General features: G+C 42.0%; 3 protein-coding genes across 11 annotated transcripts; 1 reads left to right on the top strand and 2 right to left on the bottom strand.

The window, feature by feature from the left end:
- Nucleotides 1-26,932: 26,932 nt before the first annotated feature.
- LOC140468114 (uncharacterized) lies at nt 26,933-48,113 on the bottom strand. Of its 7 annotated transcripts, XM_072564297.1 has the most exons (6): nt 47,925-48,113; nt 39,170-39,233; nt 37,179-37,241; nt 36,229-36,291; nt 28,178-28,705; nt 26,933-28,071 (listed from the first exon to the last, which is right to left on the bottom strand). In XM_072564297.1, exons 2-6 carry the CDS (start codon nt 39,207-39,209, stop codon nt 28,061-28,063), a joined length of 705 nt encoding a protein of 234 aa, XP_072420398.1. In that variant the 5' UTR covers nt 39,210-39,233; nt 47,925-48,113; the 3' UTR covers nt 26,933-28,060. The 7 variants fall into 7 exon arrangements, with proteins under 7 accessions (XP_072420398.1, XP_072420392.1, XP_072420393.1 ...); XM_072564291.1 differs by having other exon boundaries at nt 26,933-28,705; nt 47,925-48,112; XM_072564292.1 differs by lacking the exon at nt 37,179-37,241 and having other exon boundaries at nt 26,933-28,705; nt 47,925-48,112.
- A 294-nt stretch (nt 48,114-48,407) lies between these two features.
- Nucleotides 48,408-104,285, top strand: hook2 (hook microtubule-tethering protein 2). 2 transcript variants are annotated; one of them, XM_072564286.1, is made up of 22 exons: nt 48,408-48,571; nt 54,521-54,606; nt 56,507-56,576; nt 65,220-65,270; nt 67,722-67,854; nt 69,428-69,495; nt 70,647-70,709; nt 71,283-71,360; nt 77,697-77,860; nt 78,302-78,442; nt 80,019-80,220; nt 80,535-80,645; nt 81,607-81,694; nt 84,366-84,432; nt 86,892-87,032; nt 88,695-88,782; nt 94,527-94,561; nt 95,634-95,716; nt 97,515-97,618; nt 97,987-98,091; nt 100,932-101,003; nt 102,923-104,285. In XM_072564286.1, the coding sequence occupies exons 1-22, from the start codon at nt 48,527-48,529 to the stop codon at nt 103,061-103,063; spliced, it is 2,136 nt and encodes a 711-aa protein (XP_072420387.1). In that variant the 5' UTR covers nt 48,408-48,526; the 3' UTR covers nt 103,064-104,285. The 2 variants fall into 2 exon arrangements, with proteins under 2 accessions (XP_072420387.1, XP_072420388.1); XM_072564287.1 differs by lacking the exons at nt 48,408-48,571; nt 54,521-54,606; nt 56,507-56,576 and adding an exon at nt 60,010-60,033.
- A 1,627-nt stretch (nt 104,286-105,912) lies between these two features.
- best2 (bestrophin 2) lies at nt 105,913-142,742 on the bottom strand. 2 transcript variants are annotated; one of them, XM_072564261.1, is made up of 11 exons: nt 142,663-142,742; nt 138,179-138,312; nt 137,390-137,602; nt 135,311-135,405; nt 131,949-132,182; nt 126,583-126,737; nt 121,811-121,888; nt 120,580-120,732; nt 117,520-117,600; nt 115,393-115,583; nt 105,913-111,785 (listed from the first exon to the last, which is right to left on the bottom strand). In XM_072564261.1, the coding sequence occupies exons 3-11, from the start codon at nt 137,539-137,541 to the stop codon at nt 110,900-110,902; spliced, it is 2,025 nt and encodes a 674-aa protein (XP_072420362.1). In that variant the 5' UTR covers nt 137,542-137,602; nt 138,179-138,312; nt 142,663-142,742; the 3' UTR covers nt 105,913-110,899. The 2 variants fall into 2 exon arrangements, with proteins under 2 accessions (XP_072420362.1, XP_072420363.1); XM_072564262.1 differs by having other exon boundaries at nt 115,393-115,547.
- Nucleotides 142,743-144,179: the final 1,437 nt, after the last annotated feature.

Here is a 144,179-nt window from a genome sequence, read left to right as displayed (position 1 = left end):
TGGATCTAGCCTGATCCAAACCCACTCTCTTCAGCTTCACTCAGTGCTACTGGTGGGAGCGAGCCAAGGGTTGGTACAAGTCCAACTTACTTTGCTTTTTCCTCTTGGGTTTTTTTTTAATAACTATAAAATACAACATTAGGTCATTTCAGACTTCTTCCCGGCCCAAATTTAGACATGGTCCAATCCAGCGCAGCAAATTAGCACCAGCTGGGATTTTTGAAATTGATGATCTCACTTGGGGAGTGGAAACCAATCCAAAAAAAACTGTAGCAAAAAAAAAGATTTATAAAGGGATAATCACAGCTGCAGAGGAACCACAAATATGTTTGCAATTAGCTGCTCTAACAGTAAAAAGTTGCTCAAATCTTGTCTCAATCAAAGAGGTCGCATTATAGATACACAGATATCATCTTCTCCTTGCACTGTCAATGAGAGATTGTGCCATCTTATTGGCAGCTCAATGGTGCCACCTACAGGCACTTATTTTTCTAACTCCCAGATCAAGATGCTGGATACACTTGGTTTCAAAACTGAAATAAAGACTGTCATGACCATTAGAAATTTAAACCAGTGAAGTACTTTTGAAATGTAGTCACTGTTGTAAGCTCCCACAAACAGCAATACAATAATTAATAGTTTTTTTTTCCACTTATGGTGGTTGAGGGTAAATATTAGCAGGATAAATGGGGATAAGTCCCCTGCTCTTCAACAAAACAACGGGTCTTTTACATTTACCTGAGAAGGCTTAATGTTTCATCTAAAAGGCAGGACTCAGTAGCATACTAAGATTTCTTTTGCTTCACTCTCCGCAGTGGCACTTAAACACTTAAATCTTCTGATTCAGAGGCAAGAATGCTTCCAACTAAGGCACAGTTGACTTTACTGAAGCCCAGGGAGTTTGCACTTTGTTTTTCAACATCAAAGTGATTTTGCAAGAATTACTCATGGTTATGATCAGACCCACTTCCCCACTCTTTGCCTCGAACCTTTTAAAATCCCTTTTAAAATTGTTTAATGGAATCAGCTCTTCCACATAGAGAATTCCAGATCCCAACCCACTCAGAGAAAAGCAATTCTCTTCGCCATCCTCAATCATTTTCCAATTATTTTAAATCTGGTGATTGATCCATTTACCAGGGAGAATAGCTTTCCTATTTCTACTTTTTTGTTTGATGAAATAGACTTTGAGAGTGAAGTTGCAGTGAACTTAGAAACTGACCATAAAAGCTTCTATAAATATGTGAAGACAAAAAGATTAGTGAAGACAAACGTTGGTCCCTTAAGACAGAAGCTGGAGAAATATATAATGGGGAAGAAAGAAATGGCAGAAGGATTGGTTCTGTCATCAGAAAAGAAGGCATAAAGAAGCCTTCCTCCACCCCTCCAGAAATGTTACGGCGAGAGAGGACGGAATTGAAGGAAATCAGCATTAGTAAGAAAATGGTGCTGGGGAGATTAATGGACTTAAAGGCTGACAAATAAGTCGGGTCAGATAATCTACATCTCAGAGTTCTTAAGGAAGCAGCTCTGAATTATTGGCTGCCTTGCTGGTCATCTTCCAAAATTCAATAAACTCTGGACAGTTGCTCCAGGAATGAGCATGGCAACTGTAACCCCACTATTTTAAAAAAGGAGGAAAAAAAAGATAATACAAACCAATTAGAATCATAGAAAATCTACAGGGCATTCAGCCAATCGAGTTCACACCAATTCTCCAAAGAACAGCCCACCCAGATCCCTCCTCCCACCACCACCCCCCACCCCAAGCCCTGTAACCCTGTATTTCCCATGGCTAAACCACCTAGCCTGCACATCCTTGGACACTACAGAGAAATTTTGCATCGTCAATCCACTTCCTGTGGGAGGAAAGCCATGCGGACATGGGAGAATGTGCAAACTCCGCACAGACAGTTGCCTGAGGGTTGAATCAAACCCAGGTCCCTGATGATGTAAAAGTGAGGACTGCAGATGCTGGAAACCAGAGTTTAGATCAGAGTGGTGCTGGAAAAGCACAGCAGGTCAGCCGGCATCCGAGGAGCAGGAAAATCAATGTTTCGGGCAAAAGTCCTTCATCCCCTGTTTTTCTGTTCCAGTCAATTGGGGTTGCTGCGTGTCTCTCATTATTACCTGCTGTTGTTAACAGCCAGTGTCATGTGCAAGAGTTTTGGATAACCTCTCTCAGTTCAGCCTCAATCAGTTTTATCTTTTCCAGATTGGCATGGAGAGAAGGTGGGAGTATTAATTGAGATAGAGGATTAGCCATGATATATTGATTAGATTAGATTCCCAAAAGTATGGAAACAGGCCCTTAAGCCCAACACCAACCCTCCAAAGACTAACCCACCCAGACCTATTCCCTACCCTATATTTACCTCTGGCTAATGCATCTAACATTATGGGCAATTTAGCATGGCCAATTCACCTGAATTGAGGATTCTTCTGACCAGCACATCTTTGGATTGTGGAGAAAACCCACACAGACACAGGGAGAATGTACAAACTCCACACAGACAGTCATCCAAAGCTAGAATCGAACCCGGCTCTCTGGCACTGTGAGGCAGCAGTGCTAACCACTGAGCCACTGTGCCATCCCTCAAAGGGCTGAATAGCCTGCTCTTGTTCCTAGTTTCTATGTCTACTCATATCAAAATCCCTCAAGATTTTGCAACCTCAACTAAGTTGTCTCCTCATTGAGTCTCTATCAAGGAGAACAGCAACAACTTTCCCATAGTTTTATACAGTCACAGAGTCAGACAGCACAGAAACAGACCCTTTAGTCCAACCAGTCCACGCCGAACATAACACCAAACTAAACGAGTCCCAACTGCCTGCTCCTGGCCCATATCTCTCCAAATCTTTCTTATTTATGTATCCATCCAAATGTCTTTTAAACACTGTAATTATACTCACATCCACCACTTCCTCAGGATGTTCATTCCACACATGAATCACCCGCTGTGTAAAAAAAAAGACCTTTTAAGTATTTTTCAAATGTCTCTCCTCTCACCTTAAAAATGCGCCCCCTAGTCTTGAAATTCCCCATCCCAGGAAAAAGGCAACTATCATTAACTCTATCTATACTCATCATTTTATAAACTTCTACCAGGTCAGCTCTCAACCTCCTCCATTGAAAGATCTATCAGCTTAACCAGTCTTTCTTTATAACTCAAACCTTCCATATCTGGCAACATGCTGCTAAATCTAATCCCTCAAATTTTGTACTGAAAAGCCAGTTGTCCACAAAAACAAATAAGGAAACATTGCACCGTTCTCACTGCAACCTTGGAAAGCCGATGGGTCTGACATTTGGCCGTTTCAACACATCATGGGATAGAAGGTGATTTAAATATATTGGCAGTAAAAATTTGGAGACCAGCTGTAGAGTCATATGGTGAATGTTATGCAAGAGACAGGGGAGAGGGGGAGTTGGAGATTACACAAGAGAAGCAAAAACACGGAGAGAATAGTGTGGTGGACGGGAACTGGGACTGGGAGGTGCTGTCAGTTAGCACATCAGCTTCATTTCTATGATTTGTTTTACTCCTTCACGACTGGGACAAAAATTCACTTTGATTTTGCCTTACAAGTCTTTCAGACAGCAGACATAAGGTTAGGTTAGTTTCAACACAAAGAAGATAGGCACTGGTGCCAGTTCAGCATTAATCAGCACTGAATTCAACCAAGAACATGCATTTACATAGCCCCATTAATATAGAAAAGCATCACAGGGTGCTACAAAGAGCAGTAATCCACAAATATATTATATGATGCCACCAATATAGTAAAACATTCCAAGGCACTTAATAGAAATCTTGTCAAACAAAATTTGACAATAAGGAGATATTAGGATAGGTGACCGAAAGCTTGATCAAGGAAATAAATTTAAAGGAGTGCCATTTAAGGAGAGAGGTAGAGAAGCTTAGAGAAAGAATTAGCTAAAGCCATCATAGCTCCACTCTCTCATTAGAAAGAGACGACCGATTGTGGCTTAACCTGAGGGCCACCATGCCTCAGGCAAGGGGCAAAGTTGAGAAGGTGTGACCTCCATGGTAACTGCAGCCAGTGCAGGAAATGGGAATCACTCTGCATCACAAACCAGCCATCCAGCCAACTGCTGCCAGACCTGCTGAGCTTTTCCAGCAGCTTCTATTTTTGGCTCTGATTCACAGCATTCACAGTTTTTTTTTGCACAGCTCTTACACAGCTTGAGAAGAGGGTGGTGGTTTCATTGCACCGTGGTTAGTGAATATCTGTTGGTTCCAGCACGTGAGAATGAATCATCCTGCTAGCTTGATGGATAATCTTAAATTGATTAAGATTATATCTGGGAGAGTCAGGATTATTTAGTAAGTACTGACCAGTGCAGAATCACATTTAACTTTAGACATAGTATTCTGATAGAGCACAGTCAGCCCACTGCAGATGGTCAAAGGGATCTGTTGTTTGATATGATCAGCCAATTGGACTACACAACAGTTCACCTCTGAAAACCAAGGCACCTTTCAAGTCTACATGGCTCTAAGCCACTGGGGGTGTCATAAAGATCTTTCTCCAAACTCAGTGTAAACTAACAGCTGCACTCGGAAGCTGCTAAGAGCACACTGTAGCTTTCACATTCATTAGTGTAGCCACATTAATGTTTCCAGCTTTACCACACTTGAGAAGATAAACAGAAGCGCATTTCAGCATTATAATGAACTAGGTCAATTTATGTAAAATCTACTTATATCTCCACATACTGTGATAAGAAAGGGGTTTTTAGCTCCACCAAACAGGAATTTTGTTGCATCATTTTTAGATTCCAAGAAAAGTTGAAGTGACTTCTGTAGAATTCGATAAACATCTGAGTGTGGTTCACAGGAAAAACATAGGGACAGGATGCTTGTGGACAGAATAGGAAGTGAAAGGCTACCAGAAAAAGCAACCGCTTCAGCCGATTAGCTGCACAGTCATCTATGATGTCCCCAAGATACCTTATCTCTCACATGGAGATCACTCTTCAATTGCCATGTACATAAGCAAAAAAGCGCTCTGCTTCTGCCATGTCTATTTCAATTTTGTACTTATTAAACTAGGCAAATGCAGCAGCAAGTTTCCTTCAAAAGCTCTGTCTTTTACACTGGTTAATCTCACACATCCATGCCGCAGTAATTGCTGGCTTGTACACACGTATGATTAGAATGTCTGAAGCTATATTCTGCTGTTGCGTTGGAACAATGCACATGTGGACTGCCTTCTTGAGGTTACAAGGTCAATGGCTCAAACTCCAGCAAGTATCATCTGGGGGCAGTCCTTTGTAAAGGTTTGTCTGTGGATTGTCAGCTACCTGTAAATCCCAGAATCCTCCATAGCCTAATACTGGCATGATAAAAAGCATGCAAGATTTTTAACTCAAGTTCAAGATGGTTGGGTAGGCAAACTTTTATCATGTGTTGTCAACTTCAGACATTGACACACAGGTCAGACCACCTGCTAATGCAGCTCTCTTTACAATATGCTTTCACATAAGCCACAGTAGAAGAAGCCTATCTTCCCATGCATTTAAGTGACCTTTCTAACCTACAACAACAATTTAGTGCCAAATCAATACTATTTTGTACCTTTGGGTCTAAGCCCATTGGGAAATTTGCCCCATTCTCAGTTCACAACAAAAGGCTGAAAATGTCGTTTCACTCTGAACTGAGTTTGAAAGCAGGTCGTGGAAGCTAAGGCCAAGAGACAATACGTTATAGGACTGGGTGACACAATCATAGTTGCTTTCAAACAGAAGCATATACAGAACTTTGACCTAAGTGGAATGGACAGTGCAAAAAAATGCTAATTGATAGTCTCAGGATCCCAATGGTCAGAACTTTGTGATGCTGTGGATGGTTTTAACTTATAATTCCAAAAGGGGTTTCTAAACAAAAAGCTGGTACGGCCAAATGTGGCTATGGATACAAATGAAGGGGCTATCTGGGTTTGGAGTGAGAGAAAGAGATAGACACCCCATGGAATGTCATACCCACAGATGTAAAAGGAACATCAAACAACAGTCTTTCAAGGACAGGATTACAAAGATAATGAGGGGTTGACAACACTCTGCTCACCATAATCCTCCTGTGGATTGTTTCAAACACATTTGGTGTTTTTCCATTTGAAGACTATACTAAGACAAAAAGCCAATTTCAACTCTACTGGAGTATGTTAATGGGACTGAACTTTCTCACATGTACCAGTTCGATTCCAGCATTAGCATGCTGTGCAGGTTACGGACAAAGAATTATCCCGAATCACCCCTGTGTTTGAAGGAAAGAGTCCCTCTAACTCTGAGTGCTAGAAGCCAGCTGGCTAGCAGCCAGGGAAAAAAAAGGGAAAGAGGACAAACAAATGGACTGAGTCGGAACTCAATCACAGGCAAAAGAAATCGAAACTACAGAATCTCAACCACTCTGCAAAACTATTGTTGAACCAATTGTTCAATTATCAATGTCAGCGCTACTGATAATGTCTGTTACAATGGCCAATGCATTCAATACCTGCTCTTCGTGAACAATTCAGAGACTAATCAAATTGTGTTTTTTTAAATAATGTTGTCCTTTTTGATGCTTATTTCTAATGTGTGCATTGACTGCTACTTAATTTAGTAAAAAAAAAACTCACTCATTGTTAATTCAAGAAAGCTGGATTTAATGGCCTTATTTTAAAATGTAAGTCCATTCGGGTCTGGGAGAAAGATATCCAGAAGGAAAGGGATCCTTCGTAAATTAGCCTCGTTGTGAGCAACCGAGTGAGAGTGAGGTCATAACTAGCTTATCCATCCTTACTCAGAAGCTTAACAATTTAGGGTATCCTGTTTGAAATTAGGGGTCCTCGCCCCCAGCTCTGAACATCACAATAATTGAAAGACAATGGCAGTTAAGTTCAGATCACTTGAGAGTCCTTCCATAGAACAGCAATCATAAAATATTCTGACAGGTGTCACACTTACATGGTCCCCACCATGACTTCTAAAATCAACAAGTGAATCCGTGGCAACAAATGTTCCTGTTTTGACATTTTAAGGTATGAAGGTGAACCAGGTAGTAGGAGGGGCTTAATCTTGGAGCTCCCAAACTATATATCTGCTGTTTCCAGGGTCAAATTCCCTACTCAACACAGCCCAACATTTTATACTTGAAGTTGGGTGAGCAAGAATAAGAATGGACCTACTTTCAGCAGCCTAATGACAGAGCAGCACGTTGTGTCTCCAGCGGCACAATGGATGGGAAGTTTTTGTATGATCATGTAATATAAGGATCAAGCCCCATCCCTAACCGCCCTCGTGATGATGGTGGTGAGCATCTTCTTGAACCTCTGAAGTCCAGCTGCTGTAGCTCCACCCACAGTGCTGCTAAGTAGGGAATTCTATAAATCACAGCAAAAGAGCAGCAATGATATTAGTTCCAAGTCAGGAGTGTATGAAGTTTGGAGGGGAACCTGCGTGTGATGGTCCCATATACACGCAACCCCCCTACTTTTTAGGTGGTAGTCTTGAAAAATTCAGGTATATGAATCTTAAAAACTGCAGTAATATGGAGTTTTGAGGGAGGGAATTTTTAAAACTTTACTTTAGCTTCTTTCATACATCCTAATGTATATACTCTTAGTTCCATTCACTCTTTCAAAAAGGTAGAATTCATGAGTTCTCCTACAGACATTTAAAACCTATTTATGGGATCAATCAACCACAATTTCCTTTCAACTCATTTCAGCCTTGTTGGTATGCAGTACTGGAAGAGAGCATACTTCCTCCAATTAAATATTGGAGAGAACAAAGCCTTTGTCATCACAAACTATTCCCTACCCAGGCCCCCTTCCTGAGGGCGAATCAGGCTGTTCACAACTTTTGCATTCAACATTACCACAAACAGAGCTTTTGATCCATACCTTCAGCTACTTTTAATTTCCTCAACATTTCTTCTGTTGAAATGTCCAGTCATATCTCTATTACCTCTAGACCTGTCCATTCCAAAGCTACCCTGGTCAAGCGCTGATCTTCCACTCTGTTAATGCAAAAAAGCTGCCACTTCTCATGTTCTAACACGGATGAAATCCCATTCACCCATTGATCTGGCTCGACTCCTGCTCTACCTTAATTTTAAAATTTGCAACCACGATTCAACTCCACTTGTGGTCTTACCCTTCCCTATTTCCAGTGCTACACTGAGATCTCTGCATACCCTTAGTAAGACCTTTGAGCACCCCAGTCTCTCTCACCCACCAACATGAGCACCCATGCTTCCAGCTGTCAACTCCACAAACTCTGGAATTCTGCTCCTAAATCAGTCAGCTTCTCTACTCCTTAAAGCGTTATTACACATGATTTGACATGGAGTCGAAAATAGTTTTAGGATAGACCAAAAAAGCCTGTTCACACGGTTGATTTTAGGAGTGCCAGGGAATGAGAGAGATTTGGAGAGGCATTCCAGACTTTGGAGCCCAGGTGGATGAAGGTATGGCCATAATGGCACAGTGGAGAAAATTGACATGCAAGGTCAGTACTGGAAGAGCACAGTGGCTCAGTGGTTAGCACTGCTGCCTCACAGTGCCAGGGACTTGGGTTTGATTCCAACCTTGGGTGACAGTCTGTGTAGAGCTTGTACATTCTCCCTGTATCTGCATGGGTTTCCTCCCACAATCCAAAGATGTGCAGGTTAGGTGAATTGGCCATGGGAAATTGCCCATAGTGTTAGGTGCATTGGGCAGAGGTAAACATGGGGGTGGTGGGTTGCACTTCAGAGGGTTGGGGTAGGCTTGTTCGGTCTGTTTCCACACTTTTGGAAATCTAGACTAGTCTAAAAGAGAACTGAGGATAGTAGAGCTGAAGATTACAAGAGGCTGTTGACTGATTTGAAAACAAGGATGAGAATTTTATAAGTTGAGGCATTGATAGACTTGCTGCTTACGAATATAGTAAATATGTTGCTTTGCTTTTATTTTCATTTGAAATGTATATAGCAAAAACTGTTTTGGAAATTACTTTTTTACCAAAAGCTGAAGTGGTTATTTTATAAAATTTATTATTGAAAACAGCACCATCATGTGGCTAAAGATGAAAATGTGTGTCGGTATGTAGGCAAACAAATAAAATTATACCTCACACAAGTCCACAGGGACAGATTAGCAAATAAATAAGACGACCAATCAAGTTTGTTTTTTTGGTGCTCATGTATCGATTGCCCACCAGGGTTAAATACAGAGCACGTTGCGTATTTTCTAATCCCCATCTCCAGGGATGTTATCTGGGGCAAGTGGGACTTGAACCCAGCCTTTCTGGTTCAGCAGTACAGACACAAGCACTGCACCATAAGATCTCTCAGTTCCCTGTATTCTAACTCAACCCGGAGATCCGGGTTCAATTCCCGCCTCAGGCGACTGACTGTGTGGAGTTTGCACGTTCTCCCCGTGTCTGCGTGGGTTTCCTCCGGGTGCTCCGGTTTCCTCCCACACTCCAAAAAGATGTGCAGGGTCAGGTGAATTGGCCATGCTAAATTGCCCGTAAGGGGTAGATGTACTTGTAGGGGTATGGGTGGGTTACGCTTCGGCGGGGCGGTGTGGACTTGTTGGGCCGAAGGGCCTGTTTCCACACTGTAAGTAATCTAATCTAATCTAATCTAATCTAAAGCACCTCAGATGGCAGCTCAAAAGAAAGACTGACAAACTGAGGTACTAATTTTGTGAACAGTAACACAAATCAGGTGGTATTCAATTACACCTCCTAATCATCGACAGCAGAACTAAATTTCAAGTAAACAGGCCTGTCATGTAATTCTACCACATTTCTACCTCATTCACTTTCAGTACCATACCATCCCACCAAACTAGAACCTTTGGTTTGCTGTAGATTCTCCCAGTTTAGGAGTAGGTTGTCAATACCGTGTGTTACAACAATTTTCCAGTTAGTTAACCAGTATCATCGTTCTGAAAACATCTACTACAACTAACATCTCATCTCCACCAAAACTCCCCCGGCCGAACTATAGCATAAATGTTGTCCCTCCACACTTCGCTTCAGCCCTGAAGAAGTGTCGTCTAGACTCGAAATGTTAGCTTGCTCTCTCTCCATGGATGCTGCCTGACCTGCTGTGGTTGCCAACATTTGTTGTTTTCAGTCCGGATTCCAGCACTGCAGTAATTTGTTCCTAGTGTTACAGTACCTTAAGGTAAGTTAACTAAACATCAATTGCAAATGCAAAAGGAATGTTTGAAGGAGAACAGTTCAAACACCAATCTAATGACCATTGATAGAAACTATGCTCTGAGGATGTCAGATAAAAGTAGCTATGGATTCAACCACAAAGTTCCCAATGAACTGCTCGCGAACACAACTCATGCTTGGCAGAGAAAGCATATGCCAATAATTCTGCTACACATATCCCAATTGGTCAGGCAGCAGGACTCAATACAAAAGCAGCAAATAATGTGATGGAGATCGATGATTAGATTAAAGAGGAAACATCTGTAGTATGGTTTTTTGCCCCATCTGTCCAACAGCAGTAAGGAAAAGTCTAATACATCTAAAATGAGGTGCGCTCTTGTGAAAAGTTCAAGATTTTGAGTCAGACCAAATGAGAGAGAACATGGTGGGAGCAAGAGGTAACTTTTATTTATCTACAGTTTTTCATAACATCCCAAAGCATTTTACAATCAATGAAGTACTTGAAAGTGCAGTCACAAGTAAGGTGGTATATTTTAACATACAGCAAATTGCATAGCAAGATTCCATAAACAATGAAGAAGATGCTTAAAGGGAAATACTGCAAATGCTGGAAATCTGAACTCAAAACAAAATGCTCGAATTTCTGTCCAGGTTTGGCTGCATCTGTGAAGACAGAAGCCTGAACACACGCACCAACTGGTTTCATAACAGTTTCTGCCCTACTGTTATTAGAATATTGAATGGACTCAAACTCTTAACATTCTCTGTACCTGTGTTTTTGTTTTTGCCACTGTTTACCTATTATTTACTACCTATGCTACTTAACTACAAGATCTGCCTGCATTGTTCACAAGACAAAGCTTTTCACTGTGCCTCGGTACACATGACAATAAATTCAGTTCATTCATTAGAGGTAACACTTCAAATCTATGACTTCAGAACAGAAATTCTGGAGAACAAATAATCTAATTTGGGTGTTGCTTGAGGGTTAAATATTAGTTAGGGCAATGGGGGAGAACTTCCCTGCCCTCTTTCAAATACTAACATGGGTTATTTTACATTCTGAGGAAGTATCAGTTTAAGCACTGATCTGAATTTCCCTCAGTACAGCTACTTGGATGCTGCCTGAACTGCTGTGCTCTTCCAGCACCACTAATCCAGAAACTGCACCGAGTATGTCAGCCTGGTGCGTGATCAAGTCTCTGGATGTTGATGGGGATTTGGTAAGTGTGTAATCCTACAATCTGCTGAGTCAAAACTCAGAATAAAAATGAGCCATACTTTGTGATGATTTACACAAGCAGCAATTCTTCACCCTTCAGCCTACTTGGCTTAGCAGGCAACTGCTTGTGTGCACTGACAGCATAAGCCATTGTACAATGCTCAGGAATGGGAAGCTTTATTATCTTATCTAAGTGACTAATTCAGATACATTTAAGCAACTCTTGAATAGGCACATGGAAGATAGTACAATAAAGGGTATGTGGGTTGGTTTGATCTTAAAGTAACATTAAAGGTCAGCACAACTTTGAGGGCTGAAGGAGACCTGTACTGTGCTGTACTGTTCTATGCTCTAACAGTTCAATAGATGATGAACTACTGTTGCAAACCTGCTTCTCTTTTTACTTTCTGTCCTGATAACAACATTGTCAATTTGTCTTTAACAAGGGCCATGATTTATATTCATCGCCATCTACCAGTCTGCAGTAGATGGGTTTGCATTTTAGACTGTTCATATAACCTGTGTTACCTTAGTAAAATGGCCCAAGGAACATATGTGAATATTGTCAAACAAAGCTCAACACCAAGGCACATAAAGTGACATTAGAATAGATGACTGAAAGCTTGGTCAAGGAGGCAGTTTGTAGCTCTCTCTGATTGTTACAAGGAGCAAATTACAGCATTTACTGATTTGAACAGCATTAGAATTTTAAAACTGGTGTATTTTTAACCAAATGGTCAGCAAATACAAGGTAAGGGGTGAGGAGAATATGGTGCAAGACATGGTTCAGAGTTTTAAATGACCTCAGTTTTTACAGAAGATTAAAAAGTGGAGGCCAATCAAGAGCGCATTAGAAGGATCAGAAGCTCATCTCAGGGTCAAATAACACCAATGATTCCTGAAGAAGGGCTTATGCCCGAAACGTCGATTCTCCTTTTCCTTTGATGCTGCCAGACCTGCTGCGCTTTTCCAGCAACACATTTTTAAGCTCTGATCTCCAGCATCTGCAGTCCTCACTTTCCTCTCAAATAACACCAAGATTGAGAGTTTGACATAGCCTCAGGAAAAGGAAGAGGAATGGTGTTGCTTTAGAGGACAGGAACAAAGAACAAAAAAAAATTACAGCAGCACAGAAACAGGCCCTTTGACCCTCCAAGCCTGCACTGATCCAGATCCTCTATCTAAACCTGTCACCTATTTCCTAAGGATCTGTATCCCTCTGTTCCCTGCCCGTGGAAATAGAGGGACACAGATCACGTACCTATCTAGATACATCTTAAATGATGCTTTCGTGCCCGCCTCTACTACTACCTCTGCCAATGCATTCCAGGCATCCATCACTCTCTGCATAAATATCTTTCCGTGCATATCTCCCTTAAACTTTTCCCCTCTCACTTTGAACTCATGACCCCTAGTAATCGAGTCCCCCACTCTGGGAAAAAGCTTCTTGCTATTCACCCTGTCTATAACTCTTATGATTTTGTAGACATCAATCTTTCTTATGAAAATAACCTTAAATCTACTCAACCTCTCTTCATAGCTAGCACCCTCCATAACAGGCAACATCCTGGTGAACCTCCTCTGCACCCTCTCCTAAGCATCCAAATCCTTTTGGTAATGTGGCAACCAGAACTATACACAGTACTCCAAATGAGGCCAAACCTAGTCTTATACAACTGTAATGTGACCTGCCAACTCTTGTACTCAATGCCCCGTCCGATGAAGGAAAGCCATATGCCTTCTTGACCATTCCCCTGACCTGTGTTACCACTTTCAGGGTACAATGGACCTGAACACCTAGATCCCTCTGTATATCAATATTCCCCAGGACTTTTCCATTCACTGTATATTTTGCACTTGAATTGGACCTTCCAAATGCAACACTTGGCATTTGCCCGGATTGAACTCCATCTGCCATTTCTCTGCCCAATTCTCCAATCTATCTATATTCTGCTGTATTGTCTAGCAATCCCCCTTCACTATCTGCTACTCCACCAATCTTATTGTCATCTGCAAACTTGCTTCGCAGACTACCTATACCTTATACATCATTTATGTATATCACAAACAACAGTGGTCCCAGCACAAATCCCTGTGGAACACCACTGGTCAAAGTTCTCCATTTTTAGAAACTCCCTCCCACTACTACTCTCCATCTCCTGTTGTCCAACCAGTTCTTTGTCAATCTAGCTAGTACACCCTGGACCCTATGAGATTTCACTTTCTCCATCAGCCTATCATGAGGAACCGTATCAAACGTCTTACTGAAGTCCATGTGTATGACATCTACAGCCCTTTCCTCAATCAACTGTATCCCTTCCTCAAAGAATTCTACTAAGTTGGTAGTACATGACCTGCCCTGCACAAAAACACATTACCTATTACAGATAAGCCCATTTTCTTCCAAACAGGAATAGATCCTATCCCTCAGTATCTTCTCCAGCAGCTTCCCTACCACTGACATCAGGCTCACTGGTCTTTAATTACCCGGATTATCCCTGCTACCCTTCTTAAACAAGGGGACAACATTAGCAATTCTCCAGGCCTCTGGGACCTCACCCACATTCAAGAATGCTGCAAGGATATCTGTTGAGGCCCCAGCTATTTCCTCTCTTGCTTCCCTCAGTAACCTGGGATAGATCCCATGCAGACCTGGGGACTTGTCCACCTTAACTCTTTTTAGAATACCCAGCACTTACTCCTCCTTATGCTGACTTGACCTAGAGTACTCAAAGATCAATCCCTAACCTCAACATCCATCATGTCCCTCTATCCAGTGAATACCGATACAAAATACTAGTTAAGAATCGCATCCATTTTCTCTGACTCCACACATACATTTCTTCCTTTGTCCTTGAGTGGGCCAACCCTTTCCCTAGTTACTCTCTTGCTCTTTATATAATTAATAAAAGGCTTTGGGATTTTCCTTCATGCTGTTTGCTAAAGATATTTCATGACCCCTTTTAGCCCTCTTAATTCCTCATTTCAGATTGGTCCTACATTCCTGATATTCTTCCAAAGCTTTGTCTGCCTTCAGTTGCCTAGACCTTACGTCTGCTTCCTTTTTTCCTCTTAGCTAGTCTCACAATTTCACCTGCCATCCATGGTTCCTTAATCTTGCCATTTCTATCCCTCATTTTCACAGGAACATGTCTCTCCTGCACTCTAACCAACCTCTCTTTAAAAGCCTCCCAAATATCAAATGTGGGTTTACCTTCAAACAGCTGCTCCCAAATCTACATTTCCTGGCTCCTGCCAAATTTTGGGAGAGTTGGCCTTCCCCCAATTTAGCACTCTTCCTTTAGGACTGCTCTCATCTTTGTCCATGAATATTCTAAAACTTGCAGAGTTGTGATAATTATTCCCAAAGTAATCCCCTACTGAAGCTTCAAATACCTGTCCAGGCTCATTCCCCAACACCAAGTCCAGTACAGCCCCTTCCCGAGTTGGACTATTTACATACTGCTCTAGAAAACCCTCCTGAATGCTCCTTACAAATTCTGCTCCATCTAAATCTCTAACACTTAGTGAATTCCAGTCAATGTTGAGAAGCTTAAAATCTCCTATCACCATTACCCTGTTGCTCCTATATCTTTCCATAATCTGTTTACATATTTGTACCTTCATCTCACGCTCGCTGTTGGGAGGCCTGTAGTACAGCCCCAACATTATTATCGCACCCTTCCTATTTCTGTGCTCTGCCCATATTGCCTCACTGCTTGAGTCCTCCATAGTGTGCTCCTTCAGCACAGCTGTGATATCCTCTCTGGCCAGTAATGCAACTCCTCCATCCCTTTTACATCCTTTTCTATGCCTCAAGCATCGATATCCTGGAATATTTTGTTGCCAATCATGCCCTTCCCTCACGTTTCAGTAATAACAATAGCAATATCATACTCCCAGGTACTAATCCAAGCCCTGAATTCATCTGCCTTACTTACTACGCTCCTGCATTAAAACGAATGCACCTCAGACCACCAGTCCCTTTGCACTCATAATCTGCTCCCTGCTTACTCTTACCCTTAGTCATGCTAACTTCATTATCAGGCTTTAGTTACTATCTCCTTACTGTCCACTAACTTCCTCATTTGGCTCCTATCCCCTACCACATTAGTTTAAACCCTCCCTTACAGTTCAGCAAAAGCACCCCAAGGACATTGGTTCCAGTCCGGCCCAGGTGTAAACTGTCCAATTTGTAATAGTCCCATTTTCCCCAGAACTGGTGCCAATGTCCCAAAAATTGAATCCCTCCTTCCTGCATCATCTCTCAAACTACACATTCATCCTGCCTTTTTTTTTTCATTTCTACTCTGACTAACACATGGCACTGGGAGCAATTCTGAGATTACTACCTCTGAGGTCCTACTTTTTAACTTAGCTCCTAACTCACTAAATTCGACTTGTAGGATCTCATCTGTTTTTACCTGTATCACTGGTGTCTATATGCACCACAGCAATTGGCTGTTCACCCTCCCTTTTCACAATGTTCTGCAGCCGATCTGAGACATCCCTGACCCAGGCACCTGGGAAACAACATACCATTTGGGAGTCTCATTTTCGACCACAGAACTAACTATCCACTCCCTTTACAATTGAATCCCCAATGACTATAGCCTTGCCACTCTTTTTCCCACCCTTCTGTACAGCAGAGCCAGTCATGGTGCCACGATCCTGGCTACTGCTGCCTTACCCTGGTAAGCTATCCCCCCCCACAGTATCCAAAATGGTATACCTACTTTGGAGGGAGATGACAGCAGGGGTCACCTGTACTGCCTTCCTGCTCTTTCTCTGCCTTTTGGTCACGCATTCCCTTTCCCCCTCAGCAATCCTAATTTGCGGTGTGACCAATTCACTAAGTGTGCTATCCACGACCTCCTCAGCATCACATGCACCAAAGTGAGTACATCCACAGCTCCCAGGCCACCATGCAGTCCAACAAGAGCTGCTGCTGGACACACTTCTTGCACATGAAGGAGTCAGGGACTTCAGCCAATTCCCTGATCTCCCACATTGAGGAAGAGGAGCATAACACGGGTCTGAGATCTCCTGCCAATGAAACACAGTGCCTGCTTCCCAATATTTAGTTTAAAATCATCCAATACTTTGGCAGTTTGGAGTCACTGTAGGTGTTGAAAAAAAAGCGGAGGAGTGGTCGAGATGGGTGTCATCAGCACTTTACTTTCTTTCCACAACCACCTACTCAAACAAAGTTAGATGGTTCCTTAGATATGCAAACAACCCAAGAGATTAACACTCACTGATCTTTAAATCACCTACTAATAGGTTCCAATGGAAAGACACAGAAAATAACGTGTACAAGAACGAAAGGAGCTCCCATTTATTGAATAGTAGACCCCAAGACCATTTTTGAAAAATAATGGTCTGTGTGACCCTACTACAGATGTGGAATGCCAGTTTTAGAAAGGATTTGGAGATGCCGGTGTTGGACTGGGGTGTACAAAGTTAAAAATCGCACAACACCAGGTTATAGTCCAACATCCTTCATCAGGCTCTATTCCTAATGAAGGGCTTTTGCCCGAAACATCGATTTTCCTGCTCCTCGGATGCTGCCTGACCTGCTGTGCTTTTCCAGTACCACTCTAATCTAAACTCTGGTTTCCAGCATCTGCAGTCTTGACTTTTGCCAAATTGCTGTGGGTCTGGAGTGACATTTTGGCCAATGCAGGCAAAGACAGCAGATTCTCTTCCCTAAAGGACCAGCTGGAATTTTGTTTTTAAAAATGGAAACGACAATAGACAAATTGCTTCATTTGACTTTTAATTACAGATTTTTACCGAATTCAAATTCCACTATCTGCCATGGCAGGATTTGAATCCAGGTTCCCAGAACATTACGTGGATTGCTAGATTACCAGTAGATTCCAGTGACAATACTATTTCACTTTCTGTTCTATTGTGCAGCCTATTATGAGCAACTATACAAATGTACATAATAATCAATTGGAAAAATAAATAGCTCTAAAAGAAAGACTGCAGGAGAAACATCAGTTCTGCCAGCATGTACTGAGAGAAAAAGTTAACATTTTGAATCCAATATCTCTTTTGTTTGGATTCTAGTTTAATTCACAAACCGCTAGACTAATTCCTCTTACTGGGAGAAAGTAAGGACTGCAGATGCTGATGATTAGAGTCTAGATTAAAATGGTGCTGGGCTTTTGCCCGAAACGTCGATTTTTCTGCTCCTCAGATGCTGCCTGATCTGTATTTTTCCAGCATCACTCTAATCTAGACACTAATTCGTCTTACCCTTCAGCATCACAACCTACAAAAGGCCTGGGTTTCAAACTTAAACTCAAGAGGGGATGAGTATTAAAAATGCAAATCGTTACCCTTTACATAGGTGGTGGTTTTACTGAGAATTGGAAATGCTTCATGAGGAGGCAGTTTAGTGAGGCAAGATACAAGGCAAGCACAGAAATGAGAATGGCAAATATATCAGTGTCCTTATCATGCAATCTCTTGAATTTATGTCAAAACAGTAAATCTTCAATTCACTCGTGCAAGTCATGGGTGTTGCCAGTAACCCAGCGATGAAAGTTGGTCATCAGAGCAAAGAATGGATGAGTCAAATTCAGAGGAAATATTAGAGAAATCAAGTTGAACCACATTTCACACAGATAGGTCAAGAATCATTCAGAACAAAAACAACTTTCATTGATAAAGCATCATTTTAACAAAAATAAAAAAGTACAAATCACTGAAAATTAGACAAAAAAAAACCAAATGTCTCAAGCCCATTATTCATGGAACGTGACCAGAAACTCAGTTAGGGTGGGTTTTGAAGAGGCTCATAAAAAGGAAGGTGAGGGAGATGCGAAAGGGAATTCCAGATATTAGACTCCAGGCTGAAAAGAACCAAAAATGAAATAGGTTTGAACCTTCCCAATATGTAGCAGCAGGGAGTGGTAACTCTGAAACGTTGGTGATCAACACAAAAGGCAATGACCAAGATATGGTGAAATGTTTGAGGAGAGCCAACATCAGTGGACATGTAAAAGCTGATATCTTGCCTGGGAAGTAGATGACTATGAGGAAATTTGGGATGGGCATGTGTACGCCAAGCGATTCGTATCAAAGTCCTGTGGAAGCCATGATGCACATACATATATGGGCATTCCTACTGACCAAAATATCTAGCCATCATTTTCCTGCAAAGCATCTTTGGATATTTTATTACATTAAAGGCACAATAGATGTGTAAACTAGTCTCTCTAGTTCTACTAATGTTTGTCTTGGAAAGATCATGGGCCGAAGTGACTTGAGAGTATTTGTTACAGATATTAGTGCAGGGAGTTACACCAAAATCCCTTATCTTTTAAACAAAGTTCACACATTGGGCTCTGAGAATACAATCACAGTTCTGAAGAATTTAAGAACAAAAATGCACTAACTTTGACAAAAAGACTTATCACAACAGAAAAGCAGTTAACTAGCCTATTTTCACAAAACTCCTACTCAGCAGTAAGTTACATTAGGCATCCTTCAGCGTGGGAAAATGTTCAGACAAACCAACTGCAGCTATGAAACATACTGCAGCAATCACAACACCAGATTTCTCCTTCCCATTCTCAACTCCACTTTCCAATAATCGACATGGCACTGACCCAATCCACTTTAGCATTATCTTCCTAATAATTGGTTTGGTCAAGAGAATCTGGAGAATTTTATCAGGCCAAATCTTCTGAAATACCAGCAGTGAAATCTGGGACTCTAAGTCCTGGTCCACATACACACTGGAATCCCCTGGAAAGTTCAAACTTTCAAATGGGCTGATTGGCAGAGGGCCTATTGCAGTGCCAAAGTCTTTAACACTGAGCTCAGAACCAGACACAAGGGCCTTTCCTGAATACTTACCCTGGAAATCTTATGTTGATTAATATCTGGATGAACTTAGTGACTGAGCACCACCAATGATTCATCCTTTCCCCCCCAAATTCTCCCTCCCATTACCGGACTTGGAGTGCAGGTTCATAGGTCCTTGAAAGTGGAGTTGCAGGTAGATAGGATAGTGAAGACGATGTTTGGTATGCATTCCTTTATTGGTCAGTGTATTGAGTACAGAAGTTGGGAGGTCATGTTGCAGCTGTACAGGACACTGGTTAGGCCACTTTTGGAATATTGCGTGCAATTCTGGTTTCTTTCCTATCGGAAGAATGCTCTGAAACTTGAAAGGGTTCAGAAAAGATTTACAACGATTTTGCCACGGTTGGAGGATTTGAGCTATAAGGAGTGGTTGAAAAGGCTAGGGCTGTTTTCCCTGGAGCATTGGAGGCGGAGGGGTGACCTTATAGAGGTTTATAAAATCAGAGGAGCATGGATAGGATAAATAGACAGAGTCTCTTCTGTGGAGTGGAGGAGTCCAGACTAGAGGGCATAGGTTTAGGGTGAGAGGGGAAAGATATAAAAGGGACCTAAGGAGCAACTTTTTCACACAGAGGGTGGTAGGGGTATGGAATGAGCTGCCAGAGGTGGCGGTTAGTACAACTGCAACATTTAAAAGGCATCTGAATGGATATATGAATAGGAAGGGTTTGGAGGGATATGGGCCGGGTGCTGGCAGGTGGGTCTCGATTGGGTTGGGATGGATGAGTTGGACCGAAGGGTCTGTTTTTGTGGTGACATCTGTATGACTCTACACCGCTGTATTAATATCACTCCCTTCTGGCCAAAATCCACCTTCACCTGACCAATGCATTCTCTCCCCACTATCATGTTCCTCCCTTGTCTTGTCCAGCCTCCCCTCTGGTGAAAACCATTCCTGCTGTTGCTCTTCTTCCAGACCTACCTGTGAAGGGGACTAGTATGAATGTATCTGAGTATGTTGAGCCTCAAACACACTTCAATCCCCAACTCAAGTGGTACGGTTCCCAGATTTTGTGTTCTACGTTGCATACTTAAGTTTAGAGGCCAGCATGTATAATTTGGGTCAGAACAACAAAGAAACATACAGGGTAATGTTGCTACCAAATGATCATTCGATGAACACAAGAATGCCTAATTAAACTGCATTCAATATTAAACAAATGGTCCTAATATGCGAGAATTGTTTTAAAACAGCTATATATCATATCCAGAGTTAACTTAAATTCCTAGCTCATTTGTTTTACCTCACTACTGACATTGGCTGTTCTTTTCAGCAGCAGCACAGCAACAGCCTAGGTATGAGGTCATTTCTACAGACTCATCCGAAGCAAGAACCAGCCCTACTTCATACAGACACAGAAGATTGTTGGCTTTCTTCTTGTTGCAGAAAGATAGGAAATTTATCCCAAAAACATACCTGCACCCCACTGCCTGACGTGGACTTTCCCCATTTGGAAACGGTCAATGCCCTAAATTAGAAACAAACAATCAAATGTGTCCCCAGTTGGGATTAACACTGGTCTTTAATATCATCAGAGTCAAATCCAGACATCGTCATAGCAACAGTACCTAAGACAGTACACTAGAATGTCCTGATAAAAACAGCTAGAATGCACAGCAGCACCGAGAGGATGAGAAACAAAAGTCCATTTTATCTAAAGAGTGAACCACAGTAGTTTATGGAGCTTGTTTAAAAAGAATCACCACAAGCTTCTTTATTCCATCATTGAAACTGTTTCCTATTGTAAAGCATGGTTATTTCTGCAAAAGAACAAGGACCATTATGTAAATTACATGCATAAAATCACTTACAGACATCTTTAACTCTGATCGATAGAAACGTTATTCAGTCAAATCCATTCTGCCCCAGTCATAAATGTCACCAGACGCAACCTTGCTTTCTTGCTAGAATAATGCATGGCTAAAGCAAAGCTCCAATGTCAGGGAGACTCAACTGTTCTGCTGCGAACTGTCACCAGATTAATCTGTTTTGCTTCTGACTGGGTGGTAACACCAAATGGAAAAGGAGAAAAAGGAGGGGAAAAGCAGAACTGAGAACTCTCTTATTAACGGTGATCCACACAAACCAGAGCAGCAACCTAAAAGAGTGTCTCAAATAGGTTTTGGGTGCAGGTTGGAAGGAAGTTGAAGGAAAGTGAAATAAGGGAAGAATGAATTTAAAAGTCTCACAGAGCTCTCAGCAGCATGTGATATACTACCCCCAAGCAGTTTTCCATTTCTGTTTAATGCAGAATTTTATCTACTAGCAGAAACTGAAGGCAAAGAATAGTCTAGGAACATGGGTAGAAAATGTGCTGTTTACGCAGATCACATATCACATTAGCATGATTCATTGAGCTCTTTTGGATCAGATCAAACTTTTGAGTTTCCACCAACATGGCAGATTTAAAATTAATCTATACGCTTTGCAAAAGTTCAAGCAGAGGTAAAATCATAAGTAGGAGTGATAAAATCTAAGGTGGTCTTATGACAAATCACATTTTGTTTGGTGGGGGGGGGGGAAAAAAAAGGAGAAAAGGCAGGAAAAGCACGATATTAAATAGAACTAGCTGATAAACGAGTACACTAGTGAGATCTAATGGCTACATCTCAACAATTTTTCGCCAATAAATAGAACTATGTTTGACAGTGAACACAAGGACGTTCAAAACTCAATATCAAGTCACTATTTGAGTAATCCCAAAACTGAAAACAAATCAAGGAAGCAAAAAGGCAACAATATTTGTGAATTAAACAATCCCTAGAAGAAGCGACCCTCCTTTAGCACTGTAACTACTTCTCCAGCCTTGTTATATAAATCAAAAGCAGGTGGTCATGAGAGTTAGCAGTCATGAAAGCATGTCACAATCAGGAACAAATAATATAGTTTATCACTACATCATGTCATTGGACTAGTAGCCAGAGGACCCAGCTAATTCACTGAAGGCATGGTTTCGAATCCATCCTTGGCAGCTGATGGAATTTAAATTCAACTAATAAAAATATATTTGAAAGTTGGTCACAGTTAAGGGGTGGCAATAAAAACAGTGGTCACAAAAATTCATCTGCTTTATTAATATCCTTTTAGCGATTGAAATCTACCGTCCCTACCTACTCTGGTTTACATGACTCCAGACCCATGGCAATATAATTGATTCTTAACTGCCCTCAGAAATGGCCTAGCAAGCCACACCATTCAAGGGCGATAGGGATGAACAACAAATGCTGGCTCTGCACCTAGTGGTATTTATTTCAAATGCAGCCCAAATTTAAAAACTGCATTGTGATTAAAATGCAAGTTGAATTCAGAAGCAAATCGTAAATATAATGGCTCTCTTGGTTCCACGTGAAACCAGAAAGACTTAGAACATATAAAGGAGGCAATTCAGTCATCACATCAATCAAAACAAAGCTCTATTCCAGTTTCAAATCTTGATCCCTTTAAATCTCCATAAAGGCATTTTAATCATCTGCTGCAAATTATGGAAAAATTGCACTTAAATAAAATGCCAAACCAAATACAGCTAAAAAGTAGTTCTTTATTTAGCCAGCAATCTAGGACTTTCAGAGTTACCAACTCCCTGACAGGAAGTTTGAATCCAACCCAAACGCAAAACCACCTGTCTCTGCCTTTACTGTAATAAAAGCTTCCTGCGAAGGGTAAGCAGCTGGTGACTATTTTCTGAATTAGACTTTTTTTGTGGTGGTGAAACTACAGCATGTGGCATGAACTGCTAAACAGTTACCTTGAAAGAATGTAATCTTGTAACACATGTTTGGACAAGTATTTCACTTCATTATTCTACAAAGCTGACCTTTCCATCTTCCTATTACAGACTTAACATGCATCTTAGCCAACAGATAGGCAAGTTTCAGTTTAATGTCACATCCAAAACAAAGCTGCTGCCCCCAAATATAATGTACAGTGCACTAGTTCAAGTTTTGAAATGAGTCTTTGATCCCAGCCTTCTAATAATTCAGCGGTAGCATTATTCACCACACCTTCTGATCGTTAACATTTTTTTCAATGTTAAATCTGTCAGTTGGTTGAACAACTCTTAGTTACAAACTTGTTAATGCAGAAACAAGTTCTCCCAAGACAATCTTAGGATCCCAACAGTGTTCAAATAGACCATTTGGCCCAAGTAGTTCACACCAACCCTCTGAAACGCATCCCCATCCAGACCCATTCCCCTACTCTGCACTTCCATTAACTAACCCATTTAGCCTGCTTATTCCTGAACACTAGCGATTGGCAATTTAGCACAGCCAATCCACGTAACCTGCACATCTTTGGACTGTGGGAGGAAACCTGAGCACCAGGTGGAGACCCACACAGACAGTTCCCAAGGGAGGAATCAAACCCGGGCCCCTGGCACTAAGAGGCAGTGGGGAAGTTGTAAAGGTCAGAATGTGAACAAGTTTAAATTTATCAGTTCAGGAACTTCTGGCAGTTTCACTGGGTTATTTAGTGTAACATGGGAGATGTGAGGTAATGTTAATGAAACTGGACAAGTTGTTCAGAGGCCCAGCCTAATGAGCTGGAGGACACAGGCTCTGCTCCATCATTGTAAATAGTGGAAGTTAAATTAAATACATCAATCTGGAATTGGAAGTTAGTCTCAATTAGGATATCCTCCCATGACCACCTTTGATTATCGTTATTAAAAGATCTGGCTGATTAATGTAGGCTCTGGCTTTTATTGCTAGGGAGGTTGGGGTTTAAAAATAGGAAAGCCTTGTTACAACTGTACAGGGTCTTGGTGAGGCTGCACCTGGAATATCGTCTTCTTACAGGAATGTCTCTTTATTTAAAAAAGGATACTCTGTCATTTGAGGCACTTCAACAAGAGATTGAATAGGCTGATTCTTGGGAATAAGGGGTTGACTCACGAAAACAACTTATCAAGCTGGGCCTTTATTCATTAGGGTTAGAAGAATGGAGAAGATCTTAAATTACACATATTACATTGAGGGGGCCTGACAGGTTAGAGGTTGAGAGGATTTTAATGGGGAAAACTTCAAACGAGGGGACATAGTTACAGAATAAGGGGCACTCATTCAAAATTGAGGTGCAAAGGATTTTCTTCTGAAAAAGGTGAACACTTGGAATTCTCTACTGGAGTTGTGGAGGCTGAATCACCGAAAGTACTTAAAAAGGATGCGGCTGCATGTTTGAATTGAAGGGTTGAGGCCTGGGTTAGATCAACCATGATTTTTAGAATGGCAGCTAAGGCTTAAGAGCCTGAACAGCCTACTCCTTCCCCTATTTAATGTTCTTTTGTCAGTGATTCCAGACCCACAGCAATGTGATTGCTTCTTGACCACCATCTGAAGTGACCGCGCGAACCACTCATTTGGGATGGTCAACAAATGCTGGTCTTGCCAACACCACCCAATTTGGTGAAAGAATAAAGAAAAACTGATTAAATCAAAACAAAATATTTTCCCATGCCAGATTTTGTTTCATGGTGCAGTACAGGGCTTCAGGGTCAAATTAATAACAGGCTTATGAATATGCAATTTATGTGTAAAACAAAGCTATTGTCTCAAATTTGCAGAGTTAGTGTCAACTGTACAGCACAGGTTTATCTCACTTCAGAAACTGTCACTATTTCACCAGTCTTTTGAAACTTCTCGGTCTGATGTCATTAATGCACAATTCAGTTGTACACAGTTTTAATACAAAACAAAGCATAAGATTATTTCTCACAAACAATTTATCTAATCTAAACGAATGAGCTGATGTACTGAATGATTAGTATTAAGCTCCAACTAAAATAGTTCTAAAAAGTCAGGTTTTAAGAGTCAGGAAATGGGGAATCAATGACAAAGAAAGCTCCCCTAATGCCTAATGAACTCCATGGCAGATTTTCCCTTTCAAACAGTCTTTGGTAATCTGGTGCCAGGTATACAGAATCTCTAAGGATCGTTCAACAGTGAAGTCATCATGTAGAAGTAGCAGTTCATACTGACATTATCTCGAACAACAAATCAGGATGCAGAATTAAAATTTTACAAAGCAAAACGTGACTGGACACGCACATGGTATTACGAAATAACAAATTCAGAATCTCAAAAACGTGCATTATTGAAATGGAGACACTTGACGTTTCACAAAAAGAAAGAAAGCTTTTCCAGGGGTAGTAAGATTGTCAGTAAAACCCTATCTTGTTCAACAAGGTACATTTTCAAGGAGTTTCATAATAGATGAATCACAGTAAAAAGACAAGCTTTCACCAGTTCAGTGATTGATTGCTACTGGGGGTGGTGAATCTGGAAAATCACAGACTTTACTGTCACTTTCAGAGGATGCATTGACAACCAATTCAGAGTTTAACCGGTCATTAACATAAAATCCAGGTCATCAGTTAAAATTTTACCCTGCCAGTTATTTTTCTTAAGATGTTATATATAATACATATATATTGGTACTTATACTAGATACATCTGGAAGGAATAAAAGTCTCTTTAGTAGACATAATACAATAGTGAGGATGATAGTCATACAATTATTGGAGGATATAGACAGGCTGGTCAGATCAGCTCAACGGCAAATATAATTTAATCCTGGTAAGCAAGTGGCTACACACTTGGGCAGGACAAACAATACGAGGGAACACAATGAATGCTAGGACCTTAAGCACCACTAAGAACCAGAGGGTGTGCATGCCCACCAGTCCTTAAAGTAGCAGGACAGCTAACTAAAACGATTAAGGAGACAGATGGGATATTTGCCTTTATTAGTTGAGATATAGAGTTTAAGAGCAGGGAGGTGATGCTGGAACTGTATAGAGAGTTGGTTAAGCCACAGCTACATTATTGTGTACAGTTGGAAATTCACATCACAGAAGGGATGTGATTGCAGTGGAGATGGTGCAGAGGTGATTTACCATGATGTTGCAAGGGCAGAAGAGTTTCAGTTACAAAGAGGGATTGGATAGACTTAGTTTGTTTCCTTAGGAGCAGAGGAGACGGAGGTGGGGCATGATTAAAACGTATAAAATTATGACGGGCATAGACAGGGTAACAGACATAAATGGAGGGATCATGACCAGGAGGCATAGATTTAAGATAAGGACCAGGAGGTTTAAAGGGGATGAGAAGAATATTTTTTTCACTCAGAGGGTGAAGGGTATCTGGAACCTGGTGCCTGTCAGGGTGAAGATAAACCCTCATAACACTTTAGTAGTATTTAGATGTATACCTGTGATGTCAAGGCATACAAAACTATATGACAACTGACAGAAAATGGGATTAGTATAGTTAAGTGGTTGATTTTGGTCAATGCAGACTCAATGGGCTGAAGGGCCTTTTTCTACAGCATACACCTCTACGTCTCTAAGCTATTCTCTTCCTTACATTTCAGTTTTTAATATTAGATGGATTTCAAAGAAACAACAGCTATACTAGACAACATTTCTCCTTGAACCAACACCACTATAAATAACTTACCCAATTAATTAGTTTTTATTTGTGCCTCATGGAACCTAAGAGATTAAAAATTGGCTCCCACATATATCTACATAATTGTAGCAATGACATTTCATAAATTGTGTGGTTGTAAAACATCTGCGGGACATGATTAGGTACTCAAATTTTTCTCCCCTGTATGTTAACCTCAAGTGTAATTTGTCAATAAATTTTGGGCAAGAGGCAAACATTTTATTGCAATGAACATTGCAAAGTGAATCAACTTCAGAATACCACAAGTAATGATTTGTCAAAAATGGAATTAAAGCTCTACTGTTATTTACCAAAATAAAAGAGAACACAGTTTTCCACGTCCTAACCACCCCCCACCAAGAATCCCAATGAAATTAGTTTTCCCTCCTTTCTTGGAAGAGGAAATTCAAAAATTACATTTGGGAAGGAGTTCAGCATTCATTACCAGATATTTCAGCCAAACAGGAATGAAAGAAAGACATTGTGGATACAGTAATATTTTCAATAAAAATGGAGGTAATGACTCTCCAAATTAACAGGTAAACCACAAACTTTGTATTTCACGAGATCTTTTGTTACAATAGAAAACTGCTAGCAACAACTATAGTAGAGCTTTCAGTGCAGTCTATTTGAGGGATACATAGCCAGCCTTCGTTACAACTTCCAAATCCATTCCATACAAATTAGAAGAGTGACTTTGAAAAACATAAGAAAGGGCTGACAATTTATTAAATTTCATCACCAACATTTTAGAGCAAAGGCTCCTGGTCCTTAATCAGTGTATTTAATTTCCTTTGCAAATTGAATCTGTGTGTTATCAGTGTCTATACAAGAACTCCAAAGGCTTGGTGACAAATGCAATTGCATTCTAACTGAAATGAACCACAATGTTTATGAAGGACATAATTACCTGTAACATACAATAGAGTGAAGCATTTCTTTTTGAAAAGCAATTAGTTGCAACTAACAAAAAAAATTGTTTCTACAATGTTAAGTGGGTGCAGTGATCACCATATTGTCATATTTGATCAGTATGTATTTTAAGTTTAGTGAATCACTGACCACCGTGAATTAAGATGATCTTATCCACCACCTGCATGACTTGATATGTTCCATGGCATAACAATGTTCAATAACTAAATCAGGAGAGTATTATTGGTCAAAGACTTCAATTTAAGGAGATGCTGGAGATATCATGGCACCGAAGCAACACAATTTTCAAAATTCTCCTTCCCTTCATTTTCTTTGCTCCATTTCTTGTTGGAAACAGCATCTCGGGGTCTCTCTGTTCTGCAACCTCTCATCCTTGCCCTCCTGTGCTCCTTCTACGAGTCCCCTGTCAAAAAGCAAGTGACATCGTTTGTCTCTATCCTCCTGCATTTCCTGCTGGGTAAATTGTCTCATTGCTTCCCAAATTCTGCACAACATATCTTCTTTCTCACCCTCGTTCTTCTGCTGCCGCCGGTTCTTTATTCCTTCCCAATTTTTGCGCAACCGTTTTTGTCGCTGCTCCTCCGTTTCCTGTTCACGGCGCCTTTTAATTCCATCCCAGTTCCTACGTAACCTTTGCTCTCGCTCTTCCTCAGTTTCTTCTTGCCGGCGAACTTTGGTTGATTCCCAATTTTTGCGCAGCCTCTCCTCTCTCTGCTCTTGTGATTCCTGCTGCCGTCGGTTTTTGATGGATTCCCTGTTTTTGCGTAATCGTTCATGTCGCTGTGCTTCAGTCTCTCTTTCACGGAACCTTTTCATGGCCTCACGGTTCTTGCGCAGTCTATCATCTCGCTGCTCCTCTGATTCCATTTGACGGCGCACTCTCATCGCTTCTCTGTTTTTGCGCAGTCTATCTTCCCTCTGTTCTGCTGTCTCTTCTTCCCGATGCTTTTTCATGGCTTCTCTATTCTTCCTCAGCTTTTCGTCTTTCTTCAAGTCCACAGCCTGTTTCTCAGCTAACAGCTCTCCAATCACTGGATCTTGAAAAGACAGACAAACACAGCTAAGAGCACTTAAAACTGTGATGGCTCACACATTGGTGACCAACATTGATGTCCTGCGGCAATGTTTTCAAATAATAGCATTTTGCTAATAATTGTTGCGTCAAAAGATATATTATGTGACTGCAGCTTTTTAAAAAAATAAAATTTGATGAGAGATTAATGCCACCCATTTTCAAGACAAGACTCCACTGCTAAGAGCTAGGGAAGCAGTGATCAATGCCACAAATTAGAAAAATAAGGTCATAGCAACAATTTCCCCAGTTGCCATTTTTGTCCAAATATTGGAACATGATAAGGAGGTGCTAGATGCTCACTCAAAAAGAGGATATGGGAAAAGTATGGATGCACATGCATATTGGGAGGTCACCATTAAGGTTGTTTGATTGAACTTCACACTGGGCTGTTCAAGGGTAACATTAGCAAACTTGCCCGTGTAGCACTGGCAAGTTGCAAAGACAATGAGGGATGCAGAAAACCTTTAAATAGAGCAAAAATAGCAAAAGAGGTAAAAATCAGTTGAAGTGAGCAATTTCTTTTCCCCATCGTCTATCCCTAATCATTTAATGAAATTTGTTCAAATATTAGGATCACAGGTTGAAGATGATTACTGAGCCCAGTGGTATGGGAAGCTGAATTATCACATTTACAGTTGAAATAATTCTCTCTGAACGAGCTTGACTATTTACCTACTGACGTCAATTCAGCCCCCTCACTCAGCTGGAGTGAGTAATGATTGCCAACCACAGCCATTCAGCTTTTTGGAAGTTTATCAACAGGCAATTTTAATTGTTTATTTTATCATGATGAAAATGAAAAGGACAACTTGTTGGGAAACAATCACAACTACAGTTATTTTTATAAAACCTTCAATGAAGTTACTACAGTATATTGCAAACAAGTTGACAAATAGGACAAGGATGAAGTAAAAATTGCAAATACCACAAACAAAAAAGAATGAGGAAAGGAAGCACAAAAGTTAAAACCAAAGCAAAGGAAAGCCGTTTTGTCTAAAACACCTGTGCTAACACTCGAACAGCCTGCCAGTTGATCAATTTCACTTCACTTTTCCAAAAGCCTTTTACACTTTTTCAAATGGTCATCCACTTCCTTTTTAAGTGCTATCATGTCTCCACTACTGTTTCTAGTCCAGCATGTGGTTTTCACCCTTACAGTTGAAACAATGTTTCCCAGAGCACTCCCTTAATTCTATTGTTGAATAATTTTAACTTCCTGCCTGTAGATTACCTACTCAACCACCAATGAGACACATTTTCCCATTACCTTTATTTTTCATAAAACTATTGGATTTCATGCACTTTAAACATTAATACTGAACATTACTTTTAGAAGCTGCTCAATCTGACATGCATTTTTCACATTTTCTTGCTGCTATAATTTATAGTAATTTGACATTATTGTCTTGTGCTCATGCATAAGGTCAATTTGCTTTGCACTGGTCCACAATTGACAAAAAAAAGCATGTTGGAATACGCAGCACTCAATGATACAACACAGGTCTATTCGAGAGATCATATCCCTTTGGGCCAGTGGAGATGCACAAAACAAAACCGAACTAACAGAACGTGCTGACTAATGTTGACAAGACTCCACTGTCAGAAATCATACTTATAGGGGTCCAAACTTTGATTTTAAACTAAAATTTTATTTGAGAAGGATTTCCTACCTATTACTACTTGTATTCTTCATACAGTATTCCACCTTTCTAACATGATCCAATTTGTTTATGGCCAAAGTACTGTTGTGGACAATTTGTATCACAAGCACTGAGACCAAGCTCCTTATGTATCAAAACTCGAGTGCTTCCAGAGCCACTAAACATCTGTCAGGTTGAAGACCTTCATCTTTTCTGCCAAACATTCTGGGATCTTATTAGCAGATCTCACACTGATTCACCAAGATGCCATTTTCTCCTCTCTCTTCACTTAGGCTGGCCACTTACAAAGAAATACATTGGGTTTTAGAAAGAAATTAGTGCCAAATGCACTGTTAACAATTAAAGCAAAGTAATTAGTTATTGAGATAACTTTGTTTATTCCCCAATTTCAAATCCTTGGCTCTTCCTCTTTTTCTGGCAGACAGTCATATCGGTCCAACTAGTCAATGCTAACCACATTCCCAAACTAAATTAGTCCCACCTGACTGTGATTGTCCCATATCTCTCCAAACCTTTCCTATTCTTTAATTATCCAAATGCCATTTACATGTTGTAACTGCACCTGCATCCACCACTTCCTCTGCCAATATCACTCTGTACATTGTTAAAAATCACAACACCAACGTTCGATTCACAATGGGTTAGTTCTTGACAATAACCTAAGGAGGGACTGGGGTGAGGGACTGAGCTCTAAAGTCATAACTTAAAGCCATTGACCTCAGAAGAATGAAACTTGCAAACCTTGTGAAACTCTTGGGGAGCTTGACAGGGTAGATACCGGGTGGGGATATTTCCTCTGGCAGCCGTGTCTAGGATTCACATTCTCAGTAAGGTTCGTCTATTTAGGACAAAGATGAGGAGAAATTTCTTCATTCTAAATATTGTGATTCTTCGAAATTCTCTACTCCAAAGAACTGAGTTATCAGTTAATGAATATATTCAAGACAAGCCTGCAGATTTCTAGGTCCTTGAGGAATTTGTGATTATAACGATAAAGGAGAGGACAAATTAATGAGCGGTGATCTCATTGCCTGGCAGAACCGGCTTGAATAACTAGTTAGCATGTTCCTCCTTTTTAACTTTTACATTATTACGACTGCAATACCTCCAAACTCCTGATTTTAAAATTTTGTAGTTAATTATAATCTTTCAACTATGCAAGTTTCAATACTTCAAATTACATTTGCCTCCATTTACACATTCCAGCTACCATGAAGCCTAAAACGCCAACATTTTAAACTCAAATCCTCCTGTATATGGGGAAATGTTAGAATCAGTTTGGGGATTTCGATCAACTAGGATCAAGGTTCATCTTCTTTTGAGGAAACACATTATTTAATATGTAATTTCTATATACTGTATTTTTATAAAAATTGAATCCACTTAGTAGCTATGTGATATTACAAGTTCCTGACATTAAATTCAGCTCTTTTGATATATATAATGATTTAATTCTGATGTGACAGCATGTTAAAATTTGAGTTGTAGAGAGTTTTGAAGGCATCGCTGAGAGTGGATGCTTCAAACACTAAGTGGATGTGTGCCTGGTCTATATCTGGAATCCAACAGCGAACCAGCCAATCGGCCTACGTTGTTGGTGTCACTCTACATTGCCAAGCTAGCTGCCCAATTAGCGTAACCACCTCCTATCTCTATAGTGTAACAGAAGGAACATTACCGCCATTGTTTCTTTTCATTTTGCTGGTTTTGACTACCAGTTCCCTGTTGGATTGAAGCATTTAAACCTAAATGGAAGGCGTTTATATAAGTGATTTGGATGTGAACATAGGAGGTATGGTTAGCAAGTTTGCAGATGCCACTAAAGTTGGAGGCATAAATATAGCAAAGAAAGTTACCTGAGTGCAATAGGATCTAGGATCAGATGGACCAATAGGCTAAAGAGTGGCAGATGGGAGTTTAATTTAGATAAATGTGTGGTGCAGATGTTGCTGGGGTAACTTTTTCATGCAGAGGGTGGTGCATGTATGAAATGACATGCTAGAGGAAGTAGTGGAGGCTAGTATATTTACAACATTTAAAAGGCATCTGGATGGGTATGTGGAATTGTGTCCAATTAACGACTGGAAGCGGTGATTGGCAAAAATAGCCTCTTATTCAGTACCACAGCACAGGTTTGAGGCAGCAGTTGAATTCAGAAATACAGTTCTTACGTTAGCCCTTTTATCCACAGTTCTTATATATACTAAAATTCCATTACTATGGTGTTACTTTCTTTTATCTATAGTACATAAGTGTTTGAGGGGCTTCTGTCCTGGGAGATAGTAGTAGAGTTAAAAGAAGGATGCTATAGGAGAGGCCGAATAGGCTAGGGCTGTTTTTCCCTGCAACGTCACAGGTTGATGGGTGACCTCATAGAGGCTTATAAAATCATGAGGGACATGGATAGGATAAATAGACAGAGTCTCTTCCCTGGGGTTTTTGGGGGGGGGGGGGGGGGTCCAAAATTAGAGGGCACAGGTTTAGGGTTAGCGGGGAAAGATATTAAAGAGACCTAAGGGGCAACTTTTCACGCAGAGGGCGGTACCTGTATGGAATGAGCTGCCAGAGGAAGTGGTGGAGGCTTGTACAATTACAACATTTAATATGAATAGGAAGGGTTTGGAGGGATATGGGCTGGCTGCTGGGACTAAATTGGATTGAAATATCTGGTTGACATGGACAAGTTGGACCGAAGGGTCTGTTTCCGTGTTGTACATCTCTGACTCCGACCAGTTTATAGTCGAACAGGTTTATTTGCAAGTACAAGCTTTTGGAGCACAGCTCCTTCATCAGGTAACTAAGTATTACGAAGAAGCAGCACTCTAAATGCTTGTACTTCCAAATAAACCTGTTGGCCTATAACCTAGTGTCGTGTCAGTTTTTAAACTTTATCCACCCCAGCCCAACATGTCACGTCCACATCATTCTATACACTAACCATTGCGCCCCTCACATCCTTTTTAAATCTTTCTCCTCTCGCCTTAAAAATATGCCCCCTAGTTTTGGATTCCCCCCACCCTTGGAAAAAGATCTTTGCTATTCACCTTATCTATGCGCCTCATGATTTTATAAACCTCTAGAAGGCCACTCTCAACCTCCATCGAAAAAAGTCCCAGCCTATTTTTATAACTCAAACCCTCCATTCCTGGTAACAACTTGGTAAATCTCTTCTAAACCCTCTCCAGTTTAATAATGTCCTTCCTCTAACAGGGCAACCAGAACTGCTCACAGTACTCCAGAAGAGGCCTCACCAACATCCTGTACAACCTCAACATGATGTCCCAGCCTCATGCTCAAAGGTCTGAGCAATGAAGGAAGGCATGCCAAATGCCTTCTCAACACCCTGTCTCCCTGTGACAAACTTCAAAGAACCATGTACCTAAAACCCTAGGTTTCTGTTTTACAACACTACTCAGGGCCCAATGTTTGAGGTTTTTTCCAGTTCTCTACTGTACTGACCAGCATGCTTACGCAAAGGTGGTGCAATTTATATTTACTTTCAGGATTTGGTTAATCCTTTTAAGATTTCGATTAATTATTTCCTCTAATACTTTGAGTAAACAGAATGTCTGCTGCAGTAATCACTTCTCCAAGCCAGAAATGATATGCTAGACCGACAGCTAATGAGATACTCTGGGAGGGGTTAAAAAAAATTAAATATTTTTTACAATAAACTAGCCAGGCATTTCATTCCTTTTTGCTATTAGTCACACGTGGACATCAGAAGAAAATATGACTGATACATCAGAGCTGAACCTAAGTCATAGTTGTCACAAACAATGGCAGCTGGATGAAGTGCTCTAAAGTAAATGGAACTTGGTGAAAAGCAAGTGTCAAACAGAGTAGCATAGGAAGTAATGAAAAATGTGTTAAACATTTTCAGCTAGTGCAAGTTTTAACAAGCCTAGAGACAGATTAAAAATGTTAGCTGCAAGCTATCATTTTCTTCAAAGAAGGGAGCTTTGGTGCAGTGGGAAGTAAATTTGATACTTGGCCCACTCACACGCTTGGCCAGGCCCAGCAAGAGGCAGCAAGTTAAAGTTAGGAGTTATTCCAAAGGGACAGGACAGGTAAAAGAAAAACATGTAAATCAGGTATTGACTTTGCTCATTGTGCTAAATCTGAAATCAAAAATGTTTGAGAGCTTTAGCAGGTGAACTTAATGTAGGGTTGAAAACCTGAGCAGACCTTCAAGTAATAATATTCTTTTTACAATATTGATCTGCCTATCCTAAGGCTGCATGCATGCTTAAAGTCTTTGTCAGCATAAGCAATGTGAACAAGCATGTGAAATTCTGTGATTAGCAGTATGAACTGGAGATTACTAATAGACTGATCATTCATACTGATCCTCTGGGGAACTCTTCAAAACGATCACAGAAATTGTACTAGCTCTGAGCTGCGAGGCCAAACTCTGCCACAGGTTAGTGCCAATCCATGGTATGGTCCAAATAATTCTGAAGTTAAAACAAAGAATCATCCATCCATCCATAAATAACAATTCAGCCAATGAGGAATTTTTTTTTCAAGTATTTGGAGGCACGTAATTTACTTGTTAAAATTAAGAAAAGTAGAAACATTAATAAGCTTGTTGATCTTCTACACGATGCTTAAAATGAGCAACAGTAGCTTATTCTACGTCAAATGGATAGAATCAACTATGTTGACAAGCAAATCAGCACAACAGGCAAATTCAGCAGTAATATTTCAAGCAATATGAAGCAATACGACACTTAAAATAACTATCTTAATATACTTCATTAGTATTATAATGCAAAAAATGACAGTCACATAGAAAGTTATTTCAAATGACCGAAAGCTTAGCCAAAGAGGGAGGTTTTACCAGGTATCTTAAAAGGAGGGGCTGGATATATAATTGAACAGAAAAGAAAACTGTACCAATATAGGTAAAGAACAGAATAGTGGAATAATTGGAGAGTTATGTTCAAGAGCTGACAGACACAATGAGACCCTGTGAATCCATGATTTGAAGAGGCAGCAACCTGGACACATACAAAATGCTCATTAGTGGTTAGATTTTTATTTCATTGCTGGGCAACCTTCTCAGTCTGTGCTTACAGTTAATGTAAAAAAAAGGGACACATTGTACTTACAATAGCGCCACCACTAGAGCAAATAAGAACAGGCATATGATAATTCATATTAAAAAGAAAAGTGGTGTCCAGTTCTGGACAGTTTTACAAGAGGGATATGAAGGCACTGGAGAGTGAAGGAAAGGTACACAAGAATGGTTCTGTGGATGAGGAATTTCAATTATGAAAATAGTTTGCAGATGTTCGGACTGTTGTTCTTGGGGGAACAGAAAACTAACAGAAGATCTAATCAATATTTATTCAAAGTCATGACAGTTCTGCACAGAGTGAATAGGGAGAAACTGTTCTGACTCATGTAAGAACTAGTAACAATAGGGCACAGATTTGAAGTAATAAACAAAATGACAAGAGGAAAGACTTTTATACACAGCAGGTGGTTACGTTACGCAACATTCCTTGGAATGTAGTGGAGGCATGCTCAATTGAAGCATTCAAAGGGACTAGATTGTTCTGAGAAGGAAGAATGCTCAAGGTTATAGGGAGAACGCAGGCAAATGGCACAAAATGAATTGTTTATTTGCAGTGTTGGTGCAGACAAGATGGCTGAATGGCCTCCTTCTATACTGTAACACAAAAGATAAACTGGTCATATTGTTCACCAATGTAGTAAGTGTCACAATTATGACAAACTAAAAAGAAACTTAAAAGTTTTAAAAATTATTATGGATTACTTTGAAATTTAAATATTGCTGACATATAAAACAACCTACCATGCATAAGTGGAAGACCTTTTAAAGACAGCTCAGTCATAGTTCTTCTGAGATGCTCCCAATCTATAAAGACAAAAAAAATTATTAAAATATAACTGCCAAATTCCTAACAAAATTCTGCCATTTTTGAGGAACCAACACAGCCATGAAAATGAATAATATATTAAGGCACTCCAAAGGACTTTCACTATGAAGGACACAGCTCAATCAATAATGTCCTATTGCTTTCTTAGACCAGGAGTCATTGTTAACAGCAGTTGATTTAAGGCCAGACCTCTGATAAAGCCAACTGCAAAAGATTAATAGTGCTTGAAAGATTTAGCACTCATTCTGCATATTAATTCCACAGCCTCACATTGCAAATCTTTTCAAGGCAACAGTTGAAGCCACCATCATTTCTGTGGTCATCAGCTCACTATTTAAGTGAAGGCAATATAGAAACAAGTGGAAGGTTTTACAGATATTAATGACATCAATAGATCTGGGGATAAGGTAGGAAAAATTACATTCGGGTAGATGATCAGCCATAATCTACAATGGCAGAGAAAGCTCGAGGAACTAACTTGCATACTCGTGCACCTAGAAGTCTTTTTTTATGTTTTGTTTCTAACTCTTGTAATCACCAAATTGCAAAATGGCTTTTAATGGAGAGTCTTCTACTTTAAAAAAAGTTGCAAACTTTTAATAAAAAGCGATTTCGATAACAGAATAATGGAAGTTCTTCCTAATCTTAAAAACCTGCATTTCCTGCAAAATAAAAACTTCAGTTTTCTTTTAAGAAAAGAACATTACCCCTGCCCTTAACTTTCACAGCTCTTGCTGGGTATGGTTCTAGGCTTGCTGGTAGTTCTCCAATACTCCACCCAAAAGACTAATTCTTTGTCAGCTAGACAATCAATGAGGGAAGCATCACAGGTGAACCTAATTATGCCCTGTCCAGTGTTCTGTACCTTGGGTGAAGCACTGAAGAGCAACAGGCACTTGTGGAGCCATACCCCAGCATGAGTCAGCACCTACAGGAAAGGGAGGGAGAAAATTGAGGGCACAGAGTTGAAAAACACATGTATAATTTAGCACTCTCCAAAAAGCTGTCAATTTCTACTGCTCCCAACTTCACGTGCTGCATCTTTCTTATTGCTGCTTTATGAGGAAACATCAAACATATTTAGGTTTGTCTCCACTGGAGTTTAGAAGAGTGGCAAGTGTTTTGATTGAAATATACAAGTCTCGACAGGTTGGATACAGAAAGGAGGCTTCCTCTTGTTGGAGAACCTACAGCGAGATGGTCATTGTTTAAAATATAATGGTTGAGTGTCTGTAGAACTCTCTTCCTTAGAAATGTCTTTGAATATTATTAAGGCAAATTCTTCACAAGCCAGGGCGGTGAAAGAGGAAGGAGACTGGAGAGGTATGGAAGATATCTATCAGGGTAGTTAGGAATGTGAAGTAAATCAGATCAGACGTGGTCTGAGTGAATGCCAAAGCAGGATTGAGATGTCACGTGGCCTATACGTGCTCTTTAGTATGTTCACAGGTTTTCCCCTGTACCAATCTCAGACTTAGATTTATTATTTGGCTTTCTACACCAGTAATACAATAAAAGAAACCAAAAGCCTGAATAAAATTTAATACCTCTATCGTAGATTAAGTCAAACATAATACTGGTATCAATTACATAAAATCACATGTTATATCAGTACCAAAGAACCATAACTGTCAGAAATCAAACCAGTATTTTGCATCTAAACTCCTGCTGTAATCTCAGAACTCTGCAGGTGGACTGTAACTCATTTCGAATCACCCTATTACTTTATTTGAGGTCTTTGGTTGGTTTTCTACATATATTCCACTTCTGGGATCCTGTGACTATATTGTGCAGTGCCTTGATTTAATTCTATTAACTACTTTCCAAAGCACTATCACACAATGACCTGGACATTCCTTTCCTCCTCCATAATATTCTTCATTTTCCTCTCCAGATTCCAGGAGAGCATCAACAGCCTAAATGTCCTGTACTCCCTTCTACAATTCCTGCTAGGCTAAAGTCTCAAAAGGTAACATCTTTCCATTAGCACCTAAACAGCCACTTATCATGAATGTGATTTCACAGGTGTCAGCAGGCTATTTGACTGCAGAGAGCATCACTGTCAACCCAACGTTGGCTTCATCGAATCTCCAAACATACTTCCCATCTTCTACAGGGCATCATCTCTCAGCAATCTGGAGTCAGAAGCCTGGCTGCTCTCCCACTCCCAAACCCTAACTTCCAGAATAAGTGCAGCAACTTGGTCTGAAATCACCTCATTCAATGAAGACTGAACAAAGCATCTTCCTGCGCTACGTGATTCAGGGATGGTTTCTTTAAAGAGGCAAAATTCCTTTAAGTGCAGAATAATACAAATTCCCATCACAAATAGATTGAAAAAGTCTGAAACAGAAACTATAGATTCTTATATTTTGCTCCTCAAATATATTTTAAAAATCATCAAAAACATATTCACTGAATGATACGCTTTTTCTCCAAATCAATTTTGTGCTGTCATAAGTTAATTAAAAATTCAATTATTTCACTGATATCTGATCAAGGTCATTGAATAAGATTTGGTGTACACTGCAGATTTCCATATTCACATTAGAGACTCCCTTAAAATATTTTTTCATTAAGCTGTTAAACTAAGTATGCATTCTAATCCCAGTATCCCAAGAACTCTGTCCTCTATTTGTTCACTACGAATACATAAAAACATTTTTTCTCAAAGGCAGCATTCTCTTTGTATAGCTAGCACAGATTTCTAAAAATTTTAACATTTGTAAGTGATCCTGTTATTATTTGCAAAGAAAATTACAGATGTTAGACACGGCACTGAAGCAGAACTGATTATGTTAACTAAGTATCCATAGACATACTGTCCACAGTTGTTAGAGATTTTTAAAGTCTTACCACAAAGAAAAGGACGCCCATTCGAAGACAGTTCATTCATAGTTCTTCAGGGATAATCCTGTCTCTACAAAGAGAAGCCCTTAAATATTACCTCCTGTATCGTAATTGTCTCTACTCTAAAATAATGCATTTTAAATTGCAACAAAATAGAGATTTAAAAACAAGAGGTCTCTCTTTTAAAATAGTATGCTTATTTCTTTCTGAAGGGTTGTTAGTACGTTCAATTTTCTATCCCAGAAAAGAAATGCAAGCTGATTGACAGATTTTATTCAAAGCTATGTTGCACAGATTTTTGTTAGCCAAGACCTTCAAGGGCTATGTATTTGTTGTGTGAGAATGCGTGCGTGTGGAGATGGTTGTGGTGAGAGCATTGTCAGTCAGCTAAAGGAAGTGAAGACCACTATCGGATCAGTCAAGACCTGATCGACTGGCAGAGTTAACTCAAAGGGATGAATGGCTGACTCTGCTGCTCAATCCTAAATTGCTATGGAATTCTGCTCATGTTGATGCCTCAGGATGAAATACCAGAACAACTTTTGCCCACAAATCAGAAATTACTCAAAAGTTGACAAGGTAAAAAATTTTAAAAGATATAATAAAGTTGTGAAAGTCATCATGTAAATGCAAACTCATTTAAAAACATCTAGAGCTTGTGCAAACAGTGCTTTTAAAAATAATATTTTTATTTGTAAGATACAGTTCACAGCAGAATTATCAAACAAAATTTGAAACTGAACCATATCAGAAGATCTTAGAGTCAATGATCAAAACTTAGAAATATGTTTTAGAAATAACTTTTTAAATGAGGGAGGGCAGACAGCTTTAGAGATAGAATTTAGCAGCTGAATGTGTGGCCAAATTAAAAAAAGAGAGCAATTAAAATCAGGACTCTCAAGGTGCCAGAATTGGTGGAATGTAGAGTTCTCACAGCTGAAGACGGTATGGAGGGACAAGGCAATGGAAAGGTTTGAAACCAAAAAACGAGAATTTAAAAATCGAAACACTAGTTAACAAGAAGTCAGTGTAGGTCAGTGATTTCTGGACAATGGGTGAACTTAGTGACAGTTAGGATAGAGGTTTAAATAACTTCAAATTTATGGAGAGTATAAGACAGGAAGCCAGTCAGAGCGTAATGGAATAATCAGGCTGAGAAGCAAGATAGATCTGGAGGAGAATTTCAGCAGCAGATGACCTCAGCAAGGGCAGTCACGCAGCACATGGTCAGACGTTCATCTTAGGAATTAATATGGCATCCAAGTTGTAAACAGTCAGGTTCAGCCTTAGGGAAGATGCCACAGCATACCAGTGGACTTTGTAGTTATAGATTGGTTTTGAAGCAGGGACAAAAGACAATGGCATTGGTCTCACCAATAATTAGTTGAAGGAAATATCAGTACATCCAGCAGATGTTGTTGGGACAATTTAGAGAGAGCAGAGGGGAACAGGATGATGGTGATGTTAAGCTGGATGATCATATATATGGAAACATGTTGTGTCGTCCTATTTCTAGATCTCTAAAACTGTACAATGTCATCAAGAAACATCTAAATGAGAAGCCATGATAGATAAAAGTTATAATGCATGATGTACTACTCTAATACAATGCAAATTTTCATTTTAAGGCCATAAAGTCAAATTAATTTTATAGCAAACTTTAAATATGGGATAGAGTGGAAATATTATTTGACAAGGAAACCCATTGGATAGTGGTTGAATTCGGGGCTTGAAGTCAGAAGGAGTAAGTGATTTGTTTTTATAAGTTTGATTTAAATGTAGGACAATAATTTGGCTGGATAAACATATTACTAATGAGCTATCCATTACAAGTCAGACCCATGTTAGACTTTTAATTAATTTCACTCAAACTTTCAAAATCTTCACAGGTTAACATAAAAAGAAACAGATTAACATAAGAAAAAACACCTTCACCAGGAATGCTTAGCAGTTACGCTTCAGGATACCAGCAACTTCTAGTGTTGGACCAGCATTAGATTCATGTACTTAGGATGAGAATTCGTGAAATGCCGTGGAGATCTGCATTGCAAAGTAGCACCAAAGACCTCAGAATAGGATAATGTTGTACCTTGCCTTATATTTAGTTTAACTAATTAATCCATACTCCCTTTGTAATGCTTAATCTTACAGACTCAGTCATAGGTATCCTTTCTATCTTTATGGAGTTGCCTCATCTTAGGGCTAACAATAATGTCAGCATTTGACAGTGTTTTTTTGGATGAGGTAAAGAAGAGGCACCACCAGACAGAGTTTCTACTCCTGCTCAATGTGCCACAACTCCAGTTAAAAAGTACCACGGGTTTAATATCAGGACAACATGGTGCTCAGCTGTGATGCCAATGTAATCAAATAGTCTAGCACACTTTCAAGGTTCAGAGTCTGTGAAGGACAACTATATCAAGTATTAGAAAATACAAAAAGCCATTCTGAAAAGAGAACTCATGAATACTGTAACTTTAACAAACTGTGCTGTCACTGAATAGGGCCCATAGTTCTAAGTTTGATAAAATTTTCATTCTTAAGAGTCAGAGTCATGCAGCATGGAAACAGACCCTCAGTCCAACTCATCCGCAGCAACCAGACATCTGATCTAGTCTCCTTTGTCAGCACTTTGTCCATATTCTTTTAAACCCTTCCTATTCACATCCCCAGAGTCCTTTTAAATATTGTAATTGTACCAGCCTCCACCACTTCCTCTGGCAGCTCATTCCATAAATGTACCACCCTGCAGGTGAAAAACGAAGGAGTGGATTCAGCATCACTTGCTGTATTGGCAAGTTTTATTTTAAGACTACTTTTGTAACATGTGGAATACCACACGCGAGTTAAAAATTAAAGTTGGTCTTGATTATTTCTAAATCTGTGCTAAATCAACTGACCCTGGCTGGGAAAGCAACAGATCCTCACATTGGGAATAACAGCAGAAATGTGGTAATTACCATTGACAAGGAAACCTAGTGGATATGGTTCTGAATTCAGGGGTCGAAGTCAGAAGCATTAAGTGATTAGTTTTTCATAAAAAAAGATGGATTTAATTCTGGGAAACAAATTTAGCTGAAGACCAAAGTGCATGTATATGTATCTTTTTTACTTGTGGGACACTCAATGGCATTACTCATGGCAAGTTAGATTCATATTACACTTCTATGTAACTTGAATAAAAGGTACGAACTCCTTATGGTTAACATGCAGTTAGTCAGTCAGTAGCTGTTCCAAGGGAGTATCAGACTCTATTCAAATTCTTCCATCAAATAACTGGCCAGCATGTCAGTTCATTTTCAGATGTTTCATCACCATACTAGATAACATCTTCAGTAACCAGCATCCTTACATACAGATAAGGACGGACACCACTTCGACTGGGACAACACATCCATCCTAGGACAAGCCAAACAGAGACATGCACGAGAATTTCTAGAAGCATGGCATTCCAACCGGAACTCTATCAACAAGCACATTGACCTGGACCCCATTTACCACCCCCTGAGAAAAAGAACAAGAAATGACATCAGCATCAGAAATGGCATCACCAATCCAAAGAAACCCAAACATATAAATAGAAGTAGGAAATACCAGCAGTGCTTCGTCCAGAGGCTCGCTGAAGATGTTACCTAGTATAGTGACGAAACATCTGAAAATGAACCTTCCAGCTCAGCAAGCAAACCTACATCCAGAACCTCAACCTGAGTTATAAATCTTCTCAAAACTCGCTTTCATCAATCCTCTTTGTCAGTTCTTCAAAAAACTCAATCAAGTTAGTGAGACACTATTTCCCATACACAAAACTATGCTATCTCTAATCAGTCCCTGCCTTTCCAAATACATGTAAATCTTGTCCCTCAGAGTCCCCTCCAATAAATTGCCCACCACTGATAGGAGGCTTACTTGACTATAGTTCCCTGGCTTTTCCTCTCCACCTTTCTTCAATAGTGGCACCATGTTATCCAACCTCCAGTCTTGCAGCACCTTGTCGGTGACTATCTATGATACAAAAATTTCAGCAACCACTTCCCTTCCTTCCCACTAAGCTAAAGGCCCACCTGATTTGGTCCTTGGGATTTATCCACCTTTGAGGAAGTAAGGACTGCAGATGCTGGGGATCAGAGCTTAAAAATGTGTTGCTGAAAATGCGCAGCAGATCAGGCAGTATCAAAGGAGGAGGAGAAGGAGAATCGATGTTTCGGGCATCAGCCCTTCTTCAGGAATGAGGAGGTTGTGCCAAGCAAGCTAAGATAAAAGGTAGGAAGGAGGGACTTGGGGGAGGGGTGTTGGGAATGCGATAGGTGGAAGGAGGTTAAGGTGAGGATGATAGGCCGGAGAGGGGGTGGGGGCGGAGGCGGAGAGGTCGGGAAGAAGCTTGCAGGTCAAGAAGGCGGTGCTGAGTCTGAGGGTTGGGACTGGGGGGGGGGGGGGGGGGGAAGGGGAAATGAGGAAGCTGGAGAAATCTGCATTCATCCCTAGGAACCCTCCAACTACAAGGGAAGGGCTTATGTCCGAAACGTTGATTCTCCTTCTCCTTTGATGCTGCCTGACCTGCTGTGCTTTTCCAGCAACACATTTTTAAGCATTTATCCACCTCTGTGCATTTTAAAACATCCAGCACCTCTATGGTATGGACACTTTATAAGATTTCATTATTTATTTCCCCAAGTTCTGTAGCTTGCATATTAGTCTTCAGAGTAAACACTGCTACAAAATATTCATTTAGTATCTCACCCATTCCCTGCAGTTCCACACAAAAGCAGCCTTGATGATCATTAAGGGGCTCTATTCTCTTAGTTACTCTTTTGACCTTAATGTACTTGTAGAAGCCTTTTAGATTCTCCTTAAGCCTATCTGCCTAAATATGTCCCCTTTTTGCATTCCTGATTTCTCTCTTAAGTGGAATCCTACTACCTTTATATTCCCATAGAGACTCACTCAATCCCTGCTGTATATATCTGATATATGCTTCCTTATGTTTGACCAGAACCTCAATTTCTCTAGACACCCAGTATGCCCTTCACCCTAAAAGGGACATATTGTCCCTGGACACTCGTTATCTCATTTTTGAAGGCTGCCCACTCTCCGGCCAACTCAGACACCAGCAAATATCTACGAGGTAAAAACAATGACTGCAGATGCTGGAAAGCAAATATTGGATTAATGGTGCTGGAAGAGCACAGCAGTTCAGGCAGCATCCAACGAGCAGCGAAATCGACATTTCGGGCAAAAGCCCTTCATCAGGAATAAAGGCAGTGAGCCTGAAGCGTGGAGAGATAAGCTAGAGGAGGGTGGGGGTGGGGAGAGAATAGCATAGAGTACAATGGGTGAGTGGGGGAGGAGATGAAGGTGATAGGTCAAGGAGGAGAGGGTGGAGTGGATAGGTGGAAAAGGAGATAGGCAGGTCGGACAAGTCCGGACAAGTCAAGGAGACAGTGCTGAGCTGGAAGTTTGAAACCAGGATGAGGTGGGGGAAGAGGAAATGAGGAAGCTGTTGAAGTCCACATTGATGCCCTGGGGTTGAAGTGTTCCGAGGCGGAAGATGAGGCGTTCTTCCTCCAGGCGTCTGGTGGTGAAGGAGCGGCGGTGAAGGAGACCCAGGACCTCCATGTCCTCGGCAGAGTGGGAGGGGGAGTTGAAATGTTGGGCCACGGGGCGGTTTGGTTGATTGGTGCGGGTGTCCCAGAGATGTTGCCTAAAGCGCTCTGCTAGGAGGCGCCCAGTCTCCCCAATGTAGCGGAGACCACATCGGGAGCAACGGATACAATAAATTATATTAGTGAATGTGCAGGTAAAACTTTGATGGATGTGGAAGGCTCCTTTAGGGCCTTGGATAGAGGTGAGGGAGGTGGTGTGGGCACAGGTTTTACAGTTCCTGCGGTGGCAGGGGAAAGTGCCAGAATGGGAGGGTGGGTCGTAGGAGGGTGTTGTCCTGACCAGGTAGTCACGGAGGGAACGGTCTTTGCGGAAGGCGGAAAGGGGTGGGGAGGGAAATATATCCCTGGTGGTGGGGTCTTTTTGGAGGTGGCGGAAATGTCGGCGGATGATTTGGTTTATGCGAAGGTTTGTAGGGTGGAAGGTGAGCACCAGGGGCGTTCTGTCCTTGTTACGGTTGGAGGGGTGGCGCCTGAGGGCGGAGGTGCGGGATGTGGACGAGATGCGTTGGAGGGCATCTTTAACCACATGGGAAGGGAAATTGTGGTCTCTAAAGAAGGAGGCCATCTGGTGTGTCCTATGGTGGAACTGGTCCCCCTGGGAGCAGATACGAAGGAGGCGGAAAAATTGGGAATACGGGATGGCATTTTTGCAAGAGATAGGGTGGGAAGAGGTGTAATCCAGGTAGCTGTGGGATGCTACTCTCTCCCCACCCCCACCCTCCTCTAGCTCCCACGCTTCAGGCTCACTGCCTTTATTCCTGATGAAGGGCTTTTGCCCGAAACGTCGATTTCGCTGCTCGTTGGATGCTGCCTGAACTGCTGTGTTCTTCTAGCACCATTAATCCAATACCAGCAAATATCTGCCCCCTTCAACTTTTGAAAGCTCTTGCTAAATACCATCAAAATTGGTCTTCCTCCAATTTGGAACTGACTTTTAGATCAATTTATCCTCTTCCTTAACTATTTTAAAATTAATAGAATTATGATCACTTGTCCCAAAGTGCTCCCCCACTGACACCTCAGTCACTTGCCCTGTTTTATTTACCAAGAGCTGGTCAGGTTTTGCTCTTTCTCCAGTAAGTACATCCACATACTGAATAAGAAAATTGTCTCATACACATTTAAATTCTTCTCCAACCGATCCTTTAACACTATGGCAGTCCCAGTCTATGTTTGGAAAATTAAAATCCCCTACCATTTCCACCCTATTATTCCTACAGATATCTGAAATCTCCTTAAAATTTGCTTCTCAATTTCCTGTTGACTATTGTGTGGGGTAGGGAAGTACAATCCCAATAAGGTAATCATCGCTTTTATATTTCTTAGTTCCACCTAAATAACTTCCCTGGCCTTCTGACCCCTTCCCTCTAAAAGGTTTTAATCAACTAGGAGAAAGTGAGGACTGCAGATGCTGGCGATCAGAGTTGAACAGTGTGGTGCTGGAAAAGCACAACCAGTCAGGCAGCATCCGAGGAGCAGAAGAATCGACATTGCAGGCATAAGCCCTTCATCAGGAATTATGCCTGAAACTTCGATTCCCCTGCTCCTCAGATGCTACTTGACTGGCTGTGCTTTTCCAGCACCACACTTCAACTCAAAAAGGTTTGTTTTATATAAATATTATAAGTGAAAACACCAGTTTGCAGTGCACAGAATAGTAGCAGCACAGAAAAAAAAGCCATTAGCTCATGAAACTGTGCACCAAATGAGCAGCTTCTGTTAATATAATTCTTCTGCCTTCTCTGAGTAAATCTATAGTTGCTTCTTTTCAGTCAGAAAGCAAGTTATAATTGTTGTTACCCAATGGCTCTGCGATTGAAAATTCACAGATGTAACTGAAATATTCTAGTCATTAATCCTTGAGAGTAAAAAAAGGAAATTGATAAAGCAAACCATTCAGAAAGATTCTCAAAAACACTCATGGTACGCAGCCATAAGACACAGGAGCAGAAATTAGGCCATTCAGCCCATCAAGTCTGCTCCATCATTCAAACATGGCAGATAAGTTTCTCAACCCCATTCTCTCCATAACCCTTGATCCTCAAAAAGCTATCTTCTTCTTAAATGTACTCAATGACCTTGCTTCCACAGCTTTCTCTGGCAATGAATTCCATAGATTCACCACCCTCTGGCTGAAGAAGTTTCTCCTTATCTCTGTTCTAAAAGGTATTCCCTTTAAGACAGTGCCCTCAGGTCCTCGTCTCTCCTACCAAGTGAAAGATCCTCCCAATATCCAAGCCGTTCAGTATTCTGTATGTTTCAATAAGATTCCCCTCTCATCCTTCTAAACTCCATCAAGTATAAACCCAGAGTCCTCAAACATTCCTCATAAGTTAAGCTTTTCATTCCTAGGACCTTTCTCATGAATCTCCTCTGAACGTGCTCCACAGCCAGTACATCCTTCCTGAGATATGGGGCCCAAAACTGCACACAATACTCCAAATGTGGTCGGGCCAGCCATTTCTTAAATGATTCCAAAAGTTGTTACTGTAAACCTCCTTGAAAGAATATACCAAGTCCTGATCAATGAATGGAAACAACAGTCTTATAGAGCTAAATACCTGATATATTTTACACCAATTTCCTCCTAATCTTTCAAACATTGTTTGTGTTTAAGGAGGGAGGGAATAATTATGACATGCTGATAAAGAGATCATTTAGAATTGGACAAAGCTTGCCAGACATACATCAAACTCAAACACACGGAAATGCAGATTTTAGTCTAGAGCGTAAAACATGGGACAAGGGATTGGTAACAGCTATTCTAGCACATTATCAGTAGAATTAAATATTCTGGAAGTTGGGAGAAAGGGAGGGGCGGCAACAAGACAGTTATGTTACCCTTCCTCAGACTGCAGCCTTAACCCAGTTTGCACTGTGGACAAAGGAGAAACAGAAAATTGTTCCTTTTAAAAACAAATGGTAAACAGGACACTGCAATTAACAGAAAAGAGGGGGCAACCTGATTCAATAAAACACTACAAAACGTAGGCACACCTGTTAAGCAAGAATGCAGAGTGAAATGGGCCTTAAATGGGCCAGAGTAAATGTAGTTATAAGGAGAGAATAATAATAAACAGAACTTTCTGGAAGCATCTTACCTGTGTAGTTCTGAGGTCAAACTACCTCCATTCCCCCCTCCATACCCCTCATTAAGAGCTTTCTTTTGCTCTTGTTAAAAATTGGAATTACAAGTTATTTCACTCTTTCTAAGGTTAAGAACCGTTCAGGCCTCTGGCTGACACCTCCATTACCTCAGAAATTAGCAGCAGGCATTCAGCGCGGACAGCGCAGGCGCAAAAGTGGGGGGGTGGGGGACGCAGGGTCACGACTGCGCAAGCGCATTAGTGTGTAATCTGGCGGCTGACGCAGAGGCCTGAGATGGGCGGGCGGTTGTTGGTCGGCGCATGCGCACCGGGAGTTTGGATCTGGGATAGTGGGCGGGCTAAAGGTGGTGGGTTAGTGCGGGCGCACTGGTAAAGGGACGGAGTTGGTAGGTGCGGGGTGGTGGGCGCAGGCGCACTCGAGGTGTTGGTGTGGCTGGCGGTTGGTACGGAAGCCTGTGGGGGGGAGTGGAACGGATTGCGCGAAGGCGAAACGAAAGGGGGGGGGGAAGGGAGAAACAGAGGGTGAGCTGGCACCGAGGAGGCAGCGGAGGTGGCGTCGTCGTTTAAGCCCCGCTCGTTACGGGAAAGGAAAAAGGATGAGCTTGGACAAAGCTGAGCTCTGCGATAGCCTCTTACTATGGGTGAGATTCTCAACTGTACCCCTTGCCCTTCCTGCCCCCTCCTCCCTTCCCCACAACCTGCCTTCCACTCACTGCAACAACTCCTAGAGCTAACGCTTCAAGTGGGAACCCAGAAAATAAAGAAATAAGGTGTTTTCAGGAAGAAAGTTAATTTTTTTTTCAGTTGCCATCCTCTCTCCAGCGGAGCCTGAAGACATCAGAGGTGGAGTGGGTTTAAAGGGGCAAGAGCTGGATTCTGAGTCCCAAAGAAATTTGGGTGAAAACCAACAGCAAGTTGCATATGACCTGAAAAGTTATTTTAAGAAAAGAGGCTGAGAGTAATTGAGGGGTCCAGAGTGATGAAGTGAATCAAAAGTTGCATTTGCTTAGCACCTGTCACAACCTCCCGATATCACAAAACAATTTATGGATATGAAGCACCTTTGAAGAGCAGTCACTGTTAGGAGAAACAGGAGAGCCAATTTACGTGCAGCAAGCTCCCAGAAACAACAATGTGATCATGACACAGATGAATCTATTCCTATTTTTAAAAAAACTGTTGCTGATTGAAGAGTTACTGTTGGTCAGGATGTTAGGGTTAATTCTTCGAGTTAGCGGCCTTGTGATCTTTAGTGATCTCATGATGCAGTCTGGGTTTACTGTATAATCTGAAAGAAGGCCCCTCAGACTTTGTTGATGCTGCACTATGAGTGGCAACCTTCATATTGTATGAATAGTTAAAGCAACAAAGCTAGTGTAGCAAGAAAAGTATAGATAAAAGTATAGATATAGATATAGTTAAAAATCACAACACAAGGTTATAGTCCAGCAGGTTTATTTGGGAGCACTAGCTTTTGGAACGCTGCTCCTTCAGATTTATTTCGAAGTACTTGCTTTCAGAGTGCTGCGCCTTTTGAAAGCTAGTACTTCCAAACAAACCTGTTGGACTATAACCACGTGTTGTGTGATTTTTAACTTTGTACACCCCATTCCAACACGGCATCTCCAAATCATAGAAGGATTATGGAGGACACCAGAGCATGATGGGTGTCTGGAATTTGTTGCCCAGTTTGGTGATTGAAGCAGTAAACCTTCACATTGTTGAAAACATGTGAATCTGCACCTGAAGTGCTGTAACTTACAAGGCTACGAACTGAGGGTTGGAAAGTCAGGTGAGAATGGGCAGCTAGTTTATTCAGCTGGCACTGACTTGGTGGGCTGAATGACCTCCTTCTGTGCTATAATTATTCTGTTGTTATATGTCTTTGTGGTCTCCCTTTTACCTCTGGGGATAGTTTGTTTTTGATCTGTTATAAATCCATCAACTTTCGGAGCTACCTGGGTTATTCTTCTCCCGATGGTGCTGCTTGCAATTTTCCTCTGGTCTTCATAGTGCCTCCTAGCAACTGAGCTTAGGAAATAACCTCCATCCATTGAGGCTCTCAACCTTCACCCTCTTTGCCTGAAGACAAGAGCCACCAATCCTCTTGAAAACCTTCTGTATTCAATTGATCAGCTTCTGCCAATTGTCCTACTTCTATCATGATCCTGCCATCATATATGTCTTCCCCTGCTCTGCTAAAAACCGTAAAGTTTTTCTTTTTCGAATTCTGTTCATGTGCTCTTCCCCTCAGTTCACTCCTAACTTTGTTTCCCCTTGATTGCTGTAAATATTTCTATATAAGCTTCTTATACATGGAAAATTGTAACATTGCCCTTTTGTGTTTTCTCTGAAAATCAATATCTGATTAAATATTAAAAGTTTGTTTAGCTCTAAATATACCTCTTTAAAAATGAGGGGTTTTTTTAGTTTCTCTAACATACATGAAATACCTTCTTGTTAAAGTGGAGTGATTTAAAAAGGTTAGTTAGTGTGCAAGGTCGAGACAATAATACAGGTTTTGACATGTTACAGCTACTTCTTCTTGACTGTGATAATGTCTGATTCTATAACTACGCTTGATATATAGGGCATTTGATTGTGTTTAAAACAGGCAATTTAACTATTTCATTATTGAAATGTGAGATTTTGAAAATGTTGGAACGTTGTAGAGTGAATTTTAATTACACAATTTGCAATTTGGGAATTTAAGTTTGAAGTAAATCCTGGTGTTGAGCATTCTAGTTAAGGGAACTTTCACATGCATGAGGAGCCAAAAGTTACTGGGGAGTTATGGGTATTCTTGAGCATAACCTGGGCTGACAAGTCAGGCTTTTACTCTATTGCATCATCACAGATGCAAGCCTTCGGATGAAATACTAAACCAAGGCTTTGAATCGCCTGTTCTGATTTAATTGAATATTAAAGATGCCAATAAACAAAAGCAGGGGTTTAGCTTAAGTTTCTCATCAACTAATGCCACACGTAGAAAATAAGTGGTTGTTTTGTCTTATCACATTTGTAAAAAGCAGCACTACAGAATTCTGCTATGTAGAAAAGATAGATAAATAAAAACTTCCATAAGTTTGCTACCACATTGAATATTTGAGGTATATGGCATGCATGTATTTAAGAGGTAGTTGGATAATTACATTAAGATGAAAGGAAGAGAAGGTGTTTTATTGTGAGAAAGTACGGTAGAGGAGCCTTGCGCAGTGTATAAGCATTGACCTAGTTTTGTCTGGCTGAGTAGCTTGTTTTGTGAGCTCTAAGTATCAGCTTCACTCTGTTAGTTGTACTTTTACCTCTGAGTTAGGTTCTGGATTCAAACTGCCTGTTAGCCTAGTCAGTAAGCTCAAGTTCTCACATTTCAGTTTTACATTGCGAAAGTACCACCTTGTCAGAAATACTGGTCTGACAAGGCCCCGTTTGCCTGTACCTAAGGATCTTCAAAATCCTATCACACTGAGAAATATGCTGTTCTTCCTTCAACCAGTGTCCTTACTGTTATATGATATTACCATGTGCAATTTGTCTCTCTCATTTACAGCATTTGCACTCAAGTAATTGATCATTGGTCTGTAATAATGACACATTTTATTTTTAAAGCAGTAACAATTTCAATGATTAAACCATCAAACTCATGGTTAAGATTGAGATATTATCTTTTTTGTTAAATCACGAAATGACCATAATAAATTAACATGGTAATATCCATATTGAGCATTATAACTGTTCAGTTGAAGTTGGTTGAAGATCTGTCTTCTATTATTGTTTATTTGTTTAACTTTGGTCTCAGTGTACTGGTAAGTTCTAAGAATTAAAGGTGATCTTACTGAAACATAGAAGATTCTGGGGTAGCTTGTCACATTAGATTGGGACTTTCCAAAATAGGTATTGGGACCTCAAGTTGAATGAAAAGCTAAAATTTTGAATACATGAAATCTGAGGCAATAATGGCTGTTATGGAGTTTGAAGCAAGTTACAAAAGCAGTGCACCTACTCCAACAGACCTTCACTCTCATAGAAGAGTTGTGATAATTTTCAAGCTGTCATAGTGGGAGAAAGTTTGGGAAGCATTAAGATAAATGCTGACAAAAATGTTTCCCTTTGTGGGGGAATCGAGAACTAGAGGACAGTTTCAAAATAAAGGTTCTCCCATTTAAAGCAGAGATGATGAAATTGATAGATGAATAGGAAGGGTTTGGAGGCATATGGGCCAGGTGCTGGTAGGTGGGACTAGATTGGGTTGGGATCTCTGGACAGTTGGACTGAAGGGTCTGTTTCATGCTGTACATCTCTATGACTCTGTGACTATTTGGAATTTTCTTCCTCAGTGGGCAGTGGAGGCTGTGTCATCTAATATCTTCAGGGCTACGTCGGGCAGATTTATAGTGTACAAGGGAGGCGAGGGTGAATGGGACCAAGCAGGAGGGAAGAATTAAACCATAATCAAATCAGCAAAGCACTTATTGAGTGGTGGAGTGGGCTGAAGTGACAGAATGGCCTACTCCTGCTCAAATTTCTTATATTCTTTTGTAAAGAGATAGTGGGACACCTCTCCCAGCAGCTTTCACTTCAAATTTCCACAACCATTTTCTTCCCTGCACAGCGTGGGGGAGAAATGGTTGTTGTTACTGATGTGTTTACTATTATTTTTAATATGAATTTTTTAAAAAACTGCCTATTCAATATAGAACATGCCTGTCCAAATAAGTGCATAAGAACAGCTGGGGAAGTGAGCCGAGAAATGACAAATGGAGTTTAGTCTAGGTAAGCGTGAGGTGTTCCATTTTGGAAAGTCAAATCAAGGTAGGAGTTTCATGGTGAATGGTAGAACCTTGAGGAGTGTAGTGGAACAGAGGGACCTTGGAGTTCAGGTGCTTGGTTCTCTGAAAGTGGAGGCACAGGTAGACAGGGCAGTGAGGATGGCTTTTGGCACACTGGCCTGCAACAGTCAGGGTACTGAGTATAGAAGTTGGGAAGTTATGTTGCAGTTTTACAGGCCATTAGTGAGACTGTACTTGGAGTATTGTGTTCAGTTTTGGCCACCTTGCTCTCGGAAGGATGTTATTAAACTGGAAAGAGTGCAGAAGAAATTTACAAGGCTGTTGTCTGGACTCAACAGTCTGAGTTATTGGGAGAGGTTGGACAAGCTAGAGCATTTTTCTTTGGCGCATAGGAGACCAAAGAGGAATCTTACAGAAGTGGATTAAGCTCTTGAGAGGCATGGATAGGGTGAATGCACTCAGTTTTTTTCCCAGGGTTGGGGAATCAAGGACTCGAGGGCATCAATTTAAGATTACAGGGGAAAGAATAAAAGGGAACCTGAGGGGCAACCTTCTTACAGAGGGTAGAATGTATGTGAAATGAGCTGCCAGCAGAAGTGGTTGAGGTGGGTACATTAATAACATTTTAAAAGGCATTTGGACAAATACATGGATAAGAAATGATTCGGAGATGCCGGTGTTGGACTGGGGTGTACAAAGTTAAAAATCGCACAACACCAGGTTATAGTCCAACAAGTTGAATTGGAAGCACACGCTTTCGGAACGACGCTCCTTCATCAGGTGATTGTGGAGGGCTCGATCGTAACACAGAATTTATAGCAAAAATTTGCAGTGTGATGTAACTGAAATTATACATTGAAGAATTGATTGGAATCAATCTAAACATCAGGTCATAGACAGAGAACACAGGGGGCTAACACCTTCAACATATTGTCTAGCTATCACCATTGTTAACAGCTAACCCGCGAATGCAACTTTAAAAACAAAAGGGTTTTGTGATTTACACATGAAAGAAGTGAAACTATCACTGTATTCTAACAGATGAAAGGCTTAACAGACAATCAATTCTTCAATGTATAATTCCAGTTACATCACACTGCAAATTTTTGCTATAAATTCTGTGTTACAATCGAGCCCTCCACAATCACCTGATGAAGGAGCGTCGCTCCGAAAGCTAGTGTGCTTCCAATTAAACCTGTTGGACTATAACCTGGTGTTGTGATTTTTAACTATGGATAAGAAAGGTTTTGAAGGAGGTGGGCCAAGTGCAGGGAAATGGGGTTAGCATGGATGGACATTTTGGTCATCATGGACCAGTTTGGGCCAAAGGGCCTGTCTCTGTGCTGTAGGACACTGAGTCTCTAACCTTGAGAGAGCATTTGTCAAAATTGTAGCATCACTGTTGCAATTTAATCTCCTCCTCTCTTCTGTGCTCAAGTGCTGGAATATAATTTGAAGCTGAAAAATGTGTTGCTGGAAAAGCGCAGCAGGTCAGGCAGCATCAAAGGAGCAGGAGAATCGACGTTTCAGGCATAAGACCGAAGAAAGGCTTATGCCCGAAATGTCGATTCTCCTGTTCCTTGGATGCTGCCTGACCTGCTGTGCTTTTCCAGCAACACATTTTTCAGCTCTGATCTCTAGCATCTGCAGTCCTCATTTCTCCTATATAATTTGAAACTCAAGCCTCACAGAATTTGCAGTATTAAGTGAATCTGCAGTTCAAAAATATAGACTTTTTTAACTTTCTACTGATTTTTTTTTTTCTATTTGATATCAAATTATATCTCCGTCATATTTCAGCTCCAGACATTTCACGTGCCATCACCCTGCACTACCAAAGAGCAGCTGACCAGCGGAGTTGCAATTGCTCAAGTCCTTAATCATATGTAAGTTGTAAAAGAAGATTTGGGTGTATTTCAAAGTTAACATTTGGAATTGTGAATTGCTGATGTGAAATGTTTTTGCATACGTTGATATTAATATGCAGTTTTTTGTAAATGAGTTACAGAGTTGAGTTAGATTTGGACAAAGCTAATAATGGCTTTATAATTGGCACCTGAACAATGGGGGCACTTGTGCTTGATTCAACAGTTTCAATACATCTTTGCAAATATCAATAAAGTTCATGTGACGCCTGTCACATGGCATGCATTGCACTACACTGCGAGTGACCCTTATTAAACAGGTTCAAGACAAACACGGGCCCTCGTGCAGCCAGCATCCACTGCTGAGGCCTCAATACAGGCCCCTTATTCATTTATTGGGAGACATAAGCACTGCTCTGCATTATTGAGGAGTGTTCCCTCTCCAGACTAATCACATTAAAATCAGCAAGCGAGAAGGCTATCACTTGATTTTTGGAGATTTGCATTTGCTCAAGAAATAAAAATATATGTTGAATTAAGATGCACAGATGTAATTGTATCCTTATACTTCACTATACTTAAAATGTAGAAATAGGAACTTATATTATTTAAATGAAGTATGCTGTATACATATATGCTATATTACTTCCACTGTCAGGAGAGTATGATTATGGTTGTGCACAGTCAGGTACCATTGGATGCACAAAAGGGAATTTAGAGGGGAGGCTTTCAGCAGAAACTGTGCAGACAAGAGTTTTAATATATTAATTTGTCTTTGAGTCAATATTCTAATAGAAATGAGATATTTTTCATTTCTGGGGGACAGTAAGTAGCACATTGTGAAATTGTTTCTGTCCTGTCAGGAGGGCTGACTGCTGCCATTGGGAAAGATAAATTGTCAATCCTGCCTACAATTTGAGGTGGTCTTCTCCTTTGGTACAGTAAATAGTTGGGAGGAGGTAACATGGTGGTGAGGGATTGGTTAAACAGCGCACCCATGCCAGACAACAGTACTGTTTTCCCCCTCCCTCCAATATTATCAAATAACCTAGTCCACAATAGCATTTGGGAGAATGAGCAGTGGCATCTCCAGCACATGCAATTATTTCCATTTTCACTTTAATCTACTCCATAACACACAGTACGAATTTGGAATGAATGAAAATATATTTAACAATCTTGCAGTGCTATGCCTGTGTAATGTAGAGATGTTAAATCTGCTTTACTATGTGGAGCTGGTGACCTTGTACTCGTTATCTATGATCAGAATAAGGAGATTAGTTTTCCTTGGTATTGCAAAAAGTGGGTTGATATTTTCAATGCATCATTTAAAAGCTTTTTTTTTCTTCGTTCATTGGACTTAAGTAGCCCTGATATTTTATTGCTAGTCTTCAATTGCTTTTGAGAAGGTTGGGGTGAGCTTGCACTCTTGAATAAAGCTGAGTGGCTTGTTAGGCCATTTCATATCATGGTTAGCAGTCAATCATTGCTGGAGTCACCCATAGGCCAGGCTGTGTAAGGATGGCAGATTTCTTTCTAGAAGAGGCATTAGCAAATTAGATGAGGTTTTTGTGACAATTGTTTGCTATTGTCACTTCTAACAGTTTTAAAATTTTATTTGGTGCTTTATTCCAGATTTATTTAGTTAATTGAATTTAAATTCCTCAGCTGCCATGCTGGGATTTGAACCATGATTGTGTGACTAGTTCATTAACAAAATCAAAATGCTACTGTTATTTGCTGCAGATATACAGAATTAATCATTGTGTGTAAAGCATTAGCATAATGCAGTGCCTGAACCATAACTCGCTCTTGAGTTTGTTGGTTTGTTATTTGTTAATTGTGACTTTGTTGAATAATTCACATCTCTTTTTATATTGTTTTGTGTGATAGTTTTCAATTATTGCATTTTTTTTTTCAGTGATCCTTCCTGGTTTAATGAGACCTGGTTAGGGCGTATAAAGGAAGATATCAGTGACTGGCGGCTGAAGGTATTGTGGTAGAATACAATGCTTTCAACTTTTTTAATAGTCTGCTCAAAACAAGCATGTGTCTTACAGTCAAACTAGTGCTAAAATGTATCCAGTCTGTTTCTGAAATGTGAATGATACAAAATAAGCAAAGTAATGTTTACTGTGCAGAAGGACATGGAAACTAGAAGACTTGGGGAAATAAATATGAAGAGAGTTTTGTATTACAGGAGAGGAGATGCTGGAGGTCTTAAAAGGCATAAAGGTAAATAAATCCCTGGGATCTGATCAGGTATTTTCCAGAACGTTTTGGGAAGCTGAGCCCCCTTGATCAGGTATTTGTATTATTGACAGCCACAGCTGAGGTGACGGGAAGACTGGAGGTTGGCCAGTATGCCATTAATTAAGAAAGGTTGTAAGGAAAATTCAGGGAACTATAGAGCGGTCAGTGGTGGGTGAGTTGTTGGAAGGGATTCTGAGGGACAGGATTTGGACAGGCAAGGGTTGATTAGGGATAGTCAACATGGCTTTGTGTATGGGAAATCAGGTCCCACTAACTTGATTGAGTTTTTTGAAAAGGTGACAAATGAGATTGATGAAGGCAGAGCAGCAGACATTGTCGATATGAACTTCAGCAAAGTGTTTGACAAGATTCCGCATGATAGACTGGTTGTAAGGTTAGATCACATGGGATCTGGTGGAGCTAGCCAATTGGATGCAAAGTTGGCTTGAAGGTAGGAGACTGAGGGTGATTGTAGAGAGTTGCTTTTCATACTGGAGGTCTGTCCCACCAGTGTGCCACAAGGATCGGTACTGGATCTACTGCTTTTTGTCATTTATATAAAATTATTTGGATATGAAATTAGGAAGTATGGTTAATGAGCTAGTAAGATGACACCAAAATAGGTGATGCAGTGCACAGTAAAGAAAACTATCTCACAGTACAATGGGACCTTAATCAGAAGGACCAATGGCCCGAGGAGTGGCTGATGGAGTTTAATTTAGATAAATATGAAGTGTGTAATTTTGGTAAGACTAACCAGGGCAGTTACTGGTAGGGCCGGGGAAGTGTTGCTGAACAATGTGACCTAGGGGTGCAGGTGCGTAGTTCCTTGAAAGTGCAGTCGCGGGTGGACAGGGTGATGACGAAGGCATTTGGCACACTTGTCTTCATTGGTCAGAATATTGAGAATAAGAGTTGGGGCATTATTTTTGCAGCTGCATAGGACCTTGGTGAGAACACTTTTAGAATACTGTGGTTGCTGTGCTGTAGAAACCCTCTCATAAACTTGAGAGGGTGCAGAAGAGATTTACAAGGATTATGCCAGGACTGAAAGATTTGAGTTATATGAAGAGGCTGAATAGGCTGGGGTTTTTTTTCCTTGAAGCATCAGAGGCTGAGAGGCAACCTTTATAGATGTTTATAAAATCATGAGGGGCATGAATCACCATGGTCTTTTTCCCAGAGTAGGGGAGTCCAAATCTAGAGGGCACAGGTTTAAGTTGAGAGGAGAGCAATTGAAAAAGGACATAAGGTGTAACTTTTTCGTTCAGAGGGTGGTGTGTGTATGGAACGAGCTGCCAGAGGAAATGATGGAGAAGGGTACAATTACGATATTTAAAAGGCATTTGGATGGATATATGAATAGGAACGGTTTAGAGCGTTATGGACCAAATGCTTGCAAAAGAGAATGTTTTGAATGTCTGGTAGGCATGGACAAGTTGGACCAAAGGGTCTGTTTCTGTGCTGTGTGACTCTTCTACATAACGTAAAAATGATTGTCAGTTAGAACATCTTTGGACCAGAATATTGGGAGACTCCACTTTCATAGAGAGCATATTCTGTGCTGAACTGGGGACACTGGGTCATCAAAGTCCTTCAAGAAACATAAGCAGCAGTTGCCTCTGATTCCTACTGAGGGTCATTACCTGGAGCCATTTGCTGGAAATTGCTCACGCAACAGGGACTCCGCCATGGCTGTGAATCTCACTCAAAATCAAATAGCCTTACCGTCTGGGAAAACAGCTATTTAGATTGTGCTCTGGAGTATCAGTAGACTCATGCTAACTACAAAGCAGTAGAGGAGGGAGCAGAACAAAACTCCCGTTGTCCTACCCTGAAACTTCTATGCCCCTCCTTGTTAGTACTGACTTGACAGCCCATTAATTATCCCAGAGTGTGTCAAAGGATTTGTTTTTTTTTTCTTACTATTGCATTGTATATGTGCCCATTCATTGACACTTATTTGGATCGTGTTTTCTCTCTCTCTCAGCCAGGAGCTTGAAGCAGTTTTGATCCCATTTTCCTGCATGGTACCACAGCTGTGCAACAGATCAATAGTAAAAAAAATACAGCTTGCTATTGAGTTACATGACTTAATAAGATTCTGATCCATGCAGTGTATTAGCAATTCACAGGGCTGCAGAAAGATCAAAGCAAGCTTTGGATAAAGGATTGATTCATGGTTTATTCCATACATACTGAGAACGAAGTGGGATGACAAATAGTGTGACTGCATGTCATATGAGACGATCTTTTTGTATTGATGTTGGTTTCTTATGTGGTGACGCCCTACCACTATTAACAAGAAACTGTCACCTTACCCTGTCATTTCAATGAAATGTCACATTGGCTGATAATGAAAGATTCTTTCCAAAGTCTTGATTGAGTTAGCAGATCACAATTGGAATGACAATAAAAACAAAGCAGGCACAAGCCATTGAGCCTGCTCCACCATTCAAATGAGCCTGGTGGATCTTCTATCTCAGAGCCACACTCCTGCGCACATCCAATGCTCCTCGATGCATTTAGTGTGTAGAAATCTGTCTATTTCTTTCTTAACTATATTCAGTGACTTGGCATCCGCAGCAGAGAATTCCACAGATTCATCCATTTCTCTTCTTCTTGATCTAAATAGCCTGTCCTGTACCTTTTGAGATTGTGCCCCCTTCTCTAGATCCTTAAATCCCAAAAAGCCAAGAGAATCTTAGCTACTTTACAGTTCTTTATAGAGAAAGGAGAATTTGCCCTGTGTCCCCAATTATATTCTCTGTTCATTGGCTTTTATTGGAAGTTAACACATGGGTTACAAGAGTCTTGTGGCACATTGATAGTATTCTTACTTCTGACCAGAAGATCTCGGTTCAAGTGTCACCTGCCATAGATATTTGTTGTTATGTATCTGAACAGGTTAATCAAAATACCTACACATGATTGGTGCACTGAGGGCAGGATTAGCATATAAGAAATAGGAGCAAGAGTAGGTAATTCAGATTATAGCTAATCTTCTACATTAATGCCACCTTTCTGCATGATCTCTATAGCACTCAATTCTGTAGTATACAAATAACAAATGTAACAGGTCTGTTCTTTAAACAGGTTGCAACACAGTGCCTCACTTTGAAATAAACAGTTGTTATAAGTTGGTCAAGATTCTCATTGACAGCCCATAAGTGCCCTGCAGTCTATTCAACAATGGTTAGAACTCTTTCTTTTCTCTTGAGAATTTTGTTACTCACGTTATCTGATTGTAAACTATGGAAATGATCAGACTAATGTAACATACCTGCCTTCTGCTTCTGTCAATCTGTTTAGTATTTGTTTCCTCCTCCTGTTAGTTCTTGATGTCCTGTGTGTCACCTGTACCACATGCTGGTCTGCTAATATTCACCCTAGATCAAGCAGTTTACAATGGTCCAAATGTTCTTAATCGGCTCATATCCCAAAAAGTGCCTACAGCTTCGGGAAGAAATGTTGCACTTGTCAAATAGTTGCCATAAATCACTGAGTAGGTGACCCCAGTATTCTGCACTCAAACAGAAGTTGTACCCACTTCCCCCTCATAAGACCATAAGAGTGGAAGTAAGGCCATTCGGCCCATCGAGTCCACTCTGCCATTTAATCATGGCTGATGGGCGTTTCATCTCCACTTACCCATACTCTCCCCGTAGCCCTTAATTCTTTGCGAGATCAAGAATTTATCATTCTCTGCCTTGAAGATACCCAACTTCCCAGCCTCCACTGCGCTCAGTGGCAATGAATTCCACAGGCCCACCGCTCTCTGGCTGAAGAAATGTCTCCTCATTTTCGTTCTAAATTGACCCCCTCTAATTCTAAGGCTGTGCCCATGGGTCCTAGTCTCCCGCCTAACATAAACAAATTCCCAGCATCCACCCTTTCTAAGCCATGCATTATCTTGTAAGTTTCTATTAGGTCTCCCCTTAACCTTCTAAACTCTAATGAATACAGTCCCAGGATCCTCAACCGTTCATCGTATGTCAGACCTACCATTCCAGGGATCAACCATTCCAGGGATCATCCATGTGAATCTCCGCTGGACACGCTTCAGTGCCAATATGTCCTTCCTGAGGTGTGGGGCCCAAAATTGGACACAGTATTCCAAATGGGGTCTAACTAGAGCTTCATAAAGTCTCAGAAGTACATCGCTGCTTTTATATTCCAACCTTGAGAGAAATGACAACATTACATTTGCTTTCTTAACCACAGACTCAACCTGCAAGTTAACCTTTAGAGAATCCTGGACTAGCACTCCCAGATCCCTTTGTACTTTGGCTTTATGAATTTTCTCACCATTTAGGAAATAGTCCACGCCTGTATTCCTTTTTCCAAAGACACAAGACCTCATGTAACTGGACGTGAGATCAAGCATGTGTTTCAAAGACTCTTTGAATTGGATGCCTCTGACCTTTCAAAATGATGGCCTTGCTCTCCCATGCTAATAGTTCACTTTTGTGCTTATTCAGTAAGCTGACCCCCTTTTTGAAGGGATTTTGTTTGATGCTGACATCTATGGTACATTAACAACATGCCATCACCTCCCCATTTAATGTCACTGCAGTAATAATCCAGAATCCCAGATCAATATTTAGGGGGAAGATAAATTCAAGTTCTACCATGGCAGGTGGTGAAATTTGAATTCAGTAAAAATCTGAAATAAATCTGGCCCATCGTCAATCATTGTTAAAACCTATCTGGTACACTGATGTCCATTCAGGAAGAAATCTACCATCTTTGGTCTGGCCTATATGCTACTGTAGGCCAAGAGCAATATAGTTGACTCTTAATTGTTTTTGGGACTCACCTAGCTAGCGATGAGCACATCGCTGGCTAGGTGAACAAATATTTTTAAAAATGGACAACTGCAACTATTACCGTGAACTTCAATTTTGAGGATCCAAATCAGATTGGTGTCTTTCACACAGTACCTAAGTGTAATTGTTAGATTTTATTCTCGAAAGTCAGTTGGGTTGCTTGCTTTCAAATCCATCTTTGGATGTTAATCTGCTCTGGTAATTTTAAAATTTGAATATTGAAAGTAGAAGCCTGCAAGATGCTATTCACCTGCCTCTTTATGCCTATGAAAAGAAGTCAGTTAATGAGCATAATTATGTTCATTATCAATAGGGCAAGTATGAATGTACTTCAATGTTCTTTTCAGACAAAATGTAAACTTTAGACTTTGTATTTAAAAATATAAAAAAACCAAACTCAAGCCTTGTATATCTGAGTAATTATTTCCTCAATTTAATATTGTTCAAGAGGATAGAGATCCATGCTTTATATTCAAGAATTTTCTCATAAATGGGCAAGGGTATCAAATGTTAATTGTGATGATAAATTGCAATCTCTGAATGTATCTTTTGTTCCTGTTCCTAATAATTGTGCTGAAAACCCAGAATCATGCATCAATGCTGTAAGTAAATTAATTTGAAGTACATAGTAATGCACAAGATAAAATACATTTTCTATTCTCTAACTGGTTGGCATGAGATTCCTTTTCTGAAATTACAGTAATTTTGTGAAGTTACAATATGATTGAGAAAATTGAGGCAGCACAGTGGCTCAGTATTTAGCACTGCTACTTCACAGCACCAGGGACCCAAGTTCAATTCCAGCTTTGGGTGACTGTGCAGACTCTACACAGACATTGTCCCCGTGTCTGCTTAGGTTTCCTCAGGTTGCTCCAGTTTCCTGCCATCGTCCAAAGTGTGCAGGTTTGGTGGATTTGCCATGGTAAATTGTCCTGTTGTATCCAAGGATGTGCAGTCTAGGTGGATTAGCCATGGGAAATACACAGACACAGGGATATGGTCGGGAGGTGGGTCTGGCTGGGATGCTTTCTTCCGCCGCCTCCGAGCTTACTTTCACAATCAGGACTCCTGCCCACCTTCCAAGGACCCCTTCGCCCATCTCCAACACACTGCATCCACCTGGAAAAACACCCCGTGCTGGCCTATTACCCGCCCTCGACCTCTTCATCTCCAGCTGCCGCCGGGACATTATCCACCTCAACCTGTCTACCCACTCCCCCACTCCAACCTCTCCCCCTCACAACGCACAGCCCTCCAATCCTGACCTCCCCATCAAGCCAGCAGATAAAGGGGGCGCAGTGGTAGCCTGGTGCACTGACCTCTACACTGCTGAAACCAGACGCCAACTTGAGGACATCACTTCCTACCGCCCCCTCGGCCATGACCCCACTCCCATCATCTCCCAGACTATACAGAACCTCATCATCTCAGGAGATCTTCCACCCACAGCTTCCAACCACATAGTCTGGGAACCCCGCTCTGCTCGGTTCTACCTCCTTCCCAAGATCCACAAGCCTGACCACCCTGGCCGACCCATTGTCTCAGTATGCTCCTGCCCCACTAAACTCATTTCTACCTACCTCGACACTGTCCTACACCCCCCCTAGTCCAGGAACTCCCCACATATGTTCGAGACACCACCCACGCTCTCCTCCACCTCCAAGACTTCTGTTTCCCTGACCCCCAATGCCTCATCTTCACCACGGATATCCAGTCCCTCTACACCTCCATCCGCCATGACCAGGGCCTCCAAGCCCTCCGTTTCTTCCTCTCCCGACGTCCCCAACAGTACCCTTCCACCAACACTCTCATTCATTTGGCCGAACTGGTCCTCACCCTTAATAATTTCTCCTTTGAATCCTCCCACTTCCTCCAGACCAAAGGGGTAGCCATGGGCACCCGTAGGGCCCCAGCTATATCTGTCTCTTTGTTGGCTACGTAGCACAGTCAATCTTCCGTAATTACACCGGCACCACTCCCCACCTCTTCCTCCGCTACATTGGTGCCACCTCATGCTCCCACGAGGAGGTTGAGCAATTCGTCAACTTCACCAACACATTCCACCCTGACCTTAAATTTATCTGGACCATCTCTGACACCTCCCTCCCCTTCCTGGACCACTCCATCTCCATTAATGATGACCAACTTGACACCGACATTTTTTTACAAACCCACTGACTCCCACAGCTACCTGGATTACACCTCTTCCCACCCTACTTCCTGCAAAAATGCCATCCCATATTCCTAATTTTTCCGCCGTATCTGCTCCCAGGAGGACCAGTTCCACCACAGAACACAACAGATGGCCTCCTTCTTTAGAGACCACAATTTCCCTTCCCACGTGGTTAAAGATGCACTCCAACGCATCTCATCCACATCCCGCACCTCCGCCCTCAGATCCCACCCCTCCAACCGTAAAAAGGATAGAACTTCCCTGGTGCTCACCTTCCACCCTACCAACCTGCATAAACCAAATCATCCGCCAACATTTCTGCCACCTCCAAATGGACCCCACCACCAGGGATATATTTTCCTCTCCACCCCTTTCTGCCTTCCACAAAGACCGTTCCCTCCGTGACTATCTGGTCAGATCCACGCCCCCCCCTACAACCCATCCTCCTGTCCTGGCACCTTCCCCTGCCACCGCAGGAAGTGCAAAACCTGCGCCCACACCTCCTCCCTCACCTCTATCCAAGGCCCTAAAGGAGCCTTCCGCATCCATCAAAGTTTTACCTGCACATCCACCAATATCATTTATTGTATCCGTTGCTCCCAATGCGGTCTCCTCTACATTGGGGAGATTGGACGCCTTCTAGCAAAGCGCTTTAGGGAGCATCTCTGGGACACCCGCACCAATCAACCACACCGCCCTGTGGCCCAACATTTCAACTCTCCCTCACACTCTGCCGAGGACATGGAGGTCCTGGGCCTCCTTCACCGCTGCTCCCTCACCACCAGACACCTGGAGGAAGAACACCTCATCTTCCACCTCGGAACACTTCAACCCCAGGGCATCAATGTGGACTTCAACAGTTTCCTCATTTCCCCTTCCCCCAGCTCATCCCAGTTCCAAACTTCCAGCTCAGCACTATCCCCATGACTTTTCCTACCTGCATATCTTCTTTTCCACCTATCCACTCCACCCTCCTCCCTGACCTATCACCTTCATCCCCTCCCCCACTCACCAATTGTACTCTATGCTACTTTCTCCCCACCCCCACCTCCTCTCATTTATCTCTCCACCTTTCAGGCACTCTGCCTGTACTTCTGATGAAGAACTTTTGCCTGAAACGTTGATTTTACTGCTCCTTGGATGCTGCCTGAACTGCTGTGCTTTTCCAGCACCACTAATCCAGAATCTGCTTTCCAGCATCTGCAGTCACTGTTTTTACCTAGCTGCTTTTCAGAGGATCAGTGTGGAGTAGATGGGCCTAATGGCCTGCTTCCACACTGTGTAGGGATTCTATGTAAATGAAGAGCCAAATTCCTGACTAGTCTCTTCCTTTGTGCATCGATGAAGGATTCTAACAGTTTAAATTTCTTATATCCCAGGTAAGCAACCTGAAGAAAATCCTTCAGAGCATGATGGAATATTATCATGATGTGAGTATCCCTAAAGCTTGTTTATAGAGTACATAAACAATCTGAAATTACAATGTTGCTGTACATAACAAGGAACTATGAATGTGTATTTGTGATCCCAGCTGATGGTTGTAATGGGCAAGTCAGATCTCAGAGTGAAACCTAGCTTGACAGGTCATGTATTTGGTTTCCTGAAATATATTTCCACCGGGTTGCTCGTGGTCTTTTAACAAAAGAACACAATATAAGTGTGACAATTTAAAAAGGTCTGAATGTGAGCAGCAAAAATAAAATTTCAGTCCTTTTCCTAGCAATATCCTTTACAGCCATTCAACCCCGGTGAAGCATCTTTAATTTACTTAACTGAAGAGGTTACAAACATTTTCTTTGTGACTTTCTACATAGTTAGCAGTTGTGATTTTTTTTCCCTAATATACATTGGCACTTTGAACTGCCCTATGAAGTGGCCCAACAAGCTACTCCGTCCAAAGACAGCTGAGGATAGGTAATAAATACTGGCCTTATCAGGAAAGCCTGCAACCCATGAGTAATTTGGGTTGTAAAATGACTAAATTTATCAATCCCAATTGATTATCTCCCACCTTAGACCAATTGTGCCAAGTTTATTTAATTCCACATTTTTCACATTAAGGGCACAGATCCTTCATTTTTATACTCTTTTAAGTTCATGAAAAATGACTTAACTTGCTGCATTACGCATATGGAAGTATAAGTTAAGCAATTCAAAAGGCCACAAGTTTAATGGTTCTCTCTGCTCCCTTTCTTCCCTCCCCTGGCACCACTGTGAGAAGGCAGTCTGTGAAGGAGCATCTATCGTAGTCAATTACCTTGAATCACTGGGCACCATGCACCCTCTGTAATTCAGAGCTACCTGGGTGTTGAGCCTACAGTAGATATTAATGTACATTACCAGTTGATCTGTCAGTATTATTGGATGTGTGAGAGTTAAACCGAAGCTCTGTTTGCTCATTTGAGCTTAAAGTCTAATTGTACCACTCAAGTAAGAACAAGAAGTTCCTTTGAACTTTCTGACTGATACTTCTCCCTCAACCAGTATTGCAGATTGTCTGGTGGTTTTTACATTATAGAGCACCTTGCTGTAAGGATGGGGTACCATGTAATATAAATGCAGTCCTTTCCTGAAGTTACCAATTTGAAGAGTAATATGGAGCTCTAACTAGGAATTAGTGGTGTGAGTGTGGGGTGTCCACTACATATAGAACAGAGTCCCAGATTCACTGTATGCTTAATGTTAAATTGGGAGACAGTGAGGACCACAGGTGCTGGAGATCAGAGTCAAAAAATGTGGTGCTGGAAAAGCACAACCAGTCAGGCAGCATACGAGGAGCAGGAGAGTCAACATTTCGAGCATAAGCATTCCTGATGAAGGGTTTATGCTCAAAACGTCGACTCTCCTGCTTCTCTGATGCCGCCTGACTGGCTGTGCTTTTCCAGCACCACACCTAATGTTGAATTGGCTCACTTCAGTTAAGGCTTCAACTGTCACCCTGCATCTGACATTGTTATCCCAGACTAGGAAAGTCATCCAGTGTTCCTGCTTTACTGACCAATGATCATTGCAATACGTAGAATTTTCAATGTTAAATAACATACCAATTCTTGCAGTAAAGACTTTTTAAACAAAAAGCTACTGAGTCTAAAGTTGAACCCTGTGTAAAACTGCATCTTGAGTTCTTTATTGAGAGAAGATGAAAATGATGGAAACATTGAAAGAAAACTGGAACAGACTGGTCTGTGTGCATTGGCAGGATAAGATTAAATGAGAAAATTGGTCAAAAAAAACACTAAACTTGGGGAGAAAAGGCTACTTCATCACTTGAAGTATCAGTTCTCCGGTATCCTGTAACCCTAAACCTAATAATCCCCATTAACAATTTACTTTAGAAGTGAATAGTGCCCCCTTGAAAATCCACCTGAGAAAAATAAGGCATTACACCTACCTGTAAAGATATTCTCCAAATGTTCAATTTATAGCAGCACTTTAGATTTTGATGCAGGTTGTTGCCCTGAAAGTATTGAATTTGATTTTGATTTCTTTCATGGGATAAGTGGTCACCACTGGCAAGGCCAGCATTTATTTCCCTAATTGCCTCTGAGCTAAGCGGCTTGCTAAGCCATTTCATAGGGCAATTGAAAATGAACCATATTAATATGCTACCGGATTCGTATGTAGAAAGGTAAGAATAGCAGGTTTGTTAGTGACCCAGATGATATTTGTTTTGTATTGGGATTTGTAATTACCTATAACTAGCTTTCAGTTGCAGATTTCCTTTAATGTTGTTGAATTACTAATTCTGTGAGCTGCATGGTGGGTTTTGAACTCCTGTTTCCAGCCCATTAGTCTAGTCCTCTGGATTGTTAGTCTAGTGATGTTGCCACTACGAAACCATCTTAGTTAACTTTGTTTTGAAAATAACTTTCTTTGTTCAGGTTCTGGGTCACCAGATTTCAGAGTACAATCTGCCAGAGGTCAATCTAATAGGAGAGCACTCTGATGCAGCAGAGCTTGGCCGAATGTTGCAGCTTGTACTTGGCTGTGCCGTCAGTTGTGAGAAGAAGCAAGGTAAGATGCCAGTTGTTATAGTGAGCCATGCCAACATATGAATCAGGAACATAAGTAAGCTGAGGCTGTGTCCTCTGAGAGGCATCTTCTCCGTGCCTGCTCTATCCAGGCCCCTTCGTGTAAGTTTGAATGGAATAATCCTCATCCTTCTAAACTCCATCAAGTACAGACCTAGAGTCCCCATCTGCAGCTCATATGACAAGCCCTTCATCCTCAGGATCATTTTTACAAACATCCTTTGGACACCCTCTAAGGCCAGCACACCATTCCTTAGATACGGGACCCTCACTGTATTCCAAATACTTGATCCTTGAGTAGCCTCAGTAGTACCTCCCTGCTCTTGCATTCAAATCCTTTCAAAATGAATGCTAATGTTGCATTTGCCTGAACTCCAATAAATTATTTAAATGTGATTCCCCTTACACAAAACAAAGCTGACCCTCCCTGATTACCTTGAGTTTTCCCAAGTGCCCAACTATAACCACCTTTGTGATAATTCTAACGCCTTTCCCACGATAGCTATCTCAGCTTTCTGATGGGCACTTACCACAATCTTCCAGAGGAACTGGGCACTCCAGTGTTAAATGCTGCCCTGTCATCTATGCCATCTCAGACATGTTTGAATTGAAAGCCTGTTCAGCCAATCTTGGTGCTAAGAGTCTGTTGATGAGTTGAAATCAGATACTGCCAGTCCAGTTCCAAGAGAGTTCACCAAAACAAAACTGCCTGTCATTGGGTATAGCACATTGATAATTGGCTGGTAATGAAACATGTTCTCCTGAATCAACTTCAAAAGGGTCATCATATAATCAAGAATCGAGTGACATAGGGCTTTACTCTGCATAAACTCTCACTTTACAAGATCTGGACTTCTCAATGCTGGCAGACTGGGTTATTTTAATAGTTCTTTGAATGATGGTATCTTCACTCAACAACATCCAGCTTGATGAAGGCTTAAGAAGTACATAAATAATGAATACAATTATAAGTTGATGCTTCAAAGGAATTTGAAAGTTGGGAAAAGTAATGGGAAAAATCTACAAACTTGCCTCTCCGCAATGTTGTGCTTTTCTTTGCTCGAATTGTTTTATTGAAAAAAAAATTGCTATAGTTTTTTTTTCAGGAAAATTTTGTGTCTGTTTTTCATTGCTGCCCTCTTCCTCAACGGGGCTGCAGTACTTTCCAGATCATGGCTCTCTCTGCATCGGTCACTAAGCTGGTTATTTGTCATTTGAAAAATCTTTTCTTTTTCTGCCTGGAACCCAGCCCACAGATGGAATGCTGTGCTGGCATATGGCATTCCATTAAACAGCCCAGCTGTTCTCTGACAAAATCCAGCAGACAGCATGTAAAGTTCAAATGGCAGTCAAAGCTTGAATTAGAAATCTGCCCTTGAGAAGGCAGACTTTTTATTCTCTGTACAGGCTCTGGATATCTTGGGTTTTTTTCTGAAGGTTCACTTTGTAATTGAGATTCTTGTCCCTGAGATGTCTTCAGAGTGATTTATTTGGGGCTTGTTTTGAGCTCAATGCATGGGACACTGTTTGTCGACTGACACACTTTTCCCTTTCAGAATACATCCAGCATATCATGACCCTGGAGGAGTCTGTTCAACACGTTGTCATGACGGCCATTCAGGAGGTAAGCAGACTAGAGCTGACTGTCGCTGGGCAATATGTGAAAGCAAAGCATTTCTTTCAAACTGCCTTCAGCCCGTGTAACATTTAGCTGATCTGTTTACAATGGAAACGTACAAGCAGAGCACTGTATAGCAGATATATCTGGTTCAGCTTCACATTCAATCTAGTGTTGCAATAGGTACAACATTGAGACATCTAGGTATTGCAAGGCTTCAGGGCACCAGTACGTTTCATTCTGGGGCAATGGGACACATATGTTCACTCTGACCCTGTAGAACACTCTACCCTTCCAAATAGTTAGATTAATTCTCTTGTAACCACCTGAACAGACAGACAGAGCTCTTGTCTTAGAGTCTCGTTCCAAAGGAAAGTTGTCCAACAATGGAGAACTACATTAGAATATTGACTGTTTTACGTGTTGAAATTCTGGAGTGGGTCTCAAATACATGACCTTTACCCTTGAGGCAAGAGCGAAGTTTCTGCTTGGTTTTGTTCATAGTATTTTTGCCCTATATTATAGTTAGGAGCTGCTGATTTAATAGAAGTTCAGTGGTCAATAAAGGATGTTTTTATTTCTGTGAGATTGTAGTAATATTCCTTCATCAATTTTTTTTTATTTTCCTACTCTGTCTTCCTGTTGTTTTTTTTTTAAGATTAGATTCCCTACAGTGTGGAAACAGGCCCTTCGGCCCAACAAGTCCACACCGACCCTCCAAAGAGTAACCCACCCAGACCCATTTCCCTCTGACTAATGCACCTAACACTATGGGCAATTTAGCATGGCCAATTCACCTGACCTGCACATCTTTCGACTGTGGGAGTAAATCGGAGGAAACCCACAAGACATGGGGAGAATGTGCAAACTCCACACACAGTCGCCCGAGGCTGGAATCGAACCTGGGACCCTGATGCTGTAAGGTAGCAGTGCTAACCCTGCCCCTTCTTTGTGCACTTCAGCAACCGGAAATTAGGAATAATCTAACAACAATTAATTAAATGTGTCGAATTCAGTTCTTCGAGGCCTCCGTACAGATTATAAACCACTTGATCAGTTCTGTCTCCGTCTCTCGTTTAATCCACTTCAGGTTTCCTGTTGCTGCCAATTTGCATGTAACACTCCACTGTTAATCATTAATTTTCCTTCTGCTTCAGTTGTTGACCAGAGACCCTTGTGATTCTGTGCACAGCAGCAGCTACACTGACTTGGATTACCAGGTAAATTACTTTTAAGTTTAGCTATTTCTAACGATAATCTAGTTACAAAGATTGTGCTGATAAGTATGGTGGTCTTGTAGTGCCTTGGTGTCCCTACATCTGAGCCAGAAACTCCAGGTTCGAATCCCATCCCAAAACCAGATGGCCAAGGAAGGTGCATACATAATGATGGCTGAACAAGGTTATTAATCCTTCCGATACCCTATGGTAGGCAGCAGAAGTGGAAAAGTCCGCTGGTTAGTTGTGCTTGCCCTGGAATGATACATCTCAAACAACAGCCTTTGGCTGTTCCAGAAAATGGAGCTGTGGAAATGAACATAATCATATGATTTATCTACCTCCGAAACCCTGAGGTGGGAGAATAAGTGTTACTTTGTTTCAAAAATAAATTATTGACAGACATTTACAGTAGAGGTTATTGAATAGTTTAGTTATTTCATACATTGCGTTAATAGTTAATTTAGACTTTGATATTGCTGTCTGGTTCACGCCATGGCTAATCTCGTATACCCGAAAGTGAATGAAGTAATACATTTTGAGCTTGTTGAATTAAAGTAATTGTTCATCTTCCAGTTGAAGAGATTCACTTTGTGTGACGAGGTGGATTCGAAGGATGAGCTCTCTCAGCGCTGTCATGAATTGGATCTCCAGGTATGTGCTAATCAATAAATTATACATTGTTAAAGTCTCTATCGCTCAAGAGAACTCGGGATGTTTGAAAGGAGCTAGTAACTCCTATTGACAACGTTGCTCAAATAAGATAATAATTCTGCATCTTTTAACGTTGTGACTGAGCTGTGCATTTCTCAACCTCCCAGTCCACACCATCTACCTACCCCATCAGCAACAGCCTCATACAAAGGAAGATTCAAACTTCTTTAAATTCCTGGGCAAAAAACTTTTCAATTGGCAAATGCCATAACTTTTTTTTTTACCTTTTTTTCTCCTCAACACTTCATTATTTGAAAGGCAGATTATGCTTTGTGAACAGGGGATAAAATAATGCCTCAAAGATTCTTTCTCCTTTAACAAAACATTTTACTTCAAGTGCAACACCTCCAGAAGTTTATTTTTACGAAGCAAAACTCTGTGATTCTAGTAGCTATTTTGTGTGACTGGCTCAACTCCTCTTGTTACCACTTCCTGAGGCTGCAAAGATCTGATGCTACACGTGATTTTCATTCAGCCTGTCCTGTGTTGCAAACCTCTGTTTTTTTGCCTTCACATATACAGAATTTACATACATTTTTCTGCATTTATATGTCATAGAGTCATAGAGATGTACATCATGGAAACAGACCCTTTGGTCCAACCCGTCCATGCCGATCATTTATCCCAACCAATCTAGTCCCACCTGTCAGCGCCCGGCATATATCCCTCCAAACCCTTCCTATTCATATACTCATCCAAATGCCTCTTAAATGTTGCAATTGTACCAGCCTCCACCACTTCCTCTGGCAGCTCATTCCACACCCGTACCACCCTCTGTGTGAAAAAGTTGCCCCTTAGGTCTCTTTTATATCTTTCTCCTCTCACTCTCACCCTAAACCTATGCTCTCTAGTTCTGGACTCCCCGACCCCAGGGAAAAGACTTTGTCTATTTGCCCTATCCATGCCCCTCATAATTTTGTAAACCTCTGTAAGGTCACCCCTGCAAGATTATTTCTATTAATAGAACCCAGTGATTAACTCCTTAAAATTAAACCGGATTTAAAAAGTGCTTATGAATTACAGTAGGTGGCACTCTTGAAAACCTCTGTGCCTTTTGCAGATTTGTATATCACTATGTTTTCATAATGGAGGCCACTAAAACCATTGAATAAATAGCTGGAAGGAGAACCCTGATGTATAGTACTGTCTTTGTTATCAGAAGTAGGTTCGAGTTTGGACTAGTTGATATCTTCTGTCACTCATACTCTCAGCTGAAAGACATCCATGTCGTCATAACAAACCTATTTAGCCTCAATCTAACTGAATAAGAGATGAATTTGTTTGTGTTAAAATGTGTGGTTGTACCAGTTTCTTGCTGTCCTCTCCACTGCCCTCTTCCAAAAGCAAGAAAGCAACATTGGCAAAGACCTGCAAATAGATTTCCAAAATAGTAAGTACCGCGCAAGGATTCTATTGTTTTTAAAACCAGTTTATCTATAAGGTGAACCATTAATGTATAATTCATTCCTGAATGAGCAACACAACTTTGTTTGATGTCATGGTGACTTGGGTAGCATACTGGAAGTCCAGCCCAACTATTCCCATGTGTGTCACAAAAGTTAAAGATTTTTAATGAGTTATGCAAAGGTTCCCAAATTTGATCCAGGTTGACAGAAAGCACAGACCAAGTTTCTGTACTTAACAATAATTGCTATTTATTAAAAGTAATTAAACTCTAGCTACAGATAAGCAGTTATAAACTTTTGGCATAAAACAGAACTAATTAAGATGCTAATCCTCTTATAAATTTTCCCCTTACGTGCACACACGTAGGGAATGAAATGTACAATATGGACTGGGAGAGTCTGGGACTGGAAGAACAGTTCAGTGGTTCCTAATCACAAAGATTGCTGACATGATTCTTATCCTGATCAGATGCTGCTTCTCAGTCGTTGTTCTCCAGATGCTTTTACTGGTTTTCAAGACTGTCACTAGCTAACTTTTAAAAATACCTCTGACTTGTCAATTAAAAATCATAGCTCACAGCAACTGCTTTTTCTTCAAGTTGGAAGTGGTTTATTCAGAAGGATGGAGTGAGTGTTTCTGGCAGTAGAGACCTAATGGCAGGTTTGTATTTTGTTTCCAGCCCCAAGCTGTTGGGTTACTTGAGAACTAATCATATGATTGTTGGCAGGCAGATAACTAGTCATTGGTTTATAGATTAATCAGCTTCTTGTTGCCAGATAAAACTCCACCTATATGCAACCCTTCAGCCAATGCTTCCTTGAAGTTCCTGGAAGCCAATGCTTCCAGGAATCACTGCTGCACACAAACCTTGGAGGTCCACAAGGAGAAAACATCTAGAGGAGCAATGTCTTCATGTGCAAACACTGCTGTAGCCCACAGCTATACAAACTGTAGCCCACAGCTATACAAACTGTATTCACAATAAGTATAAATTACTTGCTTTCAAACCATGTAGCGATCCTTGTTTTTAAAGAAGGTCTTTCGCATTACAGTTCACCATTTTAAAAGCATAAAGTTAAAAGTCTATACACTAGCGTTTTTCAAACCGTAGCAATTTGACAATTTTTCGCATTGGGCTAAGGCAGGGTTTCCTAAAGTGTGAGTCGGGAATGCAATAACAAGCTAAATTCTTGGTGTCATGAGATCCAAGGGAGTAACCTCTGCTGTGGAGCTTCAAAAAGGTTATAACAGCCATGCTGCTGTGGTAGTAGGCTCTTGCTCTCTGTTATCACTAAGAGTCAGGACAAATGGGGTCACAGTGGAAAAAAGTTTATAAATAATATGATTTAAAAGAAAAAGGAATTTTATAGGAAGTGTTTTGCTAGATCATGAATGAAGTGTGGCACTGGTAAGTTTGTACTATTGAGTTTAACTTTATTGAGAGACTTTAATCAACTTGTAATTATGATGACTGCGGCAATGATTTATTTACTTGTGAAACCATGCACATGCTGCTACTGACATTGCATTCCTTTAACCAAGAAAGTAATAACAAAAATAATTTGATTACTGTTAATTGTGAACTGATTTCCCCTTAAAGATTATGCCAGGTCTAATTAATGTAACTGTAGAAAGATGTGGAAATTGCTTTTTTTTTATTAATTCTGGAGATGGAAAAGCATGCCAAGTGGTAGGATTGCCTCCTTTGAATGTGCACTATTGTCATTGATCGTCTAACAATATTGGAGTTCTGGCTATGATGATGCTGTTCCAAAGTTGAACTGATTATTTAACTATTTAAAGCTGGGTGATTTCTAATTTCTTAATTTTAAAGTTTCTAACATAGCCATTCCATAGTAACATTGATTTTAAAATGATGTGCTCCACTGATAATTTTGTCATCAAATGGCCTTGGTGTTTAAGTACAGCGAATTTAGTTAACTTCATCAAAAAGATGACTAGTCTACTGGAATGCTATGCTATACATGTATCTTCAAGAAAAGAAACAAGAAAAAAAACACTGGGTTGAAGAGAATAGAATAACACATGTCTTAAATCTGTGTTCATTTACATGTAAACTTGCACTAATAAAACAAGCCCAGGTAATTTGTTTGTAGCACACCATGTGCTTAGCTTCTTTTATTGGGAAATGAGGAGGCTGAGATAGGGCAGAGAGGTATCAAGAAAACTATGATCCCAGAGCCTGCCTCCAGGCAGAGCCCACATAAAGGTGGTTTTAGTACCTACAGTCTGGTATGTGTGAACTTAATGGTTGCAAAGAACATAATACAGCAAATTTGCCAAAAGACGGAAACTGGTTTGTGAACTTGGGAAAATAACATTCACCTAAATCAGTGTTGCAAAGATTTGACAGTAGGCCAGTTTCCCATAAGGGCCAAACTGTTTTTTATTTCATCCAATCATCAGTGCATCTCATGGTAAAACATGTGATCACTATTAAGGTTTTAATGACCAGTCCAACTGTGTCCCTGTCTTCCCTACAACAATGTGAGATTCTTGGCATCAATCTGCACAGTGACGGTGCTTAAAAACAAAAGGATCAAGTTTTTTTTAAGGTAACTTAGGACTGTTGGTGTTGTAGCAAATTTTTTTGCACCATATTCACTTGGCTTTTCAAGGCAGTACTTTTGGGGAAAATGCAGATCTCATCAAGTGTCCAACATTGTCCAATCCTGAACTTGGGAACCACCTTTTTATTAAAAAGTGATACTTATTCTACAATCATACCCCTCTTGTATGTGGGGTTGGGAGAGAGCATCTTTGTGACAATGCAAGGTACTGTATCTTCTAAGATGAAAGTCTGCCCATAAGTTGGGTCCCAAAATCACCCTGAACCACCCACTGGATAAAATATCCTAGTGCAGAGACCAGTTTCAGTTTTGAGTATTTGTGTATGCATCACAAGTACGATGCACCATTCCATGCAATCTTACTTAAATTATTCAGTTCAGTAATTTGTCTAATACATTTGCTTCATAAGGGCTAAAGAATAAGTGACAAAAAACTCTCTAAGGGAGCCAGGTTCAGGTAAGGTTTTAAAAACAGTAGATCCCTTCTTAAAAAATATAGTTTTAACAACATGGCTGTGCAGTATATTAACCTACTTGGAGTCAAAGTTCTGCATGAGCACAACTCCTATTAACAGTGTAACCTAAATGCTACCCTTAGCATGGCTATCATCATAGTGGCTTAAATGTTCTGTTGCAATGCCATGAGTTTTATAAGTTGTCTGCAAAATATTCCAATGTATGAAGTTAATTTGAAGCTCCTACATTTCAAGGAGGGTGTAATAAGGTGAAACTAATTTTTCATTTGTGAAAGCTTTCATAACTTGGTCATTTCAAGACCAAGTTCCTCAGTTTTTACGTTCCCCCTTCCCACCTCTCTCTCTCCTCAGCTCAAGAGTTACTGAGACAATTGTAACACCCCTTCTATCAATCCATTAGAAATGGGTAATGTGGCATCACCAGTATATTTAGTTGGTCCTTATGACTTTGTTCAATACTTAGGGTGAGATGGTGACATAGTGCTAATGTCACTGGACAAGTAATCCAGAGACTTAAAATTCTGGGAACACCAGTTCAAATCCCGTCACAGCAGCTGATGAAATCTAAATTCAATTAATAAATCTGGAATTGAAACGCAGTTTCATGGTATCCATTACCAAGGTGATGGACAATTTTGTGTCAGTCCAGCTGGTTCACTGATATCCTTTTAGGAAAGAAATCTGCCATCCTTCTGCTTGTGATTTGTCCAGATCACTCCCACCTTGACATCTGATTCCTCCCAGCAGTCTGTAGTCCCACTATGGGCCCTCATTGCCGTACTCTATGGACAGTTCCACATATTGTTGACTGTTAGTTGCCTTCTGAAACGTCCAGCAAGTTTTCCAATTCAAATGCACTTGGGATGGGCCGTCTTGGACACCTACACCCAATTAAAACAAAAGTCATGAAGCAGTGCGTCTGACATGTCTGTCAAGGAGCATATCTCAGGCAAAGCTTGGGGTAAGGAAGAGGAAGACTGAAAAAGAAAACTTAACCAATGATGAGAGATGTTGTGTATGATTCAGAAGTGTTGTTAGCTGCTGTGGAGAAGAGTACTACCCAGCTCATCTGCCTTCCTGGCTCTAAAGGAGCCAAGAGGTTGGCAGGAGTCAGACCTGACATATACTCGTCATTTGCCTGAAAATGGCTGTGCATGATTAACTTGATTTAGTGCTGCTCAAGTGCAGTTAATATTTATGTGCCATGTATGTTATTGCCTGTGGTTGTTCTGTTCCTTTAAAGCATTGGAAAAACGATGTTTCAACTTGAGCCTCACTATACATACCAAGGGAAACATTGGATACAGGGAGGTAATCTGTTGCTACTGAAAAAGCAACTATAATTTGAATGTTTGTAGAGATATCTAACTGTGTTATGCTTTTCTATTTGTAGTTGAGCCTGAAGACAGAAGAGAAGACGTTTTATAAATGTAAATGCTGAGAAACCGATTTCAACCCTTATTTATAATACCGTCAGAGATATAATAACACTACAGCTGTAGCTTTAATTTAGGAACACCACATTCTGTAGAAGTGGATAAGCATATTAGATTGAGAATCCACCAGTGCATAAAGGCACTTCTAATGCCACGTGTTCATTTCATTTTGAAAGCAAACTTAGTGGGAAGCAAAAAACAAGCTGTTTAATCCTGGTCTAGGAGGCAATCACTATCAAATGGCTTTTATCGAAGTGGTTTGGAGCGGTGCAGATGAGCCAACTAACCTTTGCTGATTGGCACTGATTTTCCTAACACACTTCTTCGCACTTCCAAGGCCATGACCCTTTCAAGTTTTCCCCTCAGATTGCGACTCTTCTGGATGAAAAGAACAGTTTGATGGCTGAGAACAAAGTGCTACGTGAACGGATGACCCGCTCTGATTCCTTTGAGGAATCCACCAGTGTCACCAACAAAAAACTCCTTTTACTACAGAGCCAGCTGGAGCAGCTGCAGGAGGAAAACTTCAGGTAGCTCTCCTTATTCTACTAAATTATTGCAGGCAGCTAGGGGGTGGTGGAAAGCAGCAAATCCTGACCTTTGAGAATGTTTAGACAAATTGCACTTCAAAATCAGCTGCAGGAAATTACTTTGTAAGTGGACACCATGGCTTGCAGCCAAACTGATCAAGAGTTGCATTTTTTTTTAAAGAGCTTGTATTCCATGGAAATCTGATTAACTCCAAATACCTTGAGACATCGGAAGATTGTAGAAGGAAAGTAGTTTTGATTAAAACTGATACAATCTTCTCCACTCACCTTCCATTTTAATGCTCTCCTGTTTGACCTAACACAGACCTTGTACTTGTCAATTGGGAAATTCTGGGTGGACAGGGACATCCAAGATTCCAGCCTACTACCCCATTTTTTTCTTCTTAAGAAAAGTTTAAATCCTTCCTGTTCCTTTCCCAGATTGGAAGGAATGAAGGATGATTTTCGTATCCGATGTGAGGAGATGGAAAAGGAGATGTATGATCTGCAGCGCAGGAATGATGAGCTCACAAGCCTGGCTGAGGAGTCCCAGTCTCTCAAAGATGAAATGGATGTTTTGAGGTAAGTTTACAACTCCTAGTTGCTAATTTGCAAACTTAAATTCCATGATAGCAACATTTTGTACTTGCAACTTGAGGCAAGTTGTGTCTTAGTTCTTCATTACTTGTGTTACAGAGTAGCAATCAGCAATTGGCAGGAATACCAGCTGAATTGCCGTTCATTCGATACAACAGTTCACAGACTATTGTTATAGTAGTGGGTTGTGGCTGATGTGCTTGTTTGTTAATGGTCAGAGTTATTTTTGTTCATCTTCATGAACCTAAAGCCTTCGTTCCCTCATTATCCCACAGTTCCTCACCAGTGTTTTATTTTTCTTTGTGACCTTCAGTTCTTGGGGTAGACCAATTATTTTAGTAGAGATGGATTTTTGGAAAATACTTGCTCATGAACACACCAGTCATACTGTTACTGTTAAATACTCAAAACAAAAGTTTTCCAATTCAGCAAGATGAAACATTCAGTTAACAAATACTATATAAGCTCTTGTGCTATATACGTTCCAGACATCCTCTTGGGAATGTTCAAGTGATACACAAGGCATTTTGAAATATGCTTTTTCTCTCTCCATCCCAAGCAATTTATCAACTTTAAAACCCTCATGATTTTTGTCTCCCTCTGTTGCACTCTGTCTTGTACCATTTCTTGGGAAAATTTGATGTGCACTTAACTACTACCTTGGGAGGCCACGTTGTGGCTGTACAGGACATTGGTTAGGCCACTGTTGGAATATTGCGTTCAGTTCTGGTATCCTTGCTATCAGAAAGATGTTGTGAAACCTGAAAGGGTTCAGAAAATATTTACAGGGATGTTGCCAGGGTTGGAAAATTTGAGTTGTAGGGAGAGGTTGAATAGGCTGGGGCTGTTTTCCCTGGAGCGTCGGAGGGGTGACCTTATAGAGGTTTATAAAATCATGAGGGGCATGAATAGAATAAATAGACAAAGTCTTTTCCATGGGGTAGGGGAGTCCTGAATGAGAGGGAAAAGATATAAAAGAAACCTAAGGGGCAAGTTTTTCACACAGAGGGTGGCAGGTGTATGAAATGAGCTGCCAGAGGAAGTGGTGGAGGCTGGTACAATCGCAACATTGAAAAGGCATCTGGATGGGTATATGAATAGGAAGGGTTTGGAGGGATATGGGCCGGGTGCTGGTAGCTGGGACTAGATTGGTTTGGGATATCTGGTCGGCATGGACGAGTTGGACCAAAGGGTCTGTTTCCACGCTGTACATCTCTATGACTCTATAACTCCTGGCTTTACAACTAACACTTGCCTAGTTTTCTAGACTTTTGTTCAGTTTCAGCTGTGTAGTATTGCCTGACCTCCCAATGTGAGTACCTAGTAAAGATGTTAGAGAGCACAGTAAATACAGCAGCATCTAGCTGGGAGATTAACAAAACTCATAATTTGTACTTGAAGGTAATATGTTATCGTGAAATTGCTGCAGAACATATGCTTTCTACTTCCTGGCTAATATAATGGGCTTCTATTTGCAAGTATACAAATGGCTTTAGCAGGGTTTTTAAAAAAATACTGATGAAATCAGAACAAATGAGAGTTTTGCAGATGTTGTTGACAGGCATTCTTCAGACAAAGTCAGTAAGCTGGAGGCTACTGTGGAGGCTTACAAGAGGAAGCTTGAGGATTTGGGAGACCTGCGTCGACAAGTGAAACTCCTGGAGGAGAGGAACACTGTGTATATGCAGAAGACGTTTGACCTGGAGGAAGAGTTGAAAAAAGCAAACTCAGTACGTAGTCAGCTGGAGGCTTACAAAAGACAGGTAATGTGAAACATGCTGTTATCGCACTTTTAATCCATTGAAAATTCTGCCAATGTCAAACTTGCTCCAGCACCATCTCTCCCAACCGAACACTAACAGCAATTTCATTTTTCACAATAATCACCTCAAAGTAACTTGACCGAAACCATCTTGATGTTAAATTATATGTGGGCCCATCCATATTGGGAACTGCCTGTGACTGTTTTGCAGCAGTTTCTGTTGAACTTTTTGACATGTTTAAGCTTACTTTCCTGTCAAGCTGGAGTTAAAAACTCTGACCTTTTTTTTAAAACTTTCTCACTGTAACTATGAAGGTTCACGAGCTTCACAACAAACAGACAGAAGAGTCGATGAAAACAGAGAAATGGCAGTTTGAGTTCAAGCACTTACAGGAGAAACATGATGCGCTGCTGAAAGAAAAAGAGGTAAATGCTGAAAAGCAAAATTATACCAAGGCCACAATGGAAATCAAAATATGCCCTTCAGACTGAGTGAAAGAAGGACCAGCATTTCAAGTGTTCAGACCAGGATCTTGGTAAAATGCTGAGGGCATGCAGTTTCTGTGGAGAGAACAACTGAATTTAACATTTAAGGATGATTTTGACCTGAAAGATTAACTCTTTCTTTTTTTCAAAGATGCTGCCTGATCTGCAGAACATATTGAGCGTTTCCTGTTTTTATTTTAGATTTGAATCTGATTGTGTAAATTGTTGAGTGCATCAACAACAATGATGAAAGTAGTCACTTTTTCCACAAGCAGATGATTAGGAAAATTAGGTCAGGATGGGCTGAAAATGAGACATTGAAGAGGAATATGAAATGACACTACTGAAAGGTACTGGAGACACTCAGCAGGTCTGGCAGCATCTTGTGGAGAGAGAAACAAAATTAACGCTTCGAGTCCAACATGACTGTTCTTCAGAAGTAAAAAGATTACATATCATTAACATGTTTTCATTAACATCTCGGTGGCACTTGCAGATTTTGTTTTAACACCACTGGCTAATTTCGCCGTTTGAATTTGGAATAGCTATGGTTCAGAAAGTTCTGCCTCCATTATCAGTCTTTAGGTTCCATCCTCCAAATAAGGAGAGGACAAAATACAGAGACTCGCTGTGGAACCACTTGTTAACAGGAGAATCCAACCAGAAACACCAGTTTAAATGGAAACTGGACTTTTCAGGAAGAGCTTTGCAAGACAAAGGAATTTGTTAGCCAAGCTGCCGCCTTGCCCATACCATTAGTGTTATAGAAACAGCTGCAAACATGAAACGAATACACTGTAGAAATTTCATGTTGAAATGCCATTAAACAGCAGTGGTCCAAATGCAAAATGTTAAACTCTGCATTTAGTGATTTTAACTGAATGTTTGTTTTTTTTTTCAGAGGCTGATCGTAGAACGAGATGCCCTCAGGGAAAACAACGAAGAGCTGAGGTGTTCACAAGTGCAGCAGAAGTTCCTGAACAAAGCAGGTAAACCTGTTGGTGTTGTGCGCACGTGTGTGGTTCTGTTACTGGTCTGCTAATCCAGTTAGCTAGGTAAATGATCTTGAGGGAGAGATTTAAAATCTGGGTATTTTACTTCAACTTAGTTAAATCTGCAATTAAAAATTTAGTATTGGTAATAATGAAAATATAACTACAGAACAATGTTTCTTTGGTGTCATTCAGAGAAGTAAATTTGCCAGCTTCATTTGGTCTGGGCTTGAAAATGGTGTCACAGATATGTGATTCACTCTTAATTTCCTGCTACAATGGCCCAAAACAACTTTGTTGCATTCAAGAAGGAGGCGTGTCACCTGGGGAACATTTAAGGACAGACATTGGCCTTGGCTGAAAATGTGTTGCTGGAAAAGCACAGCAGGTCAGGCAGCATCCAAGGAACAGGAGAATCGACGTTTTGGGCTCGAGCCCTTCTTTGGGCTCATGCCCGAAACGTCGATTCTCCTATTCCTTGGATGCTGCCTGACCTGCTGTGCTTTTCCAGCAACACATTTTCAGCTCTGATCTCCAGTATTTGCAGTCCTCACTTTCTCCCAGACGTTGGCCTTGTCATTGATGACCACATGCATGTAAATGAATTAAACATCCCCACACTTCTCATTATACTGTAAGGGTCAAAATCTGTTTAGCATTTGGAACACACATTTTTTTGTATAGAATCAAGAAATTGTATTTGGCTAGATGGATACAGAACTGGCTTGGTCACAGAAGACAGAGTAATGATGGAAGGGTGCTTTACAGAATGGAGATCAGTAATTAGTGATGTTCCGCAGGGATCAGTGCTGGGACCTTTGTTCGTGATATATGTAGAAATGATCTGGAGAAAAATGTAGGTGATCTGATTTGTAAGTTTGCGGATGACACTAAAATTGGTGGAGTTGTAGATAGTGAGGAGGATTGACAAAGGGTACAGTAGCATATAAATAGATTGCAGATTTGAGCAGAGAAATGGGCAGCACGGTGGCACAGTGGTTAGCACTGCTGCCTCACGGCGCCAGAGACCCAGGTTCAATTCCCGCCTCAGACGACTGACTGTGTGGAGTTTGCACATTCTCCCTGTGTCTGTGTGGGTTTCCTCCGGGTGTTCCGGTTTCCTCCCACAGTCTAAAGCTGTGCAGATCAGGTGAATTAGCCAAGCTAAATTGCCTGTAGTGTTAGGTAAAAGGGGTAAATGTAGGGGATTGGGTGGGTTGCGCTTCGGCGGGTCAGTGTGGACTTGTTGGGCCGAAGGGCCTGTTTCCACACTGTAAGTAATCTAATCTAAAATGGCAGATGGAGTTTAATCCGAAAAAATGTAAGGTGATGCATTTTGGAAGATCAGCTGTTCAGCTGCAAATCATTCAGTAAATGACAGAATCCTTAGGGGTGTTGACATAGACAGACCTGGTCATACAGGTCCACATATCCCTGAAAGTTGCAACACAGGTGGTCAAGAAGGCATACAACACACTGGCCTTCATTGGCTGGGGCATCAAATGTAAGAGTTGGCAAGTTATGATGCTCCTGCATAAAACTTTAATTAGGCCACATTTGGAATATTGCATGCAGTTCTGGTCCCCACACTACCAGAAGGATGTGGATGCTTTGGAGAGGATGCAGAGAAAGTTTACCGGGATGTTGCCTGGTGTGAAGGGTTTTAGTTATGAGGAAAGGATTGTTTTCACTGGAAAGGTGGAGAGTGAGGGGCAACATAATGGATGCCTACAAAATTATGAGAGGCATAGATAGGGTGGATAGTCAGAAGCTTTTTCCCAAGATGGAAAAGTCAGCCAAAAGAGGGCAGAGGTCCAGGTTGAGATGGGGAAGGTTTATGGGAGAAGTGTGGGAAAAATGTTTCACACAGAGGGTGGTGGTTGTCTGAAATACACTGCCAGTGAAGGTGGAGGCAGGCATGTTAGCAGCGTTTAAGGTATTTCTTGTGTATCACACATACGGAGACAAATAGTTGGATAGGACCCACATAAAGACAATAAGGATTAGGAATTGGCGCAGGCTTGGGGTATACCAAATAGCTTGTTCTTGTGTTGTATAGTGTACGATCTCATTGGATTAGTAGCATAGTCTATTTTTAAAAAAAAGAGTAATCGGCCGCACTCAAGAATGGAACGTCAAACCAGAAAAGCCACCTTTTTCCTCAGGAATCTTAGACCTTCATTCATTTTATTTCATGCTGTTTCCTACAGTCCAGCATAAATTTCCTCTAAAGTGAGGTAAATGTTTCCTATTTAATGTGTACTCATTAGAAAATATTCTCTCTCCAAAATTGTGCTTTCTGGTAATTACTTTCTATTACTTTCTATTTCCCTTCTGCCTTGTGCATTTACTACTTTAATTCCAAAAAAATTATTCCTTTCTGTTCACACTACTGTTCCTACTTTCTGTTTCCTATAATCTTTGCAGTCATTGTTGCTTCTCAAACCAAAGACTCAATTAAAACACAAACCGTATAGATTGCCCTTGCTTTCGGAAAGTATGATCAGTATTTAAACAGCCAAGAGCACTATGTAGCAATACAGTAATGTGATTTTTTATATCACTGGTCCTATACACTTGTAATGTGAGGAAATATCTATACCTAAGGCTATGATATTTGTGCATTGCATATAACTTCTTTGATCTGTGTGTTTTTGTTTTGGTTCAGATACAGCCCTTGATCAAGATCTGTCAGTAGGGAACCTTGCAGCTGAGATGGTTCCTGCAGAGCTCCAGTAAGTCCGTAACAAAAAAAAGAATTGTGGATACTGGAAATCAAATATAAAAACAGAAATTGCTGGAAAAAAGACTCAGCAGGTCTGGCAGCACTTGAAGAGAGAAAGCAGAGTTAATGTTTCGGGTTCATATTTGCTGAGAGCCTCCAGCAATTTCTGTTTTTGTTTACAGTAAGTCTGTGTTTGCTACCTCTATGACCCATCCTTGTCTGTGCACAGTTTCTTATGGCGGTGTTCACATCTCTACTGGTTTATTTAATATTTAGCACCCATGTCAATGTCAATTTCACCATTTGGCAATATGCTGTTGTGAATGGTGCAGTGGACCTCACGCCAGTGTAGCAGTTAGCAACACACTTACATGGCAGTGTGAAAGGCCATGCACAGGCCTTAGATTGTGAAGATACCACTGCATTGAATGAGCTGCAACACACATTAAAATTTTACAAAGAACATTACCTCACACTCCAAGTAAAGAGGTTACCTCTGCACATGTGTTCACTTGAAACGAATTTCCAGTGTATTCTGAAATAAAAGGAGGAAGTGCTAAAGAAACTCAACTGGTCTGACATCACATGCTGCAGAAAGGGAAAAAGAGTTTACCTTTCAAGTCCAATGTGGCACTTCCTTTTAGGAGAAGAAGAAGTTCCAAAGCTTCGCCTTCCTGTTTTTATTTCAGATCTCCGGCATCCATAGCATTTTGCGTTTATTCCAGTGTATTCTGCTAGGCTTGTTTGAACTTCCTCTAGTTGATAATTTCGATGATCTGGTGTTGCATGCTCTTCTCCACTTCTCTACTGAGGTACTGGAGATGGATCGTAAAAAGCAACACATCCATCAGATACCTCGAAATACACTTTGTTACCCAAACCGTCATGAAATATTCTCAAAACCTCAGCAGGCCTGGCAGCATCTGTGAAGAGTAATCAGAGTTGATGTTTTGGGTCCGGTGACCATTCCTCAGAATAGCATCTGCAGTTCTTTTGATTTTTATAAAATATGCTCACTTAACTGTGGTACAGTACTGAGTGTGAAATGCAGTAATAGTATCTGGTGTGGTGTATGCCATGAGAAATTAATGCCTTTGATGTGGTCAGTGAACATAATTGAGTTTTAAATAGAAGTTGCTATATGCAACCAGCTTTCACTCGAATGCAAACATAGTTTTAAAAATCTGAAGTTGCAGAAGTGCAAATCTATTTTCACTTTTTGATTCAAGACAAAATAGCAATGTGATTTTGTATGAAAACAAAATTAGTTTGTAGGTTCTTTTTTTAGTAAGTTGTATAAGTGATTCAGCAGTTAACATTAGCTGTTGCAGGAGCCCAACTCATCACTGGTTTCAAGACCTGGTTTCAGTCACAGTTTAGCCTGTACGCTGCAAATGTGGTTTGGCTTCCCTTTCCTCTGCCTTCTTATTTTCCTGATTGACCCAACCCCCAGAGGTCACAAAATGGACCCTCCACTGCAAATGATAGCACCTCAGAAATATTTTGCAGGCTAAACTGATGCTGTTGGAAGTGAGAGGGTATTCCTCACCTCACAGCCCCATCTTGGGCATTTATTGATATCGCTGAAACGATTTATTTATTTACATTTGGTGGGGTCCTCTGTACAGGGATGACTGTACTGAGAAACAGTGAGTATTATATAAGAGTGAGGAAAAATAAAACAATTTACTTGTTGGAAGGCAATGACAAGGTGCTATAGAAGCACTATATCCCAAATCGTGCACTGGGATCAGAATTTTGCAAGCAAAAATAACAAGGAGTAGGATTATTTGTACATATCTTTTGAAGAGCTAGTACAGGCATGATGGGTCAAATGAAATCCCTTTATACTGTCAGATCCTCTGGGTGGAGTCTTGTACCTTTGGAAGCAGCAAAGCAGGAGGCAAGAAGGCCACTTAATTCAGCGGGGTGATGGCTTAGTCAATTTCTATCACTTTTCTATCTCCACTGGAACTAAGTTACGGACAAGCCATAGTTAATCTTCCTGTCCTGCTGCCAGTGGACACCCTTCAGTTACAAATTAAGGATCACTTAAAGGCCTCAGCCCACTGCTGCTGTGATTAACCCATCTGCAAAAGAGCTTGCTGACGTGGCATTCTGGATGCACAGTGAGTGCAGCTGCTTGTCAGCTGTGGGTGGGGAGGCTCAATCATAAGCATCAGTGTCTGATTGAGCACATGAACATGGTGCAGGGGTTGCCAACTGAGAGACCTCTTCTAATGCCCCTACTCTTCGCCTGGCTCCTCTGTGATGCATACCCACTGCCCGTAGGCGATTCCAACCTGCAGTTACAAAGCACAGTAGGCCAACTTGATGACGTGAAGGCTGTGATATAAATACACGTTTGTTCTTTTTAAAAGAACACAAACTGTTGGGCTCTTAATTTCCAGAAGAGTCACCTGAGTACTTAGCTTGATGATAATGATGTGTGGCCTGTAATGCTTTCAGGGAAAAGATCATGCAGCTGCAAAGTGAGAATAAGCTGCTACGTGTACAACAAGAGGAGACGTACAACAACCGGTTAACAGAGTTCCAGAGTATGCTAGATGATGTCAACAGGAGCAAACACAAGCTGGAGAATGAAAACCGGTTAGTAGCGAATAGGAAAACGTTGATGGGTTGGGTGGAGGAGTTACAGCCATAAGACAGTAACGTCCCTGTTAGTGTGTCTTTGCAAGAGTTATGCAAGCACATATTTGAATAGTGTTGTTTCATGCTGTGGAGAATTGAGCCCTGTGGTTGCAGGATTTTGTATTGCAGTAAATAAACTCCACATTTCCTCAGTATCCCCAAGAAAACTGAATGTCATTGCACAAAGAGATCTCTGTGGAAATCTGAAAATCCCACTGGAGTAATTAGTAGTGTGCACATATACACACACCTGTTTAAGTATCGAATATAAATGTACGTGTCCATGTGAATGATTTTGCCCTACAGAAGTTCAGCATGATCCAGGCTTAATCTGAATGTCGAACACAAATAATTTGACTAAATGGCAATTCCTTGTTACAGTTCAATCGTCTTTGTTTTGAGGGGCAGGTGAAAGATAAGAGAATGTAAGAAGCTGCTGTGTAAAGATGATGTATCATCTGGCTCTCTTTTAAGTACCTCTTAATGCTGCATTACAACTTACCCTTCCAACATCAGAGACTCACGAATCTAAATTAGGCACCAGGGTATAACCCCTCAGCCTTTTGTGGTGCAATCCCAAAAGCTCTGGCAGCTCTGTTCTCTTGTTTCTTCTTTACTTGTTTGCCCTGTTTGAACTTTGTGAACCTGGAGGTTTGGAATGGGCTATCCCTGCATTGAAGATTAGATTAGATTCCCGACAGTGTGGAAACAGGCCCTTCGGCCCAACCAGTCCACACCGACCCTTTGAAGAGTAACCCACCCAGACCTATTTCCCTCTGACTAACGCACCTAACACTATATGGGCAATTTAGCATGGCCAATTCACCTGACCTGCACATCTTTGGACTGTGGGGGGTGGGGGGTGGGGGGGGGGAACCGGAGCACCCAGAGGAAACCCACGCAGACAGGGGGAGAATGTGCAAACTTCACACAGATGGTCACCTGAGGCTGGAACTGAACCTTGGACCCTGGTGCTGTGAGGTAGCAGTGCTGACCACTGAGCCACCGTGATCAGCAAGATTTGTTGGTATCATCACTTGAGACACATTAAATCCCTCGAGGTCCTTGACACTTCAGTATACATGCAATTAGTACAGATGCAGGTTTGATAGTCTTATTGTCCTTAGTCTCACTCCTACCTTCTGAAGCAAAACTCTCTCTTGGTGGGCGGCATGGTGGCACAGTGGTTAGCTCTGCTGCCTCACAGCGCCAGAGACCCGGGTTCAATTCCCGACTCAGGCGACTGACTGTGTGGAGTTTGCACATTCTCCCTGTGTCTGCATGGGTTTCCTCTGGGTGCTCCGGTTTCCTCCCACAGTCCAAAGATGTGCAGGTTAGGTGAATTGGCCATGCTAAATTGCCCGTAGTGTTAGATAAAAGGGGTAAATGTACGGGAATGGGTGAGTTATGCTTCAGCGGGTCGGTGTGGACTTGTTGGGCCGAAGGGCCTGTTTCCACACTGTAAGTAATCTAATCTCCTCTGCTGATCACTCAGATTTTGGTATTTTTAGGGATGGAATGTTAAAATTATTTTTCTCAAAAGCAAGGGCCGTCAACACAAACATTTTGGGCAACTTGCTAAAGAGTGCATTTTTAACCCTTGTAACCGATGTGCTCTAGGTTGAATCAACAGCAGATCACTGAGTTACGGTCACAAGTGGAACAACTCCAAAGGGCTTTACAGGAGCAGGGAAGCAAGGCTGAAGATGTGAGTACAAATGCTGGATAATTATCTAACCTAGTCTTCAGGAAAGAACAAAATGGATCAGGTGACCTTTTAATGAAGAAAATGAGTATACTTTGTGCTTTTGAAATATTGGAGGCAAACAGTGTCGGGTGAAGTCTGAAATCTCTTAACACAGTGCCCTGCCCTTCATCTGTGTATGTCTTTGTTGCTGTCGCTTGTTCCATCCCCCACATCCAATCCCATCCTCCTGTTTGTGTCATGTCTGTAGTGAAGTTTAGCCTGATCTGCTTCTCGAGGGCCCACATCATTAGCATTAATCTTGCCTGTGGAGCTAGATGGGATTTGAAATAAAGCCAAGATGCTGAAGCCAGTCAGATTTTCCCTTCTGTGATTGCAGCTGGAGCATGTTGTTGGAGAAGTTTGCTGGTGATGTTTGTACAAATATAAAGAAGAAAATATGCACTTTGAATTATTATCTTCCTCCATTCTACACTTCAAAAATCTTTTGTAACAAACAAAAGCACAAACTAACACAGCACATTTAACCTAATAAAACCTCCCAAGAAGCTTCATAGTTATGAAGCAAAATTTGACAACTGAATACGTTAGTTGATAGTAGCTGAAAAGCCAAAGTGAGGACTACAGATGCTGGAGATTAGAGTCGAGATTAGAGCGATGCTGGAAAAGCACAGCAGGTCAGGCAGCATCTGAGGAGCAGGAAAATCAACATTTCGGGCAAAAGCCCTTCATCATGATGAAGGGCTTTTGCCCGAAACATCAATTTTCTTGCTCCTCGGATAGTAGCTGAAAACTTGCTGAAAATAATAGAGGCAGGGAGATAAAATTTAAAATTAGAATTCCAAAGCTGAGGCCCCTGACAGCTAAAGACTAGGCCACTGGTGGTGGAGTAATTGAAATCAGATATGTTCAGTAGGTTATGGGTTGGAGGAGATTACAGTGATAGAGAAGAAGGGTTAAATTGAAAGGAATCTGAATCATTCATGCAGTCAAAGGGAGAGAGAAATCTAAGATTGAAGACCAAAATGTGTAATTTTCATTCAGATCAATTTCAGTTCTTGCACTCACTGGGCATCCAAGTCAAAAGTTTCAAACATCATATCTTTGTTAATGAGAGGGTAATGGGTACAATGTGGCACTGATTAATGTGGAATAACTTTAGTTTGTATATGTCTAATGTATTTCTTTCTTTTCCCTTTTGTGTTCTCATCTGCAATAGGCCATTGTAAGTATATCAGCATTAGACATTCATCCAGAATTAGTGTACAGAAAAAACACAAATCACTGGAAAAATTGTATGGACTGTTTGGCCTGATGCACTATTTAAACACCGAGCAAATTTTTTGCTTGCTGATGCTGAATCACCATTTAATTTTGAAATCTTCCAAGGTTCAATGTTCACATTTAAAGTGCTAATTCTTTTTCCCTTGATTTATGGTTTGGGCATGGTTTTAACCCTTTGAAGACTGAAGGTTATTTTCCGACTAAGATGAATGCAGAGCTCAATTTCTTTCTTGCTGAAGATGACTTGACAACGTTAACAGATTATAAAACTGATATTCCTTTAACTCCTGTATTTGTTTGGGTAACGTTAGAAATTTGTTTCACATACTTCATTGTCCACCCTGTATGTTGTCTTTCTGATTCTTGACCGATCCTTTAGTAGGAGCTTAAAACAATGAACGTTACACCACCACCACCACCACCACCACCACCTGCTGCTGCAATCTATGGATTTTCACATCACAGGCTTGATGTTACTAGCATTGGCCAGTGGCCCACAGTAAATTTTCCCTTTATTGTACATTCCCATGTCCCAATTATCAGTAACTGGATATAAGGTCATGCCACAGAACTAAGCTGTTCATATAGAATTATAGAATGATCAATTCCAAGGACTTTTTTCTTAACTCTCAACAATGCCCCCAATTAAAAGTTTATGGAGAATAATTTTCTCAGTACAGGTGTGTGATATCTGAAACTTTTCAAAGGGTTAAATGCTGTAGACAATATTCATTCCTGGTTATTATGGTTGTAAAATCATTACCTGGCTCTTTCACTAGTCCTTCACGTTAAGTATAGTCTCCATCAAAGGCTTGGCATGCTTTGTATTTGTTTAGGATTTCTGAACTTGCTGGATTGTCATGGACTTTACACCAATAAGGATATATAACAAAGTATGTTCTTCAAATTCAGGGCTTCATTCCCATGGAGCAGAGGACCTTCAACGGATTACAGAAGGACCGAGCTGGGAGGGAGGATTACAGCTATATCAAATTTAGAATTTGTTAAAATTGGTATCCAGGATTAGAACAAAGTTTTGGAGTTTCGAAAAATGATCCAAAATGTCGAGCTGAATAATACGAAGTAAAACAATTGGCTATAAAGTGGATTACATAGAGTTAGGAATGGATTTATGGGGGAATAGGAGGTCATAATTGCATGTTCAGAAAGTAGCAAGTTTTGAGAAGATTTGTAGTTCAGGTTGAGGTTCTGGACATAGGTTTGTTTGCTGAGCAGGAAGGTTCATATCCAAACGTTTCATCATCATACTAAGTAACATCTTCAGTGGGCCTCCAGGTGAAGCACTGCTGATAATTCCTATATATGTTTGGGTTTCTTTGGATTGGTGATGTCATTTCCTGTTTTTTTTTTCTCTCAGGGGGTGATAGATTGGGTCTAACTTGATGTATTTGTTGATAGAGTTCTGGTTGGAATGCCATGCTTCCAGGCATTATTGTGTGTGTTTCACATTAGACCCCACCTACCACCCCCTGAGAAAACGAACAGGAAATGCTGTCACCACAGGAAATGACATCACCAACCCAAAGAAACCTAAACATATAAATAGAAAGCAGGAATTATCAGCAGTACTTTGCCCAGAGGTCCATTGAAGATGTTACCTAGTAGGGTGATGAAATGTCTGGAAGTGAACCTTCCAGCTCAGCGAGTGAACCTACATCCATATTCAGAAAGTGCTGTATAGGCAGTGATATTTTGATGTGGAAATTCCTTTTGTGGCAGGAATTTCAATTCCTGTGAATGGACTTCAGATTTCCTTTCCTTGTACCAATAAGTCAAATCAGATAAGGTCGACACCTGCTACCAAAAACTTGAATTTGGGTACTGCCTATCTCCACATGACGACATTCCAGAGCAGTTTATAACCAAATTGAAAAGCCACTTTTGTAATCTGGAAAAGCTGAGCATAGTCCTTGATTTCAATCTTGTAACTTTTCTTATTTTAACTGATGTGAAAGAATATAAAACTGCTGTCCAATGGAGTATTTATTACCCATCCATAATGGCCCTTGAAAAGGTGATAGTGGATAAAGAGTGGATCTGGATAAAACACAGCATGTCAAGCAGCATCAGAGAAGGAGAGGAATTGATGTTTCAGGTCACAACATTTCATCAGGACTGATGAAACGTTCCAACCTGAATCGTCGACGGTCATCCTCCTCTGATGCTATTTGACTTGCCGTTCTGTATCCAGCTCCACCTTTATCCACTCTGATCTCCAACATCTGCAGTTCTAACTATCTCAAACTTCAGAAAGTGCCTTCATGAGCTACTGGAGTTTTGGCTGTTTTGTGCCAGCTACATTTCAGTGGACTGCATCCTTGGCAAAGTACAGCATTAGTCTTCTAGGTTTTATGTGTATGTATGTGTGCTTGTACTTGTATGTGTGGATAAGGACAGGTTCATGTTAATATTGACAGACTTCCGAGAATTTCCGAATAGCAACAGGAATAGGCCATGCAATTCCCGAGTCTGCTGTGCTATTCAGTAAGGTCATGTCTGATTTGTGGCCTAATTCCATATACCTGTCTTGAGCCCATATCTCTTGCATAACAAAAGTTTGTCTATCTCAGATTTAAATTTAACATCAAATTAACAAACTTGCACTACTCTTTGCATGTAGAAATGCTTTCTAATATCTTCATGAATTTTGGACAATATTCCCTGGTTCTAGAATCTTCAGTCAGTGGAAATAGTTTATCCTAATCTACCTTGTGTTTCCCTATTAATATCCTCTAGACCTCGATTGGATCACCTATTAGCCTTCTAAATACTAGACAATAAAGACCTAATTTGTCTAACCACTCCTCGTAACTTAACCCCTGAAGTGCAGGTATCATCCTTGTAAACCTGCATTGAACTCCCTCCAGGGCCACAGTACCCTTCCTAAGATGTAAGGTCCAGATCTGCTCGTAGCACTGTAGGTGTGATTTAACTCCGGTTTTGTGTAGCAGCAGCAGCAGCAAACATCTGCAAAGACTATCTGTTGCTCATGCCTAAACCGTGTTTAAATTCCAGAAAATGATTAATTGTTAAACCACAGCTGATCTTAAAAACAACATAATAATTCACAGCATGCAGAAATCTGCAAATCTTCCAAGAGATCCCATTTTTGCTTACAAAGGCCACAGTTTGAGTGCAAGTCTACTTTGAGTAGAATAATACTTTGGATATAATGAACTGAATTTGAATGGTTTTAACCAAAAGGCAGATGCTGGAAATCTGAAGGAAAACTGTTTCTGTTTTTATAAGATTACTAGTTTTCTTTAGAATAACAAAAATTTAATTTGCCACACTCCTGACAAATGCCTGACTAACACTCTATATAAGGGGGTGTACTCCAGGCATAATGTGAAGATAACATTACCATTTGTCCTAAATGTTGACTTGCATCTAGCAACAAGTAATGTTCCCTTTACCCCCACAACCAGAGATTTCAAATCCACTTTGAGGCTTTAATGACATTTCCTGAAAATCTAAGCATTTGTTGTGTCGAAGCTACCTTTCCAATATTATGGATCATTTTTCTTTCGTTTTAGGTCTTTGTCTCCTCTTCTGATGTGAAAGCTGCCTTTTGAGGCACCTTAAGATATCAGTACATAGGTACAGCTTAACAAAGCATTAAGTGACTTTTGAATCCTCCTTGCCACTTTAGGTATCCCCATAACCACTGTTCAGTCAATGATGTGTTTTTCCACATCTGTTGAATTTGAAAACCAAGATGAAAATCCAAGGCCCTGTAGCACAGGATGTCAAACGTTTGTGTGCAAAGAGAAGAGAAGAAATAGTGGTACTGAGAGATTAAATTTGTATTGTAAGTTTTGTACAAGACTTTGTACAAAGTATCTATACAAGAATGGCCAAGGCTGAGGGAAGTAAGAAGTTGCTGAAAATGTGTTGCTGGAAAAGCGCAGCAGGTCAGGCAGCATCCAAGGAACAGGAGAATCGACGTTTCGGGCATAAGCCCTTCTTCAGGAAGTAAGAAGTTCCAGAGTTTTGTGAATGAATTAGAGGAGAGGTCAAAAAACACCCTTTTTGTCAACAGAGTGGAGGTTGTGAAGTTGAAGAGCAATTGTAGGGTAACTATTTTATCTGTCCGTTATTGGGTTATAGATTTTCCAGAAACTGCAAACTAGCTGTATCTGCAGTCTGATTGGATCGTGGTATTCGAATAAGTACTGAACTCAGATTTAAGCCATTGTCAAAAGGGATACTATAACTTGATGGGCAAGTGAAAGAGTTGTGCTTTCGGACAAGGAGTCCATATAGATGATCAACTATTTTTCTGATTTTGTACTTAACTATGCTTTCATTTCTCTCCCCATGAGAATAATTCATGTAGAAGTGAGAATTATTTCAGTGGAGCATTGAAGAGGAGGCAATTGTACGTTTTTTCTCTGGAATATACTCAACTGTATCTCCTTCTTTTTGTTTTCTCCTTGTAGTCTAATCTTCTGAAACGGAAGCTGGATGAACACTTGTAAGTGAAAAAGAGTCTTCATCACAATTTTGCCCTCACAGATGGATTTAGAAAATGATTGCAGTCATCCAGTTGAAACCGTAAAAAATTGATGTTCCTTAAAAAATAATATGTATTTGTTTTTATGTGCTCTTAAATCTTGCCCTGCCGTTTAGGAACTGATTTGTAAACCTTTGCTAGTATTGCAGTGCAGTTTATAACTGCAAAGCCTCCGTCGTATTGCATATTTGGAAGGCAGAGAAGCTTTATTATCTCTGCATTGACGTAACCTTTGATTTGCCTTTGTCTCAAATGGACTTTAATGACCAAACACCCCTGACAGTGATGTGCAATGCAAGTACGGTTTGGACCTCCTCTCATCTCCCCAGACTGAAGTAGTGTAGTGTGGATAATCATAAAGTGATTATGTTGTTTAGATGATAATTTTGTCCATTAACATTGGTGCTAATATTTAACACAATCCGGGAGACTTTATTCTGCTTCTCCAATGGTTCTTGGCTGCTCTTCACACCAGGTGATGCTGATTAATAGTGTGAGTGCTTAAACAGTCTAAGGCAAACTTCCCCCTAAACAGAAATCAAAAGAACTACAGATGCTATAAATCAGAAACAAAAAGAAAAATTGCTGGAAAAGCTCAAAAAACCTGCTCAAACCTGGCATCATCTGTGGAGAGAAATCAGTTAACATTTCAGGTCAAGTGACCTTTCCTCAGAACTCAAGGTTTTGGGTCGAGTTCTGAGGGAGGGTCACTCAGTGTTAACTCTGATTTCTCTCCACGGATGCTACCAGATCTATTGAGCTTTTTCAGCAATTTGTGTTGTTTTAGAATTTCCCCCTATTGTCTACTTTCCCTCTTTGAAATAAGATGATCACCTCTGGGGCAACAATGAAATGGCCGGTTAAAGCTGCCTCAAGTAGTTCTGAAATTGGGGCCTTTTTCCTCTGCTTGCATACATTATTAAAATTGTCTCTTTGATGCTCAGTTTGATGATTTCTTCCACCTTTCATCATGTGCCTAACTTGTGCAGAAAGGTGATGCAAGCCCAAATTGAGTCATTTCATGTTACTACAGAGAGAAGCTTCATGAAGCCCACACAGAGCTACAGAAAAAGAGAGAGTACATTGATGATCTGGAGCCAACTGTTGATAGCCACAGTAAGTGTTGGATGTGGTAAGACTTTTGGGTAAGAAATGCAAATTATCCGTACTAGTGAATCTCCTCAGCACATTAAAACATATTGATGCACTTTGCACACTTAAACTTTGCAATGAGTTTACTGTCATGTGTTTTACACTAACCGCAATCTACATCCAGCAAGGGTTAAGTGAGCAGGTTTCTTGTTTGGTTTGAAGGTTTTAATTATGGGAGCAATGTTAGCCAGTACCAGAACAGTTCCTAAATTAGGACGAATTGGGGCAACCACTCTGTGCTAAGACTGTAAACAATTGGGAGGAACTTGAAGCTAAGGTGAAGAACATGGGGGAGATGGGTCCTACACAATGTGATTTGCCCCCAAACTACGCACCACCTTAGAGATGGCTCTGGCCAAATCACGCCGGAGAATATCTGCTTCTCTTCAAATTATGTAGTGGATCCAAAAGAGAGTCAATTTAACCTCTGACAGGTTACTACTGTGCCAGTATAGTGACTTAAGTATCAGTCTAAATTACGCATCCTCATTCCATTGTGGCTGTGTTGTTAGATTAGGATTTAAGTAGACAGTCATCTTTTCAAGTCATGCTCTGGACGGTCTCTGGAATGAAGGCTGGTACTAACTAATTAACCATGGTCCATAAGGACTAGAGTCATCTTTCCTCATTGAAAGGAAATCATTGGTTACATTATAGCTTGAGGGGCATCATTCTGCTGTAAGAGCAGTCCCTACTAAACAGGCTCAGACCAAACCTTCATTCTGCAAGTGTGGGGTAAGGTCAGGAGTGAGGGCTTCCATAAGCTACTGCAATGTGTACAGGGATTGAAGCTGCATCAGTTGGTGTCATTTTTATTATAAAACTATAGGGAAATGGGCAGGAATAGAACATTCAGTTCATCAAGCCACTTCCTTATTCAACTAAATCATCACTGATCATTAACCTGAACACCATTTTCCTGCACTATCTGTCATATCTAGAAACCTATCTAATAAATGACAACCTCCACAATCCTTTTGGGGGAGAATTCCAAAAATTCACAATCTTCCGAGTGAAGAAAGTTTTTTCTTTATCTGTCTTAAACTTTATCCTGGGACTGTCCCTGATTGCAGACTCGTATTGACCAGGTGAACCATTTGCACAGTTCTGGTCCATCTGCACCTACCCAGCTGAACCCTGTGTGAAGTATGTATGCTTCAAAGAGAAATTGAACCAAAGTATCCATATATGGCAAGACGGTAGTCTTAATGATACTGAGCTTGTAATCCAGAGACCCAGGCTAATGGGACATAGGTTCAAATTCTCACTGCAGCAGTCAGTTAAATTTTGTTTCAGTTCCAGACTGTGGAGTTAAAAGCTAATGTTCTGTAATGGTGACCGTGTATTCTGTAAACACTCAACTGATTCACAAATGACCTCCAGTAAGAGAGATTGATATCCTTGCCTGTTCTGGTTGTATTGTGACTCCAGACCCACAGCAATGTGATTGTCTTAAATGGCCTCGCAAACCATTCAAGGGCAACAAATACTGCCCTTGCCATTGGCATCCACCTCCCATGAGTTTTTTTGTTTTTAAAAATTAGCTTAGTGGATAACCTTGGAAGTGGGAGAGAAAAGTGTAAGTAGATACATTGTGTATTTAGCACCCTTGAAATATGAAGCATGATTAACCACCAATTGCAGCAATATTTGGAAAATCAGAAAATGTCCAGAAGACTTATTTACTATGAAATGCATCATTGGACCCTGAACATAAACATTTTCAAGTACAGTTCTTTTTGTTTTTAAACTAACTTTATAGCCGCCCGAAAGATTGACGAACTTCAAGAAGTTTTGAAGAAAAAAGATGAAGACATGAAGGCCATGGAAGAAAGATACAAGAGGTATCTAGAGAAGGCGAGAACGGTAAGTCTTTTGAACACTGTTGTGTGTCATCCTATAAGTCATAGGAATAAACAAGTATAGTTTTAAGATCAAAACCAGTTTTAAAATAAAAAGATTTCAGTAAATATGAACATTTCTAGCTAGCCTACAGTGTTACTGTCCCTATGGTTTAAGAGACAAAGCAACAAAGTTAAGTTGGATAAAAGTTTTAGCATCTGTTCTGTTCCCTAAGATTTTTTCAATTAACTTTGGGTGGATTCAGATTAACCCAGGGTAAGGGTGGCTGAAATTCCACAAGTGAGACTGACCGTGACATTTTGAACATTTTCCAGTGCTGATGTTTGACCGGCTCCTTCAAAACGTTTTTTTTTCCTTTTTTTTTCTCTCAGGTAATTCAGACCCTCGACCCGAAACAAACTCCAACAACCGCTCCTGAGGTTCAAGCCCTGAAAAACCAGCTGCATGAGAAAGAAGCTAAGATTCAGCTGTTAGAGGTGAGGCTTTTAATTAAACGTCTTTGAAGAGTTAGTGAACAAGAGCTGTCCAATTAATCTCACTTGCTCTGTTGTTTCCCTGTGTCCCTGCAAATGTAACCTTTAAAGTTTTATTTAATTCGCTTTTGGAAGTTACTATTAAATGTTTTTACCTCCATTCCCCTCCCGCCCCCTTCATGTATCGTAATGCGTAGTATCGCATAGTTTTTGATTCTCATTTTCCCCCTGCTGCTTTTCCTTTAATCTGTCTCCTGTGGTGATCATCTCTCCTGCCACTGGAATTAGTTTCTCCCTGTTGCAAAATGCCCTGACAAGAGCCAGAGAATGATTTGCTGAATCTTCAAAATGTCAAATTGCTCTTGTTTTAGATTGAAATCCTAGCAGGTGTCTCAAGAAGTTTGTCTTACAGCTCTTGCTGACTAATCGCTATTTATTGAGCAAACGCAAATTCCCCGATCAAAATGAAATCGTCCTCACTTGCTAAGTCCATTGTTTATTCTGTGAAGGGGACACTCAATACCGCAGAGCATTGTTTGGGTCTCTCCACATGTATATCAAGGGTTTGAATTGAGGCATCTGGTGGAAATTGGCTGCACAGTGGCTCAGGTTTGGTCTGAGCCTGTTTAGTAGGGACTGCTCTTACAGCAGTAGTTCAAAGCCTGTCTGTCAACAAATGGGGTTCGTCAGGAGGAGCTTGTTAGCGACTCCTTCCTTGATGCAAAAAATGTCACCTGATAGATGTTACTCAGGAATGTTCACACAAATAGAGCATTAAAAGGGAGGTAGGCAAGAGATGGACTGAACAGGTCATCGTGGAGCGGGATACAGGATGGATGTTTTCAGTCAGCTTGTATATTTTCATCAGTCAGCGAATCAGTGGGGGAGTGGTGTTTGCAAGGGCAAGAAGCCGAGGAGGGGCTATTGAGCAGAGCCTCATGGCATACTTTCCTGCAAAGTATAATCAGGCTAGTACTGAATTGCAAAGATTCAGCTAGTTTGGTTAGTGTGTTGTCGGATGTTACCTTTGTTTTTTTTTTCCAGATATTCCCAAATGGATGAACTACCATGTAACATCATTCCTAAATATGTTCCGTTAGGATTTTGTTTGCCTCTGACCATCCATGTGAAAATGCAGTTCTTTTTATGGCATTGGATTTGGAAGTATTTAGTGCTATTTAATTGTTTGACTAGAACAGTCATGTTACACAAGCTCCCTAGTAGTGACACCAAATCGAGAGGTCATGCAGGGAATGCAAGATGCCTTTTGTATTTGGGATAGCAGCAGCTGCTTGCTCTAGTTATTTTTGCATTAATTTAGTTTCTCTATTGTCATTATTGGTATGCGGCCAAATGCGGAGGCTGGAATGTTCACACCAGAGAGAAGAGATTGCAATACATATTGCCTTGTATAAAATTGTATTTGAACAGAACAAACTAAATAGTTTGCTATCTTTTACTTAGCAATTTTTTTTTCTCCAAAAGCCTTTAGAAACTTTTAATTCCCTGCAGCATCATTGGATTTGGTTATGACCTTACAATTGCAAGCCAAGAGAAGTTGGGGTGACAGTGGTCTTGTATATCTAGATGTGACATAGTTACTGCACTAGTCATCTAGAGGCCTAGGCTAATGCTGTAGTGAACATGGGTTTGAATCCCATCAGGGCGGATGGTGGAATTTGAATTAAATTTTAAAACACTTGAATTGAAAACTAGCTTAAGTGCAGTCATTGTAGACAGTCATAAAAACCCATATAATTTGTTAATGTCATTTCAGGAAGGAAATCTGCCATCTTATCTGCTCTATCCTAGATGTGACTCCAGGCCCACAGTAATGTGTTTGACTTTTGGCTGTCGCTCAATACAAGGGCAGTTTGGGATGGGGCAACAGATGCTGGCCTTGCCAGTGATGCCCACCTCTGTGAAACGCTTTTTGGTTTTAAATCCTACTGTGCTAAGGGCATGATCAGAATCCTGGTGATCTTGTTCCACATGTGTCCAGCAGCCATGAAGCGACCCAGTGGATGTTTCTACTGGGGTGTGAGGTGCAGGTCGTCCTGGACAGGCTCATGCTCCCACTCTGAACAATTATCAAATGAGAAGTCTGGTAGAAAATTACTTGCACAACAGCGTTTGGAGTTCACGTTGTACACTAACCTACTACTAGCCACTCACTAGCTACAGCAGTTGATGGGTCCCAAATTATGGACCTAACTCAGAATCATTCTTCTCCATCGAGCAACTAACTGCTCACTCTCTTAAGTAACTGAACTATTGAGGGCTATCTTGGTCTCCATGAGAAAATGCTATTTCAAGATTAATGTTTGATTCGTTAGGCCTGTAAGATACCTGATTTCTCAGGTTGCACCTTCAATGTAGGATGTCTTGTCACCAGGCAAATATAGTTTTATTAAGCAAATACATTGGAGTGGCTCAAATTACATTGTTAGTGTTAACATTCCCTGTGTTCTGTAGGTGGTAATGTTGCTGGACTAGTAACCCAGAAACCCAGCGGACGTTCTGCAGATGTGGGTTTCATAGACATATAAAAAGTAGGATTAAGAGCATGCCATTCATCCATTCAATTAGGGATGGGCAATAAAAACTGGCCTAGTTGGCAATGCCCAAATCCCTTGAACCAATAAAAAAAACACACAATATCCCATATTGACTGTGTCAAACTCCTAATTTGCCTGTAATAGCTGCATGCGCACGTGGCCCTCTGTTTGATAATGCATTATGTTGTCAGGAAGAGCTCGAGCACACTGTTCTTCCACTGACTGGCTCGCTTTGTTTAAATGTGCCTTTTTTTTTAAAAAAAGAAATTTCCTGTTCCTTGTTAGAATGACTTTGAAAAAAACAAGTCCCAGAGAGAGCAAGAAGAGAAACTGATCATCAGTGCCTGGTACAACATGGTAAGTCTAGAAATTTTCAAAAAGCCACACCCAATTTATTTATTTTCTCCTCCTCAAATCTGTAAAATCACAGCAAGTGTTTTCTTTAATATAGCATTCATTTATATACAATTAGCTACATCCACTGAATTTGAAGAGGATCTTGACAAATCTCTGTGGAGAAATGAAAGGGAATAAATAAAATGCTATTTTCAACACTTTAAGTATGCGACATGCCAGTTAGTCCAGATAAAGTAAATTTCTTACCCACAGCTCTCTGCAGACTAAAACCTGATGTCCTAGCTAAAGTTTAAATTTAATCTCTGGTTTCCGGATCCCATGCATCACCCCAATGTGCCACTAGGTGGTGGTGATGGTACACTTGAGACTAAATTTGTCGGGCAGTTAAACTCAAAAATAACTTCAGTATTGGGACTATGGCAGCTTTTAAGGTTAGATGTCATCTCAGCCATAGAGTTTAGACCAAGTTTTCAAGTGATAAGGAAGCGAGAGAAGAATTTCAAACACTGGTCCATCTGCGTTCCAATGAATTTTCTTGCGATCTTTTCACACCTTCACATGTTCCAAATAAATGTATTTACCGAAGTGTCTTTAGTGGTAAGTTTAATAAGGAAAAGGGCATTCAGCTTCACAACTAATTAAATACTTGTAGCATTGATAGGCTTCAGATTGTTGCGCCGACCTGTGAAACCATCGAGGGCTGAGGGGACCTGTAGTGTTTTATGTTCTATGTTCTAACTACTTCCTGAAGTGTCTTTAGTGATGGGTTTAATAAGTAAAAGTGCATTCATCCCATCCAGTCCATGTTGATGTTGCCTCTACACTTGTAGTAGAGTGTGTGGCCATATTAACAGCATAATCTCCCCCCACCCCTGCCAACCAAACCGAATACAGATAGGATATCACAGATCTGACCGCCAGAAAACTGGATGTTATCACCATCATCCATGAATCAAATTAATTAAAAAGAAACATTTTGCCCGGGCAATTTCATTAGGTGCTGCATTGGCACAGTCTGCCTCCAGAATAATTACCAGCTTCATGTGCTGTTTCATCAGTTGATACAAGTGATCCTGAACCCCGTGCTACTTGGCTTCACCAGAACTGCCCACAATCCAAAATCTGGTAACATCCAATAATTCAGTATGGCATCAGTCTCAAGGATGCCAGGTTTGAGCTGTTGTACCTGAGCTCAAACCAATGCTTGGGTGCATTATCAAATAAAAATTGACGTTGAGCCACATGAGTTATTAGGACAGGTGATTAGAGGTTCAGTGAGAGAGGTAGATTCTTAAACAACGTCTTAAAGGAGAAAAAAGGTGGGAGGGATTTAGGGAAGGAATCCCTTAAATTGGGGTCCAAGCACCTAAAGGCGTAGTCACCAAGGATAGTGCAATCCATGTCAGGAATGCTCAAGTGTTCAGCTTTGGAAAAGTGCAAAGAATCATGAGGAATATAGAGCTTGGAAGATTGTAGGGCTGGAGGAGACTATGGATTTTGAGTAGGGGTGAGAGACCACGGAAGGATTTGAAAACAAGGATGAGAATTTTAATCTCAGTCGTCGCTTAACTGGGAGCCAAAACTCTGAGAGAACTATCCAACTGTTCTTTGTATAGTTGCTATTTCTCACCCATCTGAAAACCTCCATTTAATTCCTCACCAGAAAGGCAGCAATTCTGACACTTACAGCACTGACCTCGACTGAAATGGTAGCCTAGGTTAAATCCTCAAGTTCTCTAAAGGAGGGTTGAACATACACTCTTCTCTCACAGGCAATTGCATCGAGGCTAATCCTTAAAACTAGATTAATTAATGCATGGGAGTGTTGTGGGTAGCTATCTTTTTTTTTGTTTTCAGAATTTGTTGACTTATCTGTGTTAAAAGTTTTAGCTTGCCTCAACTCTGCTTTGCTCTCCCAGGGCATGGCTCTTCACCAGAAGGTAACAGAGGAAAGGTCTCGGGGCCACGGTCAAGCCCAGTCATTCCTGGCCCAGCAGAGACAGGCAACTAACGCACGTCGGGTACATCCAAATCGGCTGCACCAATCTGTGACGAGATAACCTACCAACCCTGTCCTGCAAGCTTCAAGAGCAATTACAGTACCTCAACACAATTACAGCCCAAAAAAAAACAAGCAACATCTGTCCTTTCCAAATGGTTATCTCGCATTTATTTTCTCACTTGAGGTTTTTAAGTTACCTGGTAGAATTTTTTAAAATATGTCAGTGTCTTCTCATCCTGACCATTTTAAAAATTAGTTGCAAGGTTTTGGTTTGGCATTAGGACCTGTTCATAAAACCATCCCAAATGTCGATAATCTATGTGGGGAGAACTACAAAAGGGATATGAGGCTGACCATGCAAGGGAATCTGAAAGCATGCAGGGCCACCCATTACCCGGGATCTGGGGAATGATTTCCTCTCTCCGCTGAGTTCTCACTCACTTCTTCTGGCTGAGTGTTTTTTCTCCCTTTTTTTTGTTTTATCACCCATCTCCCCCTTTATCCCTGCTCCTGTCAGCTCTCCCTGCTCAAACAGGTTGTTTCAGTCTTAAATCCAGGCATATCAAAGTTGACGAGAAGCTATGGAGGTACTGTCTGCAAATAGAGGTTATGATCTTCCCTCTGTGATAATGCTAATACTCATCCGGCAATAATTTCTTATGTTTTTTTTAAGAGCTGTCCTTCAAATTGGGGTGTCCTTTGGGACAAGTGTCCTGAATCCTATTTAGTTATGATACAGAGGTAGTTGTAGATCTGACTGACAATACTAGGCTGCTGCATTTTGGAACCTTACTGGCACGACTTATACCCAAGGTACTTGCACTTTAGCTAATTGATTCTGATTGAGTGGTGGCATGCAAGCTCAAGCTTGTGTTGAAACGGAACAGTTTGTTTTGTCCATCTCAATGAAGGTAGTGGGACATGGGTCCCCCACGATTGATACAGTATTCTCTGTCTCCTATTGCTGGAAAAACTCGATGCAGATTTAGGTTTTGTTTTCTCTGTTTCTGGATAATTTAGGACAGCTGAATTTTACTCAGATTATGGCTAATTAAATTTTATGATTTTCTTGCTGATCTTCAGCGCTTTGGGGAGTAGTCCTGTGAAAGTGATCAGAAATCATTAGATAAACTGAATTCTTCTTTAAGAAAATACTTTAGTGTACATTTAAATTGAATGGAATGTGTCGCTGTACTCAGCGCGTAGAAAGGTATTATGGAGTCTAGATTCTATTATTTTGTCCTACGTTTTGTTAATTTAAATAAAGTTTGTGTCCTTTATTTATATGTAGCTGCCTGACTTTTTTTTTAAACACTTAATAACAATGCTGTGTAATTTTTACTGTACTGTCCTATGTGTATGGAAGGCGTTGAAAGGGATAGGACATTCCAGTGCATTTAATTTTTTTTTACAAAATCAATGTGTTCAATAGCATGGAGTTAAAGTGATCATAATATTTCAAGTTTCTTTTCATTTTGATTGAGTTTTTGGTGTCACTGTTAATTTCTATCCCAAATTTACCTTTTGAGAAGGAAATGGTGATGGTGAGCCATCTTGAAACCATGCAGTCCACATGGTGTAGGAACACCCACATTGCTGATAGAAACTGGGATAGACTAAGAGATATTGGTGTGAAAGTTCAGAATCGCATTGTAAGTGACCACATGTTTTTCATTTTTTTGAGACAATAAACTGAAGTGGACGTTGGACTGCTATAACTGGAATGTTTTTGCAACTTGAAAATTAAGTGTTGCCTATTGTTGAGGTATATAACACAACGTTCCTTTTTGGAAGAAATGAGAAGGAGATTTCTCAACTGCATTGCATCTAAAGTCTTTCAAGTTGAAGGAATTCTGCCCGGCAACACCCCTCTGGTTAAGCTTTAGCATGTTTAAAGGACATGCCAAGAGCAATAAAAAATGAAAACCATCCAGAACCTGCAGACAGAAAGAATCTGTCTCAGTCTTGCCCTCTCTCTTTTCCATTTGGTAAAAAGACAGAAACTCCAAATAGCTTGAAAAGAATTTACACGAGCAAAGACATAAGTTCAGCTGATCAACTGACCATCACCCTATAGTCGACAGCACCTACAAAAATCAGAGGACAGGGAGGAAGATAACTTTCCACCTTGTGATCTGAAATTTGATCTGTGGAACTTTGTTTACCCAATCTCAATTCGTCGCTTATTTTCAAAACTATTTGTCTTTTATCTGTCATAATCATGACTTTGTGTGTGTGTGTGTGTGTGTTTTGAACAGGTGTGTATGTTGTATAAATTACTAATTATTTGCATTCACTGTTCTTGTTCAAGTTACTTGTGATAGAATACCGGTCCTTCTGCTATAGCACGCGATTCATTAATGCAAATTCACTATTGACAAACTGGGGACACTTTTTCCAAAGCACAAATTTTTAAAGTGTCTATTGGTTATAACACAATTCCGGCCCTATTTGTTTAAATGGTGCTGCTATTGTGCAATTTTCTTGTAACACGGGGTTGCACAAGAATGGAACTACCACATTATAGCAGAACTGATTTGTATTTTATTTTTCTTAAACTGAAAAACCTGGTGTGAATTGGTTGCTTGCTGGAGATGTAGAGGGAGTTGAGGAATCAGGGAAGTGGACAGAGGATCAGGATTGAAATATTTTGATCCATTAACATTCATACGTTTAATGAACTCACTGTTCACTGTAGGTTCATGTTTTTCTAAGTAAAGGAGCCAAGCAATCTGAAGGGAAATTATGATACTTTTCAGAGCCACCACTGAACCCCTGGGGATGCCCAGTGATCTATTTCCTTTTGGTAACAATATAGCCCCTCCCAATATTTGCCAGACTTAATCAGGCTATCATATCTGGAATCAAATTGATCGAGGACAGCCAAGCAACGTAATCGGCCTTTATTATCATTTCAAGAGCGTTACTGATAAGTTAAGCACAAGCAATAAGTGATAGAACAACTTCACAATCCAGTGTCATTACATTTCCAGTGATATAGTATTTGATCACCTTTGAAAAATCCATCCCTGTCATTTATACATGCAAAAGCTTTCACTTGCTTGATTTTCTTTTTTAAAAGATCCATTTAATAGAAAATTGAAAAAAATTATAAAATCATCTGAGGTACAGAAGTTTATAGTACACACGCTTAGGTTCTAAATGTACCTTTTTTTTCCATTGTATTCTGGATGAATGCCCTTTCTAATGCTGAGCTTTACATTAATGTGCACTTCCGATCTGGATAGTCAAGCCCAATGTTTCTTTCCACATGTGACAAAGAAAATGATAGACTAATGTGTTACTGAAAAGATTTTAAAACGAAGGAGAGGATCAGGCTGGGTAGGCAATATCCAAAGTTTCCAAACCCCAGTTGGAATTCCGGAATGGATGTGGAAAGAAATTGGTGTTGCTGATTCATTTGCTGTCCAATTCTGCCATTATTTGTTCAGCTACAAATGGGGCCAGCATTGGTTTTCAAGGGATAGGGATGATATTCGAGTGAATTCATCCAAAATCCTTTAATCATCTCCTGCATTCTGTTTCTTCATGGCCTCATCTAGGTCAGTAGATTCAAGTTGATTTTGCCAGTCTGCTTTACTTGGGAGTAGCAGAGGTTAAGTTTTAAAGTTTCAAAGCGATTTATTTTTTTTTAGCTGCCAACCTGGAATCCCATGGCCCGTTCTTCGTTGTAAACGGTTTGTGCGGTTAAGGAAGATGAACCCCTGTAGCCTTCACGGTGAAGGTGGTATTGAATAGAAAGTACTGGGCCTTGGACTCAATGATGCTGATGGAACGGCAGCAAGTTCCCAAGTGAGGATGGAATATAACTTAGAATTGGTGGTTTCTCAATGTAACTACTGCCCTCCTTCTTCTAGCCTGGTCGCACTTGTGGGTTTTGATCCTCATATAATCTTGACATTAACCCTAGCAACTGTTTTGTTCAGTTTGTTAAACTTGTTCAAGAAGATTTTTCTACAAGAGAAGGAGTAAAACTTGACCTTCTCTTGGGTAATAAGACAGTGCAATTGACTAAAGTGATAGTAGGGGCACACTTTTGGGTCCAGTGATCATAACTCTGTTTTAAAGTAATTATGAAAAACCTGAGACTTCCATAAAAATTGAAATTTTTTATTGAAGTTAGGCAAATTTTAATAATATGAGACAAAACTTTCAAAAATTGATTGAAGTAGATTGTTCACAAGTATAGGGATGTCTGATAAGTGGGAGGCCTTCAAAAGTATGATAACGAGAGTTCAGAGTCATTATATTCCTATTAGAGTGAAAGGTAAGGCTGATGGTATTAGAGAACAATGGATGAATAAAAATATTGAGGTTCTAGTCAAGAATAAAAAGCAATTATATATTAGATATAGACAACCGCGTTCAAATGAATCGTTTGAACAATATAAAGAGTTTAAGTGCATCCTTAAAAGGGGGATCAGGAAGGAAAAGAAAGGGTATGAGATAGCCTTGGCAAATAAGGTTAAGGATAATACAAAAAGATTGTATAAGTACATTTAGGAACAAGAGACCAACTAGAGAGCGAGTATGGCCCCAAAGAGGCCATCTTTGTGTTGAACCACAGCCAATGACTATTAAATGACTATTTTGCGCCAGTTTTTCCACTATGGAGAAAGAAACGGAGGCCTGAGAACTCTGGGAAATAAATATTGATGTTTTGAAAACAGTTCACATTACAAAAGATGTAGTGCTAGTGGTCTTAGAAAATATAAAGGTGGATAGACCTCCAGAAGATGATCAAGTGTGTCTCAGAATTTTGTGGTAAATTAGGGATAAAATTGCGGGCCCTTTGCAGAAAGACTTGCATCATCTATATGTTGAATGACTGGAGAGTGGCTAATGTATCTTTGTTTAAGAAGGGATGTGGGGAGAAGCCTTGGAACTATAGACCTGTGAGTCTGCCTTCATTTGTGGTAAGTTATTGGAAGATAGGAATTATATGCATTTGGAGAGACAAGGAATTATTAGGGATAGTCAGTATGGTTTTATGTGAGGGAAATAGTGTGTCGCAAACTTTATGGCGTTTGAGGAAGTAACCATGAAGATTGTTGAGGGCAGAGCGGTAGACATTGTTTACTTGGACTTTACCATGCAGAACCTTATCAAAGGCTTTAGTAGACTAATAAAGTTAAATCACATGGGATTTCGGGTGAGTTTGCCAATTGGATACAAAATTGGTTTAATGGCAGGAGACAGAGATGATGGAGGTGTTTTTTTTAGATTGGAGGTCTGTGACCAGCAGTGTTCCATAAAGATTGGTGCTGCATCCACTTTTGTTGGTCATTTGTATAAAAGATTTGGATGAGACTATAGCAGACATGCTTAGTCAGTTTGCAGATGACACCAAGATTGGAATAGTGAACAGTGATGAAGGTTATCTAAGACTGCAAAGAGAACGAGTGGGCTGAAGAGTGGTAGGTGGAGTTTAATTTGGATAAATGCAAGGTATTACATCTTGGTAAAACAAAGCAGGGTGGCACTTATATGATTAAAAGTAAGGGCTTGGGCAGTTGTAGAATAGAGAGAGCTAGAGGTTCGGATACATAATTATTTGAAGTTTGCATTACATAGGGTGTTTAGGAAGGCATAAATACTCTTGCCTTCATCGCTCAGACCTTCAAGTATATTATGGTGAGGTTGTACAGGTTATTGGTGAGGCCTCTTCTGGAGTACTGCGTCCAGTTCTGGTCGCCCTGTTACAGGAAGGATATTCTTAAGCTGGAGACGATTCTGAAGAGATTCACCAGCATGTTGCCAGGAATGGAGGGTTTGAATTATGGGGAGACGCTGGATAGGCTGAGACTTTCTTCACTGGCGTGTAGGAGGTTGAGGGGTGACCTTACAGGGGTTTATAAAATCATGAGGGACATAGACATGGTGAATAGAAAAGGTGTTTTCACTAGGGTGGGGGATTTCGAGACTCGAGGGCATTTTTTAAGGTGAGAGGAGAAAGATTTCAAAATGACTAGGGCCTTTTTGTTTCCACAAAGCAGTTTGTGTGTGGAATGAACTTCCAGCAGAAGGATGCCGGTACATTTATAAGGTTTAAAAGACATTTAGATAAGTACTTGAATAATAAATGTTTGGAGGGATATGGGCCAAGCACAGGCAGGTGGGACTAGTTTAGTTTGAGATTATGATCGATATGGACTGGTTGGACTGAAGGGTCTATACCTGTGCTGTACGACTCTGATTTGCTTTAATTTAATAAACAAAATTCGTCTCCCTAACTCAGTTTGTGGTCTCTCTGCATAACAGACACTGGAAGGGTTCTAACAGAGCCTTTGAAATATCCAGAAAGCCTACTAAAATTGTTCCGAGTGAGCAATTTAACAAATACCTACAATTCCAAATTCATCAGCTAGTTGTTTAGACAATAGGTGCAGGGGTAGGCCATTCCGCCCTTCGAGCATTTCTTGTAACAAATATTGTTGGTAACAGAATGCTCTCATTAAAGCAGGAGATAAAATCAATTGATACCACCTTCCCTGCGTCCCCACCAAAAAAAGCTACATTGATCATTGTCCAAGAGGTCGGTCACTATCCAGGCCAGCGTTTATTTAAGGCTGGGAAATGCAAGGTTTTGAGGTCTTAAGGAATTCAAGGGGATATGAAAATCAGGCGTTAAATCTTACTGATGGTGTTGAATGGTTGAGCAGGCTTGATGGACTGAGTGGTCTCTTCCTGCTCTTGAAGTCTGTGTTTAACGGGTTCATGCTCCTAAGGAGCGTCCTTGTACTCATCCCCATGTAACCTTATTGTTGTCACCTGTCCCTTTGCAGCTTGTGGTTATTGATTGTAGAATCCACTTAAACGCATTGAGCCTGATCGATGCATGTGATATGTGTAACGCATGAGGCCATGTGGACGAAGGATTACTCCATGGTGTACAGTCCACAAAGCTCATGGAGTGTGTCAAATCCTCCTCCCTCCCCTGGCGAGCTGTTCCAAAGTCCGTCCTTTCCTTAAACTGACACAACGTCCTCCCACAATTCCAACTCTCCCTTCCCCCAAACAATCAGGCCCTTTTCCCAAAATCTATGCAAATTGACATTTCTCTCTCCAGTGTTGGTGTTATTAAACTTCTCCAGTCAATTCCCATTGCTCATGAGCCGATGCTCCCAGGGTTCAGTGACTTTTGTCAGCATTACATCGGTGAACAGGCAATTAAACAAAGAAAGAAGCTAAGCATAGAATCCTGTGCAGAGACAGGGGCAGTCATGTCAGAAGGAGTCGTCAGTGAAGGTTTTGAATCAAAAGCCAAGCCCACAGTCGCTGCTTTTCACTTTACATTTCTGTCTCATCCTTGTTCATCAGTCAGTGCAAGTTCTCAAATCTGTTAATGAAGCAGTGCACCTTAATGCTCAAAGTGCAATCCAAGGTGAAAATGGAAAATATTGGCAGACTCACAAGTGTGGGGTTTGACACTGAGGAGACGGGTCATCAATAAGTAATTTAATGGGGGGGGGGGGGGGGGGGGGGGGGTCGCAGGCGGAAATGTTCAGCACAAACAAACGATGGGCAGCAATTGTGAAATTAATTCCTTTCTGCTCTTCATTAGGTTCTGGCAGTTGGGTAAAGAGTTTGACATGAAGAAGCAAACGGCTTTTCTCCAGAAACAGTGGACTTTGCAAAATCATTCATTCAAGCCACAAGAATTCTGACTTTTAATTTTCACAGAATCAGTGATGTCCAAGGTGGAGGGAGTCTGCTCTCGAAAGGTGATGAATTTGACAGGAGGATCCAGGAAGCTTTGTTTTTTCCCCCAAAATAAAAAGTAGGTTGGTCTTCACAGTTCGTTTTTATTCTCTTCTTCCCGCCCCCCCAAAAAAAAGTTCAGTCTTAAAAGCGGCCGAGCCCTTTCTCCACCTCACAGCTGGGAGGTGCTGTCTAAGAGGAAGGACTCCCTGCCGTTAACGCACGGCGGCTCGGAGATGTGCAAGAACACGCCGCCTTCCTCCGCTCGCAGAGACCGTTTGGCCGTCCCGGGCCAGTGGGATTTCTCCCCGGGTTCCTCCTCGGTGGGAGACAGGGGGAGTAAAGGTGTCTTGCCCTTCACCCCGACCCCCGGGTGCTGCAGAGCGTGCGTTCCCCGGTGCTCCGCCGAGCTGGGCGCCACCAAAGGTGGCATGTTGTTGTTGTTGTTGCCTGTGTCCGGGAGCGGCAGCATCTCCGGGTGGCTGCTGTGTCCCGGGTTTTTCTGGGTCACCTGGATTCTGCACTCTCGGTAAGAACCGTCGGGGAAGAGCAAATCCCCTGAGGGTGGGGGTGTCTCCCTGGTGTGGGTGGGGGGTGCACCATCTTCGTGCAGGGGAGAGTCACCAGCTCTGGGCGGGTCACCCAGACCATCATTACCCTGGTCCTGGGCGCCCGGGGGAGGCAGCGCCTTCTCGCCCGCCCCCAAGCTGCTGGTCTCGGTCTCAGCCTCGGCCACCAACCCCTCTCCGCCCTCGGAGAGGAACTGGATCTTGGCCAGCGCCTTGTGTTCGCCGTAAGTGCCGCAGGAGCAGGCGGTGGTCTGGGTGTCCTGGCACAGGCAGCTGTACATCGAGGCGTCCGAGGAGACGCTGTTGCCCCGCTTGAGCAGCTGGAAGGGCCGGCCGTGGCGTGCGATGTTGCCGCGGAAGCCGGGCGACGACGGGCCGCTGGGCAGGAGGCGGCTGAACAGCGGCACATGCGGCTGCCGGGCGCCCCCCTGCTCCAAGTTCTCCTCGATATCCTCCATCGGCTGAAAGTGCATGTCGTCTTTGGAAATCCTAGAGGTTTTGTTTTTTTTGTGAAAGAAAAGTGCAGGTTGAGCATCCAACCACAAGAGATCACATCTTTCCCCCCCCTTATACCCCCCTTTATTTCCCCCCCTTTATTTCCCCCCCTTCTCCCCTTTCCCCCCTTTCCCCCCCTTCCCCCCCCTTAATTTCCCCCCTTCCCCCCCCTTAATTCCCCCCTTCCCCCCCTTAATTCCCCCCTTCCCCACCTTAATTCCCCCCTTAATTCCCCCCTTTCCCCCCTTAATTCCCCCCCCTGTCCCCCCTTAATTCCCCCCCTTTCCCCCCTTAATTTCCCCCCTCTTCCCCCCCCTTCTTCCCCCCCCCTTCTTCCCCCCCCTTCTTTCCCCACCCCCCCTTCTTTCCCCACCCCCCCTTCTTTCCCCACCCCCCCTTCTTTCCCCACCCCCCCTTCTTCCCCCACCCCCCCTTCTTCCCCCACCCCCCCTTCTTCCCCCACCCCCCCCTTCTTCCCCCACCCCCCCTTCTTCCCCCACCCCCCCTTCTTCCCCCCCTCTTCTCCCCCCCCCCTTAATTTTATTTTTTCCCTCTGGAAAAGTTGGGGTGAGGGTGAAAAAATTCTCCTTCTCGGAAACAGAGTTTCAGCAGGAACACGTGAAATAAGGGAAACTCATGTGGTCATTCTAACTAGGCAAAAGTGAGGACTGCAGATGCTGGAGATCAGAGTCAAGATCTGAGTGGTGCTGGAAAAGCACATCAGGTCAGGCAGCTTCCCAGGAGCAGGAAAATCGACGTTTTGGGCAAAAGCCCTTCATCAGATTCCTGATGGTGGTTTTCCAGCGCCACTCCAATCTAGACTCTGGTCATTCTAACAGATGAGAGACTTAAACAATCGAGGTATTTTTCAATATGTAATTTCAGTTACATCACACTGCAAACCTTTGCTATAAATTCTGTGTCTTACATTCGTGTACTCCACGACCACCTGATGAAGGAGCAGCGCTCGGAAAGCTAGTGCTTCCAATTAAACCTGTTGGACTATAAACTGGTGTTGTGATTTTCAACCAGGAACACAGACTGTGACCCAGCCAGCACAGAGTCAGTGCCCAAAGCTGAGTAACTCTAAATCTCCTAGTTATATATTTTCTCCTTTTTTGTTTTCTTTTATTAAAAAAACAAATGTCTTTTCTAAACAAGGGGGGGGGAAGACAAAACTCCATCTCCAAAAATAAAGTAGAAACCAACAGTATTAGGAACACTTACTGTTGGCACCAGCCATCACACAGTCAATGGTCTAACCTGAGGAGACTCTAAATCTCCTGGTCATATTTCTTTTTCCTTACTTTTTTTCCCCAGCACCCATGTCTGTCCTGTGTGTGCAGGTGTAGCACACAATGAAGAACAAGTCCCCATCCCCCACCTGGCTTAATAACATATTGAAATGCTTCATCTTCAGTGAGTAATCCCTCTCACATAAACTACCTCAACCCTCCTTCTCACTAACAGTTGTGTGGTCTTACAGACCATAGGGGCTGCTCTCTTATTAGAGAGAAGTGACTATCTGAAGGATGTTGTGAAAGTTGAAAGGGTTCAGAAAAGGTTTACAAGGATGTTGCCAGGGTTGGAGGATCTGAGCTACAGGGAGAGGCTGAATAGGCTGGGGCAGTTTTCCCTGGAACATCGGAGGCTGAGGGGTGACCTTATAGCGGTTTATAAAATATGAGGGACATGGATATGGTTACCAAATAAGGTCTTTTTCCTGGGGTGCGGGAGTCCAGAACTAGAGGGCATAGGTTAAGGTGAGAGGGGAAAGATATAAAAGGGACCTAAGGGGCAACTTTTTCACGCAGAGGGTGGTACGTGTATGGAATGAGCTGCCAGAGGAAGTGGTGGAGGCTGGTACAATTGCAACATTTAAAAGGCATCTGGATGGGTATATGAATAGGAAGGGTTTGGAGGGATATGGGCCGGGTGCTGGCAAGTCGGACTAGATTGGGTCAGGATATCTGGTTAGCATAGACGAGTTGTACTGAAGGGTCTGTTTCCATGCTGAACATCTCTATGACTCTCTGACTGGTGACGATTTAACCTGAGGGCCACCAGACCTCAGGCAAGGGAAGAGGTTGAGAAGCAAAGTACTTCATGGTAACCTCAAACTGGTGATGGAAATCAAACCCATGCTGTTGGCATCACACTGCTCTGCAAACCAATGATTCAGGGTCAATGCCACTGCCCAAAACCCAGGACTTCTACCAGCTACAAGTCAAAGGCAGTAGGCAGGTGGGAACACCATTTCTTTGGGTTCCCCTCCAAGCCACATATCATCCTGACTTGCGATAATATCACTGTTCCTTCGCAGTTGCTGGGTTAAGGTTCTGTCATTCCCTTCCCTACACCCCAAGGACTATAGTGGTTCAAATAGGCAGCTCACTACCACCTTATTTGAGGGCAGCATCCTGTGGATGGCTTTTTTTCCTCAAAGTAACAGCAAGTGCCTACATAGCAAGACCCCACTTGCAGTTTTTGATTGATGGGAACAATGATGCAACTCTAAGCATCCCAGTGCCCAGCCAAGTAGAAAGGTGAACTCTTGGTTTGGGATCCTCGATAGCACAAGGACAACTTGCACTGAATCAATTCCATTCAGAATCTTCTCCCACCCCCAAATCCTTTAAAAAAAAACAATTTGACGGAAGCCTTCCTAATGAACAGGAACCATCGGTTAATATACTAGTTACACAGTAGTTTGCTGGAAGGGTCATCATTTGTGCAGATGACAAGGTGTTTTCATCTTTAATCGAATTGAAGAGCATCAAGTCACAATTTAAAATGATTTTTCTAAGTGCTAAAATCTACTTTTGTCGAGGGTGGAATAAAAACATTGTTGAGGAACACGTCCTTCTTCCTGACAGGGGGAATGGACTATACTCACTGCTATGGAACACCCAATCTGACCCTCTGTTTTCGAAAGAACGCTCATATTTACATAGTTCTTTTCAGACCACAGACTATTGAGCAGCAGTACGGGCAAACACAGAGTCATGATGTAGAGGAGCTGGTGTTGGACTAGAGTGGACAAAGTTAAAAATCACACAACACGAGGTTATAGTCCAACAGGTTTATACGGAAGCACTAGCTTTCGGAGCGCTGCTCCAAATACAGAGTGCAAGCTCCTCTTATTTATCCCTGGGCGTGTACCACCACCAAGTCCATACTGTACAAGTGTGACCTTTCTCACCTCAGTCAGATCAAGGACATTAAATTTCACCTCTCACCCTCTGATGTTAAAGCTGTCCCCAAAAAGGGGACTACCCACAGATTTTAAAGACTGTCTAACTTCAAAAGACGAGGTGGGGATATCAACTCAAATTGGAAGGTGCATTCCCTACGCCGCAACAACAACCACACCTTGTGGGTAGTAAGTGCTTTGGGAAAAGACCGAGGTCATGAAAGGTGCTATTTAAATGCAAGTCTCAATGTGTGTTACCCAGAAAGATTTCTGCACTTTCTTTTGTGCTTTAAATGGAGCAACAGCTTGATTTAAGTGAACACACAGGGGAGCATAGTTTGGCTGTTCTTTTACCACACACCATTACCCTGCCTGGTCAAGCAACGTTGTAAAGTGATAGCAACTCACGTCATGTCGAAGGTGGAGCCCTGGAAGGATGGTTTCTGCAGCACAAACACGGTGGCAGCAGTGTACGGGGGGCGAGGGTTGGATTCGTTCCAATACCGATCCTTTTCCATTAAGGGCAAATCCTGATACATGTCATCGACCGCCATCATTGACACCTGAATGCAACAGTCACAACTACAGTCAATGCAACCCTGCAAAAAAGGGACAGCCAACTCAACAAGAGTAACTCAGTCAAGGAGTGTTTAGGAGAGACTTTGGGAAGGGGGGAGGGGATGGGATGGAGGGGTGGGGGAAGAGGAGATACAGTCAAAAGTTATTCTGCTTCCCCCCCCCTTCCTCCCCCGCTCACCCATCATCACCCCTCCAGGCTTCTTGCCTCCTCCTCTGACTGTGAACGCATGCTGAAGTATAGCCCCATAGTAAATTCTCAGTACCTTACAAAACATGGTCATTCACAGTGCAAGATAGGGTGTTTGATTTTCAGTTCATGGGCTGTGGGCATCACTTGACCAACCATTTATTGTCTATCAGGAATGAAATGTTAGTCTGGAGTCACATGTAGGCCAAGCTAGGTAAGGATTTCCTTCTCAATAAGACATTAGCAACCCAGACAGGTTTTGACATCACGGTCACCAGCTCTTCATTTCTGTCAAATTTGATTTTTCACCATCTGTGACAGTAGGATTTTAACCCCAGTCCTCAGTATGGATCACAAGAGCAGTAGTGTGACCGTCACACCATCTGGAGAGGACTTGGGGGACACCCGTACCCACCACCCCCACCACTTCAACTGAACACTTCAACTCCCCCTCCCACTCCGTCAAGAACATGCAGGTCCTGGGTCTCCTCCACCGCCAAACCATTATCATCTGACACCTGGAGGAGAAACGCCTCATATTCCACTTTGGGACCCTGCAACCACACTGGATCAATGTGAATTTTAACAGCCTCCTCATTTCCCCTCCCCCCACATTATCACAGTCCCAAGCCTCCAACTCAGCACCGCCCTCCAGACTCATCCATCACCCCCCCGACCCCTATCACCATCTCCCTCACTTTCATCCACCTATCACTTTCCCAGCTACCTTCCCCCAACCCTACCCTCCTCCCATTTATCTCTCAGCCCTGACTCACAAGCCTCATTCCTGATGAAGGGCTTATGCCAAAACGTCAATTCTCCTGCTTCCTGGATGCTGCTTGACCTGCTGTGCTTTTCCAGCGCTACACTCTCAACCCCCGCCACACCATCTGTTAACCAGTCGGTTGACCTGTTGAAAGGTGGAGACTGCAGATGCTGGAGGTCAAAGTCAAAAGGTGCGGTGCTGGTCAAGCACAGCTGGTCAGGCAGCATCCGAGGAGCAAGAGGCTCAATGTTTCAAGCAGGAATGTAGGGTGGCCCCAAGGAGACTGAGAGATAAATGGGAGGGGGTGTGGGCTGGGGGGGGAAGGTAGCTGGGAGTACATTGGTAGGTGAAGGTGGGGTGTGATGGTGATAGGTCAGAGTGAAGAGTAGAGGGATGGGTGGGAAGGAAGATGGACAGGTCATGAGGGTGGTGCCAAGTTGGAGGGTTGGATCTGGGCTAAGGTGGGGGGAGGGGCGATGTGGAAACTGGTGAAATCAACATTGATCCCATGTGGTTAGAGGGTCCCAAGGCAGAAGATGAGGCGTTCTTCCTCCAGGTGGCTAGGATTTGGGGTGGAGGAGGCCCAGGACTTGCATGTCCTTGGTGGAGTGGGAGAGGGAGTTGAAGTGTTTGGCCATAAGATGGTGGAGTTTATTGATGAGTGTGTCTGAAACATTCCACAAGTTGGACTGAGGTGGACTGAGAGAATCCAAAACAGAGTCTGTTGCCACCCTAGCTGACAATCCAGACTTGGAACCCTGCCTCTTAAACCTTCCCAGCCCAAACATACAAGTCCAATTTGAACCTGCCTGAGCTGGGCTTGGCATAAAGCTCAGATCAACCACAGAAACTCTCAACATGCATAACTTGAAGTACTAATAGAAACAGCTAACCACGGATGCTCTGATATCTTGTTGAGGCCCATCATAAGTGAAAGCAGCTGAGGTACTACCCCCTCTGTCCTAGTGCCTCCCAAAGCTGCTGTATGTGCAATAGTCATTACCTGAAAGTTCCGATCGATCAAACGATTTGTTTCAAAGTCATCGTCATCTTCTCCAAAGGGATTTATTAGTTGTTCTGCTACCTGTAATCAGACACAGCAACGTCAGTCCTCCAGACAGTTCTTATCTTGGCCCACAGCTTGTAGCGTTCATTGAGTCAACCTCAAGAGGGAAATGGGACACATTTGGAAAGGGTGCTGCAGTATTTAGTTTGTGAACTTTCACACAGTGGGTTCCTAAGTGGGCAAATCTGGATTAAAGAGCCAGATTCCGAAATCCCAAGGTATCAACATCACAATGAGCGAAAGGGGCAGCCAAGTCCATCCTGGATTAACCATTAATTGCTGTTGAGGTGTGGGAAATCAATGACTTCTAAGGTTTCCCCCTCAATAACAAGAACTGGAGGTGCGGTACCTTTCTGAAGAAGGGCCAGTGGATGACTTTGCTCTCTCTGATGTTAGTGAGAGACGAACCCCATCATACGTATAGTTGAAGAGATTCAAAGCCACAGCTGAGCAGTAATTGATTGTAAAGTGTGGATTGTGCCAGAGGATCTGCTCCCAGTCTGTTGCTAAAATTTCCTGTCAAGTCGGCACTCAGTCGTGACCCCTTGTGGGAGCTGGTCAGAAATGAGTTCCACAACCAGGCTGAAGGAGAGAATGAAGAGAGTTGGCAGCGGGGAAACATTCTAGAGGTATCTGATGGTCTCAGTGCAAGCTGACGTTGGTGGGGGAACAGGAACTTGCCACAAATATGTAGCGCCTCATCAACAGGCAGCTACACACTCAGAAACCGAGAACGCGGAAGGGGAGAAAGCAGAACCCTGGCTTGAGAACCAGGCTCCTTCAGGACAAAACTCGTCCTCTCTGTGCAGAGGGCACCCAGGTTGTGAAGCCAACCGGGCATCGTCCTTGTTTCGAGACAAGGATGATGCAGGACAGCAGGAAAGAATGACTGAGTGTCTCAGTTTTGAGATCCTGGGGGAAAATGTTTTAAGACGAGGGGACAGTGTGGTGAGTGACAAGGTGAAGAGATATGTAAGAGTAGGCCATTCAGACCCTTGTGTGAGCCTGTTTCTCCTTTCTAAATCATGGCTGCTCTTTTTAACTCAATGCCAATTTCTCCACACTATCCCCAAACTCCGTTGTTGTCTTTAATATCTAGAAATCTATCAATCTCTGCCTTGACTGAGCCTCCACGGTAGGGCAAAGAATTTACCACCCTCTGGGAGAAGGAATATCTCCACATCTCCATCATGAATGACCCACCCCTTATTCCAAGAGAGTGCCCCAGTCGGGGAAAATAGCCTTTCTGCATTTACTGTCAAGCCCCCTAAGAACCCTGTATATTTCAATAAGGTCTCCTCTAAACTTAAATGAGTACGGGCCCAATCTCTCCTCACAAAACAAAATCCCTCTATACCCAGGATCAACCTAGCAAACCTCTGGACAGCCTCCAATGCCAATTTATTTTTCCTCCAATAGGAGGACCAATACAGTTCACCAACGCTATTCAGGTGTGGTCTGATTAGTATCTTGTATAGTTTTAGTAAGATTTCTTCTAGAACATAAAGAGTAGGAGCGGGAATAGGCCATTCAGCACCGTGACTTTACTCTGCTATTCCATCGAGGCTCATCTCACCTCAGCCTCAACTCTTATTTCCCTACCTGCTCATACCCATTACTAATTAAAAGTCTGTCCAACCGCTCCTCAAGTTTATTCAGTGTCCTGTTTTCCTCTGCACTCTGGAGTACTGAGCTCTAGAGTCTCCACTGAGTGAGTTATGACAGTGTAGGACAATGTGAATATCCCAGGCCTGGACATCGAACGTGCAGGAAGAGATCTGGAACCTTGCAAGGATAGGAAATATTTTAATCAAAGTTTTTCATCTTGCACTCTGATTGGTAGAGGTGTTGCCATGGAGAAAGCACCAATTAATTAAGTACAGTCTGCAGTGTGGCACATTTAGAATCAGCACGGAAACAGACCCTTCAGTCCAACCCGCCCATGCTAACCAAGTTTCCCAAACTAAACTAGTCCCACTTGCCTGCATATGACCCATATCGCCCTAAACCGTGTATCTATTCAAATATCTTTTTAATGTTGTCAACGGACCTGCATCTACCACAACTGCTGACAGTTTATTCCACATACAAACCACCCTCTGTGTGAAAACAGTTCCCCTCAAGTTCCTTTTAAATCTCCCTCCTCTCACTTTAAAAATATGATCTTTAGTTTTGAACTCCCCCACCCTAGGAAAAAGATCTTTGCTATTTGCCATATTTTTACCCCTCATAATTTCATAAACCTCTATATGGTCTTTGTCTCCTGCACTCCAGTGAAAGAAGTCCCAGCCTATCCAACTTCCTCTTTATAACTCAAACCCTCCAGTCCCAGCAACATCCTGATAAACCTTTTCTGAAGACTCTCTAATTTAATAATATTCTTCCTATAGCAGGGTGACCAGAACTGGACACAGTACTCCAAAAGTGGCCTCACTTATGACCCGTACAATCTCAACATGACATCCCAGCTCCTATACTCAATGTTCTGAGCAATGAAGGCAAGCATGCTAAATGCCTTCTGAACAACCCTGTCTACCTGTGACACCACTTTCAAAGAACTATGTAGCTGAACCCCTGCATATATTACTGCACAGGACCCTAGCCGTTGTAGACAGAAAAGGACATTTATAGGCATTACACCCATTTCAACACAACAAAATAGGTGACAGCTAGTCACTAATTCACTGTTTATGCCTTCACCAATGTCAATCTGCCAAGTTTAAAACTGAAATAAAGTTAATTATCAATCATTTACACCTCTACCTGCCAGAATCCACTTGCCAACCAATCAACACTCTCCTCTCAAGCAGTGTAAGTGTTGGTTTTCCTCTCAAATTGATATTCTTGCAAAGTGTCCAGATGTGTGCAAGATGAAAAACTTCAACAAAATGTGTCTTTTTTTCAGTGATGCCCAAGACTTGGTAGAGTTGGATTCTCATTCAACAAAAGGTACAGACAATCACAGTCTCCACACCTTCCTCCTGTCATTGACCTTACCTTCAGCCAACCAGCGTAGAAGAAAAACTGAAGCAGGGTGAATACAGGGACGTACAAGTCAATGTCGTGACCTGCGTAGCCTTGGGCAGGGTCAAGAAACTGCCGTCCAATCAGGCAGGTCATGAAGAAACTGTACACTGCGATTGTAACAACCTGTACAGAGAGAGAGAAGAGAATGGGGGAGAGCATATGCAAGGTAACAGTATGGAGTATTTCTACCTAAGTTTCAGGCAACAAAAGAACATCAGGTGCCAGAATGTCATCCATGCTGCTCCAAAACTACGTCATTATCTAGGCCATCTCTCCCTCCTGAAAGGGAGGAGCATGCCCTACCCCATGCTCAACACCTGACAACAGTGCAACTGGGAGGGAGTAAAATCGACACGTGTAAAAACCCTATCTCACCATCACAGGTCACATCATAGATATATTTAATCACCTCTTCAGTCATGCCTCTGGGTGAGGTTTGAACTCAGTCCTCTGGCCCAGAGGTAGAGACGATACCTCCACACCACAAGAATCCTCCAGGTCCTGGTCTAATCGTGTCTCCTATGAATGTTGATACTTGGCACACTGCCAGCACTTCCTCACTGCAGGGACATCTAGAAAGGCTGTGGTAACATCTCCAGGCTAGTAACTCAAAGACACAGGTTACGGCTCTGGGGTGATACAGAGTGATGCTAACTGTGTGGGTTCAATTCCTGCACTGGCTGAGGTTACCTTGAAGGACTCAACCTCTCGTCTCCTTCCTCTTAAACCACCATGCAGCCATCCCTCTCTAACAAGAGTGCTGCCTACATTTTGGTAGGACTATGGTTACCTTTTAGTGGAGGGACGATACCACTACACCATATTCAAACCTGAACCTGTCCTGACCGTCGACTTTCCTGCTCCTCGGACGCTGCCTGAGCTGCTGTACTTTCCCAGCACCACTCTGATCTTGATTCTCATCTCCAGCATCTGCAGTACCCAGCCTGTCCTGATCTGTCAATACACACTTCCAACACTAGCCACTAGATGGGGATTAAGAGCCATCATCACCTTATGAACCGTGAGCAGACTCCAACATCCCTGCTGGTACCCTGAGTAATGTCCATGAATTCCGCAGTGGAGTCAAAGCAGTCAAGATGCTGAGCACCTGTATAGGAAGGTTCAGCTATTTGTGGCAAAGGAAAAACTCCTCACTGAGTGTGCAACGGTTATTAACATTTAATACAATTTAAGCCATTACCTGTGTGTACACCAGTGGGATACTGATCCAGTCATAGTGAAACAGAAGACTGCACTTGGCTCTAAAGGTATTCAGTTCCTGAATGTTAGAAAGAAATAGATAAAGAGGGAACAGAAGGTACAATATTAAAATCAATCTCAAATCATTTTTCTCTCAGTATGACAAGAGTGTAACACAGGAAGGAGGGGATAATAAGTGAAATTAAGTTACACAGAAACAAGTACAGCATCAGTAACACACAGCAATGCCCAAGGAACAGGATTGGAGTGAAAACAATAGGGTTTGGTTCAAATACCGAAGAAGGACTTACGCCTGAAACGTCGATTCTCCTGCTCCTTTGATGCTGCCTGACCTGCTGCGCTTTTCCAGCAACACATTTTTAAGCTTTGGTTCAAATACTTCAACAATTTAAAACAAAAACCTGATTGCAGCTATTATTTTTGAGTTTCACAATATTTTTCACCGGATCTCCTGCAGCATTGCTCGTTTGACTGCTTTGAGCTCGGTGAACGTTTAGCTACAGTTAATCCACCCTGCTCCTGAAGTCCTTGGGGGAGTGGATACGGCTTTGCAGCCAACAAGAATTTAAATTTATATAGTACCTTTAACATCGCAAAGGTTCCGACTGCTTCAAAACAAAAAGTCACCAGACAAAACATCTGACACTGAGCCACAGATCGACCAGAATGATATCCAGTGTCCAGGGATTATGTAAAGAAGAGTGATTTTAAAAAGTAAGGTTATGTTCTCTAGAATTTAGAAGGCTAAGGGATAATTTACCCAAAGTTTCCAAGGCATTAAAGGGAACAGATAGGGTACACAGAGAGAGGCTGATTTTCCTAGTTTGGTCTCTAATCATGTGGTTTGATGCCACATTATTAATTTGGGATCTTTACAGATTGCTCAAAGAGAAGACAAAATCAAGGACAGTCTTTAGCCTTGCACATCAAAGTAACGCTATTTATTATACATTAAAACCAATTACTGGTATACAAGGTGGTACCTGACTTATAAACGCAGGGATTAGTTCCAGCACAACCTCCCAGCTCTTACAGTCAATCAGAAAGACAAGTATTTTCGCCATGCTTTCTCCACCATCTTATACACCTTGTTTGAACACCCACCCTCTGTTGCTGTGCATTCCTCAGTATCGTCCAACGCATTATGTTTCTATTCTGCTTGTTAGCCTTCCCAAAATGTATTACCTCACACTTTGAAAACCCTCCATGATCTCTGCACTTTTTATAGACAGCAGAAGATTCACTGTGTGGAAAATAATTGGTACTTTTGGAATGTCTGGTTCAGTGAAACTCTGCAATTAAAGAGACATAAACAATTCCTCCCTCCCCTCTCCAAACACCGTTTTCTCTTGAGTTGCTGGGGTCTCGTCTTGCCTTATTTGACCACAGAAGTCTCACCATCAGCTTTATCCCATCTTCGTGCCTCTCCCACATTACACAGTCTGAGCATCATCAAATGGTTATAGCATAAAAAGAAGGCATTCAGCTCAGCATGTTTGTGACAGCTCTTTTATGAGAGTTAGTCCCAGTCCTCCACCTTTCCTCTTACTGGATGAACATAGGTGTGTTCCAACTCGGAGCTGGTCATTCAGTCCCTCCAATCAGCCCTGCCAGTCAGTATAATTCTGGCTGATCATATCTTCAACTCCACATTCTCCACCTACAGCTCTGATAACCAAGACCCATTGGTCGACTTTTAACTGCCCTCTGGGCAATTAGGAAAGGGCAATAAATGCTGGCCTAGTCAGTGATGCCCATGTTCCACAATTAAAATTTTTAAACAACTCTCTGGTTAAATTATCATGGTTCAGTGACTAGGAAACATGTCAGGATTAATTCGTTGAGCTGGGAAACATAACTCAATTCTCAGGAGGCTATTTGATTCAGTATGCTCCCTAAAACAATTACCAATTCATCCCTTCTCTCACAGCTCTGTAAATTCTTCATCTCCAAGTTTATCCAAAGAGCTGGACTTGTTTCCATCATCTTTTCAAGAACTGCATTCCAGATCATAGCAACTCACTCCGTAAAACAGTTTCTCACCATATCCTTACTTTTCTTGCCAATTTTCTTAAACGATATTCTTCAAACTACAACCCTCCTGCCATTGGGAACAGTTTATTCTTACTTACACAGTCAAAACTCTTCATAACTTTACACATCTTTCCTTTACCTTCTCTGCTCCTAGGGGAAGGATTCCACTTTACTAGTCCGACCACATATCCGAAGTCACTCATCCCCAGTGGTATTTATGTACATTTTTTCTACACCCCCCCCCCCCCAAGAGTAGTGACCAGACTTAGGGAAACGCTCCATTTGATAACTTATAAAGATCGAGCAAAAGTTCTTAGTTTTTTCACTATCTGCTTCTATTTATAAAGGTTGCATTCAAAGAAAAAATTAGTCAACGTGACCTTCAAAGATGTGACTAAATTTTGATGAGAAATCACTCATAAGTAAATCATTCATTGAAGTACACCCTACTCTAATTTGCAATGTCTCACTGCTCTCCCAGTCTATAGAGTTACGTTACTCTTTCAGAGCTTAAATGCCAATGTTAAAATTTCCCTAATATTGGCAACTCTAAAATGATAGCTTCTTCACCTGTTCACACTTTATGAACTGCCTAATTTTAAATTTATGTCAAACAGAGCTTCCTGATTTAGATTGTACATTCATCTGCTACTCTTGCATCTAATCACACTTTACCTTAAACTGCATCTGCCAATGTTCTGCCTGTACATTCATCTATGCTGTAGTCTTCTTGACTCACTCTCTCAAGTCCTATCTTAATAACAGAAGGACTTTCAACAGCTTCCTTTGTTGAGAATGTTTGGTTTAATTTACCTCACCCGGAGGAAACCCATGCAGACACAGGAGAACATGCAAACTCCACACAGACAGTGGCCTGAGGGGTGGGGGGGGGAAATCGAACCCAGGTCCCTAGTCCGACGAGGCAACAGCACTAACCACTGAGCCACCATGTTACCCCAATGATTACCTCTCACTCTTCTAAAAGCTAATGGATAAAGGATCAGCAATGAGGTGACCAAAACTGTATGCTGTATTCATGATGTGGCTTCACTAAGGACCCCATACAGCTGGATGCCAAGTATCCTTTATTGTGTATTCTATTCCCCTTGCAATAAGTGATAGAATTCCATTTTGTGTAACCCTGCAAATTGAAACTATAGATCGGGAGCTGGAACCCTGACTGAATACATTTTCCACTGCAACCCAAGCCTGACTGTAGCAGTCTAACACATAAAGAACAATTAAACCCAATACCTATCACTAAGTTATCCAATATTTAAGCTGTTATACTCCAGAAAGCCAAATGGTGAAGGTAGAACTGGAGCCAATCTTTATGCACTTCAATAAGAGCGTATGGGTCACGACATTGTGTATAGGAGTTGGGACGTCATGTTGCGGCTGTACAGGACACTGGTTTAGGCCACTTTTGGAATACTGCGTTCAATTCTGGTCTCCCTGCTATAGGAAAGATGTTGTTAAACTTGAAAGAATTCAGAAAAGATTCACAGGATATTGCCAGGGTTGGAGGATTTGAGCTATCGGGAGAGGTTGAATAGGCTGGGGCTGTTTTCCCTGGAGCATCGGAGGCAGAGAGGTGACCTTATAGAGGTAATTAAAATCATAAGGGGTATGGATAGGGTCTATAAGGTCTTTCTTCCCAAGGTAGGGGAGTCCAAAACTTGAAGGTATAGGTTTAAGATGAGGGGGAACCTTTTCACGTAGAGGGTGGTACGTGGATGGAATGAGCTGCCAGATGAAGTGGTGGAGGCTGGTACAATTATAACATTTAAAATGCATCTGGATGGGTAGATGAATAGAAAGGGTTTAGAAGGATATGGGCCAAATGCTGGCAAATGGGACTAGACCAGTTTCAGATAGTTGGTTATCACGGATGAGTTGAACCGAAGGGTGTGTTTCTGTGCTGTATGACTCGTTGAATCTATTTACAGATATATGTATCACAAACATGGCTCATGAAGCACTGCTGTGAATCATTGGTGCTCATGGAAGGAACAATATAAATGCTAATCTTTGTAGGCACCGAGACTTCATTAAGGGCACATGTTGCATCCAGGAACAAGGTCTCAGCAATGAAAAGCCTTTATCATCTCTCCATATAATGTGGAGACAATGTAATTTGTATCTTCAACCTATTTGAATGGTGAAAGATTTAGATTAGATTCCCTACAGTGTGGAAACAGGCCCTTCAGCCCCACTTCCCCTCTGACTAAGCACTTAACACTATGGGCAATCTAGCATGGACAATTAACCTAACCTGCACAGCTTTGGATTGTGGGAGGAAACCGGAGCACCTGGGGAAACCCACGCAGACTCAGGGAGAATGTGCAAACTCCACACAGACGGTCACCCAAGGCTGGAATCGAACCTAGGTCCCTGGTGCTGTGAGGCCACAGTACTAACCACTGAGCCGCCATGCCACCCCATAGGATGAGTGATCCAAAATGGGAGGGGTCTGGGATAGCTCTGACATATGACACTCAGTGGCCCTTGTTCAAAATGATCATTCAAAAATCTCTGCACAAGAACAAAGCTCCCTCAGAGTGAGACTGAACATCGCCAACACTGGATACAGCACAGAAAGAGGCTATGTGGCCTCTCGCAAGACGCCAAAACTACAGAAAAGAGGATGGGAACCGGGAAGAATGGTGTGGGCCACCCTCAACCCACAATGATTCAGTGGCATTCAAAACTCAATACCTCCATTAACAGCTTGAGGGCATTGTCATCTCTGATTCGGCCTTCCTTACGTCCCTTCGCTGCCAGGTTTGTAAACCAGACACACGGAATCCAGTACTTGTTATAGGGAGAGTGAAGACTTTCATATTTCTTTCGCTCATCTCTGGTCATAAACCCTGCAAAGGAAACAGGTTACATTTCAACAATCCAAGCGGCAATAGCTTGAATACTTCGGACAAGAACTAGGGGGCACAGCCTCAAAATAACGGGGAGCAGATTTCGGACTGAGCTGAGGACGAACTTCTTCACCCAGAGGGTTGTGAATCTGTGGAATTCCCTGCCCAGTGAAGCAGTTGAGGCTGCCTTGTTGAATGTTTTTAAGACAAAGATGGATTAGATTTTTGAAAGGTAAAGGAATTAAAGGGTTTGGTGAGCGGGATATGTGGAGCTGAGTTCACAACAAAGATCAGTCATGATCTAATTGAATGACGGAGCAGGCTTGAGGCCTACAGCAGATGGCCTACTCCTGCTCCTAGTCCTTACATTCTCAGGTCATCTTCTTGTCATAATTCTTAGCCTTAATCTCGTGTGCTGACCATCATTAACAATGGGCATTGAAATATTTCAGTTTGGTCGTGGGGAGGGACTACTGTCGTCCTGACAACAGCAAATTACATTTATAGACCATCTTTAATATTAAAAATGGTCGCCATGTGCATCACAAGGGCATTATAAATCAAACTTTGGCCACATTAGAGTCATAGAGGGCTGGAGCAGAGAGATGACCATGCTCCTTCATATTTTAATCCCATTTTTAAGTACCTGGCTCATAGATGCCCTCCAGCACATCTCATCCACGTCCCGCACCTCCGCCCTCGAACCCCACCCCTCCAACCACAACAATGACAGAATGCCCCCTTGATCCTCACTTTCCACACCACCAACTTCCGTATACATCACATCATCCTCCGTCACTTCTGCCACCTACAAACGGACCCCACCACCAGAGATATATTTCCCTCCCTACCCCTATCCGCTTTCCGTAAAGGCTGTTCTCTCCGTGACTACCTGGTCAGGTCCACGTCCCCTAACGAACCACCCTCCCCTCCCGGATCCTTCCCCTGCCACCGCAGGAATTGCAAAGCCTGCGGCCATACCTCCCCCCTCACCTCCATCCAAGGCCCCAAAGGAGCCTTCCCCATCCATCAAAGTTTCACCTGCACTTCCACACACATCATTTACTGTATCCGTTGCTCCCAATGCGGTCTCCTCTACACTGGGGAGACAGGATGCCTACTCGCAGAGCGCTTCAGGGAACATCTACCCCATCACCCTATGGCCGAACACTTCAACTCTCCCTCCCACTCTGCTGAGGATGTGCAGGTCCTGGGCCTCCTCCATCTTACCAGCCTGAAGGAAGAACACCTCAACTTCCGCCTTGGGACGCTCCAACCCCATGGCATCAATGTGGATTTCACCAGTTTCCTCATTTCCCCTTCCCCTACCTTACCCCAGTTTTAACCTTCCAGCTCAGCACCACCCTCATGACCTATCCTACCTGTCCATCTTCCTTCCCATCTTTCCGCTCTACCCTCCCCTTCGACCTATCACCTTTGCCCCCACCTCCATCTACCTATTGCACTCTCAACTACCTTCCCCCAGCCCCACCCCACTCCCATTTATCTCTCCATCCCTGAGGCTCCCAACCTCATTCCTGATAAAGGGCTTTTGCCTGAAACGTCAATTCTCCTGCTCCTCAGATGCTGCCTGACCTGCTGTGCATTTCCAGCACCACACTCTCAACTCTAATCTCCAGCATCATCACCCTGTGTGCCTTGGGATAGCAAGTGCAAATCAAAATGCTCCTTAAATGTTGTGAGGGTTTCTGTCTCTGTTAGGTCAGATGAGCAGAAAAGACCTGGGTCCAAGAGATTGGTTGAGAGGGCTGTTTTAAAAGGTGGAAAGCGAGGCAGAAGACATGCAGGGAGGCAATTTCAGAACTCGGAGCTGAAGTGACTGAGGACATGGTCAGTAACTGCGGAACAGTCAACACCAGGGACAGTGTCTGGGGCCAGAATGAGAGGAACATCAATATCTTGGAGGGCTGGCAAAGACAACAGAGTTGGAGTCGGAGCCATGGAGGGGTTTGAAAAATAGGATGAGAACTTGAAAATAAGGATGTTGCTCCATTGAATGTGCTGGTGAGCCGCCTTCTTGAACGTCTGTCGTCCTCAGGGATGCAGGAACAGCCATGGAGCTGTTATCGAGGGAGTTCCAAGATCTCATAGAACCCCTACAGTGTGGTTGCAGGCCATTCAGCCCATCGAGTCCACACTGACGCTTCAAAGAGCATACCACCCACACCATCCCTATCCCTGCATTTTCATGGCTAACCCATCTAGTCTGCACACTGTGGGTAATTTAGCATGGCCAATCCACCCTAACCTGCACACCTTTGGACTTTGGGAGGAAACCAGAGCATCTGAAGGAAACCCACCCAGACACAGAGAGAATGTGCAAAGTCCACTCAGGCTGTCGCCTGAGGGTTGAATCGCACCTGGGTCCCTGGCGCTGTGGTGCAGCAGTGCTAACCACTGAGCCACCATGCTGCCCTCGGTTCAATGTTATATACAAGATAAAACAACTTTAGATGGCAATTATTTGGCAAATAAAGAGACATGAAGTAATTTGTGCCCTGATATTGCTTTTGTAAGGGTGAGCCCAAGGTACAGTATAAATGCAGTTTCCTTCTTAACTTTTTTAATCATTCACAGGATGTGAGTGTCACTGGCCATGCCAGCATTTATTACCCATCCCTAATTGCCCAGAGGGCAGTTACATGTCAACCCCATTGCTGTGGGTCTGGAATCATGTGTAGGCCAGACCAGATAAGGATGACAGTTTCCTTCCCTAAAGGACATCAGTGAACCAGATGGGTTTTACCTGACAATCAGCGATGGATTCACAGTCATTGCTAGACTCTTAATTCCAGATTTTATTTTAACTGAATTCAAATTCCACCATTGAACTCCCTATCCCCAGAACATTACTGGGTCTGTGGATCAATAGAATTGGATAATAATTTATTATTAATAATAATAATTGAATAGACCTTTCTTGATAGTGAGACCACACGGAGGTATGTCTTATTGTGAAAATTCAGATGAGGCATTTTGCTGGTCAAAAAACAGTCCTGAGCTTCTAATGTCTCCCGAGACTAGGTACAACTCATCTAGCCATGGGTTAAGAATCATAGAATCCCTACAGTACGGAAACAGGCCCTTTGGCCCAACAAGTTCATACTTGACCCTCTGAAGAATAACCCACCCAGACCCATTCCCCGACCCTATTATCAGATATTTATCCCTAACTAATGCACCTAACTACACATCCCTGAACACTCTGGGCAATTTAATATGGCCAATTCACGTAACATGCCCATTTTGGATGTAGGTTTGCTCGCTGAGCTGGAAGGTTCATTGCCAGACGTTTCGTTAACCTACAAGGTAACATCTTCAGTGGGTCTCAGGCGAAGCAATGCTGAAAATTCCTGCTTTTTATTTATATGTTTGGGTTTCTTTGGGTTGGTGATGTCATTTCCCACCAATACACTAAAACAGCAGCTAATGAACTTTGAAAGACCCTTTACAGAAAACAAGCAAAACTAATGTCATTTACAAAATACCGTGCAAGGACTGTAACAAACACTACATTGGACAAACAGGCAGAAAACTAGCCACCATGATACATGAACACCAATTAACCACAAAAGACATGACTCTCTCACTAGTATCCTCACATATGGATGAAAAAGGATACCACTTTGACTGGGACAACACATCCATCCTAGGACAAGTCAAACAAAGGCACACACAAGAATTCCTAGAAATATGGCATTCCAATCAGAAATCTATCAACAAGCACATCAAGTTAGACCCCATCTACTACCCCCTGAGAAAAAGGAACAGGAAGTGACTTCACCACAGGAAATAACACCATCACAGGAAATGACATCACCAACCCAAAGAAACCCAAACATATAAATAGAAAGTAGGAATTTTCAGCATTGCTTCACCTGAGGCCCACTGAAGATGTTACCTAGTAGGGTAACGAAATGTCTGGAAATGAACTTACATCCAAAACCTCAACCTGAGCTACAAATCTTCTCAAAACTCATGAACATGCCCATTTTTGGATTGTGGGAGGAAGCCAGAGCACCCAGAGGAAACGCATACAGACACAGGGAGAACATGCAAACTCCACACAGACAGTGACCTGAGGCTGGAATCGAACCCAAGTTCCTGAGAGGCAGCAGTGCTAACCACTGAGCCACCGCACAAACATGAAGGGATTGCCTGAGTGACACAGGAGAGCAGGGCCCTATGAAGATGAATGTGTCAAGTCACAAAGATTGGAGTTTAGAGTCAATTTGCTTTATGAGTAGTATCTAATTGTGATGCTTGGACTTCGATCTATGAATTGGATACGCATTGAGTTGGGCTACCTCCCCTAAACCAACATCTAAAAATGGCTACCTGGCTGTTGGATGTTTAGCCCAGGGGAAGGGTGTGTGAAGATCCACTTAGGAAGTTGTGCCGACAATCCCAGGGATCAGTGCCAATATGGAATTGGGATAAGAGGGAGGACTGCCCCTGAGCAGTGCTGTGCTGAAGTTTCAAAATGGAAGAAAGTTTTGACTTTACAAAGCCCTCACCCCTCACAGCACCCCAGACCCCATCCAAGCTAAAGCATGTCACCCCACACTCTCTACCTGCCCCCCTCAACCATTTACCCTCCATGCCAACCTATGCCTATCTCTACCACCCCTTAGTCCTTTAATAGTCCTAACTCAGTGCTAACTCCATGCCCCCCACTCACCAACCTTTGCCCCCTAAACCCACCACAGCAAGCTTACGCAGTATCCACCATGGACAGACCTCAGGACTCATGTTGTGATGTGATAAAATAAAGTTGCGTTAAACAAGGTTCCGAGTGTCTATTGCAGACTTCACTTGATTGAGAAGAATGTTGGCCTTGCCCACATCCCACAATCAATTTAAAAGAAACTTAGACTGTGGCATTCAATATCACCACAAGACAGTATGTAAAGTCGAAAGTTGTTGGAGAAACTCAGCAGGTCCTGACAGCATCTGTAGAAAGAGAGAGAGAGAGCAGAGTCAATGTTTCAGGTACAGTGACCCTTCTTTGGAATATTTCTTCAATGTGTAAAACATTATCTTTTCTCCCTGGATCTTTAGCCAATTGTCCTTCAAATGCAGCAGGTTTCTGTCTCTCCCGCCTTCCCTCCTGAAATAACAAGGAGCAACATTCGCAGTTGGCCACTCCAGAGGCACAATTCCGGGCCCCCAAGATGCCACCCGCCTTACCCGCCTCGACGACATGGTCCATGGTGGGGAAGCGTTTGATGACAGCAGTGCTGACTGAGCGGAGGATGAGGAGGGCAGAGAGGCTGGCGTATCTCATCATCGTCCGGCGCAGCATGCGGCCTCGTTCATCCGCCCCATGCACGTTCCCCGAGATGACACACATGAGCCGGTCGGGGAGCGGGATACTGGTGTATTGGTTCCACCAGCGGTTTACAACAAGGGTGACATAAAAACCTGGGGGGGTGTGGGGGGGGAAAAGAAGATAGGAAAAATGATCCATCAACCACTATGGTGTAAGTGCCTCAAGACTGAAGAGTCAGTATAGACAAAATGGGCCAAATGGTCTCTATTTCAATTATTCTAAGCATCTACTGCAATCAGAGCAAACTATACAGCTGGACATTAGTAAATAAGTTGGTAAATGTTGATTGCACCTCAGTTGAGTTATTGATGCCCAATTATTCATCAACTTCTGTTGGCACTAGGACATAGTGTCATAGAGAGGTACAGCACGGAAACAGACCCTTCAGTCCAACACATCCATGCTGACCAGATATCCCAACCCAATCTAGTCCCACCTGCCAGCACCTGGCCCATATCCCTCCAAACCCTTCCTATTCATATACCCATCCAATGCCTTTTAAATGTTCCAATTGTGCCAGCGTCCACCACATCCTCTGGCAGCTCATTCCATACACGTAGCACTCTCTGTGTGAAAAAGTTGCCCCTTAGGTCTCTTTCATATCTTTCCCCTCTCACCCTAAACCTATGCCCTCTAGTTCTGGACTCCCCCACCCCAGGGAAAAGACTTTGTCTATTTATCCTACCAGGTGAAACTTCTTCCCTCGTGTGGAAAGTCACGGGATCTGTTTTTTTGTTTCTCGCCTTTCTTGGGAATGTCTTGCACATCCCTGATTGCTTTTGAATGGAGAGTGTTGCTCGGCCATTTCAGACATTACATTGTCTGGAGTCACATACAGATTTATACTACAGATAATTAATCTGCCATGCTAGGATTTGAACCCATCTCCTCAGAACATTTGCCCAGGTTTTTCTGGTTTATCAGCTGATGACATTCCCATTACACCACCATCATCCCACTACCGAGTCTGATACAACAGCTACCTTTAACATGGGCTCTCACAAATGGCAATGCGATGAACGATCCATTTGTTCTGTTTTTGCGGATTTTTTAAAAAGTTCATTCACAGGGTGAGGGCGTCACTGTCTAGGCCCAATATTTATTGCCCATCCCTATTTGCCCAGAGGGCAGTTGAGAGTCAGCCATGTTGCTGTGGGTCTGGAGTCACATGTAGGCCGGACCAGGTAAAGATGGCAGCTTCCTTCCCTAAAGGACATTAGTAAACCAGATGGGTTTTTACAGCAATCAGCAATGGATTCATGGTCACCATAAGACTCACAATTCCAGATTTTTTAGTGAATTCAAAGTCCACCATCTGCCATGGCAGGATTTGAACCCAGGTCCCCAGAACATTGTCTGGTCTTTGGATTAACAGTCCAACTACTAGGACACTGCCTCCCCTAGTATGCTACTTGTGGTGCCAATGTGGCTAGGACACCTGTGGGGCAATTGAGGAGTGGTCTTGAAGAACTGGAGGTTTTTTCCCCCCCAGCAAAATCATATCTCAAGCTGTAGAGGGTGGGGGTTGGAGATGGAAGGTTAGGTTGGAAGGAACAAAGAACTTCACTCTGTATCTGAGCCACTGCATGTGCCCTAACATGGCGTGGCAAGGGGGACTACCCTCAGGAATTAGACCTTTTGCTCAAAAGGTGCCTTATCAAAAGAATCTTCATTGCTTTTGGGTAAATGCACCTCCCGTTACTGTCACCCACGCTACACAGCAACATCTGAGAGTACGGATGCCAAAATTTATTTGTACCCCATCAATTTCAAGGGATAACATGATTCTTTGATTGCGATTGGGTGTCTCCCCCCCAGACAACCCATGGCAGATTAATTCCATTTTTGAATTCTACATCTACCTGTGAAGGAGGGGAATTCTCTCTGATAGCCCACAGGGAGTTCACAAAGGGGACTCCACCTTCATCATTTTGATTTGATTTGATTCATTGTTGTCACATGTACCTAGGTAGAGTGAAAGGTTTTCCTTTGTGTGCAGAACAGGCAGATTGTGCCACACAGAGATAATAGGACAGAGCGAGGAATACCATGTTATAGCTGCAGAGAAAGTGCACAGACAGCGAGATCAACATTAAATTTAAAATTTGAGAGGTCCATTCTGAAGTCTAATACCAGCAGCAAAGAAGCCTATTTTCACCTACTCCTTCCTCTTGGCCATAAGCTCTGAAAGCAATGATAGAGTAGATCTGGAGATGGTGTTTCCACCAGTAGGACAGACTCGGACCCGAGGGCACAGCCTCAGAGTGAAGGGATGGCCCTTTCGAACTGAGATGATGTGCAATTTCTTCAGCTCGGCTGTGGGGGGGGGGGGGGTCAATCTGTGGAACATATTGCCGCTGAAGACTGGGGAGGCCAAGTCATTGAGCATCTTTAAGATACGTATGTTCTTGTTCACTAAAAAGATCAAGGGTCACAGGGAGAAGCCAAAAGGTATGGTGCTGGAAAAGCACAGCCTGTCAGGCAGCATCCGAGGAGCAGGAGAGTCAACATTTCGAGCCTGAGCTCTTCATCAGGAAGAAGCCAGGGAGAAGCCAGGAGAATGGGGTTGAGAAACATATCAACCATGATCAAATGGTGGAGCAGTTGCAATAGCCGGATACTGCTCCTATATCTTGTGGCTTTATACCAGCTTCCATGGGACAGATGGGAGACCAAATCAGGCTCCTGCAGTGTGCACTGGATAACATTTATGAATGATTAGAGGGGGTAGGGATATTGTGCCCAATATGGCTGCCATGGCCAATCACACATCTGGAGATTCTAAATGCTAAGGAGGATGGTGAGTACATCCAGTCTTAGTGTCATTGTAGTGTTGTCGCTCACCACAATACTAGCCCACCTTCCCCAATAGCAGACCCGTAAAGATAATTCCTGTGGAGTTACGTTGTCGCTGCTGAAGTTTATAAAGAGCAGGGGTGAAAGGTCACAGAGGGCTTGTTCACAATAAGCCCCAAACTGGTGAACCTCGGGCCAGAACATTTGGGAATTTGGGAATGGTGGAATTTGGAATCAAACCTTTAATTAACGGAGACCATCTCCAATCTACTTCCCAATTATTCCCAATTACAGGACAGCAAGGCCCAGAGGATTTAGACCAGATGGTGAGATCAGACAAGCTGATGTGTCCAGACATTTGGGAAAAAAGTTGGGGGAACAAGAATAAAGCAAACAGAAGAACACAAATTAAGAGTTAACCTACCAAGTACAAAAGCCATAGGGATTAGGTTAGCATAGTGATTGCAGTACAGTGCCAGTTTCTCAAAGTATCTCTTCTGCTCTTCCATCAGCACAAACCTTTTGCAGCAATAAAAATGAAACGATAAATAAAAGAAAACTTTAAACCAAATTTACTATTTTTCCATTACCAGCCTCCAACCAAAGACATTTATATGAGGAAACTATTCAGTCCCATCATAGAGCAACCCAAAACTAATCTCATTGCTCAGTGCACTCTGTCTCAACATTGTTCTGTACCTAACATGTATGCACCTGTTCCTTAAATGGCATCTACCCCAACAATTTCTTTTGGGAAACGTTCCAATACTCCTCTGCATTGATGTTTTTTTCCCAAACTTGTTCAATTCTAGAAAGCCAATTTACAAAGGGTCGTATTGGAGCTATTTTTACCCATTCTTACATTTATTTACAGTGTGGAAAATTACAAGCATCCGCCTCCTAACTCAACCACACCACAGTTTCAGTCAGTGTCTCCTAGTATGTGCTCTAGCTTACCAGTAGGGACAGGATAGGCTGAAGGGCCTCCCATCATGCTTTAAAACTCGATGTGAAATCCCAATTAATGCCACTTGTATATAATTAAACACAATTGATAACCAGTGATAAAAGCACAGCAGTTATGATGGGCTGAATGGTCTCCTTCTGTACCGTAATAATTCTGTGATAAACAATGAACAATCTCATTTGTTCTGATGAAGAGTAATGTAGACTCAAAGCTTGCTGTCTTTCCAAGAATGCTGCTTTGACTCGCTGTGATCTCCAGGATTTGATGTTTATAGTAGTAATGTCACTCTATGTATTTTCTGTCAACGGGCCCCTAGGAAACAATTCAGACATCTCTGCATCCAAACTCTGAGAACATCCAGGACCAATTTTCACCTGGAATGGAAGCACCCTCACTTCGTCTCATATTTTGAGGAGAGTTGAATGTAGTTCAGGGAGAAGAGCATTTCTGAGAGCTGATGGTGACAGAGCCAAACCTTCCAAACCTAACTTATTCCAAACTTATCCTGGCTTTACCTGCGTAAGTTTATGTCCTTGTTGATTCAGTCTTGTTTGAGCATATTGCTGCTTTATCTGGAGATCGAAACGATTTGGTTCCAAATGCTGGTGTTTCTTGATCGGACATTCTTGTTAACCCACCAAGTTCACAAGGCAACAATTAGGGTGAGCAGATCTTTCTCAGCCTCCAGACACATTCCAATCAGGAAGGGGAGAGCAAAAGAATTTGAAGCATCTCGCAGCCCCCTCTCTCCCTTTCCTCCTCTGCTCCCCACATCCTCAAAAGCTCATCGATGTGGACCCAGCATCATTTCTGACGGGCAGCTGTATAATAAATGCCAAAAGCCTTCCCCTCCCACACCCTCAGTGTTCCGACTGCCTCTAATTCCCATACACTGAATTTCACCAAAGATCCTGAGGGAGCACCTTCTAAACCCACAACCTCTTCCATCTAGAAGGACAAGGGCAGCAGGTACTTGGGAACACCACCATCTGCAAGTTCCCCTCCAGGCCACTCACCATCCTAACTTGGAAATATACCGCCGTTCCTTCACAGTTGTTGGGTCAAAATCCTGGAATTCCCCCCTACCGGCATTGTGGGTCAACCCACAGCAAGTGGGCTGCAGCGATTCAAGAAGGCAGCTCACCCACACCTTATCAAGGGCAAATAGGGATGGGCTATCAATGCTGGGCAGCCAGCGATGCCCAAGTCCCAGAAATGTATTTAAAAAATACAATCATTCTTCATGTAATAGTTGAGCATCAGTGAGCTATTTGGACATGAGGGGGAATCATATCCAAACTCACACCTTCTAACATTCCACTTCCAGCATCACCCAGAAGGTCAACAATTTGCCTCTTCCTGAGCACTGGGTCTTCAGGGGGACTCAAACAGCCCATGGCAGGGTTTGCTCAAGTCACTTACAACCCCATGATTCTACCTTGATGCTCAGTACCATCAGGTCAGACTTCAAAAGCCATGATGGAACGGTGGATGGCACATGGTAGGTTACACAACTCCTGCAGGATGGTATCTAACCTGTAGGCAACACTCAGGACTGCATACATGAAGGAGAAGACAAGGAACTCTTTGTAGAGGAGTTTATAGATGCTTCCCTTCCAGAGAACCAGCAGTTTGGAAAAACTGCAAAAGCGGACATTAGCCACTCGCGCTGTGTAGGTGATGGTCATCCCTTGAGTTACCAGAGACTCGGTATGTGAGCGACAGTCAGAGAGAGACGGAGGAAGTTTTCTGTAGGAGGTAAAAGAGAGAGAAGTTTAGACACCTAGGAATTCAAAGCTACAGAACTAAAAGATCAACACAAACCATGTTGGAGATCACACTGAGCAACCGAGAACATAAAGCACACTGTTAGATACACTGCAACAACTCACAAAGGCTCTTTTGCAGTATCTTCCAAAACCATGACCAACTGGAAGCACAAGGGCAGCAGAAGCAATGGGAACACCACCACTCTGCAAGTTCCCCTCCGAGTCACAGAACTTGGGTCAAAATCCCTTTCCAACAGCACAACGGGAGTCCTTACATTACACATACTGATCAGTGAAGCCGGGATACAGGTCAATTGTGATCTAATTGAATAACAGAACAGACTTGAGGAGCTGAATAGAATTGCACCTCTAATGACAGTGTGGGTCCACCTACAGCAGGTGGACTGCAGCAGTTCAAGAAGGCAGCTCACTACCACCTCCTCAAGGGCAAATAGTTACGGGCAGTAAATGCAACACGTGAACAAATAAATATTTCTTGTAAAAAAAAGGAAAAAAGGAGGAGAGCTCCTGCAAGAACCTGACAAATCGATCATACCAATGGCTGGAGATATTTCTGAGAGCACTGGAATCTGTATCTCAAAAGCTGTTGACCTTCAGTAAGTCAGGAGATCCAACTGAGATTTAAACTTGTGATATCCCCCTGCACAGCTTCAGACTGACTGAAAAGATCTAGGAAAGAACAGAAAAAGAGTTTTAGTTTTAAAAGCCATGACAAGCAATTAAGAAATCATGCTTCATGATCCCACCTACCCTTACCACTGTCCTCTCAAAATAACATAATTCTCATACCTGGGGGGCTGTCTTCCAGTCTCTCAACAATATAGCTATTCGTCTTCAGGATGGAAGGGGACAGAAAAGGTTCTAAATTTTGGGAGGAGGAATGAGGACAGGTAACACAAAATTATCAAATATTTTCCAAGTGATAGGAAGGGTTCAGAGAGAATTAGATTACTTACAGTGTGGAAACAGGCCCTTCGGCCCAACAAGTCCACACCGCACCCGCCGAAGCGCAACCCACCCATACCCCTAACCTAACACTATGGGCAATTTAGCATGGCCAATTCACCTGACCTGCACATCTTTGGAGTGTGGGAGGAAACCGGAGCACCCGGAGGAAACCCACGCAGACACAGGGAGAACGTGCAAACTCCACACAGAGAGTCGCCTGAGGCAGGAATTGAAACCAGATCTCTGGCGCTGTGAGGCAGCAGTGCTAACCACTGTGCCACAGTGCCGCCCACGTGGCAAATTGGCCAAATGCTGGGAAATGGGACCAGATTGGTCATGTTGCAGCTGTACAGGACATTGGTTAGGCCACTTTTGGAATATTGCGTGCAATTCTGGTTTTCTTCCTATCAGAAGGATGTTGTGAAACTTGAAAGGGTTCAGAAAAGATTTAGATTAGATTAGCTACATTGTGGAAACAGGCCCTTTGGCCCAACCAGTCCACAATGAACCTTCTGAAGAGTAACCCACCCAGACACATTTCCCCTCTGACTAATGCACCTCACACTTTGGGCAATTTAGCCTGGCCAAATCACCTAACTTACATATCTTTGGACTGTGGGAGGAAACCCACACAGACACAGGGAGAATATGCAAACTCCACACAGACAGTTGCCCAAGGCTAGACTGTGTGGAGGCAGCAGTGCTAGCCACTGTGCTGCCCTAGGTTGCCAAGTTTGGAGAGTTTGAGTTATAGGGAAAGGCTGAACAGGCTGGGGCTGTTTTACCTGGAGCGTTGGAGGCTGAGGGGTGACCTTATAGAGGTTTATAAAATCATGAGGGGCATGGATAGGATAAATAGACAAGGTCCTTTCACCAGGATGGGGGAGTCCATAACTAGACAGCATAGGTTTAGGGTGGGAGGGGAAAGATATAAAAGGGACCTAAGGGGCAACCTTTTCAAATAGAGGGTGGTGCGTGTATGGAATGAGCGGCCAGAGGAATTGGTGGAGGCTGATGCAATTACAACATTTAAAAGGCACCTGAATAGGAAGGGTTTAGAGGGATATGGGCCAAGTGCTGGGAAATGGGACTAGATTAGGTTAGGATATCTGGTCGGCATGGACTAGTTGGACCGAAGGGTCTGTTTTCGTACTGTACATCTCTATGACTCCAGGGAAGTCTGCAGGATTCCTACAGCATGTAGCTTGGAAACCCATATCCCTTTAAGATAAAGATAAACCTTTTCTTACTCTTTCAACTAAACTCTGATAATGCATTGTTTGCGTATCATGTACGAAGTGTTGCTGCAAATGCATTGGGCCTCATTGAGACTGTTCCTGGAGTATTATGTCCAGTTTTGGTCTTCCTGCCTAATGAAAGATTTACTTGCCATAGAGGGACTACAGCAGAAGTTCCAATTCCTGGGGTGCCCTATGTGGAGACACTGAGGAGACTGGGCATGTTTTCTCTAGTGTTGAGAAGGTGGTCTCCTTGAAGCATTGAAAATTCTTACAGGGCTCTGCAGGGTAGATGCAGAAAGGACACATCCCCCTGGCTATATGATGGTATAGGAGTAGGGGACAGAGTCACAGATTAATGGACAAGGAGGTAAGGAGAAACGTCTTCACGGTGGTGAATCTTTGGACCACTCTAGCCCAGAGGGCTGTAGAAGTTCAGTTATTGAGTCTTAGCAAGTTTTGAGAAGATTGAATCTATTCAATACAGAGACCAATAGATTTTTAGATACCGAAAAAAAGTTGACATTGAAGTAGATGATGAGCTGTGATCTGGAATCAAGATCCACTCCTGTTCCTGTGTAATGAAGAGGTATTATATGGTACTGCATGGTTCTGCCACTCTCGCCAATCTTAAAGGGTTAATCCACTAAACATTTGCAATGATGATTTTTTTTATTGATAAGCTAGGAACTTTATCTGTGTACTACGTTGTATTTCACATCACAACCCTTGCTGACTGTTAGAAATGCAACGCATTGCTGGTAATCAGCTTACTGAAGCCGAGTCAATATAAATGTCCCCAAACTCCTTTTCAGTGTACCTGAATGACACTCTGACCAATATATAGTCGATACAAAATAAGGGGAACAATCTCTCCTTTGGCTGGTCGTGTAAGATTGGCAATTTTGGTTACAGCATGCTCATTATATACTCCTCCTGATTTCCATTCATATTGCAAGGAATGTTGGAAGAATGACTTGTCCAAAATTGCCCAATTCCCACTATCAGGCAAAGTTAAAATACACCCATAGTGTGGTCAGATGCGCACAGTTTCAAGTTGCAATCACTCTTATTAGAAGACAATGTATCTATGATTCAGGGTTCAACTTCAAACCTAATTAACAAATCGAACAAAGGAACTCACACAAACTTCGTTGCAGAGTCTGTTACTTATTTCGCATAGCTATCATCTTCTCCCACATTCACTCTGCAGAGGTGCAGAGATCTTCAATAACCTGGACCATCAACTCTAAATTAACCCGAGGTCGCACACTCTATTTAATCCTGAACTTGCTCAAAATCAAACCTGAGAATGGTTTAATATTCGTGAAAGAAGCTTTGTTGCAAAGCTATCAGATTTGCGGATGGATGCCACAGGTTGCAGTGAGGTTAGGGCTGTTGCAATAGTTCAGTGACTAAATGCCTCATTCAGAACAAGACAGAAGAACATAGGAACAGGAGTAGGTCATTTAGCCCATTGAGCCCTCCCCGCCAATGACCTGACAAAGAGCCGACACTCAGACAGCTTGTGATTTTAAATAAACCTGTTGACTATAACCTGGTGTTGTGTGACTTTTGACTTTGTCCATCCCAGTCCAACACCGGCATCTCCACATCATGGCTACCATTCAGCCTGAATATGGTTGACCAAACACTTTTACCCAACCCATCCCCATTACCATGTACACCACCAGTAATCAGAAATCTATCAATCTCTACCTTAAACAGACTCAACAACCAAGCTCCCTTAGCCCCCTGAGGTAGAAAATTCCATCCGTTCAAAACCCTCTGAGTAAAAATAAATTCTCCTGACCTCGGATCTAAGTGACATCCCCCTCTAATTTTAAGTTGTGTCCCCTGGTTCTTAACTCCCTAATCAGAGGAGATATCTTACCTGCATCTCTCATGTTATATATTTTGTAGGTTTCAATGAGATCACCTTTCATTCTTCAAAACTCTAGAGAACGCAGGTTGAATTTGGCCAATCTCTCCTTATAGCCATCCCAGAAACAAGCCTGGTGGACCCTCATTGCACTCCCTCCGTGGAAACATGATCTTTCCTGGCAGTAGAATCAATGATAAATCTGAAACAGGTTTCAGGTTGGATCCTGGTCCGATTCCTCAATTTTATAAACACCCGTTCAAATCCCTCTGCCCCCTCCATATCTTCTCCTGTATTTCTCCATTTCTAGCCTTTGTGCACCCCCCACTTCCTTGGCTCTACAAATGGGCCACCTCATGCCTTCCCCCTTGATCTAATCCCCAATCTGGAACTTTATCTTCATCCATCATCTCCTTTCCAATCCATCTAATACCTGGTCACCTAAAATGTCTTTCCTTTGTCTGGGTGTCAGTTTTTTTCTTGTCTGATCATAGAGCATCACTGGATGCTTCGCTGCATTAAAAGGTGCTATGCAAATGCAACATGTTGTTATCCGGTGCCAGGACTGGGAAAAGTAGGAAGATCCCATAAAATGGCATTGGTCGCTCCAAATAGTGCTAATGTTACCAGGTAGAAGGATTGGCATCCAATGACTGCATTGGCAGAAAGTGCCCCCATGAAGGCATCAAAACGGGACAGGATATCCCTCACCCCTCCAATACATAGCTGGATGTGAAGCCTCCACTAGTCCATCAGCCCGCTAGGTCCACGAGTGAAACAGGGCAGCCCAGGGCTCCCTCGCCCTTGGCGACTGAAGAACAGTGCACATTGCATTGACATGGGACAGGAGTGTCAGAAATTTTACATTTCCAGACCCTTCGTTGAGAATCCTGATGTGGTGGCTTTTGCAAAGTTAAAGGTCAGTTGGCAAAAGTCAAACCGTTTTCCTACCGTCACACAATTAGCCTTTGCCGGACGCTGCAGGAACAGTGTTGAATGAAGTTTTCTCTCTCTCTCTCTCTCTCTGTCTGTCTGCCCATCGCAAGGGACTAAACCTCCCCAGCACTTTAACAAGGCAGTTCGATTCTCACTCTGAACGACAACATTTCGCTCCGCCTTAAGCTCCGCCTCCAACTTTACCAAAGTTTTGATCTCTTTCTTTGCAAGAGAGAATAGATCCCCCATCCCCGCTCCACACCACCGGAGATACTGTTGTTGGCGTGATGTGGAGGAGCCGGTGTTGAACTGGGGTGGACAAAGTTAAAAATCACACCACACCAGACTATAACCTGCCATTGTGTGATTTTTAACGCTGTTGGAATGGACAGTTATGTCCCAAGACCTGTTAACCTCGCTCTCACTGTATATCTAAAGTGAAGTTGAAAACCATTCAGTTGTGTGTCAGAGGACTTTTTGGATATAAAAACAATCTGAAGTCAAATTTTAGATTAGATTTCCTACAGTGTGGAAACAGGTCCTTTGGCCCAATAAATCCACACCCACTCTCTGAAGAGTAACCCACCCAGACCCATTTCCCTCTGACTAATGCACCTAACACTACGGACAATTTAGTATGGCCAGTTTACTCTAACCTGCTTATCTTTGGACTGTGGGAGGAAACCCACGCAGACACGGGGAGAATGTGCAAACTCCACACAGACAGACACCCGAGGCTGGAATTGAACCCGGGTCCCTGGCACTGTGAGGCTGCAGTGCAAGCCACTGTGACACCCCATGTAAAAGTTGGGGAAATTCAAATCCTTTTATTCAAAGCAAGAAGTTTATAAAGTACTGAGGGGTATAGATTGAGTTAATGGCAGGTGTCTTTTACCTAGGGTGGGGGATTTCAAATCTAAGGGGCACGTTTTTAAAGTGAGTGGAGAGAGATTTAAAAAAGGCACAAGGGGCAATTTCTACACAGACGGTGGGACCCGTATGGAGTGAACTTTCCGAGGAGGTGGTGGATTTAGGTACAATCACAATGTTTATAAGACATTTAGATAAATACATTAATAGGAAAAGGTCTGGTAGGAATATGGGCCAGGAGTAGGCAGGTGAAACTAGTTTAGTTTGGGATTGTGTTTGGCATGGTTGGACCGAAGGGTCTGTGTCTGTGCTATATGACTCTATGACTGTAGAACAGTCTGGCACTCTGTACATGATCTTGCCTTGTTTATAGCCACTGTTGTCCCCTTTGCCTGGACAACAGTTGGTGTTTAGTTAGCAATAAGTCTCAAGAATCCTCATCCCCTCAGATTTGTATCCCCAATCCCAGTTTACATACATTTTAAAAGACAGGGAATTGTTTCTGTTTGAAGGGGGAGGTCCTCCATTTTAATTATGTTTCATTCATAGATTTATTTCTACTTGGAATTTCTACTCAGCCCTGGAACTCTTTTGCAGAATTTAAACCTGGCTTTCTCTCTCCTGCTATCAAGCTGTCCCCTACTTTCTGTTCCCGTTGTCAC

The sequence above is a fragment of the Chiloscyllium punctatum genome, chromosome 46 (assembly GCF_047496795.1).
Source record: "Chiloscyllium punctatum isolate Juve2018m chromosome 46, sChiPun1.3, whole genome shotgun sequence".
In the NCBI taxonomy this organism is placed as follows: Eukaryota; Metazoa; Chordata; class Chondrichthyes; order Orectolobiformes; family Hemiscylliidae; genus Chiloscyllium; species Chiloscyllium punctatum.
Note: the sequence above shows the minus strand (reverse complement) of the source record. Positions and strands in the feature narration are given on the sequence as shown.

What these genes read in the sequence shown, in the direction of transcription:
- LOC140468114 (XM_072564291.1), bottom strand. Translation starts at nt 39,209, where the DNA reads ATGAATGAACTGTCTTCGAATGGGCGTCCTTTTCTTTGTG. An exon ending in TGGGCGTCCTTTTCTTTGTG is followed by an intron (nt 37,242 to 39,169) that starts GTAAGACTTTAA and finishes CCTTTCCTGTAG; the next exon opens with GTGCTGACTCATGCTGGGGT. An exon ending in AGGTCTTCCACTTATGCATG is followed by an intron (nt 28,706 to 36,228) that starts GTAGGTTGTTTT and finishes TGTCTTTTCAAG; the next exon opens with ATCCAGTGATTGGAGAGCTG.
- best2 (XM_072564261.1), bottom strand. Translation starts at nt 137,541, where the DNA reads ATGACCATCACCTACACAGCGCGAGTGGCTAATGTCCGCTTTTGCAGT. An exon ending in GTCCTGAGTGTTGCCTACAG is followed by an intron (nt 135,406 to 137,389) that starts GTTAGATACCAT and finishes TTGCTGCAAAAG; the next exon opens with GTTTGTGCTGATGGAAGAGC. An exon ending in GGCTCCACCTTCGACATGAC is followed by an intron (nt 111,786 to 115,392) that starts GTGAGTTGCTAT and finishes CAAAACCTCTAG; the next exon opens with GATTTCCAAAGACGACATGC.
- hook2 (XM_072564286.1), top strand. Translation starts at nt 48,527, where the DNA reads ATGAGCTTGGACAAAGCTGAGCTCTGCGATAGCCTCTTACTATGG. An exon ending in GCGATAGCCTCTTACTATGG is followed by an intron (nt 48,572 to 54,520) that starts GTGAGATTCTCA and finishes GTCATATTTCAG; the next exon opens with CTCCAGACATTTCACGTGCC. An exon ending in CTAAGATTCAGCTGTTAGAG is followed by an intron (nt 98,092 to 100,931) that starts GTGAGGCTTTTA and finishes GTTCCTTGTTAG; the next exon opens with AATGACTTTGAAAAAAACAA.